Source organism: Rana temporaria, chromosome 1, assembly GCF_905171775.1.
Source record: "Rana temporaria chromosome 1, aRanTem1.1, whole genome shotgun sequence".
Lineage (NCBI taxonomy): Eukaryota > Metazoa > Chordata > Amphibia > Anura > Ranidae > Rana > Rana temporaria.
Window position 1 is genome coordinate 492514022 of NC_053489.1, and position 144179 is coordinate 492658200.

General features: G+C 43.5%; 1 protein-coding gene across 1 annotated transcript; it reads right to left on the reverse strand.

Moving 5' to 3' along the window:
* Positions 1-30191: 30191 nt before the first annotated feature.
* On the reverse strand, positions 30192-97128 carry ANXA5 (annexin A5). Its single transcript, XM_040330327.1, has 13 exons — positions 96995-97128; positions 94495-94535; positions 68378-68462; positions 67932-68026; positions 67456-67569; positions 66992-67082; positions 62226-62305; positions 58274-58330; positions 58019-58112; positions 43961-44056; positions 33602-33660; positions 31368-31490; positions 30192-30764 (listed from the first exon to the last, which is right to left on the reverse strand). Exons 2-13 carry the CDS (start codon positions 94501-94503, stop codon positions 30702-30704), a joined length of 966 nt encoding a protein of 321 aa, XP_040186261.1. The 5' UTR covers positions 94504-94535; positions 96995-97128; the 3' UTR covers positions 30192-30701.
* Between the last annotated feature and the right edge of the window lie 47051 nt (positions 97129-144179).

Consider the following 144179-nt stretch of genomic DNA (forward strand, 5'->3'; position numbering starts at 1 on the left):
CACTAGATTTATATGCACATGGTTTATTGTTTACACTTAGCACTTTGCTATTGTTTTATCAGCAAGCACTCCAACACCCCTCTTTTTAAATTTTTATCAGTGTGTGAACACTATTTAGTTGTGGCAGCTGCTGTTTATTTATTTATATTATTAGACCCTTTTTAGTGTGGTTTGCGCATTAGTTCCCCCTGTTTTAATTTTCAATGATTGGCACCATAGATTGCAGACTCTATAACTTTTACAAAGACCAAATAATATGCACTTATTTGGGTTATTTTTACCAAAGATATGTAGCAGTATAAATTTTGGCCAAAATTTCTGAAGAAAAATTACTAATTTGCAAAATGTTATAACAGAAACAAAGAAAAAGTATTTTTTCATTTATAGCACAAACAAATTAAAATCCAGGTGATCAAATACCACCAAAAGAAAGCTCTATTTGTGTGAAAAAAAGGACAAGAATGTCATATGGGTACAGTGTTGCATAACTGAGTAATTGTCATTAAAAATGTGAGAGCACTGAAAGCTGAAAATTGGTCTGGTTAGGAAGGGGGTTTAAGTGGTTAAATGTCATATAAATAATTACCGTATTTATCGGCGTATATCGCGCACTTTTTTCCCCTTAAAATAAGGGGAAAATCGTGGGTGTGCGATATACGCCGATAGCCGCTTCCCGCGCTCAGTTTGAAATCCTGCGCCGACATATACCGAGTGCAGTACACTCGGGTACATTCGGCTTCGCTCGTGCTCACGCATAAACGTCACAGAGCGTGAGCGCGAGCGAAGCCGAGCCTTGCCGAATGTACCCGAGTGTACTGCACTCGGTATATGTCGGCGGAGGCGTTCGAACTGAGCACGGGAAGCGGGGACTCGACTTGAGGCGCGCGCTGGAGAAGCCGGGAGGACACCACCGAGGCCGCAGACGGACGCCGGACCGGACGATGGACGCTGGGAAGACACCAAAACTGTAAGTAATAAAATCATATAACATTTTTTTTTACAGGAATTTCGAGGGCAACTTTAGGGGTGCGCGGTATACGCGGGAGCGCGCTATACCGCGATAAATACGGTAACTGTGAATAGTGACCACAATACTCTGATTGTGAATAAACATCAAATATAAATATACAAAAATGTGAAGCAATAAATATACTCAAACCAAAATATCATATATATGTGCAAACAAATGCATGTCACACAAAGCATGAAAAAGATGAAATAAAAAAATTGGGTAGATCCAGACTTTAGGAACCAGTGAGCTGGGAGTGCAGATCCAGTGAGCAGAAAGTGTTCCTCACAATAGTTCATCCACTACACACTCTGCCTCTGAAATTTCTGAAATCCAGAAGGCTGCAAAAAATGCTAATACAAAGACTTAAATAAAAAACAAAGCCTTATATTAGGAAGAGCAAACAAATTTAGTCACTAAACACAATTTTGACAATAACTCTGGTGTAATAGGACACCTTTTGTCATAAGGTAAGTATTGCTGTCTGTAACTTTTCAATGCTTGATGAATTGTGAAAAAAATAAAACTAGCTGGGCAAATTATGGTATTTGGAAAAATAATATTCCTGACTGTATTTTATGAATGTGGGACCGAGAATATTTACAATGCATTAACGAATATACAAACTGCAAAAACAAATCTTCTGAAGCCCTGGTTCACATTGGTATGATTTGAGATGCGAATTTGACATATCGTCAAATCGGCGGCATTTGCCAGCAATTGTCGGCAATGGCACCGTGCATCTGCGGCGCTGCACCGATTTCAAAAAGTAGCACATGAACATGAACGCGTTTCACGCTGCAATTCAGCGTTCAGCCATGACTAAGTGCTGAATTGCAGCGTGAAACGCGTCGGCCATTTCTGTACCTGTTGTTTGCGGTGTCTGCATGTGCATTTGAAAATAAAAAGACCAACTTTATTTTAAGTTATCTTGGAGTGCGGCTATCCAGAGTTTTTTCGTTCATGTGCTACAATCAGCATTGCCAGCACCCTGGTGGTTCAACAACCCTTGATGATCTACGAGGCTCATCTGGAGCGGTGAAAGAATTGCCGATTTCAAAAAGTAGTTCCTGTACTACTTTTTGCGATTTCAGGCCGCGATTTACATTGACATCTGTGCAGAAACCTGCACAGATGTCTCTGAAATTGTGGCCGAAATCGGGACTGCCAGCGGGAGTGAAATCGTGCAAGTTCAGCTGAACTCGCACGGCTTCACTCCCGCAGCACAGTGTGAACCTGGGCGAAAAAGATGTAATTTGAAAGCTTTGGGGATCCAAAAATTCTAACCACATTAGCCAAGCTGACCTATAATTTTTCCAAGTGGACGGAGCTAAGGATGATTTAATGCTGTCTGAAACTAGATCAGTTCCCATAACTTTTGAAAGCAGGCAAGTCCACAAACATCTACTTCTGGTATCAAGGCAAAAAAATTGCCCATCTGCAGACGACATAGAGCATTTACTAAATTATTATACTTACCCAGAATACAGTGCCTTGAAAAAGTATTCATACCCCTTGAAAATTTCTGCTAAGGAAGAGGTGCACATACTACTGGAATCTCTCTGTTCTCTACTGAAGGACTATGCTGTCTTCTTTCAGGGCTGCTTGAACCAACTCCTGCATTCTGCCTACTATTCGCATTGGCGGGGGTTTTCGGCGTCTTTGGTTGCCTAGCAACCTCCTGGCCAATAGGGATGTTCGGTCGCTGGAAGCTCCGCCCACCTCCACCGCCACTCCGGAGCTCTTCTGGAGCCCTCCTATAGGGGTGGCACACCTTGTTCCAGAGGTAGAGGCAGCTCCAGGTGGGGAAGGGCTGTACCAGCAGCGCTGCAATCTCCTTCTCTTCCCGGTCTGCTCTCTGCTCTCTGCCCTCACTGATGGGCATGCTCTGCTCCAGCATGGGGGATTCCTCCTCTTCCTGCCATGATTTGTTCCAACACCGGCAATCTGCTTCTCCACTGGGTGCCTCCGCTTTCTCAACCTTCGTGCTTCCCTTATTTTCTGGTACCTGTTGACCCAAAGATAGGTCCAGGCACCGCCAGATCCAGTCGCTGCCACCTTCCGCCTCGGCCCACTCGAGAAGCTGCTGGAGGAGAGTCTTTGTGTCTCTGGGGGGGTGGGGCAGTATTATAGCTTTTCTGCTTGGGAGTTTTCCCGGTAAACCCTCTCCGATAGTATACAATGGCAAAAATCCCCATGGACAGCTCCTTTATATAGGGCCCTAATGACCTTCCAAGGACCTTTGCTGACCTATACTGGATGATCTTTCCAAAGCTATCAGAAGGTTCCTAAGCAAATGACTAGACATGTGCATTCGTTTTTGTCCGAATGCATTTTCGTCCGAATTTCAGGTATTTTTGTTATCGGTTTAACAAACGATAACGAAAGCACAGAAAACGAAAACCGAAAGATCCGACATAAACAAATGCTTTATTTTCGTTTTCGTTGCAGTCGAATGTGCCTAACCTTAACTCTATTAGTCCAATATTATTCTACATAGAGAGAAAAGATTCGACATAGAGGGAAAAGATTCGACATAGAGAGACATGAAGATTCGACATTAAGAGACATTTTTTTTTAAAAGATTCTGTCAAATCTTTTTTTTTTTTTCTTAGAACATTCGACAGACACCATAAGCCTTCAATGACAGATTCGACATAGAGAGACATGAAGATTCGACATAGAGAGACATGAAGAGTCAAATTTTTATTTTATTTTTTAAGATTCTGTCGAATCTTCTTTTTTTTTTAGAACATTCGACAGACACCATAATCCTTCAATGACAGATTCAACCTTAATTTGGATTTTCGGACGAATGCATTTTTTTTACGAAAAACAAAATAAATAAAAACGAATTTTGGGAGTAACTAAATACATTTATTTTTCGGACGAAAACGAAATTACGAAACAAAATATTTCTTTGTTTACAAATGTTTTATTGAAGTACGTAAATTGGTACACAGATAACTTGCAAAGAGTATACAATCTTTTCAGCGGTATACAGTGGTTAAGTATCATGCATGGTAATAAAGGAGTATTTTACATCGATTGAAACCTATGGAGGCAAAAGTAAAGAAGGAAGATGACAATACGTCGAAAAAGGTCGAAGTGTTGTAAGAATGAATAGAGCAACCATAAGACTGCTACCAGTATGACCATTTGGTTTCAAACACATGAAGGCTATCATTGATTGTATGGTATATTCTCTCTGATAGTTTCAAAAGTTCCATTCTATCTAGCACCTGTGGCCATATTATTTCTCTAGATCTCCAATTTAGAGCTATCATCCACTGCACTGAGCTGCACAGCGAGTGAAGGAGTCTGGTACAGGGGAGTGGGATGTCAGGGACATCACCATATAGAAGGCATATCTGGGGGGTGAGGGAGATTTTTTGTTTAAAGGATTCTTCAATTCTATTAGTAACTTCCCTCCAGACTTGTGAGAGATGTGGACAACTCCAAAAAATGTGTAGTAAGGTGCCTTCCAGTTGGCAGCCCCTAAAGCATTCTGGAGATGCTGAGGGGTAAAATGTATTGATTTTGGACGGGGTGAGATACCATCTAGTGAATAATTTGGTTGGGGTTTCTCTGAAGGATACTGCTCTGTTGCTTTTGCGAAGATTATCTGTCATGGTGTGCCAGGTATCAGGAGAGAGATCAATGTTCAGATCAGATTCCCAGTGTAACATGGGTTGTGTTTTTTCTGGGGTAGAGAAGTCATTAAGGTAGTTGTAAATTCTAGAGATCATCCCTCTGTCTCTGGAAAGTGATTTGCATATTCTCTCGAATATAGTGACAGTGGGGTTCGTGGAGATTGAAAAGTGAGTTTGAAAAAAAGATTTGATCAGTAGATATCTCTCAAACTCTGTGGGGGGAAATTTAAAGTCTCTCTGAAGGGAGACGAAGGGTATGAATTTCCATCTGGATTGTAGTGAACCCAAAGTAGTGAGTCCCCGTTCAACCCAAATGGAAAATGATTGGTTATCCTTGTATGCAAGGGGGAATCTGGAATCACCCAAAAAGGAGGTGAGTGGGGAGACATCTGAGGCCAGTGAGAAAATGTCTCTATTGCTTTGCCATAGCTTGTATGCGTGAGCCACTATGGTGTTGCGCCTTATGAGGTCGCGGTAGAGAACATATTTGGACCAGAGTATACCCTGTAAATGTAGGGGGCGAATAGATAAAGTCTCAAAGTTTATCCAAGGGATATTCTTGTCAGGAGAGAACCACTGAGAAATCTGGAGAGTCTGGCAGCCAGGAAATATTTCCACAGATTGGGTAGGCCTAAACCACCCTTGGACTGATTTCTGAATTGTAAAGCGTAACTATATCTTGGTCTTTTATCGGCCCATATAAATTTGTTAATAAGTCTCTGCAGGGCCTCCAATTTGGATTTGGGGATATTAATCGGTAGCGTGCGAAAATAGTACAATAATTTAGGTAGGATATTCATCTTGACCGCACAGACTCTGCCCAGGAAGGAAATATGAAAGGAGGACCAAGTGTTCAATAGAGAGGTAATGCGGGCAAATAGGGGGGTGTAGTTGGCCTTGAAAAGACTATTATGTAGAGGGGTGACATTTACTCCTAGATATTTAATTGATGATGACATCCATGTGAAGGGGAAGTTAGCCTGGAGAAGGTTCAGAGCATTTGGGGGGATGTTGATAGGTAACGCGGAGCATTTGTTTAGGTTAATTTTAAGCCCAGAGATCTTATGAAAGAGATCAAGTTCTTTAAGAAGAACCGGAATGGAGGTGTGAGGGTTTGTAAGATATATCAGCGCATCATCAGCGTATAAACTGATTTTGTATTCTTTGTGGTCTTTAGTGTAGCCCTTTATATCTGTGTTGGCTCTAATAGCCTGTGCAAGAGGTTCAATAGCAAGAGCGAAGAGAAGTGGGGACAGGGGGCAACCCTGCCTAGTCCCCCTACCTAGGGGGAAAAAGTCAGAGTTGATACCAGGTATCCGGATGCGGGTTTGTGGGGAGCTATATAGCGCATTAAACCCCTGCAAAAATGCCCCAGAGATTCCAAATCTGGGTAATATATAGTTTAAATATGACCAGCTTACGCTGTCGAACGCCTTGTGGATATCAAGGCTAAGCAGACAAGCTTGGCGTGAGTGGAGATTCGCATCCTGAACAATGTTGGTAACAAGTCTGATGTTATCCGTAATCTGTCTGTTGGGGATAAAGCCTGATTGGTCAATATGTACTAATGGGGATATAACTTTGGCAAGTCTATCCGCTAAGATTCTGCCAAAGATCTTAAGATCGTTGTTTAAGACCGAAATAGGGCGGAAATTTTGGGGGAGTGAATGGTCCTTATTGGGTTTGGGAATAAGGGACAGGTTTGCCAGCAACATCTCCTCTGGGAAATCTTTACCCTCCAAAACGTGGTTGAATAGGTTTTTTAAGTGAGGGGCAAGAGTAGAGGCGTATTTTTTATAATATAGAGAGGTGTAGCCGTCTGGACCGGGTGCTGTAGAGGATTTGAGTGATTTGATAATTTGAGTAACTTCATCGGTTGTGCATGGGGCATTAAGGGACTCTAAGTGGTCTTGATCTAGGAAAGGGAGGTCAATGTTGTCGAGCCAGGACTTAGCAGTAACACCTGGGGGGGTGTTGGGATCAGACATAAGGTCTCGATAGAAGGAGGTGAATATATCCATCACCTTTTGTGGATGGGAAACTATATTACCATTATTGTCTCTAAGTTTGTATAATTGGCTTGGGTTACAGTCTTGTTTGAGTTTTCGTGCGAACATCGCTGAGTGGGAGTTACAGTGAAGCATATATTTGGCTTTGGAGAATCTGAGGGACCTTTCAACTTTGGTGGAGAGGAGTAGATCTAAGGACTTTCGTTTGTCTTGAATTTGTTGGGTAATAATGGGGTCTACTGCGTTGCGTAATTTAATGTAAAGATGGTGAAGCTCGTTGGTGAGGCGCTTGATATCTGCCTGTCTTTCCCTGTTCCTGGCTGCTGCCAGACTGATAATATGTCCCCTTAAGACTGCCTTATGGGCAATCCAGATCGAGGTGGGCGGGGTTTCACCGTCTATGTTGTCAGAAAAATAGTTTTCTATATGTGAGGAAATGGTAGTCTTGATAATGGGGTCAGATAGCAGGGAGTCATTAAAACGCCAGTTGTATGGGGAGGGAGCAAGGCCTATGTATGATGTGGAAAAGGTGCAAATGTTATGATCTGACCATGGGCAAGGATGGATCTGGGCTTGAGAAGAGTTGGCGAGGAGAATAGGGGTAGAAAAGATATAGTCAAGTCTGGCATAACAATCATGTGGGTGAGAGTAATAGGTGTAGGCCCTAATACCTGTGTTATGAGCTCTCCAGGTGTCAATTAGTTGCATTTTGTTAGTCAACCGGTTGATAGTCTTGGAGAATGATTTAGTATGTGGAGAAATTATAATTCTGTCAAGGATTGGATGGGCGGCAAGATTGAAGTCCCCGCCTATCAGCAAATGGGGAGAGTGATATTTATCAAGGGTTTCGAAAAATTTAACAAAAAATGAGGTGTGGGTATCATTCGGGGCATACACAGATGCTATAGTGATTTCTTTATTATTAATGCATCCCTTGAGGATGATGTATCTACTTTCAGGGTCTCTAAACACATGATGTACATCAAAGATCAGGGAATTGCGTATAAAGATGGCGACACCTTTGGTTTTGTTAGTAAAGGTGGTAAAAATAAGTTTGGTTGTAATGTTTATGAAAATATTTAGGGTGATTAGAGGTTGCAAAGTGGGTCTCTTGGAGAAGGATAATATCTGCCCCCAGTTTTTTATATTGTTGGAAAGCCTTTTTGCGCTTGTGGGGGGAGTTAAACCCGTTAGTATTGTGTGATAGAATCCTAAGACCCATAATGAGAGTTGTAGCAACCTATCAACTGAACAATACCATGATCCGATATCTGATAAGAGATAAGGGTAGAAAATTGCAAGAAGAGAACATTATCTGAATACAAAAAAAGGTACCTAAACATAAAGTGTAACGACCATGCGCAATAACTACCATGGTATATAACCTCCATAGTATGGGACAGCCTATCGAGGGTACATTGGTAGAGATCATACTGGTTGTGTATACCTGATAATGAAAAATAATGAGGATACTTATACTCTATGCATGTAAATAACATACTAATTTTTTTAAATGGAAAACAGCATAACATTGCAATCCTGGAAATACCCAGGGACCTTAAGGCAGGTAACCTACTGCCTATCTTGGGTAAGAGCATCTTCAAAAAATAGAAGAAAAAGAAGAAAAAAAAACTAAAGGACAAAAAAAGGTTGTCCTGTACCCGCATCAGGTTCGGGCAGACCATCACAGTGTGGTGATCCGAACGAAGACCGAGGCAGGAGTGGGGTCAATCCAACAACGGCGGACGCACCCGGTCATGAGTAACAGGTTGTATTTGAAAATAATATTCAGCATATTAGTGCATGGAAACTTTAAAATTTTAGTACAGCAGCACACATTCTTTCAAGTAGTATAAAGTGAGGTATGCTAAATTGCCCATTTAGGCACTGTGTCAGGGGAAGAGCACTCGTAGAATGCTTTCTATAGGGCTAAGGGAGAGAAATTCCTGAGGGGAGGGGGCATCTCCAATGGGAGAGTAAAATATAAAAAAATAAAAATAAAAAATAATAATAAAATAATAAAGTGGGTGTTCAAAATAGTGACAAGGGGTTGACGTGTGGAAGTCCAGGCAGTTTTTTATTCCCTTGCAGATATTCAGCAGAAGGGTTGCCTCATAACTCACTGAAAATTAAAGTACAGTGTAAAATCAAATTAAGGAGGGAGATATCGGCCAAGTTAGACATCATAATGCAAACACTGTAGTAATAACTTGATGCAATCACTTAGAGTTCAGGTGGGCTGGTTGTGGAGAGGGTTGAACAATCTTCTCTGATCTCTCTGGCTGCGTCTGTTGGAAGGGGTAGACCAGATCGGCGAGGGTCTTGGGGTTGCAGGGAGTCTGGGATGTGGTTCATTAGGCAAAAGACCTAATTTAATCAGGAGCTCTTTCCCTTCGATCACATTAAAGACTGTATATGTGGATCCATTATGGGGGATAGTGAGTTTAAAGGGGAATCCCCAGCGGTATCTTATCCTGGCGGATTGCAGGACCGAGGTAACTTCCTTCATCCTGCGTCTTCTGTCTAGTGTAGCAGGGGAGATGTCTGGATAGATTTGAATCCTCTTGCCCTCAAAGGAGATGTTGGGGGTGTTTCTAGAGGCACGCATGATGTCCTCTTTTACCAGGAAATCCTTCATACACATGATAATATCCCTAGGAGGGTTTTCTGGTGTAGGTTTAGGACGGAGAGCCCTGTGTATCCTATCACAGGCAAAAGCTGACAATTGCTTCTCTGGAATAAGATCATGAAAATTTTTTGACACTGCTGGCAATAAATCAGTAATGGATTCTGGAATACCGCGTATTCTAATATTTTGGCGGCGATTTCTGTTGTCCAAGTCCTCTACCTGAGCCTGCATAAATGCAAAATTATCTGCTAAATTTTCATAATCCTTTCTCAAGTCATTATGTGCCAGGGACAGTTCATCATGCTTGGTCTCCAATAAATCTGTGCGGCCTCCAATACTGGCAATCTCATGAGAAAGAGCAGCAGTGGATTTGTGAACCTCCTTCTCTATTTTTTCCACTAATTTATCAAAAATCAGTGAGAGACTCTCATCTAGATCAGCTTTAGAGAGAGGGGAGTTGTACTCACGATGGTCTAGTCCTTTAGAGGGCTGTGAAATGATTTCACCTTCTCCCCACATGCTGCTGCCAGCGCCATTTTGTGAGGTCTTCCCGGTTCTCTGCTCCATGGCCAGGAGAAAGTTGGTCAAAGTGTGCTGCTGACTCCGTTTGGGCTTTTTCTTCGTGCCAGGCATGCACCCCGTGTTCCCGCAGGGGTGCTGATGTATTTGGTGGAGAAACGAGCGAAATAGCCCTGGGGAAACGGCTTCTAGGAGACCGGGTGCTGCGGAGCTGAGACTAAGCACGTCTCATCAGCGTCGCGCCGCGCATGCGCCCCCGAAACAAAATATTTCAGTGTGCACATGTCTACAAATGGCCCTAGCTGACCTATAAGGTTCCCCCAGTAGAACTAAGCCCGAGGGGGAACTTGAAACTACCATTGCCACGATCCCATGAGGGAAGAGGGCCTTAAAACCGACTACCCCTTTTTTCCCTCTCTCATTCTCAAGGGAAATGGAGCCTGAGCATCAGTGTATTGTGGTCACAATTCACAGTTATTTATTTATATGACATTGTGTGTGTATATAGGTATTGCTTTACGAGTGAGTATTTCAACTGTCAGTGTGCAGCATTCATGAGTTCATTCAGTGCAAAAAATATTTCATAGTTAATTATTCTTCCTTTTTACCTTTTGCCTCCCCCCCCCAATACCCCACTATGCTGTTTGCTCTTTCCTTTGGTTTGATGTCTTTGTTGTTTTGTTTCTTTTCCATGTATATAAATAAAAAATTTGAAAAAGTGTAGCGCTAATTAATGTATACAAGTGTAAATATTACAAAAACATTTAAAATGATAATATATAAATAAATATATAAAATACATCCATTAAAACCAAATAACTCCATGTATTAAGTGAGTCATGTGAATGGATAAATATATAACACAAATGACAATAAATATCACCAGAAAGTGAGTAAATGTAAAAAAAAAGGGGTAGAGTCCAATATTGTGAACATAAGTGACAAGAAATGACAAAAGTCCAATTATGAGGATGTAATCTGACAGATGGAAACTCCAACCCAGGTGCAGACCTCTAGAGGAAAAATACAAACTTCAGGAGCACCACCACCAATAGCAGGAGGAGGCTTACCAGATGGCGATGACTTGGAAAGGCATATACCACCCATGTCGCAAAGGCTTATATGGTCGGTCACCTCAGTGGGTATAAGCTGGTCCTGAATCCAATCTGCAACTCGACGCCAGCAAACCAAACGTCAATATATAGTAGAAGGTATACACCGTATACTCTTAATAGGGGCAGAGGCTCGGTATCGACTTGCCATGCGTAATGTAAGGAAAATAAACTCACATAGCGTGATACTGTATGAGGAGTAGTATTTATTAAGTAAAAATGGAAAAACTCACATTTATGATGGTCATCATAAGCTTATCGTAAATGCAGGTACATGAGCGATGTATGTGGATGGGTCCAGCCGACGCGTTTCAACTAAAAAGTCGTCATTTGGGGTGTGGACCCCCCACATCTACATCGCTTTTTAAGTACAAAATGACCCCAATTGGAAGGACAGTGACCCTGAACCGATCGTGACAAAAGAGCCAAATTCTGTATATACAGTACAGACCAAAAGTTTGGACACACCTTCTCATTCAAAGAGTTTTCTTTATTTTCATGACTATGGAAATTGTAGATTCACACTGAAGGCATCAAAACTATGAATTAACACATGTGGAATTATACATAACAAAAAAGTGTGAAACAACTGAAAATAAATGTCATATTCTAGGTTCTTCCAAAGTAGCCACCTTTTGCAGCAGACACATCTCTAGACCTGTTAAGAGGAGACTGTGTGAATCAGGCCTTCATGGTAGAATATCTGCTAGGAAACCACTGCTAAAGAAAGGCAACAAGCAGAAGAGACTTGTTTTGGGCTAAAGAACACAAGGAATGGACATTAGACCAGTGAAAATCTGTGCTTTGGTCTGATGAGTCCAAACTTGAGATCTTTGGTTCCAACCCCCGTGTCTTTGTGCGACGCAGAAAAGGTGAACGGATGGACTCTACATGCCTGGTTCCCACCGTGAAGCATGGAGGAGGTGTGATGGTGTGGGGGTGCTTTGCTGGTGACACTGTTGGGGGTTTATTCAAAATTGAAGGCATACTGAACCAGCATGGCTACCACAGCATCTTGCAGCGGCATGCTATTCCACCCGGTTTGCGTTTAGTTGGACCACCATTTATTTTTCAACAGGACAATGACCCCAAACACACCTCCAGGCCGTGTAAGGGCTATTTGACCAAGAAGGAGAGTGATGGGGTGCTGCGCCAGGTGACTACCTCTTGAAGCTCATCAAGAGAATGCCAAGAGTGTGCAAAGCAGTAATCAAAGCAAAAGGTGGCTACTTTGAAGAACCTAGAATATTAAATATATTTTCAGTTGTTTCACACTTTTTTGTTATGTATAATTTCCACATGTGTTAATTCATAGTTTTTATGCCTTCAGTGTGAATCTACAATTTTCATAGTCATGAAAATAAAGAAAACTCTTTGAATGAGAAGGTGTGTCCAAACTTTTGGTCTGTAGTGTACTGTATATACCCAATTAAAAGATCTATTCCAATAAGGTGTATGCCCGTGTATTATTATTTCCATGTGTATGGCTCACAGGAGAAAAAGCAAGCCTCTCCAGCACATAACCATAACCAAGCCTCGCTTTGAAAAAAACGAGGCCGGGTGACGTCAGTTCCGCTCACGTGTCATGACGCTATTGATTATACTGGAAGGGCCGTTTCTTTTCCATGTATAACCCAGAACAAGATAGGAAGCAAGATACATAAACATCAATAACTGTATTTTGTATTATATGCAACACAACTGCCGGGGTACTGTTCTATTATGTGCCCTTTTCCTGTTAATATCTACAGATGATTCCATGTTTGCTTTGTGGTTGCCAACATATGTGTAATTACCAAATAGTGTTTTGTGCTCGATTACTTAAAAATGAAAATAAATAATTACAAAAAGAGAACATGACCATTTTAAAAATGTAACTTGACATTTTTAATTTGGTTGAAAATATGATAGGAATAATCCATAAATTGTGTTAATAATATATTAAGAATAAACCATTCATTTCGTTGAAAATATATTAAGAATCGTCCATTCCCTACCAATTATTTTCAATGGTATACTTTCTGACAGCTTTCAAGAAAAAAAGTTCCTATTTTCTTTGTAGCCTACTTTACACCACCTACTGCATATACAAACACTAATGAACCATTACTTTAGAGAAGAGTCACTTTAATGGACTCGTAAGAGTATAAATTATCATGCATCTAAGTATAGGAAGAGTACTGAGAAAGCAATGTTCCTAACCGCATCTTCATTTGTACTAGATCTTGTGAATGAAATAATGAGGGATCATATAGAGACCCTGTATAAAACAGGAAAAATATAGCAATTAGTAGAATGGGTAATGTGTTTGACACAGTAAGCAATAATATTTCATATTTTTCTTACCTGAATACAGTGAACAGAAATCTGAACAAATGCCATGAATAACTGTACCATTCTATTGTATACGTCTAATAGGGTTGTCACTGAGCTAGGAAATAGCTAGGGAATGGTGCACTAAATTCTACTGCAGTTAGATAGAAATAAAACATATTTTGTTATATATACTGTATTTGTTTAACACTTTAACAGAGTACAGTTTTCCACCTTCCCTTTGGAGGGCATATCATGTTGCTATATTAAAATAAAGACGTGACCAGCACTTATATAAATATACAAATGCGTAAAACCCCTCCAAGCTGCAAAGGCCGCATTGGGTTATACACATGCTATGGAAAAAAATGTTCTCCCCCTCTAATTCAGAGGGCAGTACTGCCACCAAATGTGACCCATTCAAGTGAACGGGGCCCTGCTGCAACCATGTGCAATGCACGTGGTTGCGGCACAGTGGTGTGCAAATTACAGGAATAAAGCAGTCAATGAGGAGGTGACAGATCGCCTTCTCACCACCTGTCAAACACGCAAGCCTGTGACACCCCTTTAGTTCTAATAACCCCCACCGCTCTAAAAGAGTACAGTAGGGGCATGGATGAAGAATAATTTCTCATAACATCAGAGGCATCAACACAAAGGATCCTATTGATTGTAAGTTATGTGTCTTGTGGTAATTTTGGGGTAGTTTATGTAGGCTGCAATTAGGTTTTAACAGAGGTTCTAGCATTATCCTACTTGGGTAAAGATACTCCATACATATTTGCAAAATCGGCAACTATCAAAGCTTTTTTTCAGTGAGTGAAGTACAGATCAACTCTAGAGGCTTTAAGAGAGTTGTAAGAAAAACAGCAGTGGCAGGGCAAACTGGTAGTCCGCAAAGGGGAAAAACATTCTGACAGTAACTGCATTCAGTGACTACATATACAGTACAATGAGTTGAGGGGCTTTAAAATGTTTACCAGTTTTTCATTCCCATACAAGCTCATGGGAATGAAAAATTAGCTTGAAGCAGGTCAAATGCTGGAAAGAGGTAGGTCAACTGTTGGTAAAATGTACCTCAAGGAATACTGAAGGATCTCGAGGTATCTCAAACTGATGTCAAACTAATGCTTTTGACACATTAGCCCAAAGCCCATCAACACAGTCCCTCAAGTGCTTTCCACTCCAAAAAGCTTCTGATACATAATATGATAGCACTGTTTTTAACCTGACCTACAAATCTGCTGTTCAGAATATGGCTTCCTCTGTCACAGTTTAGTTCAGCCCCACCTTAAAGCATGGTACACACTAATAGTTTTTACCACCCCGCTGGATGAACGAAAAAAAACTGACAGCCATTGGCTAAGACCGCTGATCGGGAGCCGGTCAGCTGCTGGTTTTTCAGCATGCTTGTCTAACAGAAGCCGGGCCACACGCCCCGGCTTCTATCAACCGGCTGGCATACTCACAGGCTAAATGTCGGACAGTATTTATTGAACTGGCCAATGTCTCCCAACATGTGTACAGTCTTAGCTCTGTTATATCAGAACAATAACTAATTATAAGAGGCTGTTTTTAAAAGCTTGGATTATTTTACCAAACCAGTATTATTGTACAACCAACTGAAGCAGTATATGGAAAATAGTGGCTCCACGTGAAATGAATGGTCTTTATCCAAATGTAAAAAGGCATCTCCTCTGCTTTGATGGTATGATATTTTATTTAAAGCATCTTCATGAATGGATTTTCTAAGAGTTCTATCATTCTAAAACATGAGATTTGATTTAATCTTTTAAACTATATATTGGTGGGAATTCAGAAGTATGGCGGGATCAGACAGAAAGATTTTACATATGAAAGCACTGAAAATGGATGAAAGAAAACAGGCAGATTAGAGAGAAGCACTTGAAGGTATACAAGGATATCAAATATGCCATAAAGAAGAGTTAAGTGAAATGTCTCTAGCTGACCTTAATATTTGAGCTTATATTATGTCTTTTACTACAGGCATGGATATGAATTTAGCCTTGCATTACCGTGATCTTGTGTTTTAATGATGCCAATAATAACGTTATTTGCTCCAGCAGTATCCTCTTTACTAAACACCCATAACTATGACCAGCTCTAACCTGTTAGGCCCCGTACACACGACCAGTTTCCTCGGCAGAATTCAGCTTCCGACCGAGTTTCTGGCTGAATTCTGCCGAGAAACCCGGCCGCGTGTACAATTTCGCCGAGGAAGCCGACGAGGAGCTCGACGAGGAAATAGAGAACATGTTCTCTATTTCCTCGTTGTTCAATGGGAGCTCTCGGCCCTCCGAGCTCCTCGGCGGCTTCAGGGCTGAACTGGCCGAGGAACTCGATGTGTTTGGCACGTCGAGTTCCTCGGCCGTGTGTACGGGGCCTTATGATCTGCTGATAAGTGAATGCATTCTCAATACTCATTGGGGAAATATTCATTATTCTGTATGTCACCTAAAGTGTATGTAAGCCCCGAACATAAAAATAATTATGTCTTACTTTTTCCTTATCCAATACAATTTGCCACTGTTCAGCTTATTTCCACTTGCATGCAAAAACTTCAATGTGCAAACTTGCCCAAGGCAATTCTATGGACAATGCACAGCATGCTGACTTGTCACATAACAGGAAATTATTTTCTATTTTTTAGGGCAAATTCAAGACAAATGGTATATTTTTCAAGGTCATGCTTAGACACAAAAACAATTCTAAATATTCCCTATAAGAACGCAAATATTCACTTTTTGAGCTTGGATCCATTTAATCATACAACTCATGAATGAACACTATGCTGTGAAACACTTTGAGGTATTCTATTACTGCAGCTGATGTTTGATGTTTATTCTTAATAAGGCAGATTTTGTAAAGACTGTTAGTAATAGAGTTTAATCAGCTGGAGTGTAAATTAATATACCCATTATTCTATGGTCAGAGATCAATTGGGTAACACTAATAAAAATAATCATATTCTACACAGTTAAAATGTCCCTATATGAATAGTGGCCTTTCATTTCCCATAAATAGGTACTTAGGGCCACATTCACCAAAGAGATATGACGACGTTTCTCCTGATACGCCGTCGTATCTCTGTTTCTATCTATGCGACTGATTCATAGAATCAGTTACGCATAGATATCCCTAAGATCCGACAGGTGTAATTGTTTTACACTGTCGGATCTTAGGATGCAATACCGCGGCCGCCGCTGGGGGGAGTTTGCGTCGTAAACCAGCGTCGGGTATGCAAATTAGGAGTTACGGCGATTCCCGACGGATTTTCGCGTTCGCTACGTCGCCGCTAGTCTAGTTTCCTGTCGCAAAGTTAGTCGTTTTTTTTGTGCACTAACTTTAGTCAGCAATCGTATTGCTGTCTAAAGTATGGCCGTCGTTCCCGCGTCGAAATTTAAAATTTAAAGTCGTTTGCGTAACACGTCCGGGAATACGGAAGTACGCTACCGTTCAAAAAAATGACAGCACGGCGGGAGCTAGGAAACGGAGCATGCGCAGTAGGTCCGGCGCGGGAACGCGCCTAATTTAAATGGCACACGCCCATTTGAATTGGCCCGCCTTGCGCTGGAGGCCGCCGGCGTAGTTTTCATCGCAAGTGCTTTGTGAATCAGGCACTTGCGATGAAAACTTGTGGCGGTGTAACGTATCTATGATACGTTACGCCGCCACAGTTCTATGTGAATCTGGCCCTTATTATCCGCATAGGCACTAGATTGTTATTACATTCAGAATCCCTATTCACTACTTTTAGTCCCTAAAAGAGCATTCCTATTACAAATAAGTTACTTGATTCAAAGGCATAAGCTGGCAATTACAACATTCAAATAGGAAAAATATTTACTTAGAATAAAAGTTGGGAATACAACGTTTTTCACAATTTTAAAACTGTGACACGTTTTGGTCTATCGTGGGTTCAAGGCAAACTGATACTGAAATTCACCATGGTAACCATAATGCATTGCCTGGCCTTTGAACTTGGCTGACTCCAAAGGTCCAATAAGGGAGCTTTTGGATAAGCAAGTCCCCTCACTATAAAAAGGTGGGTTTCCAGTTGCATATAGACAATGTGCTTTACAGGTCTGTCATTACCAAAGAGCTTTAGGCCCATTGTTGTGGGGCCCAAAGCAGCTGCCCCTTGAGTCCGTGCTGTCACTGATTATAAAAAAGCTGTCTCGATACGACCTTGTGCAAAGACCGATCACAGACTGTGCTGCAGGTACATGGTTCTGGTTGTGTTACATCAGTGTGCTGACTACAAGAGACAGAAGAATTGATCGCCGGGCACAGATCCCTCCCCCAGCAGCTGATGTTCAGGCACTCCCATTGGGGGGACACGTGGAGGGGGTGTGGCCAGCCTCGGTGCTGCTGACGCACATGTGAGGCTGCAGACTGTGAGAGGTTGTGAGGTAAGTTAATTCCGTGGCAGCTGAGTGCTGAATCATTAGGTGCAGTATAGATGATGTAGGTGCAGTATGGAGGAGGTGTGCGCAGTATGGAGGTGGGTGCAGTACAGAGGAGGTAGGTGCAGTATAAGTCAGGGATTTTGTAAATATTGTAATTTTGTCCCTCCCAACCTGGCCTATGCATCGGAAGAATGCTTTTGACATTTTCACACAACCTTAAGATATTAGCCCATATTTTTAACAGCCTGCCATTTCCCTATTTTCAACATCTGTGCTGGCCATATAGATGGGTCTTGCTAAGAAAGATGCATAAAACACAGGGCAACTAACGCTGTGAATGCCAATGTAACAGTGTACCAATGTCCCGATAATATGTAACTAGGAATTAAGCTGGGCTAATGAAATGGACTTTAGATGGTACAGGTATATATAGTAAAAAAATATGGGTATATTTATTCATAAAAGTAGAAAGTATACAAAAAAAGAAATAATATACAGAACTTTGTGAACACAGTAATACAGTATCGGCATATTTATCATAGTACATACATAGGAAATATTGCATAAAAGTTTATACTAGTGCATGTATGCTAATTGAACAAAAACATACAGCACCAGAAATTATATAAAAACTTTTAGATCCTTAGAACTGGATTGGATATGCGGAGTGATGGAGGTTGCTTTTACTCAAAGCGAGACTGAAGGGCTTCAAAAACAAAAAACATCTTCAAAAACCTTGTCTCCTTGAACGCCACAGAACTGCTCGTTTGGACTTTGCAAGAGAGCACCAAACATGGGACATTCAAGTGTGGAAGAAAGTTTTATTCTCTGATGAGAAAATGTTTTACCTTGATGGTCCTGATGGTTTCCAACGTTACTGGCATGACAAGCAGATCCCACCTGAGATGTTTTCTACGCGCCACAGTGCAGGGTACGCCATAATGGTCTGGGGTGCTTTTTCCTTCAGTGGAACAATGGAGCTTCAGGAAGTGCAGGGGCGTCAAACGGCCGCTGGCTATGTCCAGATGTTAGAGAGAGCATTGCTCATGACTGAGGGCCCTCGTCTGTGTGGTAACGATTGGGTTTTTCAACAGGACAACGCAACAGTACACAATGCCCGCAGGACAAGGGACTTCTTCCAGGAGAATAACATCACTCTTTTGACCCATCCTGCGTGTTTCCCTGATCTAAATCCAATTGAGAACCTTTGGGGATGGATGGCAAGGGAAGTTTACAAAAATGGACAACAGTTCCAGACAGTAGATGGCCTTCATGCGACTGTCTTCACCACTTGGAGAAATGTTCCCAATCACCTCATGGAAACGCTTGCATCAAGCATGCCGAAACTTATTTTTGAAGTGATCAACAATAACGGCAGAGCTACTCATTACTGAGTTCATGTTTGGAAGTTCGATTTCTGTTTTGGGGGGGGTTTAGATTTTTTTTGGAGGTGTGGTCCTAAACTTTTGATCAGCTGAAAAACAGCCTGTTTCAGTTTATTCGTTGTTTTCATTAAATTGAATGCTTAAAAAATGTTTTGTCTCACTCTCATTTCTTCTTGTTGCATGTTGAAGCTCTACTTGGAACCTTGTTAAGATCCAACAATGTAAAATATGATTTTTTGCCATTTTTCAAGTGGTCTTAAACTTTTGATCAGGACTGTATATGTTTTGAATGGTTCTCCTCACCATTAGATATATATATATATATTTGTTATTGTGGCCCCAGCTAAGTAGGGGACACAATACTATTGCATTTATCTGGTGTGCCAAGGGAGGGTTCGAGCCATTTAAAGGGGGTGAATCAATTAATGAGAGTAGATCCCAAATCTATCCAGCGGCTCCTGCGGGGGTAGCGCTACATATACATCAAATGTGTGTGTATTATTAATTGGGTATAGATCATATGTTTTGAATGGTTCTCCTCACCATTAGATATAATATATAGTCAGATCTAAGTTCTACAAAAGAACTGGATCTCTGAAAAGATACGGGTGCTGAATCCTGTGGCAGGGGATTCTGGACCAAACGTGTCTCCTTGTAAATGAAGGTCTGTGGCAGAGAATGTACTTTATTCCATGAGCCATTCCGGCCAGTGAGAGGGACCTATCCAGGTGAGCAATACCCACTCTGGCTAAAGTGGCGATGAGAACTGTTTGCTGGAAGCAGGAGTGTTTCCTATTTGTAATTATGCACCTGAACCTAGATACCTACCCTTCCACCCCTCCAACTTCTTTTCTACTAAGTTCTACAAATAAATCCTAGAAAAAGAAGTGTATCGTGTGGACATTGGAATTCTTCAAACTCTTTACCACCCTGGACAGCTAGAACATAGAGGTAACGTGCCACCCAAAATTACTCAGCAGCTCCTCCGGGGGTAGTGCTACATAAGTATAACATGTTTTTTTTTTGTCAATAAAAATAACAATGAGACTTTACAATCACTTTAAATATTGTGATATACAATATGCACAGAGCAGTTGCACATAAATTGTCCTAAGTGCCTTTAATGCCTGAGCTGTGACTGACATGACTGTATGACTTTGCCCTATCTAGGCTGTGCAAGGCACAACTAAGCAGCACAAAATAGAGAATTACACAGATCTGGCAAATGGGCAGGTCTGATTTTTACCTTACTGTTTATGCATCAGTAGGTTGTTTATAACCTGAATAGTTCAAATGCATATAGTGTTGGTTTCTGTAAATATTAGCAAAATAAAGGGTTGCATTAACTTATTTTGCTTATAATGGAATGCTTCAGTTAACGGCCACAAGTCTTATGGGCTAACACAATATCGCCATCTACTGTTCAAAAAGTGAAAAATACAGTTAGTAACAGAAACAATGAAAAACACTGACTATACTGAATATACTGTAGCTGTACGGTTGCTTGTGGATCCTGTGCTTTTTTTTTTTAGCATGGCATTCATTTTATTATCAGTTTATAAGCTGTAGGGCTGCATATGAATAATAGCAGTGATGTAACTCCCAATGGAGCATATTGGGGTCAGCTTTGCTGCTCCTGATGTAGTTTGCAGGCCAGGCAGCCAGAGAATTTCTGCTTCCTAGAGGATTCTCACAAAAGTTTTTACTTATTCTCATTAAGAATAAAAATAATAACTCTTTAAAGCATATGACTCGATATAATGATTGTTTTGTCGTTGTGGTGTACCTTCCTCTTTATATGATACTTGTTGACTTTATCTACTCGTATTGCTGTGGCTTAAATCCTAATAAAGTATATTATTAGAAATAATATCAACAGATTCCCTTAAAGTCATTGTACTTGTTTTGTGCTTAAAAAAAAAAAACACAAAACAGTAAAGTTAGCCCAATGATTTTGCATAATATGAAAGATGAAGTTACACCGAGTAAATAGATAGCCAACATGTCACCCTTCAAAATTGCACACGCTCGTGGAATGGCGCCAAACTTTGCTACTAAAAATCCCCATAGGTGATGTTTTAATTATTTTTATTAGTTACATGTTTTTAGTTACGGAGGAGGTCTAGGGCCAAGATGATTGCTCTCGCTCTAACATTTGCAGCGATATCTCAAATGTGTAGCTTGAACACCGGTTTCATATGTGGGCGGGACTACGTGTGCGTTCGCTTCTGTGTGCGGGCACACAGGGACAGGGGCGCTTTAAAAAAAAATATATATATATATATATATATATATTAGTGCTGTCAGTTAAACGCGTTATTAACGGCGTTAACACAAACCCATGTTAACGCCGTCAATTTTTTTATCGCGCGATTAACGTTCGGGGGTTATACCGGGATGATGCCTGCAGCCGCAGGCATCATCCCGGTACCGTTGTTTAGAGCGGGCGATCGGCTATCCAAACATAACAACCGATGCGGCTAAAAGCCGCTCAGTTGTTATGCCGGAGGAGCGGGAGGGGACACCCCCCCCTCCCGCCGCCTTTCGCCGCTCTGACCGTAAACGGCTTTGATTCAGTCTCCGCATTGAAATCACGGAAGCGGCGTCATGACGTCACTTCCGGGTTTCTCGGCTGCCAATGGCGCCGGATTTAAAAAAGTACACAGTATTCAGAATCGCCGTTTTCGGCGATCTGAATACTTTGAAGTGCAAAGGAGGGCTCGGAGGTCTTTTAGACCCCCGATCCCTCCATAAAGAGTACCTGTCACCACCTATTGCTGTCACAAGGGATGTTTACATTCCTTGTGACAGCAATAAAAGTGATAAAAATGTAAAAAAATAAAAAAACACAATTTAATATTATAAAAAAAAATAAAAAAAATAAGAAAACAAAAAAAAAATGTTTTAAAGGGTGAACCTCCTTAATCGCGTGATTAATCGTGAGTTAACAATGACATTAATGCGATTAATCGCGATTAGAAATTGTAATCACTTGACAGCACTAATATATATATATATATATATATATATATATATATTATATATATATATATATATATATATATATATATATTTTATTGTTCATTTTACTTTATTTATTTTAGTTTGACACTTTTTTCCCCAAAAATAATTTTTTTGATCACTTTCATTCCTATTATAAGGAATGTAAACATCCCTTGTAATAGGAATATAGCATGACAGGTCCTCTTTACAGTGAGATATGGGGTCAATAAGACCCCACATCTCACCTCTAGGCTGGGAAGCCTGAAATAAAAAAAAATATCCTGGCTTTGATCGTAGCTGTGAGTGGTGAGTATTGCGGAGTATTGGTAAGGTATTGGAGTATTGCAGGGTATTGCAGAGTATTGGAGTATTGCAGAGTATTGTGCAGGGTATTTCAGAGTATTGTGCAGGGTATTGCAGAGTATTGTGCAGGGTATTGCAGAGTATTGTGCAGGGAATTGCAGAGTATTGCCCAGGGTACTGCAGAGTATTACGCAGGGATGGATAGCTGGATCTGTGACTGCATTTGTCACAGATCCAGCCCACAGTGCTGCTGCTGCCACCTGCTCTCCCCCCTCTCCTCTCACACTGTACCGATCGGTACAGAGAGGAGAGGGAGGAACCGGCGTCATCACATGACGCCGGTTTGTTTACAAGTGATCGCTCTGTCATTTACGATATAGTTGTTAATCTAAAAATCCACCATGCTTCTCTCCTCAATAGCCTTCTCTCCCTAACACCTCCTCTGGGTGAGTGAGACAACCGTTCTATTCCTGTAAAACGGAAAGAGGAGAGATCGCCCTGATGACATTCCCTAAAGTGACGTGTTGCATTCGAGATATTTCTAGCATTTGGATTATTTGTGTCACAATAATGTTCCCCTATACAGGCTCTCAAAGGATGTGTGGTACAGCCTATATATTGGAGGCTGCATGAAATATAGGTGATTAACAAAACTCAGAGAGGGGTTGATAAAATCTGTGTCGTGTGCTCACAACTTGCAACCAAAAATTAAACAGAAGTTACACATAGTGTAGATACACACCAACAATGGAAATTTATTAAAATAGAGGAACACTCACATTTTGAGTAGATAAAAAGTGCTTGTAAAACAGACTAAGTTCACGCAATGACATCAGCAAGGCTCGCCCCAACGCGTTTCGTCTAAGGAGACATCAACTTGGGTGTAGACATGCTGCGATCATTGCGTTTAAATAGAGGTTGCACCTCAATAACAGGATACAAACCTGTGCCGAATTAGCATTGAAATGTAATCACTTCTTTGGTTCTCAAAAATGGCATCCGTTGCGTGCATCTCAAGTATTGCTATGAATAGCGGGTCGGTGCATGCGTGGACGAAGTCGCCTGACCATCATTCTATGGAGATCAAGTGTGCATGTCAAGCCTCACTTTCAGATGGCCAGTCTCCACCAGACATGACGTCGGCAGTGTTTAATGGCCAGCTAACACTCATTCACAATTGGCCGGCCGTCCGCTGCTACATCATCACGCCTGGAAACACATTTGACACACAAAGACATCAGTGGGTCAAACCACGCTTATGAAAAGACGAGAATGGCCCGTATCCGTCACATCATTGGCTGGGCACCGCCGGTGTTTGTATTAGCATAAAGAATTAAAAATATATATATATAAAAAAAATAAAAACAAGAGAATACAAATAAAAGTAAGACGAAGAAGTGTCATTGACACAAATGTCCCATCAAAAAGAACCATTCCACCTGCACAGGGTTGATGCTGAAACTGGGGTACCAACGTAAATAACGTATGAAATATGTGAATAATAGAAAAAATTACATAATGGATGTACAATAAAATGATTCATACAAATACACCCTTATATAAAGGATAAAATAATTATGATGAAAAATAATGAATTAAAAAAATCTTTTAAAATTAAACAATTATGATATTCCTAAAAAACAATAAATGAGTTGCATTAAGACTTATTTATAAAAGGCAATAATGTCCCAATCCACATTCATTCCGAATGGGGAGTGGGACTGCAACTCACAGATCCAGAAGGTTTTGAGGCGTGAAACGCCCCTGGTCATAGCACCTCCCCTCCAGGAGGGAATGTATTTGTCTATGACCATGGGCACATTTTATGTTAAGGGGCACGCTGTTGGACATATTTTATGTTATGGGGTACTCTGATGGGCAAATTTCTATTTCCAGATCTAAAAAGTGAATTTTCTCCCTGCTAAATTTATAGAACAAATATATACCTTGATTGTTATCATCCAGCAAGGAGAAAAACTGATCCAAAGATTCCGAACATCCATCCCATAGGAGGAGGATGTCGTCCATGTACCTGGCCCACAAGACTAATTAAGGTCTACCGCAGGCATAAACATTCTCCTCCCATTTGGCCATAAATTGGCAAGGCTGGTGGCAAATTTAGCCCCCATCGCCACGAGTAGCAAACTCAAGTAATTTTATAATATAGCTGCCATGAACCTTCTAATATACTTATATACATCTATAAATGGGTTAAATTTATCTATTTTTTGGGGGGGTTATAAGGCCTTTGTCCAAAATCTTTTGTTCCTCTAAATTTAACTCTTTATTACCAAGGTTGAACACACCTTGGCCGTTATGTTCTCCGGTTGGAGAGCACATGTTGGGATGGCGTCCCCGCTGAGGTGATGAACTATCCGTGAGATTGCGCCTTCCAGCCCCAAGCTTATGTACTGGTTTGGCATTAAAATTATCTACCTTCCCTGAATTGCCAGGTCCACTCATAGGACCTGATGAAACAGGTAGAGCTTCAGTAGTGTGATCAGACACCGGTGGTCATGTAAAAACTAACCCCGATTTGTAGTCACCTACATCACAGGAATATTTTTTATGCTTTTTATTTTGTTGGTCCCCATCTTCTTTTTCAAGGTAAAAGCAATAATTCCAATAGGTGGGGTGGAAGGGGTTGGAAGATGGTTTCCGAGGCTGCGATGCCTGGCTGTACCTCCCCTCTCCATCCCAATCTTGGGATGTGGGCGGGGGGTGTCCTCCCACACATTGGCGTCATGCGCACGGCCCGCTCGCAGCGATATTCAGCTCCGCGATGTAAGGGCATTAGATTTTCCATCTAGCGCCGAGGTTAGGGCAGCTGTGGACTCACGGTGGTCGCACAGGTTTTGCGATTTACCATTCTGCCTTCCTTGCTCCCCATTGGCGCTTGCATGACGTTGTGGCCCACCATCTTGGGTATTTATAGTGTTCAACATTTAGCATTTCAATTCTTATGTCTCCACTGCCGAGACACTTTGATTTTTGTTCACTCAGCCAATCACCCTACACCATATTATTTTTTCTTCCCTCTTTGCATTTTTTATTGGGCACTTGATCACCCCTGTTTTTTACATTGCCGATTTTACTAATATACAGGTGTCATCACCCCCTGTATCTCATATCTATGCAGTGGGGCATTTTTTCACTTGGGATTTATTCACTTGGAACAGGACACATTTTTAGATACAAGCACTTTGTCATTTACTTAATGGTTATCTAGTTCATTGTATCGCTGCACCCTCACTTTGGGTGGGGGGGTTCCTGCCTCAGCCCCAAACCTAGTATTGTATCCGGCGTCCTCCGTTTCCTCTATCAGTGGCTGGGCCGGCTAACTGAGCTGGCATGCAAATATGGGATTCCTTGCCCTTTTTTTAGAAAATTAAATTTATTCGTCAATATAAAGCCACCTTTTTTTTTTCTTTTTTGTCTAAACCTAGGTTACTTTTTACCAATACACAATTTTTCAATTAGATCTATATCTATTTGTGGCATTGTACTCCAGACGAGTGTACAAATCTACGAAATGTGCGTAGAGTTCACATCATGCCCTCAATCTTTCGATTTACCTATGTACCTATTATTGCAAACATCATTATGCTTTTATTTCTATGATTTCTTAATTTGTTATTTGTCATGTGTTAGCTTAGTATGGCCTTTTTGGGATCTGTCATTATACCAATTATATTTTGTACAGGGCTCAAGTCCTGCGGGAACGTGTGGGAACAGAGTTCCTGCACTTTTTTCACAGCAGGAACTCAGTTCCCTTTGCAGGACTAGAGCAGCCGAGAGCAGCCAAGCCGCCCGAGACAATCCTTCACTAAGCGGCGATGCCCAGCTCGAGTCACTGTCAGGGGCAGGCGAACCTTAGTAATCCTTTATGTTACTGGCCGCTTCCTGTATATGGATTCATCAGATAGTGTGCGGGTATTCCGTCACTTTCCTCGATGCCGCAATGTCTCCTGGGAGCTTTTGTCATTGTTCCCAGGAGACATTGCGGAGGTCTGCTGCAAGTTATCGCGGGATTTAGAAAGAACTTTCTTCTTTCTAAATCCCACGATAACTCACGGCAAACCTCCGCAATGTCTCCTGGGAACAATGACAAAAGCTCCCAGGAGACATTGCAGCATCAAGGAAAGTGACGGAATACCCGCACACTACCCGATGAATCCATATACAGGAAGTGGCCAGTAACATAAAGGATTACTAAGGTACAGTGGATCCAAATAAAAACATGCGGTTTAGTAATTATGCATATGAGCGTATCATTTATTTTTTTGGGTGGGGGGAGTGGATCTTGGGTGGGAGTTCCCACACTTTTTTCCCCAGGACTTGACCCCCGATTTTGTACCCCATGACCAATTTCTCTCTGCATTAGAAAAATACATTCCCTCTGGGGGGGGAGGTGCTATGACCAGGGGCGTTTCAAGCCTCAAAACCTTCTGTATCTATGAATTGCAGTCCCCCTCCACATTTGGAATGAATGTGGTTTGGGACATTATTGCCTTTATTGATAAGGCTTAATGCAACTCGTTTATTGTTTTTAGGAATCCTGGGTCTGGATATCAGAATTGTTTAATTTTAAAAGAAAAACATTTGTTTAATTCATTATTATTTTTCATCATAAGTCTTTTATCCTTTATCTAATGGTGTATTTTTATGAATCATGTTACTGTACATCCATTATTCACATATTTCATACATTTGTTATCTATATATTGAATTTAACCTTGGTAACCCAATTACAGCATCATATATGTTCACATATATAATATTTTTTCACTCTTAATTTTTTATCTCTTGCTAATATACAGTCTTATCACGTATGACCATTTCATTTAGCACTGCACATATACCCATTATTTTTACTTGCAATTGTCTTTTGCTGTGCTGGCTGCTGATTCCATCTTTCACTTCTATACCGTTATTGTTTTCTTGGTGACTTTGGTCCCAGCTGTAGCCCATTCCAGCCTTGTGTAGATCTACAATCTTGTCCCTGACATTCTTGGACAGCTCCTTAGTCTTGGCCATGGTGGAGAGATTAGAATCTTATTGATTGCTTCTGTGGACAGTTGTCTTTTAAACAGGTGTAATAGTTATTTTCAATGGGACATTTGTGCCAATGTCACAGTTTTTTTACTTGTATTTCTATTCTATTCTCTTCTTTTTATTTTATTTATATAGATTTATTTTTTCTGCTAATGATATGTGGTGTCACTATTTTAGCAAACACCAGCGGTGCCCAGCTAATGATGTGATGGATGTGGGCCAGTCTCGTCTTTTCATAGTGTGGTTTGACCCGCTGATGTCTGTCTCTGGGCGTGATGACATAGCAGCGGACGGCCGGACGCTCGTGAATGAGTGTTAGCGGGCCATTAAGCACTGCAGACCTCATGTCCATTGGAGACTGGCAGTCTGGAAGTGAGTCTTGACACGCACACTTGATCTCTATTAGGACGATGGTCAGACGACTTCCTACATGCATACGCCGACCCGCTATTCATAGCGAGGCTTGAGCCGCGGACGCCATTTTTGAGAACCAGGAAGCGATTACATTTCAATGCCAATTCAGCACAGGTTTGTATCCTGTTAAGGTGCAACATCCATTTAAACGAAATGACCATGTCATGTCTACACCCAAGAGAATGTCTCCTTAGATAAAAAAACACGTCAGTATGAGCCTTGCTGATGTCATTGTGTGAACTTACAGTCTGTTTTACAAGCGTTTATCAACTCAAAGTGTGAGCATTCCTCTACTTTAATAAATATCCATTGTTGTGTGGATTTACACTATGTGGACCTTCTGTTTATTTTTAAGTCACATCTTGTGAGCACACGGGAAAGATTTGGTCAACCTACCTCTGAGTTTTCCTTCTTTGTTGGGAGCCATTTGAACGACAGTGTGATCATCCGTTGGTGCCATTAGTTGCATATGTGTGGTTTCACCACAAGCCCTGATGACTCAGTAGGCATATGCCTGGTTGAGTCCAATAGCTCTGGCAAGCCTTCCACATGTTGGTGTTGGTTTTGCTCTCATCATCCACTCTTTACAATTATCTTCCCACTGATGTCCTAAGGTGGTCATCCACTTATCAGGATATACAGCATATTCCAGCTGCCATCCGTGGACATTATTTATTCACTTGTTATCATGTTGCATATGCACATTTGCTATGAAGAATGTATAATGTTTATGTCCACGTATATAATATGTTTTCACTCTTGCCAATATATGATTCTCCAGTGTTGTTCTGGGCCGATTCCTCGCCGTTCTCATGATCATTGAAACTCCACGATGTGAGAACTAATTGACAGTTATTTTGTGTTTTTCCCCATTTGCGAAAAATTGCACCAACTGTTGTCACCCTCTGACCAAGCTGCTTGGCGATGGTCTTGTAGCCCATTCCAGCCTTGCATAGGTCTACACTATTGTCCCTGACAGCCTTGGACAGCTCTTTGGTCTTGGCCATGGTGAAGAGATTAGAATCTGGATTGATTGATTCTGTGGACAGGGGTCTTTTATACAGGTAACAAGCTGAGATTAGGAGCACTCTCCCAATGGGAATGTGCCTAATCTCAGCTCATTACCTGTATAGAAGACACATGGGAGCCAGAAATATTGCTGATTGATAGGGGATCAAATACTTATTTCACTCATTAAAATGCAAATCAATTTATAACCTTTTTGAAATGCGTTTTCCTGGATATTTTTGTTGTTAGTCTCTCACTGTTAAAATAAACCCATCATTAAAATTACAGACTGATCATTTCTTTGTCAGCAGGGGATAAATACAGTGTGTTCTCTTTACTCCCAGCCTGTCAGGTCAGCAGTCATTTTGACAGTGGTCACATGACAAAACATTACAGCATAACATGTCTTTACTACAAAAATCTGATTTCCCCACTCATTATGGACAGACATGATGTTGAATGAAAGTGTTTGTAGTTCAATCAGAAACACAACCTACAGACAAGGCTAACTTCTCCAAAAGATACAGCACAATGAGTGATCGTTGTCACTCTAGGACAGGAAGTGCAATACTGGCAGGATTACCTGGTGAAAAAGGTACTGGAGCCTGAAAAAAGGGAAATGCATGCACCACATATAAGGACTACTAAGCTGCAGGATATTATATTTTGGGTTTAGACATACTTGAACAGTGCTTTCGGGATAAAAATGCTGTATGTGGTTATCTCTCTATACAGTATATTCTGCTTCTAATTATTACATATATACATCAACATAGGCATTACCCCACTGATTGCAGTTGACAGGATAGGGAGCAATATAGGGATACATCAGGTAATTAAAATCACCTGTAGACCGAGCGCTGCTTTTCCCACAGCCATCCACCTTATGATTAGTGAGTAGAGGTCTGTCACATAATTTGAATACTGGGACGGATTTAGAATGGAGAGAGGATTCTGCTATATACTCCATTAGACTCTACAGTATTCCTCAATAAAGTGGCCCATCTTTTGTGACCTATTCAAAAAATGCAGGATGTGGCATTGAACCTACAGTATTTCATAAGTGTTCTTTCTGCCCAATTCAGGAGATTGGCTCTCTTCTTTACATGGAGCTCTATCATCTGACTTTCACAGGTCACATAAACGTCTTTTAAATTTTCTCATTCAAGTTTTTGTGTTCTGTTAGCTTTGGACTCCTGAAGCCAATTGAGAACAACTATGTGCAAGGCCATACCACCGCTTTTAAAATGGACCCCTTAATGAGGCCAGATACATAGTAAATACCACTATACAAAATAATAATGAATTTCATATCTGTACTCATGGAAACAAGTAAATTGAGAGAAAGATCTGTTAGAAACTAAGTTTATTTCTTGTGATGGAAAGAGGTTATCCACATACATTTCAAGGACCAGTGTGGTTAGTTAGTGCAACATCCATACCTACCTAATCTAACACTGAATAGTTGGATGCAAGTACAGAAAACCAAAGAACAGGTTTTCTAAACAGAAGAGATTTTTGGATGTTTAAAAAAACATAGGCTATAGAAAAATACTGAGAAACACACACTACACTTGTTTTATATTAGGAAGGAAAGACTACTAAACTGGCTTTAATCTAGTTTAAAGATTAGAAAATTTGTTACACTTAAATATTTTGTTCTAAGAGCTGACAATATAAAAGCCTCTCAATGTGGGCCTAATTTACAAGACACTTCTTAGAATAGACCTTCTTCAGCATTATAGCAAATCACATAACAGAAGACAAACAAGTAACAAAGCTCTAACATAGAAACTGTAACTGCTCTAGAAAGATATGGAATGCACAAAACTAGTGGTCTTCTTGTGGCAAGGGAAGTATTATTCATCATCCCCACCACAAATAAGGAGGAGTGTATTCCTGTAGTCTCCGGATGTGTCACACTGTGGAGAGAGAAAACCATTAGACACAAACCACAACTCAAGTTCTTACCACATACTGCAAGACTATACAGGTTTTTCCCCATCTTTGTATGAAAATCAAATATTTTAGACATACACACACACAGTATAGCCATTAGTGCAGTAAAATATAGAAACCATTTTTTTTCTGTATGCCAAGCTAATTTTAGTTTTTCTTGTTCGTTTCAACATCTATCTAGAGGTGTCACCAAAAAAAACACACACACACACACACACACACACCACAACAACAACAATTGCCCAGTGAGATTAAAAAAAAAAAAAAATGAATAAAATAAAAAACGCTGTGATTCTAGACTGAGGAAAACCAAGGGTGTTCTCCTGCAAAATAAATATTCCTCCAAGACAAATAGATTTTCAACTGCTGTTCTTTTTTTGCTAAGGTTTTGCAATAAATGCATATACTATACCTGGGATGGACCCTATGTCAAGTTCCATTTAAAATGTTTGACAGTAGGCCAAAACTATATATTTCTATATATATTTTTTTTAATGTGCTGCTAGGATGTTCCCTTTACTTGCCATGGTGAAAAAAAAAAAAATACGTTTTCATTTGCTTTTTACCTTTATTGCTTGATACAGAGATTTTCCGTAATGTTTTCTGTACTCTTTCCGTATATCAAGCATATCAATTTCACTTCGAGAAACCATCACTCGGATCAATGTGTCATCATCAGTTCCAGCTCCCTGTGCAGATGGTAATCAATTAAATACTAACAAGGGTCATTCATAAACCTACATTATTGTCAAGAACAAAATCCTATATTTGCTTCATGGTCCCGAAAAGTATAACTCCCTCCCCTATTAGGATCAAATTAAGACATGTTGTCCTAGGTTCAACTGAACAACACATACATGGTGTACAAGGTTTGTCACCTTGATAGTCATTTTATAAAAAAATAAATACTTTGATGTGCTAGTCCTTCCCCTTAGGGCCCTTTCACACTAACAGGTCCCGTTAATATCCACTTGCTCAGCGGGGATTGCTCCGTTGATCCCGGCAGATGACAGGGCGGTCCCTGCACACTGTGCAGGGATCACCCTGTCAGATCTCCGCTCTCCCCTATGGGGGGGATTGGATGAACACAAACCGTCTGTCCATGTTCACCCGATCCGATGACAGATGAAAAAATAGGATTTTCCTTTGTCTGCAGAATCGGACCATATCGGGGACCGATGAGATCAGGTGTCAGCGGATGTTCATCTGCTGACACTCGCTATCCCATAGGGATACATGTATGTCCGTATTTCATCCGAAAACAGATGAATGAAATACAGACAGACATACTGTCCGCATGTGTGAAAGGGCCCTTACAGTTTCTTTTTAATTTTCTATAAAGATCAGAAGGTGGTCAGAAAATAGAAATAAAGATCAGGAAATTTTTTTTAATAAAAATCACACAGTTTATATATTCTGAGACTTGGTGCTTTCACCTCTAACTTTGCTGCCTTAGGCACTGGTCCACAGTAGTCAGTATGACAAAATAGACCCCTGCTTCCCATGGCTAGGCCAACTCTAGATATGAAAAGGAGGCTGCTGAGTTTATAACCTCAGAACCTTCCAAGGCTTCACCAATGAAAGTCAGATATTCTCTACATACAGTACAGCTTTGATTCTCACACGAGTCAGAGAAAGGTTCCGATGCACACAGACCAGACATAATGCTTCAGTATCCTACTGAATACTAGCCAGAAGGAGTACAGCTACATTTCTATCCATAGCCATTTTGTTTAAAAGTTAAAGCGGAGTTCCGGCCACAATTTCACTTTTTAAATATAAATACCCCTGTAATACACAAGCTTAATGTATTCTAGTAAAGTTAGTCTGTAAACTAAGGTCTGTTTTGTTAGGTTGTTACAGCATTTAGACACTTTATAAAATAGAAATTGACTGGGGCCATCTTAAGTGTGGGCATCATGAAGCCAGACTGTATGACTTCCTGGATTTCAGCCTTGCAGATCTCGCACATGCTCAGTGCTGCACAAGCAGTGTAATAGGTTTCAGATCAGGTTTCAGCACCTGTACTGTCCAAGTCACATGATTCTTCGAGACTGGGGAGTGCACAGACTCCTGGAAAGTTACACCCACTACATTCCCAGGAGTCTGTGCGGTGTAGGTTAGGAAGCTTAAGCAGAAGATTAACTATTCTGCCTAGCAACAACACTTTGAAGGCATCTAAAAAAAAAAAAAAAAAATTCTTAAAGGACTAATGAATTTTTTTTAAAACTACTGATGTAATGTTATATTTATGGGTGGAACTCCACTTTAATGTTTAGGTAACTAATGCTGCCTTCCTAGCATCATATATTCACCTTCCCTTTACCCCACACCCCTCTGTTTAGCAATCTGTTCAGGAGAGGAAAAACGGCACTGAGTTATTTGCCATGAACCAGCACTATCATGTGGGAGAAAGGACAGCCAACTAGTGATATATGCCCAACACCAGGAGGACCATATTGGGTATTTCTCTTCTGGCAATCCATTGTAATAATGGGGAGCGTACAGTATTATGCTAGTAAGGGAGGGATGCAAGTAAAGGTGTTGGGTTGTCCTGCATGAAGAAAGCACTGGTTCACTTTAGGTATAAACAATTTTAGATAGCCTTGTACTAACAGGAGATATCTGTTGTGAATGGATATTGAGGTATGTACAATGTTAATGTATAGCAAAAAGCTAACTGGATCAGTGCACAGTTTTGCAGAAAATAACACAATAGCAGACAATTGTTCCATGGTGTTTAGTGCAGCCCTGCTATGTAGACAGAAAAAATATATGCAAAAAAATTAAGTCTGCTTACTTTCATCGCCCTGAACAGAGTTTCAGCAAAATATCCAGGGACACATCGAACATTCTTCACTAAAAAACATATATAGAGAAGATTAAATAAAATATCAAGGGCTATAGGAACAAACACTTATGTAAATGTTACCATTTTCCTACCCTCAGGGAGAGCTTTGTAAGAAAAAAAAAATCCTGTAAGGATATACCTTTATAGAGGTCTTAGTCAATAGATTTAGATTGCCTTGACTGCTTTGCAGTAATCCAATGGAAAAGACAGCATGAATAGAGTGCAAAAATTGCCCGTACTATATGCTTAAGCCTCGTACACACGATCGGATTTTCCACAGACAAAGCCTTGGACTTTTGTCTGAAGGGCGTTGGCCAGGAACTTGTCTTGCATACAAACAGCACACAATTGTCGTAGTACAAAAACGTACGTAGTTACGTACTATGCAGTTTATCAGCTCTTTAGCACCACCCTTTGGGCACCTTCTGTTAATGTTGTGTTTGGTGAGCATTGCATTCCGCCAACAGACCATTGTCCGCGGAAAATTTTAAAGCCTGCCATCCAACATTTGTCCGCGGAAAATCCGACAATTGTCCGATGGAGCATACACACTATCGGATTTTCTGCCAACAGCCTGTCATTACACAATTCCCGTAAGAAAATCTGATCGTGTGTACGAGGCTTAAGCCCGATATGTATCGCCCAGCAGAATACCAGCATAATCACTTAACACTTTGGCCCAGATTCTCGTAGGAGATACAATGGCGTATCTCCAGATACGCCGTCGTATCTCTGAGTCTGAGCCGTCGTATCTTGGCGCGTGATTCAAAGAATCAGATTTGCCAGAATTTGTATAAGATGCGATCAGCGTAAGTCTCCTACGCCGTCGTATCTTAACTGCATATTTACGCTGGCCACTAGGGGCGTGTAAGCAGATTTACGCCTAGAAATATGTAACTCAACTAGATCCGCCAATTCACGAATGTACGCCCAGCCGACGCAGTACAGATACGCCGTTTACGTTAGGCTTTTCCCGGCGTAAAGTTACCCCTGCTATATGAGGCGTAGATGAGGCGTACCAATGTTAAGTATGGACGTCGGAACAGCGTCAAATTTTTCACGTTTTACGTCATTTGCGAATAGGGCTGGGCGTCATTTACGTTCACGTCGAAAAGCATTAGCTTTTTGCGGGTTAATTTGGAGCATGCGCACTGGGATACTTTCACGGACGGCGCATGCACCGTTCGTAAAAAGCGTAATTTACGTGGGGTCACATTAAATTTACATAACACACGCCCACATCAATCACATTTGAATTAGGCGGGCTTACGCCGGCCTATTTACGCTACGCCGCCGCAACTTTGGTTTGAGAACTTACTGCACTTGCCTGTCAAAGTTGCGAAGGCATTACGTAAATAGGATACGTTATGCCCGCACAAAGATGCACGCTTCTACGTGAATCCGGGCCTTTAGGTTTATGTGAATATTGTACATCATGCCTCCCAACCATCCCAGATTCTACAGAACCGTCCTGGAATTTAAAAAAAAAATCTGGTGTCTCGCAGAACCGGGCTCTGCCCCGAGCCCAGTGCTGGAACACTCGTTCCAATACTTGGCTTCACTAAATGTACTTTGCAGGCTGTGGAAGGTTGTCCTCTTCAGGCTGCCCCGCTTGCGCTTAGCCAGTTGTGCTGAGCTTCCTATGGCAACAGTGGGAGCAGCCATGACTGAAATGTAAACATTGCGGGAGAGAGTTAGACCAACATGAAAGTGCTGACTCTTTCAGAATGCAGGAGCTACGGCCACAGCCAAGCTGAGGCAACACTCTGCAATAGTAAAAGGCGACAGATTCAGCTTTACCAAGTGTGCATGGGGTGGAGGATGTGTGCAAGGGGTGGTGGGGGGGGAGGGGACTGTGCACGGGGAGGGATGTGGAGTGTGTGCAGGGAGGGGGCAGTGTGTGCCGTGATTTAAAGTGGAACTAAAACCTAAAAATGGGCCACAGTTACCGTAACAAAAATATTTCAAAATTCTCATTTTTATTTAATTCACACTTTTGTTTTCACGTGAGGTTTTAAAGGTGCATTAGGAGTGTGGTCCCTATTAAGGATGGGCTCAAAAACATCACGTGCCCACGCCCACCAGGAAGCTGACACTCCACAACGCTAATCACAGGCAGCGAGACATTTCCCGATCCGCAGCTGCACAGTTCGGGAAATGTGATTAGTGCTGTGTCAGCTTCCTGATGGGCACGGGGAGTTGCGAACACGCCTGAGCCCATCCTTAGTCCCTATCACACTCTCCATCTAATCTGCTAAAGTTAAACTAAAGTTGGGAAAAAGTTGGGAAAAAAAATTAAAAAAGTTGTGCACAGGCAGGCTCTTTATTGCAGAAGAAACATGCAATGCACATATAATAAAATGTATTTTGGTGTTTAGTTCTGCTTTAAATTTGGGCTAATTCCCAGGTCCTGTTTATTTGTGATTTATAAATCAGACTTAATCAGCCCATCCAATATTTAGCATAATTTAACAGAATATCAGCATATACAGAAAATTACACTGTGTCACTACTTACATTTCTTTGCATGCACTACAGAACTTTGAGAGCTCCTCATAACAGAATACAGTCTATTCTCATATATAGTCATTTCCATAAGCAATACAAAAACGAGTTGCATTTCCATCTATGTAATAGGCTACTGCTACTGTTATATACAAAAGAAAGGTTGTTGCCCCGGCAGGGAGACCAAGAGGTGGTGACCCCTGGGACAACCGAGAGGCTACTATGGCAGTGACGGACAATCTGTGTAGTAAAAATATTGAGTTTAATAGTTACAAGTTACATGGTATAATTAATACACCTGGGACAGTAATACAAGTATAACACTATAGGAGCTAGAGTAGCTGTAGTAACAACCTGTATTAGTTGACCGGCCAAAAAACATGCACGTATGAGGCTAATTCATGTAGCGTGCAACAAACAGCACATAAAGGACACAAACAATGACAAACATACAGGACAAAAAATGACTGTGGCAATCCGGACGCCAGATGGAAAACTTTTGCTGTCAATTCTAATCGGAAATCCGATATGGTGTGTATGGCGGTTAGCCTAGTATAAAAATGGAGAGAATTGGCAGCAAGAGTACCCCTGCAGGGGATAACTAAGATAAACGGATCTGAATTGGATAAAAGTCTTGATCTTGCATATATGAACCTGATGGCAAGATCAGTTAAGGTTCATATATTTTAAGGTTTGGGCTTGCACTTAGAATAAATTTACAAATTGAAAAAAAGTTTTGAAAAAAATAATGATAATAATAGTTTGTCTGGGCTGCCCTGCCTGCAAGATGGGTGTGTAGTGCTGTTCCTATTTAGGACTCCAAAGATTCCGATGTGTGAAGCGGTTAGATGCAAGATTTGATGAAGGGGTTTTATATACTACCACTGCAGGTCTATGTTGTAGGCTTCCATATTTAAGCATAGCATGTGGAAACAGGATAATGGAACGATCTTACCAGCAAAGTTCACTAGTTCACAGAGATCCGGAATCCGTTGGCTACTGGCTGCCTCCTTGCTGTTGTGTGATCCAATCGCTGTAGTTGGCGTCTGTAGACTGTCAGATGCGCCAATATACATCAGCATGCGGGGAGGATAATACAGCCGTGCCGTCCGGTCATGTGATGCTGTTCCCACTGATCTGCTAAGCTGGCAGATCCAGCTATATGCTTCTGGAAGTAGTCTGTATGTGGCTTCAGTACGCACCAAGTGTTTAGTGCTTTCCAAAGTTCATCTGGAGCGTCCGCTCACTTTCTTCTTACTTGCGTGTTCCCGCGAGTCACCGCTTCGGTTTCCCACTGCTATGGGGCATAGAGAGAGAGGCGTCCGGAGCCGTGATGACGTCAACGCGTTTCGTAGTGTTGATACGTAACTTCGTCTGGACGGTGGGAGACAAGCGTGCGTCGCTCCTTTATATGCTATCGGCGCACGCCTGTCTCCCATTGATTTGAAGGATAGAAAATTACGGAGTTCCGCTTAATAGACTTGGGTGTCACTTCAGTGCTGAATGCCTCAATCCAATCTCACAAAACACATAAAGCCTATCACATATAACAGGACATACATAAAATTGCTATATAAGTATATTAGATGAAAAATAGAAATTGGCCACTAAATCTCTCAGGATGCACGAAGAGCATCAAAGTTAAGCAAAAAGACTTACAGATAAGGGTCCCTAAATATGTATAGTTTAATCCAATAATGTAATTTAATTTAAAGGGGGAGTAATATATTGTAAGTGACCCTGCTTAGTGCATACTTATGATGAGATCGCAACTTTGCATATATAGTTTGTTTCTGGTGCTCCGTGCAGGGCCCATGTTCCAAAGAGGGCTATGAAGAACCTTATAAGGACTGACAACAGAGAAAACCAAGAAAGCAAAAAGATATAAAATGTAAAATGAAAGTGAAAAATCAGCCCGGGTAGGCAGACATAAACGGGTATATCAAGGCGAATCAGTCATCATACTCATACTATTAGTCAAAAACCCATATGTCATATGTGTGTACATATAGTATGCAAGGACAGGATTGGGTTCAGCATATATGAGTATATGGGTGCAAAAAGGGAAAGAAAGGAAAAGGACAAACAAAAGGAAAAACAAAAGGAAAGAGGGGGGATGACAGAAAAGCATACACTCATCCGCCCTCCAGCGGTATTAGGGGTAAAGACAGAGACAGGGCCCCCGCCCCATGGGGCGTACAGTATGTATGCCTTAGAGTATATACTTGCTTTAAAGGACTTATATAATATGTGCTAAGGACAAAGCCGGATTAGTATATCCAAAGCTGGATCACAATAGAGTAAAGATTTTACCGGGAGAAGGGGGCTGACAGTCTACTGGTCCAGGAAGGGTTGCATGCTTAATTCAGTGTTCATGCCAAGAGGCATGAGAGTTTTAAGGGTGAAGATCCACCACTTTTCCTTCTGGAGAAGTATCCTGTCAAAATCACCCCTTCTCGTGGGCAGATGCAACGCATATATGCCCTTAATTTTCATGCCGTCCGGTTTGCCCTGATGGAATTCCGCAAAATGCTGTGCTACTGGACTCTCCTGTTTAGGTTCCCTGTCCCTATCTTTCTCCTTCTTGATTTCTCGCAGGTGCTCGCCTATTCTAGTTCTAAGCTGCCTTTTGGTTTTCCCTATATACATCTTTTTACAGGGACATGTTATCATGTAGACAACTCGTTCGGTCGAACAGTTGATGAGATCCCTGATTTCGTACTCTTTGGAACCAGTAGCGTCCATAAAGGTATGTGTTCTGTCGACGAAGGGACAGACTTGACATCTCGTACAGGGGAACATGCCCAGACTTCGTGGGTACTCAGACAGCCATGTTTTATTAGGCTGTCTGACATATTCCGATTGGACCAGGATGTCGCCCAAGTTTTTCGCTCTACGAGCCACCATTTTTGGGCGCTCACCGACAATGTCTGCTAAATTTTTATTGCTGGTGAGAATGCCCCAATGTTTGGAAAGTATTTCTCTTACCTTGTCCCATTGGGAGCCATAGGTAGTGATTAGCCTCACTGGTCCACTCTCACCTTTTTTATTGGTGTTACTGTCATGTGGTTTTTTAAGAAGCAGACTTTTTCTACTGCGTGCGGCTACTTTTCGTTTCGCTGTCTTGATTTGTCGGTGAGAGTACCCTCTTTCCCGAAATCTAGCATACAGTTCTTTGCCTTCCATTTGAAAAGTGGAGTTTTCTGAGCAGTTACGTTTGATCCTGACGAATTCCCCCATTGGGATCCCATTTTTCTGCCATTGTGGATGGTGGCTTTCCGCCTGTAGCAAAGTGTTTGCTGCGGTATCCTTCCTGTAGGTACTGGTACAAATCCTGCCATGTTTTAGGCCTATTTTGAGGTCCAGAAAGGAAATTTGAACTCTATCAAAGGTGTAAGTGAGTCTGATATTTCGCTCATTTGCATTCAACTCTTTGATAAAGTCATGTAAGTTCTCAATGTCGCCTTTCCAGATCACAAAAACATCATCAATGTATCGTAGCCAAGTATGTACATGACTACGATACATTGTGGAATTATAAACATCCCTCTCTTCCCAAAGGCCCAGATGCAGGCATGCATAGGCCGGGGCCCAGGCTGCCCCCATGGAGGTTCCCTTGATCTGCTGGTAGAAGCATGAGGCAAATTGGAAATAGTTGTGATGTAGTGCAAAATCTAGAAGGTCTAGAAGGAATTCGTTTTGTTGTCCCAATAATGGGAAATGTTTTTCCAGAAAGAACCTTACAGCATCAACCCCCACTTGATGGGGGATTGAAGTATAGAGTGATTCTACGTCGATTCCAATTAACCACACCTCTCCCTCATCAACTTGTATTTCAGAGATTTTGGACAGCACATCACGGGTGTCCTGGACATATGATCTTAGTCCGTGGACCATCTCCTTTAATAGGCAGTCCAAATATCCACCTATTCTGTCCAAAGGACCTCTAATCGCTGAGACAATTGGGCGACCGGGGGGCTTTTGGAGAGATTTATGTAATTTGGGGATGCAGTAGAATGTCGGGATGTTGTAATCATCAACCATAAGATAGTTAGATTCCCTTTTTAGAATAAGACCTGTTTCCACTGCATCATCCAGTTTGCTATTCAGCTCTCCGACTACTCTTGGGAAAGGATCACATCCCAGTTTACGGTATGTTTTTTGGTCTCCCAAAAGGCGCTTGACTTCTATTTCGTAGTCTTCATTGTTCATTAGGACCACGTTCCCCCCTTTGTCACTTTTTTTGATAGTAATTTCCTTAGCATTTTTTAGTTCCATGAGGGCTTTACGTTCGATTTTGGAGAGGTTGTCCTGGTTATCAATTTGCCACGGCAATCCCTCCAAGTCCCTCTTTACTACCTCAAGGAAAATATTAAGCCAGCGATTTTTGTTAAATGGGGGCATTTTACTAGATTTGATGTTTAAGTTGGCTTTTCTTAATGATGGTGAGCTGATTTCAGGGGTACCTTCCGACTATGCAGTAAGGCATTGAGAATTTCCAATGCCTGCTGGTCTGTCGGGTCCACTTGTGAATTAGTAGTTACACCATCAGTGTTCCCGGATTGATATAGAGATCGAAAAAAGACCTTCCTTAGGAATAGGACCACATCCTTGTACACCGTGAATTCCTCCATATTGGAGGCTGGGGAGAAAGATAAACCTCGTTGGAGTAGTTGAACGTGTCTCTGCTCAAGATGAAAAGATGACAGGTTAACTACTTTTTTGTCCTCCATCATAATAGTACTGGAGGTCTGACAACTCACTGATTCTGGCTCCTTGTTCGATAGCCTCCCTTTCCCCACTTTTGGGGTTTTCCTCTCTGAGATGTCTCCAAGCGGGTTTTCTGTGGTTGTGGGTCTCCCTGTGAGGGGACGTGGGACGTGCCGCCCCCAGCCCCCTCTTTCTCTAAAAAAGTCACGGTACGTTGTGGGTTTTCGCCCTCCTGCTCTGATGGAGACTCCACTCTCCTATTGCGTGAGTGTGAGCCTGCCCGCCTTCTTGAAGATCCACTCCTAACTCTTCGAATGGTCAGGTCAAATACCTGGCCACTTTCGAAGTCAAGGAGGTCCCGTCTGTATTTGGACTGCTTGGTGGTCTTTAGATTTTTTTGTACTTTTTCTATTTCCTTTTTTAGGTTTTCATTTTGTTTGTTAAACTCTTCCTCTTCCTTTAAGGAGTCTAGGGTCTTAGCACTTTCTTCAATCAAAGCACGTAATTCAATTAATTGGGTTTTTTCCTCCTCCACAATTAAAGCCATGACCGCTAGGCCATGGCTAATGCAGAGGTCTTTCCACTTGGCGAGGAACCTTTCGTTATGCAAGTGTTCCGCTGGGATGGTTTTTTCCCTTAGGCCCCTAGGTCCTTTAAAGCAAGTATATACTCTAAGGCATACATACTGTACGCCCCATGGGGCGGGGGCCCTGTCTCTGTCTTTACCCCTAATACCGCTGGAGGGCGGATGAGTGTATGCTTTTCTGTCATCCCCCCTCTTTCCTTTTGTTTTTCCTTTTGTTTGTCCTTTTCCTTTCTTTCCCTTTTTGCACCCATATACTCATATATGCTGAACCCAATCCTGTCCTTGCATACTATATGTACACACATATGACATATGGGTTTTTGACTAATAGTATGAGTATGATGACTGATTCGCCTTGATATACCCGTTTATGTCTGCCTACCCGGGCTGATTTTTCACTTTCATTTTACATTTTATATCTTTTTGCTTTCTTGGTTTTCTCTGTTGTCAGTCCTTATAAGGTTCTTCATAGCCCTCTTTGGAACATGGGCCCTGCACGGAGCACCAGAAACAAACTATATATGCAAAGTTGCGATCTCATCATAAGTATGCACTAAGCAGGGTCACTTACACTATATTACTCCCCCTTTAAATTAAATTACATTATTGGATTAAACTATACATATTTAGGGACCCTTATCTGTAAGTCTTTTTGCTTAACTTTGATGCTCTTCGTGCATCCTGAGAGATTTAGTGGCCAATTTCTATTTTTCATCTAATATACTTATATAGCAATTTTATGTACGTCCTGTTATATGTGATAGGCTTTATGTGTTTTGTGAGATTGGATTGAGGCATTCAGCACTGAAGTGACACCCAAGTCTATTAAGCGGAACTCCGTAATTTTCTATCCTTCAAATCAATGGGAGACAGGCGTGCGCCGATAGCATATAAAGGAGCGACGCACGCTTGTCTCCCACCGTCCAGACGAAGTTACGTATCAACACTACGAAACGCGTTGACGTCATCACGGCTCCGGACGCCTCTCTCTCTATGCCCCATAGCAGTGGGAAACCGAAGCGGTGACTTGCGGGAACACGCAAGTAAGAAGAAAGTGAGCGGACGCTCCAGATGAACTTTGGAAAGCACTAAACACTTGGTGCGTACTGAAGCCACATACAGACTACTTCCAGAAGCATATAGCTGGATCTGCCAGCTTAGCAGATCAGTGGGAACAGCATCACATGACCGGACGGCACGGCTGTATTATCCTCCCCGCATGCTGATGTATATTGGCGCATCTGACAGTCTACAGACGCCAACTACAGCGATTGGATCACACAACAGCAAGGAGGCAGCCAGTAGCCAACGGATTCCGGATCTCTGTGAACTAGTGAACTTTGCTGGTAAGATCGTTCCATTATCCTGTTTCCACATGCTATGCTTAAATATGGAAGCCTACAACATAGACCTGCAGTGGTAGTATATAAAACCCCTTCATCAAATCTTGCATCTAACCGCTTCACACATCGGAATCTTTGGAGTCCTAAATAGGAACAGCACTACACACCCATCTTGCAGGCAGGGCAGCCCAGACAAACTATTATTATCATTATTTTTTTCAAAACTTTTTTTCAATTTGTAAATTCATTCTAAGTGCAAGCCCAAACCTTAAAATATATGAACCTTAACTGATCTTGCCATCAGGTTCATATATGCAAGATCAAGACTTTTATCCAATTCAGATCCGTTTATCTTAGTTATCCCCTGCAGGGGTACTCTTGCTGCCAATTCTCTCCATTTTTATACTAGGCTAACCGCCATACACACCATATCGGATTTCCGATTAGAATTGACAGCAAAAGTTTTCCATCTGGCGTCCGGATTGCCACAGTCATTTTTTGTCCTGTATGTTTGTCATTGTTTGTGTCCTTTATGTGCTGTTTGTTGCACGCTACATGAATTAGCCTCATACGTGCATGTTTTTTGGCCGGTCAACTAATACAGGTTGTTACTACAGCTACTCTAGCTCCTATAGTGTTATACTTGTATTACTGTCCCAGGTGTATTAATTATACCATGTAACTTGTAACTATTTATTAAACTCAATATTTTTACTACACAGATTGTCCGTCACTGCCATAGTAGCCTCTCGGTTGTCCCAGGGGTCACCACCTCTTGGTCTCCCTGCCGGGGCAACAACCTTTCTTTTGTATATGCCTGTTATTGGCTACGGCTGTGTTCCCCTAACTAGAGGAAGTGATAACGTGTAAATAACTGGGACACTTATAACCATAACACAGTGTGGTAGAGGAGGCTTCGCTCATCCTTCTCTTTTATATGCATACTGCTACTGTTAATTGTTTAAACACACAATAGCAAACCTTTCATTTTTAGTACTGTACTCCACTAGACAGAAATTTAATATGTTGCACACTGGTTTCCTATGTTAATTGTGGAACATGGCGTCGTAGTAAGGCTTTCACTACACCTGTAATTATTGGGTTACCCTTCCTTCACACTGCATTTTATGCTATAGGAGTAGAGTGAATGGATCCAAGTCTTACCTATAGCAAGCAACAACTTTTCAAGATTGCCTGATGTCTCACGATCGATGCTCTCTTCAATCTGGTAGCCAGAGATGGTCATGTATCTATCAAACACTAAAATATAAAAAAAAAAAAAAAAAAAAATGCCAAGAATCAGCACAAAATCCCAGACAGTAAAGTCAATGACACCATGGAGATCTTAAACTAGATATGGTCTTGTGTACATCTTTAAGCAGACCTTGGTTTTAGACAATCGGCTAGCTACACAATTGAAACAAATATGTTTTATAAGAGAACAGTTTTAGTGGTCACAGAATTTGGTTACTAAATCACCCAAGTTTGGAATTTGGGTGTGTCACATTAACCGCTTGCCGACCAGCGCACGACGATGTATGTCGGCACGGCAGTGCAAACGGCGTATACAGGTACGTCCCCTTTAAATTGCGCCGCTGTCCCGCAATCGTGTCATGGAGTGGCAGAACGGGGAGATGCCTATGTAAACAAGACATTTCCCTGTTCTGCCTAGTGACATAACAGGGATCTACTGCTCTGTCATCAGGAGCAGTGATCGCTGTCATGTCAGTGGTAGCCCATTCCCCACCCCCCCCCAGTTAGAATCACTCCCTAGGACACACTTAACCCCTTGATCTCCCCCTAGTGTTTAACCCCTTCACTGACATTTGCACAGTAATCCGTGCATTTTTATAGCACCGATCGCTGTATAAATGACAATGGTCCCAAAATAGTGTCAAGTGTCCGCCATAGTGTCACAGTCACGATAAAAAAATAAAAATAAATCGCAGATCGCCACCATTACTAATAAACATTTTTTTAAAAAAATCTATCCCCTATTTTGTAGACTCTATACCTTTTGCGCAAAGCAAATATACGCGTATTGTGATTTTTTTTTACCAAAAATATGTAGAAGCATACATATCGGCCAAAACTGTGAAATAATTTTTTTTAGGGATATTTATCATAGCAAATATTGAATTTTTTCAAAACTGTTGCTCTTTTTTTGTTTATAGCGGGGAAAAAAAAAACGCAGAGTTGATCAAAAACCAACAAAAGAAAGCGCGATTTGTGGGGAAAAAAAAGACGTCAATTTTGTTTGGGTGCAACGTCGCACGACCACGCAATTGTCAGTTGAAGCGACGCAGTGCCATATCACAAAAAGTGCTTTGGTCAGGAAGGGGGTAAATTCTTCTGGGGCTGAAGTGGTTAAAGCAGTTCTGGCACAGCTTGGTCATGGATACACCCCCAGCCTGATGCTTGTCTAATGAACCAGATGTACACTAATGAAGCTCTCTCTCTGCTATGTTCAAACTTCCCTATTGTCAGTATATTCATTTACCAATTACATATCTCTACTTTTCTAATACCTGCCAGGAGGTCAACTTTAATGTGGGGTACACACTATAAGAAGATCGGGCGAATGATCGGCCGATCCTCCTCGTTGTTTCACAGCAAATCGGAACCGATTAATGAAAATTTTGTACAGAACTTCTCGTACGACAAAGGCTTTTTTTTGTGGTTTATTGCTTCTGATCATGTGCAGTCTTTTTCAGATTTTTCATGTACGAAAACAGTACACATTAAAAAACTAAAATCACTTGCTCTGTTCCCATACGAGAAAATTTGGCATTTGTCCCATCTGGAGTTTTTGTCTGAAAAGTCGGAATCGACTGTCGAAAGTTGTGTACACCCTATACGAAAAGCGCACAAAAGTTCCTCGGACAAAAAATGTCCGCCCATTTTTCTTAGAGCGTGTACGAGCCTCAAGTCTCCAGTCTTGGTAAATTATGTCCAGGTACTTTTTTCTTGTTGATATAACTTTTCTTAAAAGCAGCTTGGATTTTTGTAGCTAAATCTGTGCAAAACTCAGACCTATAAATAATTTAACATTTAAATGTTTTTTCCCGTAGGAAAATTGTAAGTACAAAAAAAAAAAACATTATGCACAGAGGTTGCAAGACTCCTTTATAAACTGCTGAGAGCTAGTGAAATAAAGACAACTAAAATGGGAATAAGAAGTTAAAAAGAAAATTACAAAACAAGTAGACTTTGCCAAAAAGAGACAGGCATTTTCAGTAGGGGCTAGAAATATTGTAATGTAAAATACATAAAAATGAAGGTGTCCTTTTTTGTGGAACATATTATTTGCTGCATATAGTATTTTATACTATAAGCTTTTAGAACCAACCCTTACCTTAGAATAGATTATGTTTTCTCATTAAAAAAAAAAAGGAAATGAAAAAAAAAAGTGGAATACTCATGTCTGAGACATTTTAATCATTTCCATCTGTGAAAGTAGTAAGATTTTCCAACTACCATAAGATTTTTCTGATGTCCTGTGAGTACATGAATGCGGATTTTTTTTTTTTTATATATATATATATTGATTTCCAAGTTGAAAAAAAGAACAGAAGACTGAAACGCTGACCTTAGAGTGTGACTATAGGGACCAGGTTTGTGATTCAATAACAGTATGTTGCAGACATAAGTTGCAATTACTTGACGGCAGCAAGGTTAGAGTATTCCCCTTTTGAAATCAGGGGTGAATAACTCTGCAGAGTTCTTTCCATTTCTTACTGTTGGGTGGATACATGATTCACTGCCTAATGACCACAATGACTCAAGTATGTCAAATATATTTATATACAAAGTTCACAAATTATACTTTTGAATTCTTTCAGGAAATAAATGCGGGAAGGCTTGGCTAAGCCTACTAAAATGAAAGTTTACATATGTGGCAAATTCAGACCTCCATTTAAAAAGCACATTGAAAAAAGAAGAAAGAAGAAAGAAGAAAGAATGAAGAAAGAAAAGAAGAAAGAAAGAAAGAAAGAACGAAAGAACGAAAGAACGAAAGAACGAAAGAACGAAAGAACGAAAGAACGAAAGAACGAAGACACCACACTTAGGCCCCTTTCACACGGGGCGGATCAGTATTGATCCGCCTCCGTATGCTCCGCGGGGATCGCTCCGTTGATCCCCACTGAGCTGGCGGATGACAGGGCTGTCCCGGCACACTGTTAAAAGGACAACATATAGGAAATTAAAAAAAAACATTTTTTATATTTTCAGACATGTCTCCCTAAATTTTTATCTGGCAATTCTAAAAATTGTTTTTTGTCAAAGCTTAATTGAACAAGCTGAATTTAAAAGCGGATTGGCAGAAAACTTCCATCTACAGCAAATGTATAGTTTCCTTAAAAACGGCTACAGCAATCCAACCCAGACCTAGCAATACGCACCATGTTTGAAAATAGGTGCATGCAGGAGGTCCCTATGCAGGGGGGGGGGCGTCCCCATGCTAAACAAACTATTCTCCAACACTATGGCCAAGTTGGATTATCAGATGGCCTTAGAGAGGAACCTGGACATATCTCCTGGGGCGGAGGACTGGCACAAATGGAGCACACGGATTCACAAAGGCGTTTTAAACATGGCTTTGATTTAGGCTAGCTACAAAGTGTATGCTAGATTGTACTTGGTACCGGAACGCCTCTCGAAAATGTTTCCAGGCTCGTCAGCCTCCTGCTTCAGAGGATGTGGCCAGATAGGCACGCCTTTACATACATGGTGGATTTGTCCTAAAGTGTGCCGTTTTTGGATGAGTGCGCACTCTTTTATGCTTTGTTACGTCAGTCAATATTATTAGGGATGCGAGTATTGCCATACTTAATAAACCAGTCAAAAATGTCCAAAGGCACACACAGATCTTAAAATATTTCATATTCCTGGCAGCAAAATTGCCATTGCAACCGCCTGGAAAAGTCCAGGTATAGACATAGCCTTAATGAAGTGTAAACTAAATTGGATAATGCTAAATGAAAAAAATGGTTAGTGTCTTGCGAGATAAACGCCGTCTTTTCGTCAAAATATGGTCTCCTTGGCTTGCCTACTTTCAGGTCCCAGACAAAGGGCCAATTGCAGGAACAGTTGGCATTAGACTCCCGGACGGACTCACCGCCTTTTCTGCTTTAGCTTTCTCACTTTTTCGTCTCTTTTTACCATTCCCCCCCTTATTTTTTACAAACTATCGGTATTGGGAGTTATATTTCCCATAAAGACTTTTGCAATATTGTTGTTTAAAACTCTTAGGCCGGGTACTCACGAGCAAACATGTACGGTGAAACCGGTCCGTCGGACCGTTTTCACCGTACATGCCTGCCAGAGGGCTTCTGTACGATGGTTGTACTAACCATCGTACAGAAGTCCGCGCGTAAACACTACGCGGGGCGTGTCCGCGTCGATGACGCGGTGATGACGCAACGACGTGGGCGGGCCTGCCATTTAAAGGCTTCCACGCATGCGTCGAAGTCATTCGACGCATGCGAGGGACGGCGGGCACTCGGACATGTACGGTAGGTCTGTACTGACGACCGTACATGTCCGAGCGGGCAGGATTCCAGCGGACGGTTTTAAAACACGTCCAGGAATATTTGCCCGCTGGGAAAAGGCCCGGCGGGCAAATGTTTGCTGGAATTCGGCCCGCTCGCGCCTACACACGACCGAACATGTATGCTGAAACTGGCCCGCGGACCAGTTTCAGCATACATGTTTGGTCGTGTGTACGGGGCCTTAGGCTTATGGGTGTATGGTGGAAGGAAAAGCTGGTTACAGCCAAAATACCAGGATTAACAAAATTTATAAAATTTTAAAGGATAAACAGGAAGACTATCCAAAGTGCACACAGTGGAACCACTGGTTGGGGGAGCACTTTGCATTTATTGAGCAGAGCTAAAGGGGCTTCCTAAATGGTTCTCTACATTCACCCTAAAGCACTGATTGTTTAGAACATTCAGAAAGTATAAAATACTATCCGATTCACAGATATGGGTTAACTGCACACATCTTAAAATCTCTCCAAAGACACTTTTCCAGCAGGTTATTTAACCACTTAAGCCCTAGACCATTTGGCTGGTCAAAGACCAGAGCACTTTTTGCGATTCGGCACTGCGTCTCTTTAACTGACAATTGTGCGGCTGTGCAACGTTGCTCCCAAACAAAATTGAATTTTTTTTCCCCACAAATAGAGCCTTCTTTTGGTGGTATTTAATCACCTCTGCCGTTTTTATTTTTTGTGCTATGAACAAAAACAGTGACAATTTTTAAAAAAAAGCAATATTTTTTACTATAATAAATATCCCCCAAAAAAATAAAAGAAAATATATTTTTCCCTCAGTTTAGGCAGATAAGTATTCTTCTACATATTTTTGTTTAAAAAAAAAAAATTCTATATTATACTCCATCCTTTTGCTTTCAATCCATCCAGACCCCCCCCCCCCCCCGTTCACGCGGAAGTGGGAGAAAGAACTCCAAGAGAATATAGCTTTACCCGACTGGCAAAAAAGTTTTATTTTGACTCATAAAACCTCAATAGATACAAGATCACAAGAAAAGACATATAAGCTAGTGAGTAGATGGTATAGGTGCCCTTCTACAATGCATCAAATCAATCAAGATATACCTGATATGTGTTGGCGTTGCCTGGAGGCAAAAGGTAGCATGTTACATGTCTGGTGGGAGTGCCCCCCCGGTGAGAAGGTTATGGAAACAAATTTTTGATTTATATGGAAAATTGGAGGATACAGTAATTTGTGCATCACCCAGAGTAGCTCTCCTTAACATGATCCCAGGTCCCTTAAAAAGGCAAGAGAGGAGGTGCTGAGACACTTCATAGCAGCAGCTAGAGTAGTTATCCCTCGATATTGGAAGACAAGGTCAGTACCTTCCCTGGGGGAATGGGCAAAGGAACTGGATCGTTCTAGAGACTTGGAAGGCCTATTGGCACGGGAAATGGGAAGGGAAGAGCAGTTCTCCCATATTTGGTCTGTATGGACTGAGTTTTGAAAATCAGATGAATTCTCAATTTGGGTTAAACGGAACCGCACCGATGAGTAGCTATGGTGGGGAGATTAATATTGTTTGGTTATATTCCCCTTCTTCTTCCCCTTTTATTTTCTCCCTTTACATTTTTTTTTTTTTCTCTTCCTTATTTTTCTTTTTCTCTATGTTTGTGTGTTCGATGTTTCAGTTAAGACAGTATGTAACACGTATCTGTATGTAGTGTCGCTACGACTATAGCATAAATGTATGTATATCTGGGTACTGGTAAAAATTCAATAAAACTTAGATTGATAGGCTGGAGGGAGGAGTCTAGAGATGGCGCGGTCAGTGTGGAGGAGTAGCTAGACGGGATGCCTGCTCTCCGGTCCTGCTCCGAACTGATGTCGATATGAGCGTGAGCTGGATCCCCCGCTCCCTCCACTGAAGAGTCCCCCCCCTCCCTTCCTCCTCCCCCCCATCGGATTGTAGCTCCCGGCCGGTCGGCCGAAACGGACTTGCACGGGTCTCCCCGAACCGCTAACCTGGCGGGTGAGCTGTTGTGTGGGCTGGGCGGCTCCCCTGGTTTCCCTGGCTTGCAGGCTGGCTGGCGGTGCGGCGGTGCTGCATTGTGTCGGCCGGTGCTGCGTCTCCCTGGTCTGCCTGGTCTGCCTGGTTCTCTGGAGCGGGCGGGTGGATGAGCTGCGGAGGTGTGCCGTGCGGCTTCGGGAGGGGGCCTGGGGGGAGGGGACGTCACGCAGTCACGCAGTATCAGGTGGCCCAGTGGCCCCATAGCTTGCAGCCCAGCGAAGTGAGGCACTGGCCCCATCATCAAAGCCAAAGCCAAAGCCATAAAAGTAGGTACAGAAACAACCTGGAAACTCACTGCAGCAGCTTGTAAGCACTTCCTAGTCAGACAACTATTGGACTGGTGAGTACATTCTATGAGCACACTTCATCCAGCAAAGTGGTGAGTACAAATGTCCTTTTAAATATGAACTAAGAAAAAGAAATACACGAATTGGATACCTCTTTCTGAGGAGATTGACAAATGGATGGGACTGACATGAAAGCATGAAATAATGCTCATAAGGGACATGTGTGCAACACTGTCATTTGAAGTGTCTGTAAAGATGTCGGTAACTTTATAGTCTCCCCGGTGGTTCCCTCTTGATACTTTCCCTCTTCCCATGGGGGTTAATTAAAAAACACAGTGAAAAACTTTTTTTTTTTTTTTGCAAAACGAGACATACGGAACGTTGGTGTTTTTTTTTTTTTTTTTTTTTTCTTTGGGCGCACCATATTCAATAGACGGGCACCAAAATCGCAGAGAAGAGGGGGGCCAGTACACTTGCTTGTGGCTCCGAATACCCTTATCCAAGGCCAAAGACAAAGAGCGGAAAAATTATAGCAACCCTAAACTGTGATAAATGAAACATCAAAAGGCACTGTTTGGTGCTATACGCAACATATATTGTACTCTTTCCACGTTATACCTCAGTATTCACAATATATAGGCGAGTCGGCAGAAAACGTGTTTAAAAATCCCTTGCAGATATAACTGTAAAAGCGTAGTACACAGTGCAAGTAAACAGACCATAGAGCCCTGAAAACCCGTAGAAGGAGGTCCTTGAGGTATACGGGCGCTGGAGACCGACAAGAGGGGGGGTCAGTATACGAGTTGGGTGCTCCTAATAGCTCCAAGTCAAGCTAAAGATTAGAAATACTATAACAACTATAAATTAAGATATAAGAAACATCAAAGGGAATTGTCTTGTGCAGTAGACACCAACCACAAGTTCAAACGGTCTTCCCATAGAATCTCTCTAAAGTGACGCAGTTAGAACTCAGGTGTGAGGATGACCACAAGGGGAAAAACAGTGAAAGGTGGGGCAATCCCAAAGGTCCCCCGCTTAAGTCAAAGCCCAGGCCCGATGTGTAAATTTGTGATCCATGGGACAAATGGAGATAATCAGCACATAGAAAAACCACCAATTGGTAGAGGAGGCCAAGCAGAAAAAGAAAAGAAAAAAGATAAGAAAAAAGGGCCTGCGAATACCTTGGCAGACTCAGAAATACTCTCAGAGTCACTCTCAGAGATTAGAACAGACCAAGATAGAGAAACAGACAAAGAAACAGACCTCGAACAGGGTAATAAGGAAGAAACGCAGGATATGACACTTTTGCCAACAAAAAGGGAGATGGAAGGCATGTTCGCTGCGTTAGAAAGATCACTCAAAACGCAAATGGAAAAAATGGAGAAAAACATGGGGCATATATTGGAAAGAGTGGAGGAAGTGGAGAAAAAAGTTGACCATAATGTAATCTCATTTAAAAAACTAGAGGATGAAATAAAAGCATTAAAAATAAACCAACGAGAACAGGCGTATAAATTAGAAGATCAAGAGAACAGAGATAGAAGAAAGAATATAAGAATACGCGGTGTTCCAGAAACGACACAAGCCGAGGACCTCCCAGAAATAATAAGAAAAATCTGCAATCCAATTTTAGAGAGAGAAACAACTTCCCCACTCAGAATAGATCGAGCACACAGAATAAGACGTCCTAGGGAGAGAGCACAGGATTACCCAAGGGACATTATTGTGCGTTTTGAAAGTTGGGAAGAGAAAAACCAGCTATGGAGAAAACTGAGAGGGAAGTCGCCGTTAGGATACGATCAACATAATATTCAAATTTATCAAGATTTGTCACAAGAGACGTTAAAACGAAGAAGAAGTTTAAAACCATTGCTAGGTGTCCTGCAGGAGCATAATATTCAGTATAATTGGGGATTTCCAGCGTGCCTAATAGGCAGAAAAAATGGTGTTTCGGCAAGACTGAGGTTTTTGGAGGAAATACCAGAATTTTGTCATAGTTTAGGCATCCCAATACCAAGAAATTATTAGCGTTGATCGGCCGGGGAGGAGGGGAATTGTGGGAGGGGGGGCTGTGGGGGGGGGGGAAATGGGGAGGGTCAACATAGTAAGCTATCGGAGTCGGACCGGGGAGAGGGGAGACCCAGAGAGTGCTTCTTCACCAGTTCCCTAGTATAGGGGGACAGGAGACCGGGCTAAAATAGAACTCCACCTCAGCCTGAGGAGCAAAAGAGCGCCAGGAGCGCCAAATAGAAAAAGCTCTAAAAATGACCAGAAGGTCAGGGATCGAATGGGGGGGGGAGGGGAGGAGAAAGCCCCAAAAGAAGAACAAGGGGGCAAGGTACAATTGGAAGGGAGGGGGGGAGGGAGAAGGGAGGGGGGGGAGGAGATCGGGTGGGAAGGGAGAGGGGAAGATTAGAGAGGGGGGGAAAGGGATTCAGATCTGTGTGTCATGCAGTAGGAAAGAACATACATACCCAAGACAGAGGGAAAAAAAAAAAAAAAATATGACAAACATAAAGTTCTTAACATATAACGTAAGAGGTCTCAGTTGCCCCGAAAAAAGACATATGGTACTAAGAGAAGTTGAAAGGCATTCCGCTGAAATAGTTTTCCTGCAAGAGACACACATAACGCTGGACTCTAATGTCAGATTGTATTCTCGGGCAGTTCCTAGTTGGTACTACGGGGACTCCCCAAAGAAGAGAGCAAAAGGGGTCGCCATAGGAATAGGGAAGAATATCTCCTTTACAGTGGAAGATAGGAAAGTAGACCCGGAAGGTCGTTATTTGTTTCTAAAAGGAGTACTCCAAGGGAAAAAATACACGTTAGCAAATATTTACTGCCCAAACAGCCAACCGCATAAATATCTGAGGGGGATTTTGAATGCCTTAATGGACTTTAAAATAGGACATGTAATACTAGCAGGAGATTTCAATCTCTCAATGGACTATGAACTGGACAGTACATCCGGGGCTCAGAGGCGAAATATTAAACAGCTTAGAATATTAAGAAAAAAAATGCATAGCTACTGTTTAATAGATCCCTGGAGGATTACATATCCAAATAAAAGAGACTACACTTACTATTCCTCCGTACACGGAACATACTCAAGACTGGACTATATATTGGTAGACCATGAGTTATTGGAAGAGGTAGTAGATACTTCGATAGGGGTATCTACAATCTCAGATCACGCTCCTGTTATAGCGGAAATTAGATTCAAAGAAATAGAGCAAAGAAAAGGATCATGGAACCTGAATGAAGAACTTATAGAGGATATAGAGGTAAACAACATAGTGAGAACGGAATTGGATCAATATTTCACCCTTAACAACACACCTGAAGTAAGGGTAGCTACCGTTTGGGAGGCCCATAAGGCATACATCAGAGGGAAATTAATCTCAATAGGAGCAGGGAAAAAAAAGATAAGGAAATTAAACATGAAAAAATTAACAACTGAGCTATTTGAACTGGAGCAAATGCATAAAGAACGAGGAGAAAATGAAATATATCATGAAATTATTGTAAAGAGGACCCAGCTTAGAGATCTGATGAAGGTTGAAACAAGAGACATATTCAAAAATGTTAGAAAGGAGAGATATAAATGGGGGAACAAACCAGGGAAACATTTAGCCAAAATATCCAGGGAAAAAAAAAAAAAAAAACTACATCGAAAAAATAAAGAATCAAGACGGCCTTATGAAATATAAGACGTCTGAAATAGCGGAATCCTTTCGGACTTTTTATAGCTCACTATATTCAATAAGAACTAAGGAAACACAAGAGCAAGAAAAGATGAGAAAAAGGAAAATCAGGGAATACTTAGAAGAAGTGAAATTACCTCAAATTTCTCAAAATGACATTGAATCCCTAGAGGCCCCAATAACTCAAGAAGAGGTACATAGAGCCTTCAGGGAAACCCCGTGCGGGAAAAGTCCAGGCCCTGATGGCTTGCCGATCAAATATTATAAAACATTTAGCGAACTCCTGGTTCCAGAGATATGTAACTATTTTAACAAAATAGGAGAGGAAGAAGAAATAAGAAAAGAATCTCTTTTGGCAAATATCTCTATTATCCCTAAAACGGGAAAAGATGGAACGTTGTGTTCCTCCTATCGTCCAATAGCACTGTTAAACGCAGACCTGAAAGTATACGCGAAAATATTAGCAACCAGGATAAAAAGTTTAATGCCGCAATTAATAAACTCAGATCAGGCGGGCTTTGTAGCAGGCAGAGAAGGAAGAGACAATAGTATAAGGACCCTGTTACTGTTACAACAAGACCCAAAAAAGAAACCCCCAGTCGTACTCATGTCCTTAGATGCCGAAAAAGCATTTGACAGAGTCGACTGGGGGTTTATGATGGAAACTTTACAAAAAATAGGCATGGGCCCAAGGTTCATGAAATGGGTAAAGAACCTGTACAGCCACCCGACGGCAAGGGTGAAGGTCAATGGGAGTATGTCATCTGTGTTCAACATGGAAAACGGAACCAGACAGGGGTGCCCGCTCTCACCTCTCCTATATGTAATAGCTTTGGAACCGTTGTTAGCAAAAATCCGGGAAAACCCGGGGATAGGAGGGGTGAGAGTGGGAGATGAAGAACACAAGGTGGCGGCGTATGCGGATGACATACTCCTATATCTGACCAAACCTAGAGTATCTCTCCCTAATGTTATAAAGGAAATAAAAAGATATGGAGAACTTTCAAATTTTAAAATAAACCCGATAAAAACGGTAATCTTGAATCTGGGGATAGAAAAAAAAGAAGCAGAAGAACTACAGAAAGAGTATCCATTCACATGGGAGAAAGAAGCTATAACGTACTTGGGTATAAAAATTACATCTAAAGTTGAAAAACTCTATTCGGCCAACTTTGTCCCCTTAATCAATGACATTAACCATGACCTGAAAAACCTAGCAAAAAAACATATCTCCTGGATAGGCAAGATTAATGCGTTTAAAATGATGATTTTACCAAAGATAACATACAAACTTCAAATGCTCCCAATAAAAATACCGCAAAGCTTCTTTAAAGTAATTAAAACAGTAATTTTGAAATATTTATGGGCAGGTAAAAAGGCTAGATTAAGCTATTCATTGTTGAGCTTGAAAAAAAAAGGAGGGGGGTTGGGGCTCCCCGATATAAAAAGATATTATTTTGCTGTAAACTTAGCTAGGTTGGTAGAATGGACAAACGCACATACACAAAAAAAATGGGTACGTATGGAAGAAATATTAAGTGGGACACTATTAAATAGAAATGTATGGATACCACCGAAAATGAGGGAACTTAGCACGAACACACACAACATAACAAGGAACGTATTTAGGATATGGGACACAATATTGAGACGGGAAAAATGGGAGTATAACTCTCCATTAATCCCATTAGCAGGCACAAATTTTTTTCCACCAGGTAACGGAACACGTTTTGGAAAACACTTAGGGGAGAAAAAATTAAAAGATATTGTTACACGGGGAAAAATTAAACTTAGACAAGAGATAAAAATAGGGGAAGGGGAACAAAGCATGAGTGAATGGGAGTATATGCAGTTAAAACATTTTGTGAGCACACTACCACAACCAATTAGGGAAGACAAGACACTATATCCAATAGAAAAAATATGCAGCATGGACAAGCCCCTGATACACGGTATATCAAAGGTATACGGGATACTAACAGAACTCGAGACCCAGGAAGCATTGCCCTTTTTAGAAAAATGGGAAAGCGACATTGGTAAAAAAATTGATAAAACACAAATGATAGGTGCAGTATATAACCATGCCGCGGACATCACCACCATAGAAGCAAATTATAAATGTATGGTGCGATGGCACATGACCCCATCAAGAATGAATAAGATCCACCCTAGAAATTCAGAGTTATGTTGGAGAAACTGTAAACAAAAAGGAACAACACTACATATATGGTGGGACTGCCCGAGAATGCAGGAATATTGGAAAGAAATCTTGAAATATATCGCAGAAATAACAGGAGAGACGATTCTATGTAGCCCGCTGACCTGTTTGTTTCACGGAACTGAAAAAACAAAAAAACAATATGGAACAACTCTGGTCCCAGTGTTGTTAAACGCAGCTAAGGCTCTGATCCCCAAAAATTGGTTACACCCAAAGAGGCCATCAATTAAAGAGTGGATAGAAAGGGTGGAATATATAGAAGAGATGGAGTATCTTGCCTGCAGAGAGTTAGGAGAAGAGGACAGAAACAGGATGGTTTGGGAAAAGTGGAAAGTGTTCAAATCCACAGAAAAGTTCGTCCAGGGAACGACAGAAGCAGAAAGATGAAAAACCATAAAAGAAGATTGCATGGCACACAGATCCGGGGGGGGGGGGGGGGGAAAGGGGGGAGGAAAAGGGGGGGGGGAAAAAAAGGGGAAGAAAAAAAAAAAAGGGGGGAATAATAACGATATGCTAATGTAGTTAGATTCGTCAAGCGGGAAAACACCAACTTAACAGTTTAAAAATGTTAAATCAGTAATATCAAAAAAAAAAACACAAAAAAAAAAAAAATATAAACAAAAACCCACGAATGATGCGAAGCCGCAAGAGAGATGCTAAGGGCGGGCGAACCGTGAGCTAGCCTCTCGGCCATATGTGAGCAGAGTCTGACGTGAAAAAAAAAAAAAAACTTAGATTGATAAAAAAAAAAAAAAAAAAAAGAAGAAGATTGCAATAAGCGTTTGATTGGTTTGCACAAAAGTTATAGCGTCTACAAAATAGGGGATAGTTTTATTGCATTTTTACTCTTTTTTTTTTTTTACTAGTAATGGCGGTGATCAGCGATTTTTATCATGACTGCGACATTATGGCGGACACATCGGACACTTTTGATGCCATTTTAGGACTATTGTCATTGATACAGCAATCAGTGCTATGGCAGCGCGCCCACAATACCGCATGTTCAAAGGAAACATACAGGTACGTCCATCTGCCCACAGGAGCCATTGTGTCGACATATATAGTCATGCACTGGTCCTTAAGTGGTTAATAAATGTCTAAAATGCAGCAATCCACGGCAACCAACTAGAATTTATATTTTACGGATCTGGCTACAATAAACAAATTTATTCAGTTGTACGAGTCACATCACTTTGCAAATTATTGCACTTTGCATTTCCTTATTAAATAAGACCATTTCATCCCCAACACTTCATGCAAATTTGATATACAAAACTACTCAAGCCAGATTGCTTCTAGGAATTTCAGAAAATAACTAACCAGAAGATATGAAAAACCATTTGCATAGCTACAGAAAAACAGAAATGTGATCCATTTGCAAAGCTAATAAGTCTTTATAAATTAAGGAGTCAGTACAAAGGCCATTCATTCAACAATGATTTACCTTTTCTTAAATGGGCATTGCTGCGAGTTCCCAAAATAGTAATGAACTTCTCTTCATCTGTGCCCCACTTCGTTTCCCCAGCTTTAAATAAATCCTACCAGAATAAAAAGCAAAAAAAAAAAAAGAAGAACATCATACTTGTTTGAATTTCAAAATGCAGACACATACACAACCACCAAAACACAAAATTATTCCTTGAAACATTCATGTCAGTCTCTCATCAACCATGGAGAGCAACATGAAAAATGCACTGACCTGGGCATCCTGCTCAACCAGAGCATCATTGACTTTAGAGTCCGGGTCCCTATTACCCTGCAGAAACAGAAAAATGCTTCTTTAAAACTGTAAATCACTATTTATAATTGTGCTATCTAAATATCATATGCAGATGTGGCAAGATTACTTCACACACACACACACACACACACATATACATACACATCTACACACACAAAAAGTGCGTACACCCCTGACATTTTTGGAAATATTTTATTAGATCTGTTCATGCAACATCATTGAAGACATTACACTTTGCAAATGTCCAAATGGACTCAAAGTGTCAATATTTTATGTGGCCACCATCGTTTTCCACCACTGCCTTAACCCTCTTGGGCATGGAGTTCACCAGAGCTTCACAGGTTGCCACTGGAGTCCATTTCCAGTCTTCCCTGCCAGTGACATTTATACAAAAAATTGCCTTTTTTCACCCCACGCTGATGAAGTCCCGCTCATAGGGACGTAACGTCGTACGAGGGGAAGGGGCCACATGTGACGTCAACCGCGATCGCCGACCTAGACTGAAACCCATGCTCTTATGGATGTTTTATGCTGTTTCGCTGCACTCGTTTGAGAGTGCTTATACAGTGAGTGTATTCGTTTTTTATTCTTAAATAAATGTATTTTGGCTTCACAGAGCACTAGATTTCCTCTCCTTTGTTTTTTATGCCCTGATTGCCATGTCCTGATCCTGAGTCTGACTGATATCGTGGTTCTACTGCTGCATTGCTTGCTGTCCTCTGAGAACAGGTGGTTCTCCGATTATGCTTTGTGACCTATTGCAGGTCGAAGTTGTAAGGTGAGAGGCCATTCCTGCTATTTGGTGGAGGTTCCTTCTGGATATCACCCTTTGGATTTTTGCACTATTATATTCCGATTTGGATCATCTTTTTGCACTTGAGCACTTTATATGGACTTTATTATATAATTTTTAATTATATATCATATATCATATGTTTTAACTTTCTGTATGTATAGTTTTAAAATTGTTTGTTTTGCGCTGCACTATTATTATTTTATGTCAATGTGAGGTGTTTTATTTGAATTTACCTTAGTGCTGGCTTGCATTTTTTAGTTTATATTTACATTCCAGCGCTGAATAATTTTTCTTTATTAGTGACATTTATACAGCAGATCAGTGGCTAATTATAGCACTGATCAGTGTATAAATGTCAATGGTTTAAAAAAAAGTGTCAAGAGGGTGCCATCTGTCCGCCGCAATGTCGCAGTCACACACAAAAAAAAAAAAAGATAAAAATGCCATAAATCAACCTATTTTATTGGCGCTGTAACTTTTGCGCAAACTAATCAATATACGCTTATTGTGATTTTTAATCAAAAATATATAGAAGAATACACATCAGCCTAAACTGAGGAAAAAATGTGTTTGTTTTTCAAATTGGGATATTTTATTATAGCAAAAAAGTAAAAAAAATTGTGTTTTTTTTTCAAAATTGTCGGTCTTGTTTAGGGCGCAAAAACTCTGATTGTAAGCTGTAACGAGCAATATGATTCCTACTGTATTAAATTATATTGTAATTGTTCTGTCTGCCCTAATGTAAAGCTCTGCATAAACTGTTGGTGCCATTTGGCCACATCTCAAAAAAAAAAAAAAAAAAAAAAGGAGATTTGTTCTTTGAAAGAAATATGGACTTTGGAGGTGTATATACAGTCAGGTCCATATATATTTGGACACAGGCACAATTTTAGTTTGTTTCAGGCATTTACCAAAACATATTCAAGCTACAGTTATATAATGGATATGGACTGAAAGTACACACTCTCAGTTTTAATTTGAGAGTATGTACAGCACATCCAAATCAGAGAAGGGGTTTAGGAATTACAGCTCTTAAGAATAGCCATCCCCCTTTTTCAAGGCACCAAAAGTAATTGGACAATTGAATCAAAAGCTTTTTCATGGCCAGGTGTGGACTACTACATTATTTTTTCAACAATCAAGCAAGTAAAAGATCTGGAGTTAATGCTAAGTGTGGTATTTGCATTTGAAATCTATTGCTGTGAATTAAATCATGTGATCAAATGAGTTGTCCATGAAAATTAAACAAATCCATCAGAGAGATAGCAGCAACATCAGGAGTGGCCAAATCAACAGTTTGGTATATTCTGAGGAAAGAAGAACGCACTGGTGAGCTCAGTAGCAAAAAAAAAGGCATGGGAATCCACAGGAGACAACTGTGGTGGATGATCACAGGATCCTCTCTGTGGTAAAGAAAAACCCATTCACAACATCCAAACAAGGGAAGAACACCAGGGGGTGAGCGTATCATTGTTTTAAAATTCTACAATCAATAGAAGAAGTCACAAGAGCAAATACAGAGGGTTTACCACAAGGTGCAAACCATTCATAAGTCTGAAGAATACAAAAGCCAGATTAGACTTTGCCAAAAAAACTCTAAAATAGCCAGACCAGTTCTGGAAAAGCATTCTTTGAACGGATGAATCCAAGATTTATCTGTACCAGAATGACAAGAAGAAAAAATTGTGGAGAATACTTGAAACAGCTCATGATCCAAAGCACACAATTTTATCTGTAAAACATGGTGGAGGCAGTGTGATGGCATGGGCATGCATGGCTTCCAGTGGCACTGGGTCATTGGTGTTTATTGATGATGTGACAGAAGACAGAAGCAGCCAAATTAATTCTGCAGAATTTAAAGATATACGGTCAGCCCAGATTCAGACAAATGCAGCAAAGTAGATTGTCCATCGGTGCTGTAAAGCATCGTTCAATGATCCAAAACACACTGCAAAAGCAACCCAGGAGCTTTTGAAGCAAAAGAAGTGGAATATTCTGCAATGGCCGAGTCAAGCACCTGATGTCAACCCAATTAAGCATGCATTTCACTTGCTGAAGGCAAAACTAAAGGCAGAGAGACCCATAAACAAAGAACAACTGAAGACAGCTGCAGTTAGAGCCTGGAAAAGCATCAGAAAGGAGGAAATCCAGTCTTTGGTAATGTCCATGGGTTTCAGACTTCAGGCAGTCATTGCCAGTAAAGGGTTCTCAACAAAATTTTAAACATGAACATTTTATGATTACATTCGTATATTTGTCCAATTGCATTCGAGCCCCTGAAAATGGGGGGACTGTGTGTAAAAAAGGGTTGCAGTTTCTAAAATGTGTACTTGATATGCATGTTCAACCTCTTGAATTAAAGATAAAAGTATGCACTTCAAATTAAAATGCAACAATCCAAATTAATTTGATTCTGGTGGCATACAGGGCCAAAAGTATGAAAATTGTGCCTGTGTCCAAATATATAGTATATGGACCAAACAATGTTTTTTTTTTTTTTTTAGCAATCAATATGTGCAATCTGTGAAGTCATTCAGCTCATTAAAAGCACACACACACACACACACACACACACACACACACACACACACACACTCAGGCTGGGTTCACACTATTGCGAATTGAATGCAAATTTTTCTGTATCCAATTTGCATAGCAGGAGATTGTGACCAGCTCTCTATGGAGGCGGTTCACACATCTCCACAGCAGCTCCGGTGCAAAACGACAGGAGCCCTGTGCGTCTTTTGGTCTGTTTCAGGTCTGAATTCAGCAAAAAAATGTGGGCTGAAAAAGTGAATGAAGATGCACCAGACTCCTGCTGTAAGCCACTGCGTTCTCAAGTGTGAGCCCAGCCATAAAGTCCCTTTTTTCTTTTTTGTTTCGTTGTTTTATTATGGCAGGTATTACTACAGCAGCTCATTACAGTGCTCAACTACGCAGCTACAAAAGCTCAATGAGAGCATTTTTGTAGGCCCTAATAATAATGGCTACAAAACTGATCATCTGACAGTACCCCCCAGTCTCACAACAACATGCCATCTTGTACTATTGCACTTTTACTACTATAAAAGCAATGGACACACTCATTTACAACTGACAAAAATAAATACTTACTTGGGCAAGGACTACCAACATCCTCTGAAAATATCCAGATGTATCTCCAGTGATGCAGTCTTCCAACTCACATCCATGTTCTAAAATTGAAATTCAGAAAGCCGCATATTGCAGGATAGACTATTAGATTAACTACTGTATATTATAATTTAGAGTCTTTATATGTATAAAACAAGTCAATACAACAAATTTAAAATCATTTAATTTCTTTCTTAGATAAGAGCTTCTCTTGTAAGAATGATACTCCACCTGCTGAAATGCACCTTCGCTGCACTGCACCCAGCATTCTGTCTGAAATTAAGCAGTGCTTTTGGGTAGTACGTGACCTACTCTCAGGATGCCATGATAGGGTTTGAACAGCCAACCGTCAAGCCCTAGCATTGCCACCCGACGAGGAACAAGAAGAAATTACCTCAATGTAAAGCTCAAACACCATCTGGGATAGGGGGTTACACAGAGTTAGAACTTCCACCTCTGGTGGAGAGACAGAATGGTAGGGGGTGCCGGTAGATGAGTATCCGTGGGTTGGGGGTTATTTTCACATGAGAACCGGTAGCTTTGTCCTGAATAAATCTTTTAGTGTTTAAAAGCAATTTGTACTCAAGGAAAGAATACTCTTTCGAAGTCCCATGTAGCACCTCAAGGCAACATTCACAGTAGGTGCAGAACCTTGGAAGAAAAATCTACATTTTCCTAGCACAAAAAGCAGAATATCAAGTTCCTGGCTGTTTTTTGAAGCAGATCCGCAAATCCCTACACAAAGTTATGTTAATTTTAAAGGTTTTAGCAAACTTCATTGGCAACTTCTCACATTTTCTATTTTGGGACATTTTAAGGTAAAAAAAAAAAAAAAATCATATTTTTCAAGCGGAGCTCCAACCTAGAGTGGAACTCCCGCTGATCGGAACCCTCCCCCCCTCCGGTGTCACATTTGACACCTTTCAGGGGGGAGGGGGGTGCAGATACCTGTCTAAAGACACAGTCTCTGGTAAATTGCGGGCATGACGTCACTCCCCCCCCCCCCCGTTGTGTTCTGGGAACACTCGGCTCCCAGAACACAGCGGGAGCCAATCGGCAGCCCTAGCGCGACTCGCGAATGCGCCGTTGGGAACCGTGCAGTGAAGCCGGAACGCTTCACTTCCTGGTTCCCTCACCGAGGATGGCGGGGGGGGGCAGCAGAGTGACGAGCGATCGCTCGTCCTCTGCTGCGGACGGCGCTGGACTCCAGGACAGGTAAGTGTCCTAATATTAAAAGTCAGCAGCTGCAGTATTTGTAGCTGCTGGCTTTTAATATATTTTTTTCAGCGGACATCTGCTTTAAGTATATTTAAACATTTAAATTATATTTTGAGGTTTGTATTTTTCATAAAATATAATTTAAATGATAAGTTTCCATTGATAAGTTACCTAATAAACCCTTGTGGCTTTGTTTTGAAGTATATGCAAACACACACACACACACACACACACAAACAAAACATGCTCAGTTAGGGCCTATTCACACAATTTCAGTTGGGATATTCTGAGCGGCATCCCGATGCAGACCCAACGCAGACAAGGTAAGTTGCCTTGTTTCATGTGAAGCCAGTTTACACCACTGCATTGCAGAGGTGTGCACTGCATGCTTTTTCAAGTGCAGCAGGCTGTGGCAGAAACCACTGCATCTCAACACCATTGTGTGAATACAACTTAATGAAAAGTCACTTATGACATTTCAATAAAGTTCTAAAAAAAATAAAAAAAAATAATGCAAGAACAGTGCAATGTTCAGCGTGGCTGCTCGGGTGAATGATCTTTAAATATAATAACAAAATTATAAGGAGTAAACAACCAGACCAGAAAACAGTATTTGCCAATAAAAAAACTGATTACAAAAGCTTTTTTTTTTTTTTGAGGAATATAAACCGATCAGCCATAACATTATGACCACCACATAACCTGTCAAGGCCTTGACTCCACAAAACCTCTGAAGGCACGCTGTGGTAACTGACTGCAAACTGGCAGGAGCAGATCTTTTAAATCATGTAAGTTGCTAGGTAGGGCCTCAATGGATTGGGCTTGGTTTTTCCAGAACATCCCACAGATGCGTGATTTGATTGAGATCTGGAGAATTGGGGACCAAGCCAATGCCTCAAACTCATTTTTGAGTTCCTCAAACTATTCTTGACTTCATCATACCAGGCCACCTTCTTCCATTGCCCTGTGGTCCAGTTCTAAAGCTCAAATGCCCATTGTAGGCACTTTTTGCTGTGTACACAGGTCAGCATGGGTACCTGAAACCAGCCTGTGGCTATATAGACCCATACACAAACTGCAATGCCCTCTGTGCTCTGACACCTTTCTATTGAAAGCAGCATTAGATTTTTCAGCAATTTCAGCTACAGTAGCTCTTCTATTGGATTGCCCTACATGGGACAGCCTTTGCTCCCCACATGCATCAATGAGCCTTGGCTACCCATGACCCCGTTTCTGGTTTTCCTTCCTTGGACCACTTTTAATAGGTTCTGACTACTGCAACTGGGGAACATCACACAAGACCTGCAGTTTTGAAAATGCCCTGACGTAGTTGTCTAGCCATTGCAATTTGGTCCATATTAAAGTCAATCAAATCCTTATGCTTTCCTAATAGTGCAGTGCTGTGTATCATTATACCCTTATATAAAATTAACAGTTAATATACAGTCCTTAATTACAGTGATAATTATCACAGTGCAACAAGTTCTTGTGTAACTATTCATGGACAAGAACACTCTTAAATAAACTCAAATCGCTGTGAAAGAACTCCCATCTTTGGTAAAGAAACAGTTCTCAAATAACAGTGCTTCAAAAAAAATCACTGCTGTGCAGATCCGCCTCTCTAGGTTCAATAATCTGTGCACACCATCACCGGCTAAAGTGCCTTCTCACCTCAAGGATGAGTTAAAACTCATAAAATTATCACTCTTTCAATTCCTCCTTGGTTCTTTCTCTTTCACAGCTTATTGGTGGAAAATCCTATAGTTCCCAGACTGCACGTTCACGCTGGTAACCTCACTCGAACCACATCCAGGGAATACCCTCCTACTATGTTCACAGCATCTCCAAGCAGGGATGTAGTCCCAAGGGAGGGGGCGAGCATGCTGACTAAACCCCAGCCAGAACGGCTCGGATGATGGGGGCAAGCTTACTGAGGAGAAACAGGAAGTGAGGAATTCAGACAAAGAAAAAAAATATTTAGAAGGGAAATCGAAGGAAAAGGTAAGTGAACCAACAATGCAGTAGCTTAAAAGGAACCTATTTAGAAAATAAAAAACTAACCTTTACAGCCCCTTTAAGGCTCAGCTCCGCTTCACTCAATATGGTTTAGTAACATGTAACAAACAAACACAGATACCATAGTGTTCTCCGTTGGTATATTTATATGAGAACCATTTCTTTACCAAAGACAGGAGTTCTTTCACAGCGATTTGAGTTCATTCAAGAGTGTTTTTCATGAATTGTTACACAAGAACTTGTTGCAGTGTGATAATTATCACTGTAAATGAACTGTTTATTTTATATAAGAATACAATGACACACAGCGCTGCACTATTAGGAAGTTATTGTCTCTATTAAGTGTGGCGATTCACTGGGAGTGTTACAGCAGCTGTGGAGATATTTTTATATTCACATTTATAGTTAGATTAATAGTTTGGCGCTGATTGCTTTTTTCAGTTGAAATCCTTATGCTTGTCCATTTTTTCTGCTTTCAACACATTAAATTTACGGACATCATGTTCGCTTGCTGCCTTATATATTCAACCACTTTCAGGTGCCATTGTAATGACATAATTAATGTTATTTTACCTGTCAGTGGTCGCATTGTTATGGACAATTGGTATAAGTTCCAATGTGCTGACTTAATAGAACTGTGGTAAAAGAAAAATTGGTCTGGATACAAAAATTGAGTCTGACCACTCTTTTAGGCATCTCTTTAAATGACTCCAAAACAAAACACATCACATTGAACCTTCATTTTAACACATGACAACACACAAATGTGAAACCTATGTTGCCGTGCAATGACAGACCAATCAAAATTAATGGGCTGCCTTAATGCAATGCACTTGGTAACACCCTGTAAAAGAATGAATTCAGCCTTTAAGGCCCCGTACACACGACCGAACATGTCCGCTGAAACTTGTCCGACGGACCAGTTTCAGCAGACATGTTCGGTCGTGTGTACGGCCGACGGGACAATTGTCCGGCGGATCGGACAGTTTCCAGCGGACAAATGTTTCTTAGCATGCTAAGAAACATGTCCGCTGGAAGCCTGTCCGTCGGACATGTTCGGTCGTCTGTACAGACTCACCGGACATGTACGATCGTCCGAAAGCCCTCGCATGCGTCGAAGTGATTCAACGCATGCGTGGAAGCATTGACCTTCCAGGGCCGCGCACGACGCCACGTCATTGGCGCGGCCACGTCACCCGCGTATCGTGTCCGCGCGGATTTCTGTCTGATGGTGTGTACAACCATCAGACAGAAATCCGGCAGCGGACCGTTTTCAGCGGACGGATCCGCTGGTGTGTACAAGGCCTAAGAAGATACTAAACCTTGCCCTGCTACATCAAACATGAACATGGGTTTTGCTAAAATTCTTCCCTCAACCTTATATTTTAAATTTGGTTTGTTAAACTTTCAGGATACGGTTACTTAATTTACCAAGACTGTATTCTGAAAATGTATTCAACAACTTTTCTTCACAAGTAGAAAACATCAGCACAGTTTATTCCTTCTATGTATACCTTCTTTGTAGACCTTATTAATGTGATGGATTTCAGGTGTAGATCTAGAAGCAAGAATTTCGGCAAGGACATTTTCTGTAGTGCCAGCACCCTGGAAAACAAGCACATATTGCCATGTACATAGATCTCAAGGACATGCGACTCGTCACAAAAGCAGTGTTTAATCCTTTCAGCATACATTTTTTTGTAATACATTTTTTGTCTTATGCTGATCAGAAAAAAAAACATTCTTTGCCCTTTTACCCTAAGAACAATCACAAAGCAGCATGTATTGAGCAAAAATCAATTATGTCCTTAAAGTAAACAAAATGCAGCATAAATGAAGATTGATATGTTGCCACGTATTCTGTGATTGGATTAAATTGACAGTTTCATACTTGAAAACGTTCTGCAATTGCTACTGAGTGTTTTTCAACATACATGAATAATTAATTTTCCTGCATGCAAAAAAGAAAAACACATACCTTTGTTGCATATCTAAGTTGCTGAGCATCATACATATTTGCTGGGGTCATTAGTGCCACAACCACCTTCTCGAGTTTACCCGTAAGTTCAGACTTCAAATCATCAACAAGATCCTATAACACACACACACACACACACAAAAAAAAAAAAAAAAAAATATTTCAAATGCTTCATAGAATTGCTTTAGCATTGATAATGTGCGATGTGTGTAGAAATGACTAAAACTGAAACCACGTAAAAAAAAAAAAAAAAAAACTTTTTTTTTTATATCATAGAGCAAAAATAAATAAAAAAAAAGAATTTATTTTAAAATTAAATGGCTATAATATTTAATTATTAATTTAATTAGATGAAACAGAAATATGTGGCAGAGGAAAGTTTTTCTTCTTTTTCTAGCGATTCAGGGAATACAATGACTTGGCTCATTGCTGAACTAAATTTGGCCATCTTGTACAAAAACTACTTACAGACCTACCCTGCCAAATAAGGTCTTAAATGCCACATCAATTTGCTGTCGCTGAGCATTGCTTCTGGATGTAAGAATCTTCATAATAGGGTCTTCATCAGTACCTGAAATGTAATGTTCAAAGAGAAGCCACAGTGAACCAAATATTCTTTATTATGACATTCTACAACAGAGGGGCATAATTTGTGGTGTCGGGGGCCCAAACAGTGCCCTAATAATGCCATATGTAGTGGCAAAAAAAAAAAAAAAAACACTTTAAAGTTTATTTTTTGATCACCAAAATAATTTCACTAAATTGGGTTTAAAGCGTGGGGAACCAAAGCCAGGTATAGATTTCCCTCACTCTGCATCCATTCACACCTCAACCAAAATTTAAATTAACCATTTTGGGAAGTAGTGCTCATAAGAAGCAAATTTACTGCATTGGCTATATTCACACACATATAAAAACATACCTAAACCCTTCATTGCTTTGCGGAGAGCTTCTGCATCATCATTCGCTTTGAAGCCAGGGAAAGCCTTGATGGTTCCTCTGTTAGTCTAAAATAATACAAAAGTTTTGTTTGAAACCTTCCATATACTTTATATCCATTATATCGCAGTAAATAAGTGGAAGTATCCTTTAAACATTATTTGTGCAGCACCCGAGTTTAGCATTACAGTGAACAAATCTGGGAGATACTTGGAAAGGCAGCATGATACTTTTGGATATGCAAGTACTTGAATTACGTTGACACACACACTTAATTACAGAAAATCATTGCCAATTGTGCTGAATGATGGTCCTACTCACCAGGAGCTTACAACCTGTTATAAAAATGCACCAAAAGTGATGTATACTAAAACCTTTTTTTTTTTATGGAGAAGTACAACGTACAGCCTACAGACTGTTTACATGCTTTCCAACTTTCAATTATGATAATGATATTGGCAGGGAAGACAGCATATTATGCCTCAGGCTTACAGATTCTTAGCCATTTATTGCATCATTACATATTTAGTATCCTGTTTAACTGACGGAAGAAGCTCAAAACTTGACATAGGATTTTGCAATCTACTTTGCAAGATCATTTACGTGGGTGGGACAGAAAAATTACACTTAGAAGTATGAATAAATGCTCTTCTAATGTTTACACCCACTATTAGCTTTGTAGGAAACAAACATTACAGTGTTCTTTCAGGTTTAACCACAAAAAAATCTCTTTAGGAGCACACAAATCTAATGTAACCATTATCATAAAAAAAAATTCCAAAACAAGAATAATGAATTGTCTTCAGGGACTTGTAGGAAATTAACAGAGTACATGTTCAATAATTCATAGGGCGCCTTTCCTCTGAGACATAGCACTAAGCCTGAACACTGTAATGCTAAAGCTGAATGCTGCACAGTCAAATTATTTTTATTTTAGTTTTTTAAATAGAGTTTATGTCTGGACAACACGGTTTAGGATTTCAAGACAGCAGGAGGTACTGTCCTTATGATAGCAAGGCCACAATGTAAGCCTATTGATGGGCGGATATAAATGTAAAACTGTTTAAATCCACCTACATCTGTGTATGTTCAGGTCTGTTTTTTTTGGAAATGAAACACCCAACATCCAGAACGGAAGTAAAAGTGTGTCATCAAAATCTTTTTATTTCTTTGAAAAAATGTGATTAAATGGATGACGTCCATGTGAAAAGGGGCTTAAAGAGGAACTTAAATCCACATGGGGTGGGTGGTCTCTTCCCTCATGTCAACCTCATGTTCCTTCCCTCTGTCACTTAAGTGGCTGGTCAGAATTACAAATATGGCAAATAAGAAATGTTACTTATAGATGTCAGGTTTGTCTGAATGTCTGATTTTTTTTGTTCCTGGAATGTAGCTTTAATTTCAACTTAATTTATTTCTAAGAAAATGTCAGAGTGACTTAGTAAACACTTAAAGGCAACAATGGGATTTATCAAGACGGTTGGACTTTAAACAGTTTGATGTATTTCTTGTATGCTTTTCCTGGAATCATTCATATTTAAAAAAAAAAAAAAAAAAAAAATAGTTGTCGATTTTTTTTTTTAAGTTACATTTCAGGAAAATCTTTCATAGAGTGTGCCATCACAGATTGAGCCTTCTGAAAATAATGGGCGGCACCCCACCCGTTATGACTTACAGCTAGTGAAAACCCAAAATTCAATGCAGCGTGTCTTGGAGGCGATCATCCTGTGGCACTGCTGAGGTGCTATGGAAGCCCAGGTTAATTTGATAGCAGCCTTCAGATCGTCTGCATTGTTGGGTCTGGTATCTACTATCTTCTTGACAATACCCCACAGATTATCTATCGGGTTTAGGTCAGGCGAGTTTGCTGGACAATCAAGCACAAGTGATACCATGATCATTAAACCAGGTATTGGTACTTTTGGCAGTGTGGGTAGGTGCCAAGTCGTGCTGGAAAATGAAATCAGCATTTCCATAAAAGCTGGTCAGCAGAGGGAAGCATGAAGTGCTATAGAATTTCCTGGTAGAAGGCTGTGCTGACTTTGGACTAAATAAAACAAAGGGGACCAACAGATGACATTTCTCCCAAAATCATCACGGACTGTCAAACATTTTGCATTTTATTTTGAAATCAAGGTCAGAGTTTGGAGGAAGAGTGGAGGCGCACAGAATTCAAGTTGCATGAGGTCCAGTGTAAAGTGTCTACAGTCAGTAATGATTTGGGGAGCCAAGTCATCTGCTGGTGTTGGTCCATTGTGGCTTATCAAGTCAGTGCAGCCCTCTACCAGGAAATTATAGAGCACCTAATGCTTCCCTCTGCCGACTAGCTTTATGGCTATGCCGATTTTATTTTTTAGCGGGACTTAGCACCTGCCCCCACTGCCAAAAGTACCAATACCTGGTTTAATGTGCCCCTTTGCATATTTTAATTGTCCACTTCACTGCTGCTGCGCTGGCCGGCGCTCCCCGGCAAGCGTAGGTTTCTTTCTGGGGCATCCTTTGGGCTCAGTCAATTGCCTTATGCGGCCCGTCAATATTGGCGGTCCACGCATGTGCACCATAGTCTTGATGTCATCTGACCCTGACGTGCCGCCCACCTAGCTTGTCAGCGCCCGTTTGTGCTGGGGGGGGGTCTTCCGATTCACAAGCTCCAGTGCACACCTTTGATACAGGTGATAGCATCACTAAATGGTCTCCTGTTCACGTAATATCTCTATAGTCTTCAGATTGGTTATACCAATCATATGAATGCATCTCATACACCTTGCTACACACATATAAAAAGTAGTCAGTGTCAGACTGCAAACAGATAACCTGAAACTTGTGAAGGTCTCCCTTGATGACAGGACATACATTTTAATGCTGTGCTGCAAGTAAGTGTCACTGCATTTGGTTACTACCATTACCATCTTTTAACATCTTCGGCTAGCCGCCTTTTTTTCTCTGTTATACTTGGCCATATTGAATGCAACTGTTCAGTGATGCTGAGAACTCCAGAATTATGGCAGCTCCACTTTATTTGTGTATCTATTGCATGCATATAATCAGGGGTCAAGTCCTGGGGAAAAAAAGTGTGGGAACTCCCACCCAAGATCCACTCCCCCACCAAAAATAAAAAAATGATACGCTCATATGCATAATTACTAAACCGCATGTTTTTTTTTCCGATCCACTGTACCTTAGTAATCCTTTATGTACTGGCCACTTCCTGTATATGGATTCATTGGGTAGTGTGCGAGTATTCCGTCACTTCCTCGATGCCGCAAGCTCCCAGGAGACATTGTGGCATCGAGGAAGTGACGGAATACCCGCACACTACCTGATGAATCCATATACAGGAGGCGGCCAGTAACAAAGGATTACTAATGTTCGCCTGCCCCTGACAGTGACTCGAGCTAGTGAAGGATTGGATCGGGCGGCTCGGCTGCTCTAGTCCTGCAAAGGGAACGGAGTTCCTGCTGTGAAAAAAATGCAGGAACTCCGTTCCCACACGTTCCCGCAGGACTTGAGCCCTGCATATAATCCATGTTACCATTCTGTTTTGCTGCCGCTTGCTTGTAAGTAAATTATCCAAAGAGTTGTTTCAAGCCTCCGTTTGTCTTTTGCCAAACAATACACCATTTAAAATTATGTATGGTGTGCCAGGGTCGTCTCCAGACAAATGATCTTTATGAGTGGCTGTCTGTCTAATTGAAGAGCTCCTAAGCACACTTTAGAAACAGGTGATATGGTGATGCCATCACTGCAGATGGGCTCCCATGACATCCTCATGTTCCCAGATTGGTTATACCAATCACATAGGTGCATCCCATACACCTTGCTACACACATATAAAGAAGTCTGTTTCAGACTGCAGACAGACAACCTGGAACCTGTGAGTGTCTCCCTTGATGACAGGACATACATTTTTAACCACTTAGGCCCCTTTCACACGGGCAGATAGATCAAGTTATCTACCGCAGCTAAACTCAGACAATGCTTTCCTATGTCCCCATTCACACACTGCGTTTAGCAACGGTTTCGTTACATGGGGTTTAGAGCGGTTAGAAAAAATAAAATTTGACTGCGTCCAGGAACGATTTATTGCAGCCATCTGCACATAACTGCAGGTAAATCGCAGTGTACTATTTTACCTGCAGATAGCAAAAAAAAATGTCCCCTTTATGTATTTTACCTTTAAATTTTTTACACTGTTTTACAAAAAAAAAATAGGTTTAACTTCTATTATTACAAGGAATGTAAACAAAACAAAAAAAAAAAGCGCATGACAGGACTGCTGCCGATAAAAGTGATCTCGCGGCTGCCATAACAAAGATATCCTATATCGGCACGGGGCAGTCCTGAAGTGGTTAATGCTGTACTGCAAGTGTCATTGCATTTGGTTACCATCATTACCATTTATTAACATCTTTGGCTAGCAGCTCTGCCTTCTGGAATATCCTTTATTATACTTACCCTAGTTCACTGCTGCTGAGAATTTCAGCATTATGGCAGCTTTACCTTATTCATGTATTCATTGCATGCAAATAATCAATGTTATCATTAGGTTTTGTTGGTGCTCGTTTGCCAGTAAATTATCCAGGGAGTCGTTTGTCTTTTTGCCAAAACAAAACATTTTATGCCAGGGCTGTCCTCAAATGATCCTTGTGAGCGCCTGCACAGCTACAGTAGTGTTAACGGGACAATGTAGAGCGTTTGAACCTCATGATCCACGTGGTGTTTTTATATCTACCAATAGTAGCCACCATGTGAGTATTTTTCTGTCATTGTATTACCAGAAGTCGCAGCTTTTTCTGACCGTTGCCTGAAGAAGGAAATATATATATTCCAAAACATGTTGGGATTTTCCTTTGCATGTATGGCCTCTTACTTGGAGATTAACCATGCGTCATAGAATTCAGCTGTATATTATCCATATATGATGATTACCATGCGTGTATAGTAAATGTGATATTCTCGTCTATGGTCAGACGGTTTTTATCAATACAAATTTTACTTTTTATTATACTTCTCAAAGCATCTTTCTGGTTTTCAACCTATGCCTTTAAAGTCCCAGGGGGCATCTTCTTTGTTTTTATTTCTCTATTTAAGGATGTAGCATTAGGTTCTAGTCATCGACTATACAGTTGGCTTGCTTCCTTAAATAATACCTGGTTTAACCACTTCCTGATGGCCGTACGACTTTATACGGCCGCAGTGTGGATCTTAATTTCCGGGAGGCCGTCTATATACGGCCTCCGGCCACTGGGGGGCGCGCGAGCCTGCCGCATCACTGAGATGCCTAAGCGTGTGCCTGGCAGCCACGATGTCCACCAGGCACACGCGATCGGCAGTTACAGAGACAAGGGCGTGGATCTGTGTGTGTAAACACACACAGATCCACATCCTGTCCGGGAGAGAGGAGACCGATCTGTGTCCCTTGTACATAGGGACACAGATCGGTCACCTCCCCCAGTCAGTCCCCTTCCCCCAAAGTTAGAAACACTATGCAGGGCACACATTTAACCCCTTCCTCACCCCCTAGTGTTAACCCCTTCAATGCCAGTCACATTTATACAGTAATCAGTGCATATTTATAGCACTGATTGCAGTATAAATTTGAACGGTGCCAAAAATGTGTCAAAAGTGTCCGCCATAATGTCGCAGTGCCGATAAAAAAAAAAAAAACGCAGATCGCCGCCATTACTACTAAAAAAAATAAAAAATTAATAATTCTGTCCCCCATTTTGTAGGCGCTATAACTTTTGCGCAAACCATTTGCTTTTTGCGATTTTTTTTTTTTACCAAAAATATGTAGAAGAATACGTATCGGCCTAGACTGAGAAAAAAAAAAAACATTTAAAAAAATTGGACTATTTATTATAGCAACAAGTAAAAAATAGGTTTTTTTTCACAATTGATGCTTTTTTTTGTTTATAACGCAAAAAATAAAAACCGCAGAGGTGATCAAATACTACTAAAAGAAAGCTCTACTTGTGGGGAAAAAAGGACGTCAATTTTGTTTGGAAACCACATCGCACGACCGCGCAATTGTCAGTTAAAGCGACGCAGTGCCGGAAGCTCAAATTTTACCTGGGCAGGAGGGGGGTATATGTGCCCAGTAAGCAAGTGGTTAATGACCATGGTATCACTGTGCTTGATTGACTAGCAAACTCGCCTGAAATAAACCCGATAGAGAATCTGTGGGGTATTGTCAAGAGGAAGATGAGAGACACCAGACCCAACAATACAGACAAGCTGAATGCCACTATCAAAGCAACCTAGGCTTCCATAACACCTCAGCCAGTGCCACAGGCCGATTGCCTCAATGCCACGCCGCATTGATGCACCAATTCATGCAAAGCCCCAACCAAGTATTGAGTGCGTACTATACTGTACAAGGACATACTTTTCTGTAAGCCAACATTTCTATATTAAAAATCCTTTTATTAGTCTTATGTAATTTTCGGAGATACTCAAAACATATAATTTTGTGTCCAACGCATCTATATAAAATATAAGTTTCACTTTTTTAATTGAATTACTGATACAAGTTCACTTTTTGACGACATTCTAATTTTATAAAATACACCCGTATCTGTCAGATAGGTTTTAAAAGGAACTGGGCATGTCAGTTTGACTAAAATCTTATGAAAAGCTAAAAACTTTGTTAATTTATATAACATACAAACAAAAAATACAATTGAGAGTTGAGAAGTATGTATAAACAAATGATTTAGTAGAAATTATTAAACATGAAACTAATTGGGGGCGTGTCCAAGATGGCGCTGGGAGCAGACGTGTAACTGCTGAGCTCCCGCTCTGAGATCCGGTTGGCGCCCTGTTATGTTTGATTGTTATGTGTTCTATGACAGTACGACAACCTTTTTATACAGTGATTGCTGGGATGGTGGACCTGGACCCTTCCTCGGGCCAGACTCTGGCTGGGGTGAACGATCCGGGCCGCTCATGTTTGCTCGCTCCTTTTATGATCTTCTTGGGGGATTGTTATGGCTACTCTTGATGTCCTCTCCTGGAACGCACAGGGCCTTAACTCCCCGATCAAGCGGTCTCTCGTCTTTCAATTCATTAAAAAGCACAGCCCTCACGTGTGTGTGTTGCAGGAGACGCATCTGGTGGGTAGCAAGACCCTTAGTCTTAAAAAGCCTTGGGTGGGCCACCATTATCATTCAACGTATTCTACCTATGCCAGGGGGGTTAGTGTCCTGGTACTCAAGTCACTCCCTTTTAAACTCCTCGATCTGGTTCTAGACCCGGATGGCAGGTTTGTGCTGGTTCACGCTCTGATTTACAATCTCCCGTGGGTTCTAGTGGGTTTGTATTTGCCCCCTCCTGCCTCCCTGGGAGTCCTGGGAACACTTGCGGCCAAGTTGGCGCAGTTTCCCTGTGACAATGTGGTCCTGATGGGCGATTTCAACCTGGTCCCGGACTCTGGTATGGACAGGTTCACCCCATCGGGTACTACTCGCCAGGGTTTGGCAGAATGGGCGGACACGTATGGGCTTACAGACGTCTGGCGATGGAGGAACCCGGATTCTCGGGCCTTCACCTGCCACTCGGCCACCCATAAATCCTTCTCTCGAATCGACTTAGCATATGTTGGGGCGCCGGTATTGCCCAGGGTACGTGACATAACCATCCTCCCTCGCGGGATCTCGGACCACGCCCCCCTGCTTCTCTCACTGACTCTGACCACTGACCCCCTCTGGAGACTTTCCAGGTTCCGGGTCTCCGACCCGGAGGTGGAGCCCAGGTTCCACGACACTCTCCGGGCCTATTGGGTGGACAACCCAGGTACGGCCGCGGAGACCACGGTGTGGGATGCCTTTAAGGCCTCCTCCCGGGGCCATTACCAGTCAATCATTGCGGGGGTCCGGAGGGAACGCAGGGCTGAGCTCACTGATGTAGAGGGGGAGGCGGTTAGACAGGAGGCTCTATACGTTCGCACCCGGGAACCCCATCACTATTCCCACCTCCAGTCCCTGACGCGACAGGCTGTTCTTTTACGGACGGCCCTGACACAGAAAAAGCTGCTTCACCAATCCCAACGCATTTTTGAACAGGGGGAGCGGACGGGGAGGCTTTTGGCCTGGCTCTCTAGAGAGCAGTCGGGTGGGTCCGCCATAGCTCAGGTCAGGGACGGGGAGGGGACCCTCCACTCCACTCCACGGGAGATTAACAAATGTTTTGCTGACTACTACCAACGCCTGTATAGCTCCAGGGTGGCGTACGATTTGCCCGACCTGTTGAGCTACCTGGAGGAGGTGGATGTCCCTGTTCTCACTCCCTCTTCTGTGCGTAAACTAGATGCCCCGTTTAAGCTCGAGGAGATACAGGCGGCTCTAAAGATGATGCAAGGGGGCAAGACGCCGGGACCGGATGGGTTCCCGGTCGAATTTTATAAGGCTTATGAGGAAGATCTGGCCCCTAAACTAAAGTCGCTTTTTTCGTCGGCCTCAGAGGCGGGAGCACTCCCGGACTCGATGTGCGAGGCAGTAATCGTGGTAATACCTAAGGCCGGCAAGGACCCTACCCAGTGCTCCTCGTACCGCCCTATCTCTCTCCTCAATGTTGACACAAAGCTCTTCGCGAAGGTCCTTGCGAATAGACTCAACACCGTTATTACGGCCTTGGTCCACCCGGACCAGACGGGCTTCATGCCTGGCCGTGGCACTGATATCAATCTCCGTCGCTTACATACCCACCTGGCGCTGGCGGGCCCGGGCGATCCCGGGGTGGTGGCCTCACTCGACGCCGAGAAGGCTTTCGACTCGGTCGAGTGGGGCTACCTCTGGGCGGTTTTGTCGAGGTTCGGTTTTGGCCCCCGTTTCCTGTCCTGGATACAAATGTTGTATGCTCACCCCACGGCGCGTATTCGCACCAACGGGACCCTGTCCCCCTCCTTCTCCTTGGAGCGGGGAACCAGGCAGGGCTGCCCGCTGTCACCGGCATTATTTGCCCTGGCTTTGGAGCCCCTGGCCGCACACATCCGGCTAGACCCGGGGGTTCGAGGGGTCAGGGTGGGCCCCCTGGAGGAGAAACTGTCACTCTACGCCGATGACGCTCTGCTGTACTTGGCGGATGCTTCTACCTCCCTGCATAACGCACTGGCGCATTTTGAGACGTTCGGGCGTTTTTCGGGAGTGCGAATCAATTGGGACAAGTCGGTGTTGCTCCCGCTCCACCCCTCGTTGATTCGCACTGACTCACATACTTCCCTACGATGGGTGGATGAATTCACCTATCTGGGGGTAAGGGTGGGCCTCGAGTCGGGGTCGTACATGGAGAAAAATATCCTCCCGATGTTGGAACATGTGACCAAGCGTTGTGCGACGTGGCGTAATCTCCCCCTCTCACCGGTGGGAAGGGGGAACCTTGTGAAGATGGTGATACTTCCCAAATTGCTATATTTCTTCCGCCAGACCCCTGTCACTATCCCGAAAACCTTCTTCCGACGTCTTGACAGTATAGTGATGACGTTTGTGTGGGCGGGTAGTCCACCCCGGGTTGCGAAACGTACCCTCTACCTTCCCTTGTCCGGGGGTGGGTTGGCCCTCCCCAACTTTATTGCATACTACTGGGCGGCAGTCCTGGTGACGGTCCGTTGGTGGTTTTCCCAGCCACGCCAGAACCCAGCGGTCACCTTGGAAGCGGCTGTCCTGGGCTCCTATGCAGCACTATCTAACCTGGTGTTTCGGGGATGTAGGGCTCACCCCTCTGTGACGGGGCCCATGGCAACTGTTATTCGGGTATGGGCGACTTCTAGGGCTCGAATGTTGAAGCCCAACACCGTCTCCCCACATACCCCGCTTTGGGGTAACCCCCTCCTCCCCCACCTGAACACGGTCCCTGACCCGGTGGTCTGGGCTCGGCGGGGTGTCCTTACCCTCCGGCACATTATGCCGGGAGGTGTGGTGATGCCCTTTCAGGAGCTGAGCCGGATCTACAAGGTTCCATCCTCCCTCACTTTTAGGTATGCACAACTCAAGCATGCTCTTGCAGCCCAGTTCCCGGAACCGGTTGCGCTCGAGTCGGACTCGATTGAGCGCCTCCTGATTTCGGGTGTCATGGGGAAGCCCCTCTCATCCCTATACCTACGTTTCACGGTGGCATACGACACAACCACTGCAGAGGCCCTGGCCAAATGGAATGCGGACATCCCGGATCTGGACGAGGAGATTTGGGAGGACTGTGTCTCTTCCTTTCTTCCGTCTATGATCGCTTCCAGAGACCGATTTATACAATTAAAATTTTTGCACCGGGCCTACTACACTCCGCAGAGATTGGCCAAGATTTATCCCTCCAGGAGCCCCAGGTGCACCAGGTGTTTGGGGGATACGGGCTCGTTCCTTCACATGGTATGGTCCTGCCCGAAGCTAGCTTCATATTGGGGGGGGGTGGCGGAGGTCCTCTCGGACCGTTGTGGGGTGGAGCTCGTAAGGGATCCGAAAGTGTTCCTCCTTAGTTACCTGGGCGAAGTTGAGGGTGACAGGTACACCAAACTGGGTATCACCTTTGCTTTGTTCTACGCCAGGAGGGAGATCCTGCTGCGCTGGCGGGGCACTGAGCTCCCCACAGTGTCCTCCTGGTTGGCTACGATTAATAGGGTTCTCCCACTCTATAGGTTGACGTATGAGAGCAGGAACTGTCCAGCCAAATTTGAAAAAATCTGGTCGAAGTGGATTGACTCACCTAACTGTTCTGTTGATAGCCCCCCTGTGATGGCCCCTGACTGAGGTGTCCCGCGGGTCGCTGCTCCCCCCCCCCCCTCTCCTCCCCCCCCCCCTCCTTCTCCTCCCTCCCCGCCCTTGTCGTCTCCCCTGCTTTTCTACCTCCCTCCTGCGGTTGGTGCCCCGAGCCTGGCATTTGTTTTATTCATGAAGTCTGTCCTGTGAGTTGTGTGGCCGGCCTACTATCCCATCATAGATATGCTATGTATATGCTGATTTCCTATGATTTGTGTAATCATTCTGCTGCCCTTGTGGCTTGTACTGTCGTTGATTTGTGTGTGTCTTTGTTGTCTGTCTTCAAAAATAAAAAAACTTTTACTGTAAAAAACATGAAACTAAATTGAGATGTCCAGATATTGGAATTTCAAACAGCATGACATGAAGAGGATTCATGGTATGCATTACTCATTGAAGATCGGAGACAAAAATCTTGTGTTCTTGACTTTAGCTTTCCAACAGAATCAAATAGTTGGCTTGTCATATAGAACAAAATGTCAATTGTTAAAGGGACTTATGAAGATTTTAGCATGTGTTTAAAGAGCAAACACAGGATATTGCCAAATATAATATAGGAATGCAAGTCAATTCATATACTAAAAATACATAAGCATAGGCATACACAGGAGTGGTAAAATAAGCTATAACATTGTATCTATACTATGAGTAGGGGGAAAGAGAAAAAAAATAAAAAAATAATAAAACACACACACATTCTGCCAAGTGTTGCCCCACATTATGATACATTTGAGACTCAAATGAATGCACATCTGATATTAAAGCAATATTAATCGCAAAACTGAAAATATATTACAGCTTAGCAATTAGATGTGGTGGCTGCATCGGTTTAATTTTCTTTGGCTTTTTTCCCCCCGTTTTCACCTGTTGATCTGGCCAGTACCACACCTTCTGTATTAGAGCACCCCCCACTCTAGATGAAGGAACACAGGGGTACCTCTGGACAGCAACATTGTTAATCTGGAGAGAGGGGGAGCATTAGATGTACTAGCAGATTTAAATAAGGTAAGAAACTGGAGCTAAACTCCAGATAACACTTTATAAGCAGTTACAGCAAACGTTTTTTTTCTTCCTATTTTGGGATAAAGGCATTACATAAATAAATGATGATCATTTTAATCACCCCTGCCAGTGTTAAATGGTTCTCATCTCTGTAACATACATTCTGCTGGAGAGTTTTAGCCAGATTCAGAGAGACTTAGGCTGGCGTATCAGTAGATACGCCAGCCTAAGTCTGAATGTGCGCCCGCGCTAATTTAAGCGTATTCTGGTAACCAGATACGCTTAAATTAGGCTCAGATACGAGCGACGTAAGTGTCTTACACCCTCGTATCCTAAAGTGTAATTTTTAGGCTGACTGCTTCCATTGCGGTCGGCGTAGAATATGTAAATCACTACTTAGGCCTATTCACGAACGTACGCCTGGCCGCCGCAGTACAGATACGCCGTTTACGTAACGCATTATCAGGCCTATAGTTATTCCATCAAATAGCTAGAATAGTAATGTTAAGTATGGCCGCCGTTCCCGCGTCGAAATGCGAAAATTTTACGTCGTTTGCGCAAGTTGTCCGTGAATAGGGATTTACGTCATTTACGTCCACGTCGAAATCAATAGGCCCGAGCGGCGTACGTTGCCGCAATGCACACTGGGAAATGTAGGCGAACGGCGCATGCGCCGTTCCAAAAAAACATCAATCACGTCAGGTCAAACGAAATTAACATAAAACACGCCCCCCTCAGCCTATTTTGAATTAGGCGCGCTTGCGCCCACCGCATTTACGCTACGCCGCCGTAAGTTAGGAGGCAAGTACTTTGAGAATACAGTACTTGCCTCTCTGACTTAAGGCGGCGTAGCGTAAATACGATATGCTACGCCGCCTTAAAGTTGCGGCAACCTACGTGAATCTAGCTATTTGTTCTTTCAAAAATAAGAGACTTACAAAAATGTATTATATTACAGCTTACAATTTCTAACGTGATGGCTGTTTGTTTTTTGTTTTTTTGTTTTTTTTTCTAGGCTTTCCTTCTCTTATTTTCATCTGGTGATTCTTATTTTCATCTGGTGAATCACCAGATGAAAATAAGAGAAGGAAAGCCTAGAAAAAAAAACAAAAAAAAAAAAACAAACAGCCATCACGTTAGAAATTGTAAGCTGTAATATAATACATTTTTGTTTTTGGGTTAAATACCTCTTTAACCACTTAAGCCCCGGACCATATTGCTGGTCAAAGAGCAGGCCACTTTTTGCAATTCGGCACTGCGTTGCTTTAACTGACAATTGCGCGGTCGTGCGACGTATCTCCCAAACAAAATTGGCGTCCTTTTTTTCCGACAAATAGAGCTTTCTTTTGGTGGTATTTGATCACCTCTACGGTTTTTAGTTTTTGCGCTATAAACAAAAATAGAGCGACAATTTTGAAAAAAAAAAGAGTATTTTTTACTATAATAAACATCCCCCAAAAATCTATAAGAAAAACCCTTTTTCCTCAGTTTAGGCCGATACGTATTCTTCTACATATTTTTCGTAAAAAAAAAAATAAAAAAAAAATCGCAATAAGCGTATATTGATTGGTTTGTGCAAAAGTTATAGCGTTTACAAAATAGGGGATAGTTTTATGCCATTTTTATTAATGTTTTTTTTTACTAGTAATGGCGGCGATCAGTGATTTTTATTGGTACTGCGACATTATGGCGGACACTTCAGACACTTTTGACACATTTTTGGGACCATTGGCATTTTTATAGCGATCAGTGCTATAAAAATGCATTGATTACTATAAAAATGCCACTGGCAGGGAAGGGGTTACAACACTAGGGGGCGGGGAAGGGGTTAAGTATGTTCCCTGGGTGTGTGTGTGTTCTAACTGAAGGGGGGGGTGGACTGACTTGGGAAAATGACTGATCGCTGTTTATACATTGTATAAACAATTGGCTGAACGGCGAGATGACATAGATCTACGTGATCTCGCCCAGCAGAGCCGACCTGCCGCCGTATAACTGCGGCGGCTGGTCGGCAAGCAGTACAAGTAAACCAATGAAGTATATCTAAACCCAAGACAAAAAAAAAAACGTAATATTTTGCAGTCTGCATGCCCTTGGTTCCTCAAACTCCATCTTTCTAAAACAGAGCTTGCAATATTGCTTCCTTCTCCTCCCCCATGACTTTACCATTGAGACCAATGGCACAACAATTGGTCCCCTCACACATTCCAGGGTGCTGTCTAATCCTAGACGCTGACCTCTCCTTCAGCCCCCACATCCAGTCACTGGCTAAATCTTGCCACCTTATCCTCCCCAGAATTACCCCTTTGCTGACCAATGACACCACAAAAACAACTTATTTACTCCTTGGCTATTTCCCACCTTGACTACCACAACTCCCTCCTCACTGACCTACCTACCTTTACATTGGCTATTCCACTTACAGTCTATTAATTCTGCTGCTAGAATACTTCTTACTAACCAATCCGAGACTGCTGCTCCTCTCATCCTATCTCTTCACTGGCTTCCACTAGCCCAATGTATAAAATTTGAAATACCATCCACAAATCTGACCCCTGGCTACATCACCAACCTCATCTTCAGATATTGCCCAAATCATCCTCTTTGCACCTCCAAGACATCTCTCCTTGTTACCTCCTCCCACGGTCGGCTCCGGGATTTCTCCAGAGCCTCTCTCATCCTCTGGAACTCCCTGCCCCAGTATGTCCGTCAGCTCCTACCCTTGAGTTTTTAAGGATTACCTAACTTATTCAGGGAAGCCTACCCCTCCTCCACCTTATAACTGTACTTAACCACCGGACAACCGCCCTATAGACAAAGTACGTCTACAGGGCAGTTGCTTAACTCCGGGAGGCCGTTAATTAACGTCCTCCCAGAATCGCACGCACACAGGAGTGTCCGTGACAGCCGGGTCCAGAGGACCCGGCGCATCACGGATCACGATAAATAACCGCTGATAGCGGCAGTTTACCAAGTGATCGCTCCATCATTGGGCGGAGCGATCACTTGTAAACAAACCGGCGTCATGAGATGACGCTGGTTCCTCCCTCCCCTCTCTGTACCGAACGGTACAGTGTGAGAGGAGAGGGGCAAGAGCGGAGGCAGCAGCAGTGACAAATGTAGTCACAGACCCAGCCATCAATGCATCCCTGCTCAGCCATCCCTGCCCAATACCCTGCAATACTCTGCCCATACTGTGCAATCCCTGCAATACCCCGAAATACTCTGCAATACACCCCCCCCCCCTCCTGCTTCTACCGACTCAACACTACGATCGAAGCCAGGATTGTTTGTTTTTTTAGGCTTCCCAGCCTAGAGGTGAGATGTGGGGTCTTATTGACCCCATATCTCACTGTATAGAGGACCTGTCATGCCATATTCCTATTACAAGGGATGTTTACATTCCTTGTAATAGGAATAAAAAAAGTGATCAAAATTTTTTCTTTTTTGATGAAAAATGTGTCAAACTAAAATAAAGTAAAGTAAAGTGAATAATAAAATATATATTTTTTTTAAAGCGCCCCTGTCGCATGCAGAAGCGAACGCACACGCAAGTCTCGCCCACATATGAAAACGGTGTTCAAGCCACACATGTGAGGTATCGCTGCGAAACGTTAGAGCGAGAGCAATAATTTTGGCCCTAGACCTCCTCTAACTAAAAACATATAACCAGTAAAAATATTTAAAACGTCGCCTATGGGGATTTTTAAGTAGCGAAGTTTGGCGCCATTCCATGAGCGTGTGCAATTTTAAAGGGTGACATGTTGGGTATCTATTTACTCGGCGTAACTTCATCTTTCACATTATGCAAAAACATTGGGCTAACTTTACTGATTTGTTTTTTTTAAGCATAAAACAGTTTTTTTTTTAAAAACACGTTAGAAAAATTGCTGCACAAATACAGTGCGAGAAAAAAGTTACAACGACCGCCATTGTATTCTCTAAGGTCTTTGCTAAAAAAACATATATAATGTTTTGGGGTTCTATGTAATTTTCTAGCAAATAAATGATGATTTTTAAATGTAGGAGAGAAATGTCAGAATTGGTCTGGGTGCTCCAGAACGCCTGATGGTGCTCCCTGCATGTTGGGCCTCTGTATGTGGCCACACTGTGTAAAAGTCTCACACATGTGGTATCGCCATACTCGGGAGGAATAGCAGAATGTGTTTTGGGGTGTAATTTGTGGTATGCATATGCTGTGTGTGAGAAAAAAGCAAGTTAGGCTTACTGGTAACTTGTTTTCCAGAAGTCTTTCAGGACAGCACCTCGAGAGATAGTGGCTCCTCCCTCTCCAACAGGAAACACCTTCACTTCAAACTTTAAGGGAGGCTCCTCCCAGCACACCTCAGTTGTTACCGAGAAACCTCCGGCCCCGGCTGGAACATATAAACACATAGGTTAGTCACAGCATGGCATATTTAACAAGTATCTCAAGCAGGCGGGTTGCTGCTGTCCTGAAAGACTTCTGGAAAACAAGTTACCGGTAAGCCTAACTTGCTTTTTCCCAGAGCGTCTTTCAGGACAGCACCTCGAGAGGATACCAGAGACTTACCACCTTAGGGCGGGACAACAGCTTGTAGGACCTTTCTGCCGAATGCTTGGTCCTTGGCAGAAATAAGGTCCAACCTATAATGCCGTACAAACGTGTTAAAGCTTGACCACGTCGCCGCCTTGCAGATTTGTTCCGGGGTGGCACCAGCTCTCTCTGCCCATGAGGTCGCAAACGCTCATGTAGAATGAGCACAGATCCCATCTGGTGGGACAATCTTTGCATGCAAATAGGTCTCCCTGACGGCTAGCTTTAACCATCTGGCTATCGTACCCCTTGAGGCTGGATGGCCCTTTCTTTTGCCCCCAAACAAAACAAATAGTGAATCCGAGCGTCTAAAGGACTCTGTTATTTTAAGGTAGCATAACAAAGCCCTTCTCACATCTAACATGTGAAAAAACGATTCTTTTTCCCCCCCGAGGGGTTTGAACAAAACGTAGGTAGCACAATCTCTTGAGCGCGATTGGCTGCTGAGGCTACCTTCGGTAAGAATTTTGGGTCTGTTCCAAGCACAACCCTATCCGAAAATAAAGAAAAATACGGTTCCCTTATTGACAGGGCCTGTAATTCGCTCACCCTACGAGCTGAGGTGATAGCGACCAGGAAAAGAACCTTCAAGGTAGCATCTCTAAGAGAAGCATCACTCAAAGGTTCAAAAGGCTTTTCCGCTAAAGCTTTCAATACAATTGACAAGTCCCACTTCGGGAAACCCTTAACCTGTGGCGGCCTAGCCCTCGAGAGGGCTCTAAAGAACCTGGACACCAATGGTTCGGAGGCTACCGATCTTTCTAGAAAGACTGCCAAGGCGGATACTTGCACTTTTAGAGTGCTGACCGATAAAACCCCATATCTGCTCCGTTTTGCAAAAATTCTAGGATGGCCTTCAGGCTGCTAGGTTCCATGTTTGCAGTGTGACACCAGGACGTATACACTCTCCAAACCTTAGCGTAGTTGGCTCTTGTGACCTCCTTCCTGCTATTTAATAGGGTAGACACTAACCGATCTGAAAACCCCTTATCCTTTAGGATCTTTCTTTCAGAAACCAAGCTGAAAGGGAGAGCCTGGATACGTCACACCTGGATATGACACACTGGACCCTGACTCAGAAGATCTGACCTGCGAGGTAGGAGCCAACATGGTCTTGTAGCCATACCTAGGAGTGTTGAGAACCATGCTCTCTTGGGCCAATACGGAGCGATCAGGATTACTGGGACTCCTTCCTTCTGAATCTTTCTCAGGACTAATGGAATCAGTTGGAACGGGGGGAAAGCAAAGCAGAGGCGAAATCTCCAGGGATGCGCCAGGGCATCTACCCCTAGGGAGCCCTCCAGTCTGTTTAGAGAAAAAAACAGAGGTACCTGGGAGTTTTCCCCTCGAAGAAAATAGGTTCACCTCTGGTTGACCCCACCTGCTGGAGATTTCTGCAAAGACCTCGGGGTTTAGTGACCACTCTGACTCCCGAACCTGACGCCTGCTCAGAAAATCTGCCACCCCATTCAGGGATCCCCTCAGGTGTACCGCTGAGAGGGATCGCAGATTCTTTTCCGCCCACAACAGGGTGCTTTCGGCCAACATCAGCAGGGGCTTGCTTCTGGTGCCCCCCTGCCTGTTTAGATACGCTACGGCCGTAGCGTTGTGCGTCAGCACCTGAACGTGGTGGTCTAGCAGATCCGGAGCAAACCTCTCTAGAGCTAATGTGATTGCTCTCAACTCTCTCCAGTTCGAAGATCGAGCTGACTCTTCCTTTGACCATCGGCCCTGAACGAAGTTCTTTCCCAAGTGGGCTCCCCATCCCCAGGCACTGGCATCTGTCGTTATTCTTTTCCCCACTGGAAAAGACCACTCCAGACCCTTCGAGAGAACCCTCTGGTCCTTCCACCAATATAGGGATCTCTTTACCCGAGATGGAATCTTTACTAGATTGTCCAGGGAATTGAGATTGTGATCCCATGACCTTAACAGAAAACTCTGTAGGCACCGAAAATGCAGCCTTGCCCACTGGATTGCGGGCATGGTTGAGGTTAATAGTCCTAACGCTGCCATTATTTGCCTTATGGATATGGGCTGATTGGACTAACGTCGAGAGATGGTCTCCTGGACCTTGATCTTTTTTTCTTGGGGTAGAAATATACTTTGGCTCAGGGAGTTCACCTGAAATCCTAGAAACAGAATTTCCTGGGCAGGTACTAGTGATGATTTCTGAAGGTTCAGGATCCACCCCAGGGACTCCAGGTGAGTCTGAGCCCTGGCCAAGTCTATCAGTAATTTTTCCCTTGACGGGGCAAAAAATAACAGGTCTTCTAGATATGGGACCACTGCCACTCCCTGCAGACGAAGCGGGGCCAAGGCTTCCGCCATCACCTTGGTAAACACCCGGGGTGAGGATGAGAGCCCGAAAGGCAGAGCCCTGTACTGCAGGTGCTGAACTATTCCCCCTCTCCTTACCGCAAACCTAAGGTATCTTTGGGATTGCGGAGAGATCGGAATGTGCAGATAGGCATCCCTCAAATCTATTGACGCCATGAAGCAACCTGGCGTCAATAGATTCCGGACTGAAAAAATAGAGTCCATTTTGAACCTCCTGTACCTGATTTTCTTGTTTAAGGGTTTCAGGTTTAGGATCATCCTGAATTTTCCTGTAGGTTTTTTTACCAGGAAAATATGGGAGTAGAAACCCAGGCCTTGCTCTGCCTGAGGTACCTCTATTATTACCCCCTGCTGCCTCAACTCCCTTAAAGAGGATTTCATGGCCAGGGATTTTGCTGGATCCTTTGGGAAATTTGTCACCAGAAATCTTTGTGGTGGAGTGTCTGAAAACTATCTCGTAACCCCGGGACAGGGTGGTCAGGATGTACTGATTGGTGGTTATCTCTGACCACCGCGGAAGAAACTTTTGTAATCTTCCGCCAACCCGGGTCGCCAAGTCATTGCGATTTCTGGGACTGTGCAGGAGGATTGAAAAGGATTCCCTTTTTTTCTTTGGCTTTCTGTACCCAACCTCTCCTGTCCCCTTGGGGTTTGTTGCCCTTATCCTGTGCCCTTTGCTGACGAAAAAAACGTCTAGATCTCCTGAGAAAGGGATACCACAAAGTTTGTTCTTTGATGCCGCATCCCCTGGCCAGGTTTTCAGCCAAAGTGCTCTCCTGGCCGAATTTGCCAGGGCCGCTGACCTTGCTGACATCTTAATGGCCTCCACTGAGGCATCCGCAATGTAGGCTACTGCCGCGGTCAAAGTAGAAAAGGATTCCAGAATCTCCTCTTTCGACGAATCAGCCGAAATATGATTCTTCAACTGATTCGTCCAGAACTCTAGATTCCGGGCAACACAAGTTGTGGCCATGGCGGGCTTTAAACCATTCATGATTGACTGCCATGACCTTTTGAGGAGGAGATCCATGCGCTTGTCCATGGGGTCTTTAAGAACACCCATGTCCTCAAAGGCCAGGTCCGTGGACCTAGATACTTGCGAGAAAGCCGCATCAAGTTTTGGGACTTTGTTCCAAACTGCTGTTGGATCTTCCTCAAAGGGAAAGCGCCTCTTATGTGCTTTAGGGAAAAAGGGCTTTTTCTCTGGATCCTGCCATTCTCTAATTATGGTCTCAGAAATCACTGAATGGACCGGAATGACCCGCCCCTTTGACTCACCCAGACCCGCATACATGCGGTCATGCAAGGTTAGATCCCTTTTTTCCTCACTCAGGCCTAAAGTTAGATGGATAGCCCTGATTAAGCCATCCACTTCCTCCAAGGATAGTTTAAACTTTGAGGGGTGTCCCACTAACTCTCCCCTCTGACTCCTTTGAGTCCTCGCTGTCTGGTACCTGAGAGCCCCCTTCCCTGGGACCTGAGTCGCCTGTTCCCAAAACCAGTTCCGGTACTGACACTGAATCCTGAGAGGATTGAGAAGTGGAGGCTAGAGGGGTGGGAGGCGGAACTAATGACTCACGTAAAGACTGAAATGTGGACAGTAGTTCTTTCTTTGCTGAGGAAATCAGATCATCCCGCATAGCGGCTGACTCCTCCTGTATCAAAGAATCAATACATGTTTTACAAAGTGCCTTCTTCCAGCTGTCACTCATCTTTGTTTTACACAATGGGCATCTCCTTCTAGTAACAGACTTAGCCTGCAAGGAAAAACAGGGCAGAAAAGGCAGGGAGACCTTAGTGAAGAACCCTGTTTCCACTTATGGACCCCAACAAAAGGTGCACTAGGAAAAGTAAAGACCAACCAGTGCCCAGACAGGCCCCCAAGCCACTGGGGGGGGAGAAAAAAATAATAATTTTGAGACTGACCATCCACCTGACAGAAAAAAAGAGAGAGGTAGAACTCATAAGGAAGAAACACTCACTGCACTGCTTCCCGCCGAGGCCTTGCTGGTGCCTGTCCCCACCGCTGGACTCTCTGCTGCTTCCATCGCAGAATACCAGCGCTTCACCCGTGGCTTCACCGACCAGCTTCCGGAGACCTATAGCGCCGCTGCGCCGGACCGGAAGCGGAAATCGGTACCAGCTCCCGCTCCGCCCCTTCCTCTAGCCGGCGCGCCGGAAATGACGCATACGGCCGGCGCCCGCACTGAAAATTGTAAACAGAATGGCGCGAATCGCGTGCGCGGCTGCCGGACGCCATCCCCAGCTACTCGTGGCCCCACTGAGCACACCTCGCCTGCCTGTAGCACCCGGAATCCCGGATGTGTGGAAGGGGAAGCCCGGCTACTACCGTCGCCGAACGGGTAGCTCGGGGAGCGGAGTCTCCCAGGCGTTTTTAGCCTGCAAAAGGTAAGAAATAAAAGGGAGTAATCCAGGGCTTCCCTGGACCTACAAGAACTCCCCAGAAGATGTTCCCTCCGGGTCGGAGGAAACACAAAAACTGAGGTGTGCTGGGAGGAGCCTCCCTTTAAAGTTTGAAGTGAAGGTGTTTCCTGTTGGAGAGGGAGGAGCCACTATCTCTCGAGGTGCGGTCCTGAAAGACGCTCTGGGAAAAACCTGCTAATATGAAAATTTTGTGAAAGAAAAAAAAAAAAATCTTGATTTTGCAAAGAACTGTGGGAAAAAATGACAACTTCAAAAAACTCACAATGCCTCTTTCTAAATAACTTGGCATGGTGCTCCATCATGCTGCCATTCCTGAGCAAGCTCTGCACTGGTGGTGCCCCAATCCTGCAGCTGAATAAACTGTAGGAGACAGTTCTGGCGCTTGCTGGACTTTCTTGGGCGTCTTAAAGCCTTCTTTACAAATGCCGTGGAGATGTTATTTATGGGATTAAAGTGTTTTTTTATTTAAAACAAACAAAAACACGAGGGTTTACAAACATGTCATACTTACCTCCACTGTGCAGCTCGTTTTGCACAGAGTGGCCCTGAACATCCTCTTCTGGGGTCCCTCGGTGGCTCTCGCTTGCATCAGATAACCCCTAGGAGAACCACTCCCCGGGGGGTTGCCTTGTGTGCACGCTCCCAAGTCCAGCATTTGGCGTGCATAGACACAAATGCCGGACTCGGCCCAGCCCCAATGACTGCACCGCTATCAATCAATCAAGAGCCGGGAACCCGTGCAGAGAGGGACAGCACATCTCCGTTGAGGGAAATACGGGGCTCAGGTAAGTAAAACAGGGGGGCAGGTCACTGCCAGAAGTTTTCTCACCTTAATGCATAGGATGGATCACCTATTCAGGCATCACGCCAACGACTGGTTGCGGTTATTCATTCTGGTTACTCAAAACAACTTCCTTGCAAGTTAACCGAGTAGTAGTGATGTTTCACAGACCCTAATGTGCCATTTCAAACCTTGGTTGCTTAGAGAGATGCCATGACCTCAGATGCACCCCCTTGAGTAACTTCAGACCAGGCTTTGAGCATTGTAAACAACTTTACTGAACTTTTGGCAGAACATGTACAGCAACACCCTTTCCCTAACTAAACCCAACTGTGGCTATCCCAGGTTACCTGTACAGGTGTAGCATCTTTGGATAGAGTCCAAACTGGAGATAAGTCAAACAAAAGGAGTTAATGTTCTTACGATTATTACGATGGGCCTCATTCTAACAAGTTTAAGACTTAATTCCAAGTCTCCTGAGCCTATTTTTTGTTCCTGTCCCATCCCACTGCCAGGATCTGGGTCTCTTCCCTTTATATCACACAAGAGGGAGGCAGGACCGACCCGACCCGACCCCCCCCCCCCCAGGAAAACCCCACAAACACACAAGGAAAGGCGGCACGAGCATTAACCTCTTGCCTCCCAACCTGGGCAGCCATGTAGACTGACTAAACATGAGTAGGCAACCTGCTTACACACTTTCCAGATCAATGACTAAACTGTCATGTAATGTAACTGCATGCAGAGAGAGAGAGAGAGAGAGAGAGAGAGAGAGAGAGAGAGAGAGAGAGAGAGAGAAGAGCTGCCAACTCAGCGACAAACAGCTATCTAAACACTAGCCAATGATTTGGCCCGCTTAAGAAAGGGGTGGAGCCACATACATGTAGCAGCCCACCCAAACCCCATCCCATTGGCTGGTGTTTGATAGCCGTTCGGTCCCACCCATCCCCGACATCACGGCTGAATTTTGACAGCTTCTCTTTCCCTGCATGCAGTTACATTTCATGACAGTTTTGAACTCTGAGCGGATCTTACAAGCCTCATGATCTGCTCAATGCGATAGTGTCTCACTGCTTGGATGCAGCATTTTTTTACAGCAGCCCAGTTATGCCTACACTTATGAGAAAATGGTTTCCTTGCCTTTAATGTCAACAATTGCAATGGGGTTCATTTATTGTTGGCAAATTAGTGAATGTAGTGAAAATTCACTTTGCAAAGGATATTCAATCATGGAAGTAAGCAGAACCAAGGGAAGATTTACTTGGAATTTTCTCTGAGAAAATCAACACACACACACACACAATAGGACTTGGCACTGCCCGCCACTCTCTCGTCACTGGCTTTGATTGATAGCACCAAGCCATAGCTCCCGCTGCGTCAGCAAAGCGTCACAGACGTGCATAGCGCTGGATCGAATGAGAGATCAGGTAAGCGAGGAGCGAGGATACTGATGTCTAAACATTTTTTACCTTAATGCTTAATGTTTAGGCTTTATAACCATTTTAAAACCTTCTGACCTGAATCAAATGAATCAATTCATGGGCATTCTGTGTTTGTCTGATCGTTAAATACAAAAACGTAATATTTTACAGGTTTCCTTAGATCTGGTTGGTGCATTAGTTTTCTGTCTTTATTTTCACCTGTTGATCTAGCCAGTATGGCTGTTATTTTTCAACTTCCTTTAACAAACCAAAGGGTCGAGTAAAAGTGGCAGTTTTAGGATAGACTCCTATTAGATGAAGAATGTTTGGTGGAGTTAGTAAATCAAACCTACGGTGTTCTTGCACCAAGGCAAATCCACTGTGCACTATGAGTGGAAGTGCAGTCGCTGTAGATCTGAGGGGAAGCTCTGCTGATATTTATCATCCAATCATGTGCAAGCCAAATTGCAGTTTTTTATTTTTCCTTGCAGGTCTCCCTCAGATATACAGTAAATACACTTCCAATGCACTTGTAGTGCAGAGTGGATTATATGGATAACTCCATATATGCTTTCAGAACCTTCTGACTTGGATGAGGTCATTCAAATATTACACTATCGAAGCTCTTTTTTCTGTCCAAAAAGGGTCTATTTACTAAATGCAAATCCACTTTGCACTACAAGTGTACTTGGAAGTGCAGTCACTGTAGATCTGAAGGGGACATGCAAGAAAAAAAAAAAACAGCATTTTTTCTTGTACATGATTGGATAATAAAATCAGCAGAGCTTCTCCTCATTTCAGATCTTCCCCTCAGATATACAGGAAAATCCACTTTGTACTACAAGTGCAAAGTGCACTTGAAATTGCACTGTAAGTGCACTTGGAAGTGCAGTCGCTGTAGATGCGAGGGGAACATGCAAGGAATATAAAAAACAGCATTTTAGCTTGCACATGACTGGATGACAAAATCAGTAGAGCTTCCCCTCATTTCAGATCTACCCCTCAGATTTACAGCGACTGACTTCCAGTGCAATTTCAGGTGCACTTTGCTCTTGCAGTGCAAAGTGGATTTGCCTTTCCTAAATAACCCCCAATAAGTTCACATATTCATCATGTGGCTCTAATGCCTAGTGACCTCTTTTATGTAGTGCGTTTCTGGTGACAGTGGTGTCCTCCTTTACACTCATCATTGGAATTGACTTTTATCTGGTTGCAATAATTTACAGCTGGACATGATTGTTCTTTCTCTAGATGGTTGCTGAAACTCTACGGTTGCAACAGGGTGGTCTCACTTTTAGCGCTGCAGTTTGAGTTTTTATTTTGCTATGGTCTGCATATACAGGCTAGCTGCTTTTGTACTCATGAAGATTTTTGCTAAGAGAGCACTTTAAAATTATTTAAATCTTTCAAATTGTAGTTACTTCAGTGCTTGCTTGCAGTTTAGCTGAGAAATCGTTTGCATTTCCTGATAAAACCTCCTCCGCAACATTCCACTCACCTATTACTATGTACTAGAGTAAATGAGTTCATTATGTACACTACTGAGTATATTGCTCGAGGCAGGTAATGCCAGTGCGTAGCGAGTAAATACATCTCGGCATGGATGGGGTTACTCATTACATCTGTGCAGCTTTGAAAGCTGGAAGCAGACTCCCTTTCATATGACGATGACACAGCACTGACTGCCCAGCCTCCTTTTAGATTTTTTAGGACGGAAAATCATTCTAAGAGGAAAGAAAAGCTGTACACGTCAATGCTTCTCATCGCTCTCTACAGGGACAACTCGTATATAGAAAAAAACACAACTGCTTTGTCCTGATAACCAGCATACTTTACTAAATCAACACTTATTACTCAATCTAAAAATGTATTTTAATAAGACACTACTTGGCACATTTAATTGGCATTAAAAAAAAAAAAAAAGGGAAGAAGGCAGGGGAAACGGATGCCCTGGCCTCTCCTTTGTACACAACCATTAATACAGGCAACAGCAGTCAAGCTGTAGTATGTTACAATCATGCATTGGGTGAACTGTAACATAATAAAAACAAGTCAAAATGTAATAGCAAAATGTATTATCTATACATGGGACTAATGTGGAGTAGAGATGAGCTTGGGCACCCTCGAAACGCACCTCTAGCTAAACAACTAAAATGTGCGCTCTTTTTTTTTTTTTTTTTTTACCCCAATGAGTTGGACATTCATGCCCCACAACTCATGCAACAAAAGGAGGAGGGCTGCGGGGCAGAAATTACCCAACCAGTTGCTCTTTGAAGTAAAAAAATGAAAGCGCAAAATTTGGAGTTTGTCTACAGAGGAGGAAGCCTGAACTCATCTTTAGTGTATAGGAAAGCTTGATGTAGACCCAAGACATGGAGAGTCTATACAATTGATGGGCGGAGGGAGCACTGCAGGAACAAATATGGAAAAAATAAAAATGAGATTGATATAGATATATATATATATATATATATATATATATATATATATATATATATATATATATATATATATATATATATATATATATATATATAATCTCATTTTTATTTTTTCCATATTTGTTTCTGCAGTGCTCCCTCCGCCCATCAATTGTATATACATTTTTTTATTTTATTATTATTACTACACTAATACACACAAAACATTTTTTTTTTTTTTTACACATGTTCTACTTCACAATCAAGTAATTTTAGTTTTATTTTGCCTAAATACATGACAAAAGCAACACCTACAGTAAGCATCAATGATCGCTTATTTCTACAAAATAAAAAAATGGTATCCACTTACCGTTGCCATTTTTGCTGCTAGTGTAAAGTAGGTTTCAAAGGCTGCAAAGGAAAATAAAGGCTAAATTATGAAATGTGTAACGGCTAAGTAAGCAGATCACGCATTGTTTAAAATCAAGGCCATGGCTGGGCTGCCCATAAAACTTTTGGAACAAAAAAACAATAAGAGGCATTTTGCGTGGACGCTTAATAGATAAGAGAAAGTACTCACAATAGGTAACCCTATAGTACAGTAGGAGGGTTTGCCGTCCCTAGCTGAGCCTGTGATCACACACAGGTAAGCTGTATGCAAATCAATCATCCTCCCTGGTTTTGTGTTCAGGTGAAACCTGAGAGTGACATACACACTAGAGTAACAGGATTCTTTCAGTATTAGTGGACACCAGAGTTCTAGAGCTAGCAAGTGTAATAAGTAACAGCAACCAGCTAGGAATCGTCTTTTGGTAATGCGAATGCTATATAAAAAATAAAAACACACACACACACACACACACACACACAGATAAATATATATATATATATGTATCTTTATTTAACAAGTGCAATAATCCAATGCAACCAATGAGAAACCCTTGCTCAGATCACAGCTAGATTAAATCAGTTCTGCACCTTTTCCAAAAATCACAGTAGTAGTAGCGCTATGTGGTTCTCAGCACGGGAAAGCGGTTTACACTGTGTGGGGGCTGCCATTAAGAATTTGGTGTTGGAAGGCGTGCGATAAAACGCAGCTCTGCACCTGCATATAGTGTAAACCTAGCCAGGATTCTCGTCAGGAAAAAAACACAGACACACACACACACACCATTCAAAAGAACCGCCGTTCTTTTGAATGGCACGGACGCGGTGACGCCATCAACTACGACGAGCATGCGCTCGTCACATTCGATGCCGTCGCCGCCATCTTGCTTCACCGTACCTATCCCTTGGAAGCTACCGTGCATGCGTCAAAGTCATTTCGAGCATGCGCAGGTTTCCATGGAGGCAGGTAAGTATACACACGCTCGGGTTTCTGGGCAGAAAAACACTGCCGAGAATCATGACAAGAAAAAAAAAAAAAAAGAGAGCAGGTTCTCTATTTTTCTCGTCGAGATTCTGAGCAGTTTTCCAGACAAGAAACCTCAAAGCCTCGTACACACGCTTGGTTTACTCGGCAAGATAGCTCTGCCAGCAGTTTTCTTTCTGCTTCTGTCCGAGAAAACCATGCGTGTGTACGAGGATTAAGTGTATCCCTGGTTGTCACCAGAACTACTGTCTCCGAAAGGAAGATTTGCCTTTTATTCCTGTTCTGGTGACATCCAAATTTTGAGATGTTCTTTTACTTTCAGCGATAACCATAAAATAGGACAAATAGAGTAGGACAAATAGACAGGGTAAATCTCCCTTAGGCCCCTTTCACACTTGTGCGACTTTTCCTGCAACTTTGGACATCAGAGTCGCACGACAAGTCATGCCCCATGATTCCCAAGTATAACCACTCATATCTGTGCGACTTCAAAGTAGTCTCTATACTACTTTGGTCCGACTTTGATGCGAGTCGAGGTCCATAGACCTTAAAAGGGGTTTTCCACCCATTTTTTAAGTTTATTAAAAGTCAGCAGCTACAAAAAGCGTAGCTGCTGGCTTTAAATAAACTGACACTTACCTGCTCCAGCGTTCCAGCGACGCTCCGGCCGGGGGTCCGCTCCTCTCCCCCCCCCTCCCCGGCCGGCGTCTTCATTGTCACTGTGGGCACCCGGCCGTGACAGCTTTCGGCTTCACGGCTGGGCACCCACTGCGCATGCGCGAGCGTCACTACGCATGCGTGCACGGCCCGGCGCTGCGCTATTTGATTGGACAGGCGATCGCCTGAGACCTGTCACGTGTCCCAGGCGATCGCCTACAGGGAGGGGCTGCCAAAAGGCGATATGACGTATCGCCTTAGCAGCCCCTCAGCTGAAGGAGGAAGTGGGACAGGAAGTCCCCTTCTCCTGAAGCCCCCACTCCCCCACCAAAAAAATGACATGCCAAATGTGGCATGTAAGGGGGAGAGGAGTGGGATAAGAGGAAGTTCCAATTTTGGGTGGAACTCCTCTTTAAGTTTACACAGGCATTCCCTGGAATGGCGGCCAAGTCGCAGCAGTGTGAAAGGGGCCCAACAGGGATACAGACAGCAATAAAAGCCTTGCAGGTATTCTAATCCTTACTCGCTCTATCCAAAACTATTAATAAAATGAGCTTACCTTTCCACTTTTTGATAATTATAAATAAATATAATAACAACAACAACCTTTGGTTATACTATAAACATTTGCAAATTCCTATCTATATCATAACTTCTGCTTGCAGTATTTGCTTGCAAAGCAGCACAAGCAACTGGAGCAAGTCAAAATGTTGACAGACGGACAACTTTATCCTGCTGATGGTGGATTCTCCTCTATCCTCTCCTCCTAAAGTACCTGTGTACTGTATACTAGCCCTGACAGTATACTACACAGACTATACATGTCCTGGTGTGCACTTACATGGTCTGTTGTTTCCCCCTCAGGCTAGCAGTGAGATGCTGCTGATCAGGCGGAGTGCAGAAAAAGCAATGGAGACCCAGCCACAGCCCTGTGTGTGGAAGTGAACTCAGCTCTCCCAGACACACCCTACATCACTAGCACTGCCTCCAGCTGCCTCACTTCTCTAGTACAGGATGTTTCCTCCTCATACACACATGTCCAAACTATTGCAGCGTCGCAAATCAATCTCACACGTTTGCACAGTACCAAATGGATAAATGTGAGAGCATTCTTGTTTTCAGCAGCGTATTTACTTTAGGAAATCGTTTGAAAAAGGCTAAAAACTATATTTGATCACCTCTACGTTTTTGTTTTTTTTCGCTATAAACAAAAAAAAACAACCAATTAAAACATTTTTTTTTTTTTTTTTACTTTCTACTATAAAACATATCCAATAAAAAAATGTAAAAAAAATCAATTGTCTTCATCAATTTAGGCTAATATATGTTCTGCTACATGTTTCTGGTAAAACAAAATCCCAAAAAGCGTATATTGATTGGTTTGCGCAAATGTTATAGGGTCTACAAACGATGGGATATATTTATGGCATAATTGTTCAATTTTTACTAGTCAGGCCTCTTTCACATTACAGCGGGAGCCGCAGTGGCGGTATATCGTCGCTAAAATTGCGGCGCTATACCGCCGGAATTGCAGCGGGAATCGGCCGATAGCGGTGCGGTATTAACCCCCGCTAGCGGCCGATAAAGGGTTAATACCGCCCGCAATGCGCCTCTATAGAGGCGCATTGCGGGCGGTATTGCCGCAGTTTCCCATTGTTTTCAATGGGAAGGAGCGGTGAAGGAGAGGTATACATCCCGCTCCTCTCACCGCTCCAAAGATGCTGCTGACAGGAGATTTTTTTGTCTCCCGCCAGCGCATCGCCTCAGTGTGAAAGCCCTCAGGCTTTCACATTGAGTCTGCAGTGAAGGAGTTTTTCAGGCGGGATAGCAGCGCTATTTTTAGCGCTGTACCGCCTGAAAAACTCCTCAATGTGAAAGGGGCCTAAGGCAGCGACTAATGGTGGGACTGCGATATTGCAGCAGACAAATCGGACATTAAAGGCCCGTACACAGGATGCGAATATCAGATGGGAAAGAAGAGCTGTCTGAGGATTTTCGGATCGTTAGTACGGTGCTTTCGACAGCCGATTGCACTTTTTCGTCAGACAAAAGCTGGATGTGCAGACTATAAAAATGTTATCAGATGTGAACTCACCCTCTGATTTTCAAATGGTCAGTACAGAAATCCGTCACACGAAAGTCGAAAGTACAAACACGCATGATCGCAATCAAGGAATGACGGAGAAGAGTTCGGTCTTATAAACTACTGTTCGCAGGGCTAGATTAGAAACATCATGGGCCTGGTGCTGAGGATTTTGGTGGGGCCTTTTATAAATAATAAATAAATGCGTGGGAATGACATCAACGCAGCCCGGCCAAGGCAAGTGACCAAAGGCACAGAACCCAGAAGAAAGACCGGGTGAAGATGGAAGTGCCCGGGCCCTACGTCGCCGCTAGTCTAGTTTCCCGTCGCAAAGTTCGTAGTTTTTTTTGCTGCCCTAACTTTAGTCAGCAAGCGTATTGCTGTCTAAAGTATGGCCGCCGTTCCCGCGTCGAAATTCAAAATTTAACGTCGTTTGCGTAAGCCGTCCGGGAATACGGAAGTACGCTACGTGCGTCGGCGTTCAAAAAAATGACGTCACAGCGCGCAAAGCATGGCGGGAGTTAAGAAACAGAGCATGCGCAGTAGGTCCGGCGCGGGAGCGCGCCTAATTTAAATGGCACACGCCCATTTAAATTGGCCCGCTTTGCGCCGGAGGCCGCCGGCGTAGTTTTCATCGCAATTGCTTGGTGAATCAGGCACTTGCGATGAAAAATTGCGCCGGTGTAACGTATCTAGGATACGTTACGCTGCCGCTCATCTACGTGAATCTGGCCCATTGTAACTAACGCTTCCTTCTTAGATCAAAGGGATACACTTCTGTGTGTAAAGAACAAATCCCCCAAGTTTGTAAACAACATGAAACATTGTAACCAACTATCTTCTTAGATCAAACTTCTGTGTGTAAACAGGAAATGTAACCACTTAAAGTCCAACACTTGTTTCTTAAGTTAAAAAACAATATTTTTTGCTAGAAAATTACTTGGAACCGCCAAACATTATATATATTTTAGCAGAGACTCTAGGGAATACAATGGCAATTACTGCAATATTTTATGTCACACTGCATTTGCCCATTTCAATGAATAATAAAAACCATAAAAACAAAACAGTAAAGTTAGCCCATTTTTTTTTTGTTTTGTTTTAATGTGAAAGATGATGTTACGCCGCAAGAATCGTGAGAGAATGGTGATCTATCTTCTAAGCAAAAAAATTGCAATTCTCATTTTCGCCAGAATCGTGCAGCTCTATACCGCGCAACATAAAAAGTGCAAAGACCACCATAGAGTCATTTTCTAGCAAAAAACAAAATTATGATAGGAGAGAAGTGTCAGAATTGGCCTGGGTGGCAAGGGGTTAATTACCATGAGTAATATACAAATAATTATTATAAGCACTGTGATCCTATCAGTCTGCTGCAGTGTGTCAGCTTGTATTTATACTGGCCGCTCTGAATGTAGCTTCTGACAGGCTGTGCAAGCATCCCCATATCTCCGGAACCATAAATGATAGCTGTCCCATATTTTGACCAGCTGTGTGGTAGGTCTTCAACTGTCTACCCCCCAAATGTGGTGTTTCTGTGACCTCTGGTCGTCGAGCTACAACCCCCGAAGTCGATCTTTTGTTTTTCTTTCTGATTTTTTTTTTTTTTTTTTGGGGGGCAAATGGGCCTATCTTAAAGCGGGGGTTCTCCCTAATTTTTTTTTTTTTTCTAGCATGTTCTTCAGCATAGTAGCGTGAGCTACAGTATGCCTTTATATATTTTTTTGGCGCCGTACTCACTGTGTAATTGCGTACTAAAGTTTCCGGGGGAATGGGCGTTCCTATTCAGAGGGCTCGTGATTGACGGCCGGCTATGGCGTGTCACGCTTCACGGAAATAGCCGAAATAGGTGTTTGCTCTTCACGGCGCCTGCGCAGTCAGCTCCGATGTCTGTGCGCAGGCGCCGTATAGCGCCGGGAAGAGCCGAGACCTACTCTGGCTATCTTCGGGGAGCGTGACGTGCCATAGCCGGCCGTCAATCATCTTCCCTCTGGATAGGAACGCCCATTCCCCGCGGGGAGTCGGAATCTTCACTATATGATTACACAGTGAGTACGGGGCAAAATAAATAAATAAAGGCATACTGTAGCTTGCGCTACTATGCTGAATTTAATGCTATAATGTTGTTACTGAGGGTGAACCACCGCTTTAAGAAAGGGGCCTGGAGCTGCAGCTCCATCAGCCCCCTTGTTAATCCGGCCCTGACTGTTCGTAATCTAGAATTAACATTCGTGACTCTGCAAATTATGAAATGTCGAAATGCAGCACACATTCTCATCTTTATTAATGGGACAATAATGTAAGGAAAAGGGGTATGTCAGGTGACCACTGTATCTGGGCAGTTTAGGGGATTTTTCTGTGTGGATTTCAAATAGAAATAGGGGTTCAGAGCCCCAGAGGTTCAGTCACCTCAGTAGCAACAACTGTGGTGTTTCCTCCCACCCTCCCTAAGGCCCCTTTTACATTCGAGCGGGAGCCGCGGGAATCAGCCGCTAGTGGTGCTGTATTAACCCCCGCTAGCGGCCAATAATGGGTTAATACCGCCCACAATGCGCCTCTATAGATCCGCCCCATGTGAAAGAGCCCTAAAACAGCTTATTAAACTCCCACAGGATGTCTTTTTGAAAATGTATTTTGCTGAAAACTGAACTCCTGACACATATAACATGACACAGTTACAGCTCTCACCTAAAGAGGAACTGCAGTCTGCTCACATAATTTGTAATACAAACCTCTTTCCCATTCTGAAGCTTTCCTCCAACCACTTTGCATATTATTTTATATATACTGTGATTCTGTACTTGCCAACTATGCTGCAGAAATCTCCCTCCACTGAGTCTGGCTGCAACCATTTTAAAGCGGAGGTTCACCCAAAAATCCACTTTTTGACATTAGCTCCAGCATACTGCTAACATCTGCAGTATGCTGGGTTTTTTTTTGTTGTTGTACTTATCGTTATATGAGCCCTTGTTTTCCAGCTCCGAGCGGGGAATCCTGCGGGGAATAGGCGTTTCTAAGCGAAGAGGAGTTGATTGACGGCTGCTAAGGCATGTCACGCCTTCCGAAAATACACAAAGTCACACTCGGGCGTTTCGGAAGGCGTGACACGCTTTTGCAGCCCGTCAATCAACTCCTCTTTGCTTAGGAACGCCTATACCCGGAAGTCATCCCCCGCTCGGAGCCGTATAACAAGGGCTCGTATAACGATAAGTACAAAAAAAATAAAAAATAAAACAGCATACTGCAGATGTTAGCAGTATGCTGGAGGGATGTAGCTAATGTAAAAAAAGTTTATTTTTGGGTGAACACCCGCTTTAAAGATGGCATCTCAAAAGGCCAGATCCAAGCCTTCCCTCGCTTTAAATAGTCCCTCCCAGAAGGCTGTGCGTAAAGCAATGTATTCAGGTAGCACAGTAGCACTGTGAGTACTGTAGTCTATTAATCACCCAAGGCAATGGAGTCTTTATCTCCCTGTATTCAAGGTCCATAATGCACTGTTCTAATATAATTAAACCGAACAAGTTGCAGCAGTATAACAATTGAACACCGGAGGGAGCTGAGTTCCTTTCCAATCACAAACTGTAGTCTGTTAGCTACGTTGCAAAGTGACACCTTGCTACACATTCATGCTCAACCAGTTCTCAAATGTACCCAGCCTTGCTACACAGCACAGGCCTGCTTGGTGGGGCATAAGACTTCTCTGCTGCACAGGCTTTGTCCTCCCCCAGCCTATCACTGGAGAGCAAAAGATGAATCGGAACCCTGACAAGCTCATCTCTGTCATTCTGCTCTCTCCTCTTATCAGCACATCTCTCATTGTACTGCCTTGCCCTCTCCCAGTTCGAGCTCTGTTGTACAGGGACTGCAAGTGCCTTCTTATAGGTCAAATTTAGATACAATTATTGCGTTTAATTAATATATTTAACAATATATTAAAGTGATCCTTCAGTAATTTTTTCGTTTTTCCATCTAATAAACCTTCTGCCCTTGTTGTTTTAACTTTGGATAGTAAGCCCTGGTTCACACTGATGCTACTTTGAAATCGTGCTATTTCGCTTGAAGTAGCGCGATTTCAAAGTAGCAAGGTCAGCGCGATTTCAGCTGCTACTTGATAGACATCTGTGTGGCTTCATACATAGATGTCTATTGAAATCGCACCTGAAATCAGCAAAAGTAGTGCAGGAACTACTTTTGCAAATCGGTGCAGCACCACAAAATCGGTGTCGCACCGATTGGAACAGTGCCATTGCTTCCAATAGGCTGTGACTTATCATGCGATTTGATCTCTCAAATCGCATGACAAATCGCTCCAATGTGAACCTAGACTAAAACTGTTTTCTGACAGTAAATACCTTATACAGCCCACTTCCTGTTTCTTTTCTGGTAAAAAGCTTCTGACTTTTTTTTTGTTTCAATAGTTTTTATTAGTATATCAGAATTTTACATATGAGTACAACATAGGTGTAAGTTTTTTCAAACAGAAAAAGAAACATACAATGTTCTATGTATCTTAAGAAAAACAATGAAGAGACACTATGTAAGTAGTTTTTTTGTAATGATGATTCCTTATAAGAAAGGAGGTATCAAAATACAAAGTTAGTATATCAAATTATTGTTGTAACAAAATACAACAATAAACCAAAATAGTTAACAGTCAAACGGAAAGTAAGTACTGTAAGTAATTACCTACCACATCTTTGTTATTTCAATTGTTATAACCTGAGTAAGAACACTCCAATAAGAAAAGAAAGTGAAATATTCAAAATTTGAACAACAATGTGAACAGTTAATCTTTTTGATTAACCCAATTTATCCAAGGGGCCCACGAAATCTCATATTTGTGTAAAGAATTTTGGGATATAACCAGCAAACGTTCATACGACATATGGAGATTTGTGAGATCAATAGCTTCAATCACAGACGAAGGACAGGGATCTTTCCATCTCCTGGTGATTGAAAGTCTAGTGGCAAGAAGTAAGTGGACAACCGAATTGCGTTTAGTGACCTCAATATTTTCCACACCAAGGGATAATATAAGCTAACGCTGGATTAGGGTCTATTCTAGTTGTCGTCATATTACTCAAAATAATGAATATCTTCTTCCAGTAGTCCTTTAGTTTTGGGCAACTCCATAAAATATGGAGTAAGTCACCTCTAGCTCCACATAACCTCCAGCATCTATCGGGGTGTTGATTGCCAAACTTAGATAAGATGCTGGGAGTGTAATACCATCTTAATGTTATTTTAACAGATAGTTCCCATAAGGAAGTACCGTATTTATCGGTGTATAACGCGCACCGCAAGGAAGTTTCAGGAAAAAAAAAAATATTTAAATACTGAACTTTTAAGCAAAATAAGGGTAGCTCAGGAAGTGGGTAAATCCTTCTGGGGCTGAGGTGGTTAAGACCAAACAACACTGATGCCTGACAAGGCAGGGCAAAGATACACAAACTATTTGCAAGGAGGGGGGCTGTCAGCCAGTGTGTGATGTGTGTTTCTTTTAGCTCCCCCTCCCCCCCCCCGTCAGGCAGTGTCATTCATTGCTTCCCCCCTCGCTGGCATTATAATTTATCGCTCTCTTACGACCAACAGCCTTAGCCCTTTTTTTTTTTTTTTTTTAGCTTTTCATGTACGGTAAATGATTTGTACCTGTACAGATGAGTACTTGATAACATAGCGCCAGTCCATTCTGGAATGGTGTGGAGTGAGACAAACAGTTAATGACTTGGCTGCTGGATTTAGCTTCCCAGGCTGAAGGCTCTATTCGTTGCAGACATTTCTTCTAGTTTCACACATTCCTGAGCATAATTCTGCCTTTAATGATTTGTACCTGTATATGCTCTGTCGGGTCCGGCGGCGGGCGTTCTCCTGCTGTTCTCTGCACGTGGGCCAGTCTGGCTCTCGCGAGCAGTGCAGAGCGTTACCGTGGCTACGCTATGAGGGCTGCGGAGGTTGGACTGGCTTATGTGTGGGGGCGGCGGGGGGGTGTCTGCCGCCGGGTCTGGGTGTCTGCTGGATCTGATTGTACCGGGACCCCCCTGTCTCTGATGCCTGCCTGTCGCCTGAGATCGCAGCTCCCAAGGCACTATATGCGGTATGTACAATGCCGTTTTTAAACTATATCGGCGTATAACGCGCACCCACGATTTCCCCCTGATTTTAGGGGGAAAAAAGTGCGCGTTATACGCCGATAAATACGGTACATTTGAAAGCTGATTGATTTATTTTACACGCTATATTCCATTGTTCGCACGTATAGGAGTGATCCAATTCTCTCTCCCATTGCAAATGGGAAGAGAACTTAGAAAACTCTCTTATTCCTTGAGGTGTGTTGTAAAAGAGTGTGATACCTTTTTTCTTCACAATCTGAGACGTTAAAAAAAACCAAGCTTGTGCGTATATGCAAAGATTGGTTGAATCAAAAAAAATTTAAGCAACGGGTAATCTTTTTATAGTGGATATGGCATGCTTGAGGTAGATTATATTCACATTTAATACAGTCAAAAGATTTTATCTTATTTTCGCAGTAAAGGTCTTGAATAAGCATAAGACCATGAGACTTCCATATGTCCAGGGCAATTGGGGACATAACAAGCTGTAGGACTCTAAAGGGAATATCTAATTTAATCCTTGGAGTAGAGTTTTCTGTGGTTTTCAAAAATTTAAGCCATGTTGTGATAGATACTTTCATTGAAGGTGGAAGATGTGACGGGATCTTAAATCCTATCTGCGCACCAAATAGCCAGAGTTTAGTAGGTTTTTGTAAACAATAAGAGGATTCAATTGATCCCCAGGACGTCGATGAGGAGGATTGAAACCATTCTTTTAGTTGTGTTAAAATTGAGCTGTAGAAGTAGTCCTGAAAATCCACATAACCCACACCACCCCACATCCTGTGTTTTATCAACTTGTGGTGGGCGCATCTAGATTTTTTTCCCTTGCCATACAAATTTAGAAAGAGGTGACTGAAGAGATTTGAAAAAGCTAACTGGTATCAGGATGGGTAGACATCTAAATAAGTATAAGACTGGAGGTAGATGAATCGTCTTAAATGCTGACAATCTACCCCACCACGAGAGTTCGTGTTTACTCAAATGAATTAGATCAAATTGTAATTTCCTTTTTAAGTGGTATATGGTTACTTATAAATAGAGTTTTAGTTGACTTGGTCAAATGGATACCTAAGTATGGGATCTCAGAATCTGTCCAGGTGTAAGGAAAGTGATGCTGTAGGAGAGCATTGGTCACTGCGTCTATACCTATATCAAGGATTGATGATTTAGATGTGTTCACTTTATAATAGGATATCTCGCCGAACCAGAGTAGTAATTTTTGTACTTCTGCTAGGGAAGTAAATGGTTGTGTTAACATCAATATCACATCATCAGCAAACAGGCTGATCTTGTGGTCCCGTTCGCCTATGGTCACCCCCGAAATTTTAGAGTTAGATCTGATATGTTCAGCCAAAGGTTCCATCAGCAGGTTAAATATTAGGGGGGACAAAGGGCAGCCCTGTCTAGTTCCATTGGAAATAGGAAAGCTTTGAGACAAAAAGTTGGAGGCTAGAACACGTGCATTAGGTTTAGAGTAAAGAGCTAGTATGGATTTCAAAATAAAGCCTTCAAAGCCAAATTTCTGTAGAGTCAATGTTAAATAATTCCAATTAATCCTGTCGAACGCCTTCTCCGCATCCAAGGACAGAAGCAGAGAAGGCGTTCCTGTGTTATTTACACTATGTATAACATTTATCAGTCGTCTGGTCGCGTCAGATGCTTGACGCCCCTTGGTGAATCCAGTTTGATCCATATGTACTAAATTTGGTATTAAGTCAACTAGTCTATTCGATATCGTCTTGGCAAAAATCATTATATTGATGTTAAGTAGGGAAATAGGACAAAAATTTGGAGGAATTGTCGGGTCTTTTCCAGGTTTAGGGAGAGTCAATATCAGTGCAGATAGCATTTCAGTTGGAATGTATGAATTTGAGGCAGAATGGTTAAATACATTTTTCATATGTGGAATCAGTAATTTCTTATATAATTTAATATATTCACCTGTGAATCCGTCAGGTCCAGGTGCCTTGGCTCCAGGGAGAGAATCAATGGTTTGTGACAATGGCTTGCACGCAGCGGTGATGGCCGCTTAAGAGAGTTGCTCCGCCGGATCACCGGGTTAAACGGCAAAACGATCCCACTACAAGCGGCTACCGGAGGGTAAAAAGGTACGGCTGTGTGTACCAAGATGGACCCGATGTCGCAGCGCAAGAGAAAGGACCAGAAACATAGCAAGAAGTTGGTGAACTTCATTGAAGCGCCAGATGCTGCGGGAGACCTGTCACAGGATGGCGGAGGTAACGCGATTATGTTGAAAGCATCGCATTACACAGACTTGCCAGATTGTAACCCCGACCATCAGTTATCTGATTTACATCGGGACCAGACCCCAGACGCACATTTAAGAAGTCCTTCCTCTCAAAGCCCTGCTAAAACCAAAAGGAGAGTAGATGACGCAGCGCTAATTCCACAGTCAGGCTTGACAGATGTCAATCAGGCCATGACAGGCCCCTGTGCTGCGTCATCGATTAATAGCTACCCCACGTCAGGAATGCCAGTCATTGACACTACCATGAAAGAGATGCTTGTCTTCTTGCAAGCATCTCTTATGACAAATATTACAACTATGATGAATAACTTTTCTATGGAAGTGAGAGATTTGAACATCAGAGTGCACAATGTGGAAAATAAAATGGAGGTTCAATCAGAGACTGTAAATGAAATAGTTGAGAGTTGTAAAGGGCAAATGGAGGAAAACCTATGGATCAGATCGAAGCTGGCAGACTTGGAGGACCGTTCACGACGTGGTAACGTGAAATTGAGAGGAGTCCCGGAGTTTGTTAGCCCAATTGATCTCTACAAATACGCTGACAATCTGATAGCTGCGTTATTGCCTGATATACCACAAATAGAATGCATGATAGACCGAATCCACCGTATACCTAAGCCCAGACATTTAGATGCCTCTGTTCCCAGAGACGTATTAATGAAAGTTCATTTCTTTCCTACAAAAGAAAAGCTACTTACTAAAGCCAGGATCTTGAAAATGCTGCCAGAGCCTTATAAAGACATTAATCTATATGCTGACTTGTCGCAACACACTCTGAGCCTAGGTTCACACTGGTGCGAATTCAAAATCGCGGTAAAATGCGCGACTTTACCGCAATTTCGCGGCCGCGATTTTGCCGCGATTTCGCCGCGATTTCGGCCGCAATTTAATGTAAATCGCGGCCCAAAATCGCAAAAAGTAGTACAGGAACTACTTTTTGAAATCACAGATGCTGCGTCGCACTGATTAGGACAGTGCCATTGCCGACAATTGCCGCCGATTTGAGATGCAATTTGACATGTCAAATCGCATCTCAAATCGTCCCAAATCGTACCCAGTGTGAACCAGGGCTGAATCTGAGAAAACAGCTGAAACCTATAACAAAAGCTCTTTATGATCATAACATATCATATAAGTGGAAACATCCTGCAACATTGTTAATCACCAAAGATGAAACAACCTCTATTGTATCTAATCATCAAGATGGAAAAAGGCTTTTACATTCCTGGGGAATTGTTCCTATAATCTCTCCTTTGGACCAAGGACACAGAGAAGAAACAAGAAGAAATAACAACATACGAGAAGGATACCTTCTTCCTATAAGACAATGAAAAATGAAGAACGAATATTATATGTCTTTTTGCCTTCCCTTATTTTATTTTATCCTTATTGTGATTTTACATACACCCCCGGTGTCTGCTGAGTTTTTTTTTAATCAATTTTACTTGTTTCTGAACTTTTCCCCCTCTTTTGGTCGGATGAATTATACCCGACTTATATAGACTCTGTTGAGATTATATCTCAATAGAGGATATAATATATTGCTGGTTTATTTTGTTGAATATTTATTATTCATTTGTTTATTTCTTTCTTTATTTATTTATTTATGTATTTATTTATTATTTAATCTATTTTATTTGTTTTGCTGGTTTTGTTACTTGATTTTGTTTTGTTTCTGCTCTAAGCTTTTCTATTTTTTATTTTTTTTAGTTTATCAACGATTACTCGACTGACCCGATCGGTGTAAGTTACATCTGTTTTCGTGACATCCTGCTATTCCATCTGTTTATCATTTTTTTTTTTTTTAGTTTCTGACACCGAAGATCCTATTGAATTGTGAGTATTCTACTATTAGAGCCCTGCTTATTGTCAATATGTCCATCAATTTTCTGTCTATAAACGCCAATGGTTTGAATCATCCAGCTGAGGCTGGGTTCACACTACGATTTTCCCGTCCGTCAGCCGCATATGATTTCAGTATTGAAAACGTACGGGCCCGTACGGGAAAACGCATACATATACAATGCATTGCAAATCGTATGCACTCAGATGCATCCGGGTGCGTACGATTTGCTGGCAAAACGTTTTTTAACAGTACGCAAAACCGTGTTCAACCACGGCTTTGCGGCCGTTTTTGAAACCGTATGGCAAACGCATACGTTTTTTTTTAACATTAAAGTCAATGGAAAACGCACATATGTGCGGTTCCATACGTTTACGTCCGTTTCAGCCGCATACGTTTTTTCATATAAATCATATGCGGCTGACGGACGGGAAAATCGTAGTGTGAACCCAGCCTAAGAGATCTTCACTATGGAAAACAACTATTTCTAGCAGATGTGACATTCTATGTGTTCAAGAGACCCATTTTGTTTTGGATAATGCTCCACAATGTAAACATAAATGTTTTCCTAAGGCCCCATACTCACGAGCAAACATGTCTGCTGAAACTGGCCCGCAGGCCAGTTTCAGCAGACATGTTTGGTCGTGTGTGGGCGCGAGCGGGCCGAATTCCAGCAAACATTTGCCCGCCGGGCCTTTTCCCAGCAGACAAATATTCCTGGACTTGTTTTAAAACAGTCCGCTGGAATTCTGCCCGCTCGGACATGTACGGTCGTCAGTACAGACCTACCGTACATGTCCAGGCGCCCGCCGTCCCTCGCATGCGTCGAATGACTTCGACGCATGCGTGGAAGCATTTTAAAGGCGGGCCGCCCACGTCGCCGCGTCATTGTCGCGGCGACACCGCGTCATCGACGCGGCGACACCGCGGACACGCCCCGCGTATTGTTTACGCGCGGACTTCTGTACGATGGTGTCTACAACCATCGTACAGAAGCCCTCTGGCAGACATGTATGGTGAAAACGGTCCGACGGACCGCTTTCACCATACATGTTTGGTCGTGAGTACCCGGCCTAAGGGCTCTTTCACACGTCCGTTCAGTTTTTCAGATCAGTTTTTTTTTCATCAGTTGATCCGTTTTTCCATCAGTTTTTCGTCAGTTTTTCGTCAGTTTTTCATCAGTTTTGCATCAGTTTTTGCATCAGTTTTTCCATCCGTTTTTTCATCCGTTATTTCATCCGTTTCTTTTTTTTTTTTGGGGGCTTTTTACATAGAAAAACGGATGTTAGCAGAACGGATGATAAACGGATCATCCGTTAACGTCCGTTTTTCGTCCGTTCCGTTTTTTAGATGGAAGAAAAATAGGGTTTTCTTCCGTCCAAAAAAACGGAACTGAACGCAGACGGATGCTAACGGACGTTAGCGGATGCTCATCCGCTAACGGACATAAGCCCATAGGGAAGCATTGCGGTCCGTTAACGGACGTCCAAAAAACGGACGAACGGAACGGACGTGTGAAAGATCCCTTACATCTTCAAGGCAGATTACTCATGCAAACAGAGGGGAGTTTTAATTGCCATTCGAGACACATTGACTTTTACTTTGTTACATTCATACACGGATCCAGGTAGATTTATTATTTTAGTATGTACACTAGATGATGTTACGTACACTATTGCGAATGTATATGCACCAAATACTAGACAATTGCAATTCCATAAGAAAGTTTTAAAGAAAATACGTGATATACAGAAGGGACATGTTTTGATATGTGGTGATTTCAACATTGTCCCAGATGTGAGTATCGATTCCTCCTCTGGTACTAAAAGATTTGGTTCTCCGCTATCAAAATTCTTTTCAGATAACGATCTATATGACATATGGAGATGCTACCATGCAGCAGAAAGGGATTTTACGTTCCACTCTCCTAGACACAACACATATTCCCGAATAGATCTGTTTGTATCTGATAAATGGCTACTTCAGAACATAATTGAGTCACGTATACATGGTATTGCCTGGTCGGACCATGCCCCTATTAGTATCAAATTGAAAAATACAAAATCTTATCAGGGATCTTATATATGGCGCATGAATAATTACCTTCTGCAGCTACCTGAAAATATTGAATATATATATCAAAAAATTAATGAGTTCTTCTCGGATAATGTGGGGTCAGTATCCGACCCGGCAATATTATGGAACGCGCATAAATCTTTTGTAAGAGGTCTTTTCATACAACTAGGGTCACAAGCTAAAAAGAGACGGAACAAAAAATTTGACGACATAACTGAAAAATGTAATACTTTGGATACAATGAATAAAAATAACCCCTCGCCCTTCCTTCAAACTGAAATCTTCAAGTTAAGACACGATCTGCGTTCTATGCTAATGGAATCATACGATTTTAAACTAAGGAGACTGAAAGCAAACTCCTAGTAATAAAGCTGGAAAAATGATGGCCAATCGCATTAAAGGTTATAGGACTAAAACTAAAATTCCCCATCTTCTTGACCCTGTCACCCAAGCCAAAATAATACACCCTCAGAAGATAGCTGATGAATTTGGTTCATATTACAGCAATCTTTATAATCTCAATAAAGATAGTAATACACATCAACCTTCTATTAATGAAATTCAGCTTTTCCTTTCTCAGATTAATTTACCCACGTTATCAAAAGGTGATCTTGAATTGCTTAATGCTCCTTTTACTGAATTAGAATTGTCACAAACCATTGATTCTCTCCCTGGAGCTTCTGACTTTTTATTCAAGCCAAACCCAAACACTTTAGCGGCACACAGTAGTTTTTTTTTTTTGTTTTCGTATACACTATAGGATTGTAACAGACCTGGGACACCTTTGGGCACTCCAAAGAGAATAGTAAAGAGGTCTACATAGTGCCCCCTCACCCTCCTGTCAAGCCCTGTTCTGAGCCACATTCCTGTCTAAATAATGTGTCCGGGTTTCAGGTGGACTGAAACCCGGACACATGATTTAAAACCCGAACTGTCCGGGTGAATCCTGGACAGGTGGCAACCTTATGACATCATGCACAGCTCTCTCTCACTCTTGTGAGAATTAACCAAGAAGGGAGGGGAGTCATAAGAGGGCCAATGAGAGCTGCAAAGCTGGAGGTGTGTGTCTGTGTAAATATCGGAGGTAAACAGACAGCAGCTTCAGCTGCTCACAGTTAAAGCGGGGGTTCACCCAAAAATAAACTTTTTTTACATTAGCTACATCCCTCCAGCATACTGCTAACATCTGCAGTATGCTGTTTTAAAAAAAAAAAAAATTGTACTTATCGTTATACAAGCCCTTGTTATCCGGCTCCGAGCGGGGGATGACTTCAGGGTATAGGCGTTCCTAAGCAAAGAGGAGTTGATTGACGGGCTGCAAAAGCGTGTCACGCCTTCCGAAACGCCCGAGTGTGACTTTGTGTATTTTTGGAAGGCGTGACATGCCTTAGCAGCCGTCAATCAACTCCTCTTCACTTAGAAACGCCCATTCCCCGCAGGATTCCCCGCTCGGAGCCGGAAAACAAGGGCTCATATAACGATAAGTACAAAAAAAACAAAAAAAAACAGCATACTGCAGATGTTAGCAGTATGCTGGAGCTAATGTCAAAAAGTGGATTTTTGGGTGAACCTCCGCTTTAAGCAAGCAGGAGGCTTGCACTGAGGCCTGCTACTAGTGTGCCTAGTCCCGAGAAGCCTGGGCCCACCGCCGCCAGAGCGGATCGTCTAACCTGAGAGGTATCCTTTTCGTAGTGTTCGACCTCCGCTCCACAGCAAGCAGAGTTGCCCATCCACCGACACCTTGTGACGGCTGTGAGGAGGACCAGGGACTGCGAGTTGCGGAGAGGCCGAGAACCGAAAACACTATCGGCGGAACGTACCGGAGAGGCGAGGCCTCATTTGGTGAGAGGGCACTTGCCCAAACATATAATAACTGTATCGCAGGAAGGTGGATCTGATAGACTCACTATATTTACTTTGAATGTTCGTTTTTTTTCTTTTTCTTCCTGCCTATTGGATTACAAATTGTTAATGTGCACCAACTAAAGCTAGCGAAGACTACTGTTAACCGAAGGGACGATTACAGGATTCAGTCTGACTGTCTGAGCTAACGTAAAAGGACACATGTCTGGAAATGGCCCGCTAGGGGGAGCCAAAGGGTATATAGACTCACATACATGATATAATTGTTCTAAACTCATTTGTACAGTATTGTTGTTCCTGAGAGCTGGGTGAGGCCTGGTGGAGAGGTACTCCAGTGCTGATAGTATTACATTGGGGAAATCCCTCCACTGCGTTCTTAACCACTTCAATACAGGGCTTTTATACACACCTCATTACCGGGCCTATTCTGGCACTTCTCTCCTACATGTAAAAATCATTATTCTTTTGCTAGAAAATTACGCAGAACCCCCAAATATTATATATGTTTTTTTTAGCAGACACCCTAGGGAATAAAACGACGGTCATTGCAATGTTTTATCTTGCACGGTATTCGCGCAATAATTTTTCAAACGCCCTTTTTTTGGAAAAAATTTGTTTCATGAATTAAAAAAATAACAAAACAGTAAAGTTAGCCCAATTTTTTTGTATAATGTGAAAGATTATGTTACACCGAGTAAATAGATACCTAACATGTCACGCTTTAAAATTGCGCATACTCATGGAATGGCGCCAAACTTCGGTACTTAAAAATCTCCATAGGCAACGCTTTAATTTTTTTTTACAGGTTACCAGTTTAGATTTACAGAGGAGATCTAGTTCTAGATTTGTTGCTGGCACTCTAACGCACGCGGCGATACCTCACATATGTGGTTTAAACGGCGTTTACATATGTCGGCGGGACTTGTGTGTGCGTTCGCTACTGCGCGCGAGCTACCGGGGACAGGGGCGTTTTAATTTTATTTTTTATTCTTTTATTTATTTTTTTACTTATTTTTTTCTTTTTTTACACTTCTTTTCTAATTTTTTTTTTTTTTTACTTTTATTCCTATTACAAGGAATGTAAACATCCCTTGTAATAGGAATGTGTGTGACAGGTACTCTTTATGGAGAGATGCGGGGTCAATAAGACCCCACATCTCTCCTCCAGGCTGGAAACCATGAGATCGGTGAAAAAAAATTCACCGATCTCATGAATACTGTAGCTTACTAGCCGCAATCGCGGCTTTGTTTACTTACGGGGACCCGGGCGTGACGTCATCACATCGCGTCTGGGTCCTCTGACGGTCATAGAGATGACTGGTGACCATCTGGTCACCAGTCATCTCTATGCTTCCTGCGAGCGCCGGACGATTCTTTCTCCGGGCCCCCGATGGCACGGGAGAGCCCGGAGAAGCACCGGATGGCGGCGGGAGGGGGGGGATGTCCCCTCCCGCCGCCTGTAAGAACGATCAAGCGGCGGAACCGCCGCTATGATCGTTCTTATGCAGCGCAGAATCGCCGGCAGAACAAAAGGATATCTGGATGATGCCTCTAGCTGCAGGCATCATTCAGATATCCACCCGCAAAGCCCAGGACGTCATTTGACGTCCACCCAGGATGGGAGATCCCATCTGTGGACGTCAAATGACGATGGGCCGGTATTGAAGTGGTTAATCAGGTCTGACTTTAGCTTGTATTGGTTAAATTTGTCCTTTAATCTCTTACCATTGACTTAAAAAAAAAATTTCGGGTGAACTCCCGCTTTAACATTAGATTGAGGCTCATTTTGTCAAGGGGAATCGGGTGTTTTTTTTTAAATCGAAGCAGTACTTACCGTTTTAGAGAGCGATCTTCTCCGCCGCTTCCGGGTATGGTCTTCGGGACTGGGCGTTCCTATTTGATTGACAGGCTTCCGACGGTCGCATACATCGCGTCACGAGTAGCCGAAAGAAGCCGAACGTCGGTGCGGCTCTATACGGCGCCTGCGCACAGACGTTCGGCTACTTTCGGGAACTCGTGACGCGCTGTATGCGACCGTCGGAAGCCTGTCAATCAAATAGGAACGCCCAGTCCCGCAGCCCATACTCGAAAGCGGCGGAGAAGATCGCTCTCTAAAACGGTAAGTACTGCTTTGATTTAAAAAAAAAACACCCGATTCCCCTAGACAAAACGAGCCTCAATCTAATCTTAAAAATTAAGTTTTTGGGTGAACCTCCACTTTAACTGCCCACATTTTATATTTTCCTGATGATCTGATATCACTTTCATTTCATATTACAATCAGCTCCCACAGAGATCCTGAATAAGACCAGTAAAGTTCTTTGGATTGTGAAAGAGCCTTGATCAGATCTTGCTTTTGGCAGTAAACTACAATATCCCTCTTCTACATCTTCTATTAGATCAATATTATTATCATTGTTTAGTTCACAGATGCCGTGGAGCTGTAAGGTTCCATGATGTGGTTACCTTGTATGTAGGCGCAGTTCTTTCCATAACAATACAGGTCCCAAGTGTAATAGAATAAGTAACTAGGAATTAAATACATATGGAAAGACACACAGCATATAATAAAGCTTAGTAGTACTGCAAAATATGTGTGAAAAATGCTTCAGCAAAAATGATATTGACAGTAAGTGGAAATTGCTCATATAAAGGGAAATCAGATTTTTAAATCTTAAAGTGGTATTAAAGTAAAAATTAAAAATTATATATTATTTTCTGAGTTCTCCATTTAATCAACTTCTTTTAACAGATCAAGCCGTTCAGCAAAGTGAAAGTTAGAGGGTTTCGATAAACCATATAACACTGACAGGAGTGCTTACAGTGATCAGCTCTAGACCCCTTTCACACTAAGACATTTTTCAGGCGCTAAAGGGCTAAAATAGTACCTGTAAAGTGCTTGAAAAATGCCTCCTCTGCAGCCCCAGGATGAGAGCCCGAGTGCTTTCACACTGGGGTGCTGTGCTGGTAGGACATTAGAAAAAGTCCTGCAAGCAGCGTAAGCGATCGGTGTTCTCATATAACAATACCTGACACCGCAGGAGATCCCCTCTGTGTCCATACAAGCGATTTCTATTCATAATCCCTGCTCTGCACTTGTCGTCCCTGACAAGCTGCACTTATGGGACAAATATGCTGCACTTGTGGTCCCTGGCATTCAGCACTGGTGATGGTCCTTGACATTTGGCACTTGTGGTGGTCCTTGACATTTGGCACTTGTGGTGGTCCCTGACATTTGGCTCTAGTGGTCCCTGACATTAGGCTCTGGTGGTGGTCCCTGACATTTGACTCTGGTGGTGGTCCCTGACATTTGACTCTGGTGGTGGTCCCTGACATTTGGCTCTGGTGGTGGTCCCTGACATTTGGCACTGGTGGTGGTCCCTGACATTTGGCTCTAGTGGTCCCTGACATTAGGCTCTGGTGGTGGTCCCTGACATTTGACTCTGGTGGTGGTCCCTGACATTTGGCTCTGGTGGTGGTCCCTGACATTTGGCACTGGTGGTGGTCCCTGACATTTGGCTCTAGTGGTCCCTGACATTAGGCTCTGGTGGTGGTCCCTGACATTTGACTCTGGTGGTGGTCCCTGACATTTGGCTCTGGTGGTGGTCCCTGACATTTGGCTCTGGTGGTGGTCCCTGACATTTGGCTCTGGTGGTGGTCCCTGACATTTGGCTCTGGTGGTTCCTGACATTTGGCTCTGGTGGTGGTCCCTGACATTTGGCACTGGTGGTGGTCCCTGACATTTGGCTCTGGTGGTGGTCCCTGACATTTGGCTCTGGTGGTGGTCCCTGACATTTGGCACTGGTGGTGGTCCCTGACATTTGGCTCTGATGGTGGTCCCTGACATTTGGCACTGGTGGTGGTCCCTGACATTTGGCACTGGTGGTGGTCCGTGACATTTGGCTCTGGTGGTTCCTGACATTTGGCTCTGGTGGTGGTCCCTGACATTTGGCACTGGTGGTGGTCCCTGACATTTGGCACCGGTGGTGGCCCCTGACATTTGGCTCTGGTGGTGGCCCCTGACATTTGGCACTGGTGGTGGTCCCTGACATTTGGCTCTGGTGGTGGCCCCTGACATTTGGCTCTGGTGGTGGCCCCTGACATTTGGCTCTGGTGGTGGTCCCTGACATTTGGCTCTGGTGGTGGTCCCTGACATTAGGCTCTGGTGGTGGTCCCTGACATTTGGCTCTGGTGGTTCCTGACATTTGGCTCTGGTGGTGGTCCCTGACTTTTGGCACTGGTGGTGGTCCCTGACATTTGGCTCTGGTGGTGGTCCATGACATTTGGCTCTGGTGGTTCCTGACATTTGGCTCTGGTGGTGGTCCCTGACATTTGGCACTGGTGGTGGTCCCTGACATTTGGCACCGGTGGTGGCCCCTGACATTTGGCTCTGGTGGTGGCCCCTGACATTTGGCACTGGTGGTGGTCCCTGACATTTGGCTCTGGTGGTGGTCCCTGACATTTGACTCTGGTGGTGGTCCCTGACATTTGGCTCTGGTGGTGGTCCCTGACATTTGGCTCTGGTGGTGGTCCCTGACATTAGGCTCTGGTGGTGGTCCCTGACATTTGGCTCTGGTGGTTCCTGACATTTGGCTCTGGTGGTGGTCCCTGACATTTGGCACTGGTGGTGGTCCCTGACATTTGGCTCTGGTGGTGGTCCCTGACATTTGGCTCTGGTGGTGGTCCCTGACATTTGGCACTGGTGGTGGTCCCTGACATTTGGCTCTGATGGTGGTCCCTGACATTTGGCACTGGTGGTGGTCCCTGACATTTGGCACTGGTGGTGGTCCGTGACATTTGGCTCTGGTGGTTCCTGACATTTGGCTCTGGTGGTGGTCCCTGACATTTGGCACTGGTGGTGGTCCCTGACATTTGGCACCGGTGGTGGCCCCTGACATTTGGCTCTGGTGGTTCCTGACATTTGGCACTGGTGGTGGTCCCTGACATTTGGCACCGGTGGTGGCCCCTGACATTTGGCTCTGGTGGTGGCCCCTGACATTTGGCTCTGGTGGTGGCCCCTGACATTTGGCTCTGGTGGTGGTCCCTGACATTTGGCTCTGGTGGTGGTCCCTGACATTAGGCTCTGGTGGTGGTCCCTGACATTTGGCTCTGGTGGTTCCTGACATTTGGCTCTGGTGGTGGTCCCTGACTTTTGGCACTGGTGGTGGTCCCTGACATTTGGCTCTGGTGGTGGTCCGTGACATTTGGCTCTGGTGGTTCCTGACATTTGGCTCTGGTGGTGGTCCCTGACATTTGGCACTGGTGGTGGTCCCTGACATTTGGCACCGGTGGTGGCCCCTGACATTTGGCTCTGGTGGTGGCCCCTGACATTTGGCACTGGTGGTGGTCCCTGACATTCGGCTTTGGTGGTCCCTGACATTTGCCACTGGTGGTGGTCCCTGACATTCGGCTCTGGTGGTGGCCCCATTTGGCTCTGGTGGTCCCTGACATTCGGCTCTGGTGGTGGCCCCATTTGGCTCTGGTGGTCCCTGACATTCGGCTCTGGTGGTGGCCCCATTTGGCTCTGGTGGTCCCTGACATTCGGCTCTGGTGGTGGCCCCATTTGGCTCTGGTGGTCCCTGACATTCGGCTCTGGTGGTGGCCCCATTTGGCTCTGGTGGTCCCTGACATTTGGCTCTGGTGGTGGCCCCATTTGGCTCTGGTGGTCCCTGACATTCGGCTCTGGTGGTGGCCCCATTTGGCTCTGGTGGTCCCTGACATTCGGCTCTGGTGGTGGCCCCTGACATTTGGCACTGGTGGTGGTCCCTGACATTTGGCTCTGATGGTGGTCCCTGACATTTGGCACTGGTGGTGGTCCCTGACATTTGGCACTGGTGGTGGTCCGTGACATTTGGCTCTGGTGGTTCCTGACATTTGGCTCTGGTGGTGGTCCCTGACATTTGGCACTGGTGGTGGTCCCTGACATTTGGCACCGGTGGTGGCCCCTGACATTTGGCTCTGGTGGTGGCCCCTGACATTTGGCACTGGTGGTGGTCCCTGACATTTGGCTCTGGTGGTGGCCCCTGACATTTGGCTCTGGTGGTGGCCCCTGACATTTGGCTCTGGTGGTGGTCCCTGACATTTGGCTCTGGTGGTGGTCCCTGACATTAGGCTCTGGTGGTGGTCCCTGACATTTGGCTCTGGTGGTTCCTGACATTTGGCTCTGGTGGTGGTCCCTGACTTTTGGCACTGGTGGTGGTCCCTGACATTTGGCTCTGGTGGTGGTCCGTGACATTTGGCTCTGGTGGTTCCTGACATTTGGCTCTGGTGGTGGTCCCTGACATTTGGCACTGGTGGTGGTCCCTGACATTTGGCACCGGTGGTGGCCCCTGACATTTGGCTCTGGTGGTGGCCCCTGACATTTGGCACTGGTGGTGGTCCCTGACATTTGGCACCGGTGGTGGCCCCTGACATTTGGCTCTGGTGGTGGCCCCTGACATTTGGCACTGGTGGTGGTCCCTGACATTCGGCTTTGGTGGTCCCTGACATTTGCCACTGGTGGTGGTCCCTGACATTCGGCTCTGGTGGTGGCCCCATTTGGCTCTGGTGGTCCCTGACATTCGGCTCTGGTGGTGGCCCCATTTGGCTCTGGTGGTCCCTGACATTCGGCTCTGGTGGTGGCCCCATTTGGCTCTGGTGGTCCCTGACATTCGGCTCTGGTGGTGGCCCCATTTGGCTCTGGTGGTCCCTGACATTCGGCTCTGGCCCCATTTGGCTCTGGTGGTCCCTGACATTTGGCTCTGGTGGTGGCCCCATTTGGCTCTGGTGGTCCCTGACATTCGGCTCTGGTGGTGGCCCCATTTGGCTCTGGTGGTCCCTGACATTCGGCTCTGGTGGTGGCCCCTGACATTTGGCACTGGTGGTGGTCCCTGACATTTGGCTCTGATGGTGGTCCCTGACATTTGGCACTGGTGGTGGTCCCTGACATTTGGCACTGGTGGTGGTCCGTGACATTTGGCTCTGGTGGTTCCTGACATTTGGCTCTGGTGGTGGTCCCTGACATTTGGCACTGGTGGTGGTCCCTGACATTTGGCACCGGTGGTGGCCCCTGACATTTGGCTCTGGTGGTGGCCCCTGACATTTGGCACTGGTGGTGGTCCCTGACATTTGGCTCTGGTGGTGGCCCCTGACATTTGGCTCTGGTGGTGGCCCCTGACATTTGGCTCTGGTGGTGGTCCCTGACATTTGGCTCTGGTGGTGGTCCCTGACATTAGGCTCTGGTGGTGGTCCCTGACATTTGGCTCTGGTGGTTCCTGACATTTGGCTCTGGTGGTGGCCCCTGACATTTGGCACTGGTGGTGGTCCCTGACATTTGGCTCTGGTGGTGGCCCCTGACATTTGGCTCTGGTGGTGGCCCCTGACATTTGGCTCTGGTGGTGGTCCCTGACATTTGGCTCTGGTGGTGGTCCCTGACATTAGGCTCTGGTGGTGGTCCCTGACATTTGGCTCTGGTGGTTCCTGACATTTGGCTCTGGTGGTGGTCCCTGACTTTTGGCACTGGTGGTGGTCCCTGACATTTGGCTCTGGTGGTGGTCCGTGACATTTGGCTCTGGTGGTTCCTGACATTTGGCTCTGGTGGTGGTCCCTGACTTTTGGCACTGGTGGTGGTCCCTGACATTTGGCTCTGGTGGTGGTCCGTGACATTTGGCTCTGGTGGTGGTCCCTGACATTTGGCACTGGTGGTGGTCCCTGACATTTGGCACCGGTGGTGGCCCCTGACATTTGGCTCTGGTGGTGGCCCCTGACATTTGGCACTGGTGGTGGTCCCTGACATTCGGCTTTGGTGGTCCCTGACATTTGCCACTGGTGGTGGTCCCTGACATTCGGCTCTGGTGGTGGCCCCATTTGGCTCTGGTGGTCCCTGACATTCGGCTCTGGTGGTGGCCCCATTTGGCTCTGGTGGTCCCTGACATTCGGCTCTGGTGGTGGCCCCATTTGGCTCTGGTGGTCCCTGACATTCGGCTCTGGTGGTGGCCCCATTTGGCTCTGGTGGTCCCTGACATTCGGCTCTGGTGGTGGCCCCATTTGGCTCTGGTGGTCCCTGACATTCGGCTCTGGTGGTGGCCCCATTTGGCTCTGGTGGTCCCTGACATTCGGCTCTGGTGGTGGCCCCATTTGGCTCTGGTGGTCCCTGACATTTGGCTCTGGTGGTGGCCCCATTTGGCTCTGGTGGTCCCTGACATTCGGCTCTGGTGGTGGCCCCATTTGGCTCTGGTGGTCCCTGACATTCGGCTCTGGTGGTGGCCCCATTTGGCTCTGGTGGTCCCTGACATTCGGCTCTGGTGGTGGCCCCATTTGGCTCTGGTGGTCCCTGACATTTGGCTCTGGTGGTCCCTGACATTTGGCTCTGGTGGTCCCTGACATTCACATTTACATGTACAGGCCTAGTGTACCTCCCACATTCAATCCCATCCCAAAGATTCATGGGAAATGTAAGCTGATTACAGTTAGGGATCTTTCCATGTACGGGCTCCGCTTTGCTCAACGGGGATCGATCACTCGATCCCCGCTGAGCAGGCAGATGACAGGTCTGTCTCTGAACACATCTGTCGCTCCATAGAGGTGCACGGAGCGTCCGTTAAGGTCCGCCTAAAAAACTGACAGGCGTTCCGCCCATGTGAACGGGGCCTTAGAGAGAGAAGAGGATATGATGCAATCACTGTTCTAAGAGATCCTCCCTACCAGAAAATTCTAGAATCACAGAGTTGACTTAATGAAAATTCAACCACAAATCTCTCTTAAAGGGGTTGTAAAGGAATATTTTTTTTTCATAATAAGCATCCTTTACCTGCAGACATTCCTCTTTTCACTTCCTCATTGTTCGTTTTTGCTCAGAAGTTGCTCTATTTCTTCTCTGTTCTGTTCACTTCCTGCTTGTCTGATTTTACTCACCACCGTGAAGGGAGGCTTTACTGCGGTGGTCAGTAAGGTGCTCACCCCCTCCTGGGAACTACATCTGTGCGGCAGGAAGCTCTCTACGTGTTAGAGACTTCAAGGAGGTGGGAATTACTGGGCGTGCCGCAATGCATACTGGGAAATGTAGTTCTTACATGAACGAGCGCCGCAAACCAGGAAGTGAATGATAGAACAGAAACTAGAACGCCGGAGGTGATATAGATGAAGGAATTGAATAGGTATTTACTCGTTTTTTAACAGAATCATTACACTATTCTGTCTGTCTACCTTGCAGACATTCATTTTAGGCAATTTTTTTTTTCCTTTAGTGACCCTTTAAACAGTAAGAAATGTCACAAATGTAATAACTGTTTAGTGTTTTGTGTGTGTGTGTGGGGGGGCTTGTACTAATGGGGGATTTTTTGAAAATCCCGGAGTTCTGCTTTAAAGGCAATGCAAGCTGCTAAAAAGGGTTTGATGAAAAACGAGGAGACTGATGCCGCGTACACACGATCGTTTTTCGGCATGAAAAAAAATGACATTTTTAACCACTTGATTTCCGAGCCTGTTTTTCAGATTCAGTGTTTACGAGACTAAAACAGTTTATTTTGCTAGAAAATTACTTAAAACCCCCAAACATTATATATATATTTTTTTCTAACACCCTAGAGAATAAAATGGCGGTCATTGCAATACTTTTTGTCACACCGTATTTGCGCAACGGTCTTATTGCGCCCGCTCGTGGCATGGCGTCAAACTTTTACCCTTAAAAATCTCGATAGGCGACGTTTAAATAATTCTACAGGTTGCATTTTTTGAGTGACAGAGTAGGTCTAGGGCTAGAATTATTGCTCTCGCTCTAACGATTGCGGCGATACCTCACTTGTGTGGTTTGAACACCGTTTTCATATGCGGGCGCTACTCGCGTATGCGTTCGCTTCTGTGTGCGAGCTCGTCGGGACTGGGCGTTTTAAAAAAAAAAAAAATTTGTTTTCTTATTTATTTGTATTTAGTTTATAATTTTTTTACACTGAAATAAAAAAAAAATGATCACTTTTATTCCTATTACAAGGAATGTAAACATCCCTTGTAATAGAAAAAAGCATGACAGGTCCTCTTAAATATGAGATCTGGGGTCAAAAAGACCTCAGATCTTATATTTAGACAAAAATGCAAGAAAAAAGTTTTTTTTGAAACTGTCATTTTTTCGAACAGTCCCGATCGCCTCCACCGATACCGACGGCTACGGTAAGCGGCGGATGGCGCGGGAGAGCGGCGGGAGGGGGGCCTCTCCCGCCACCGATAACGGCGATCTCGCGGCGAATCCGCCGCGGAAACCGCCGTTATCGTTTACAGGACCGTTGGCACTAAACATGGAAACCTTTGGTTGTGGCAGCAGCTGCTGCCATTCCCGAGATATCCATCTTTAAAAACAGGACGTCTTTTGACTATGGGCCAGTAACCAAGTGGTTAAAAACTTCATTTAAAATGATCGTGTGTGGGCTTCACATCGTTTTTCGGTTCTGAAAAACAACAAAAAAAAAATTCGAACATGCTGCATTTTTTAATGTCGTTTTTTAAAATGTTGCTTTTCGGGTTGTAACAGACTTTTCTGTCTGTTACAACCCGAAAAACAACATTTTAAAAACCGTGAATCGTCTTTTACTAACACGGAATCAGCTAAAAGCAGCCCAAAGGCGAATGGAACTTCCCCTTCAGAGTGCCGTTGTACGTGTTGTACTTCACAGTGCTTTGTTCATCATTTTTTTAAAACGATGGTGTGTGGGCAACATCGTTTTTAATGATGAAGTTGGAAAAACTTTGACATGCTGAAAAACATCGTTTTTTTTGTTCATGCTGAAAAATGACCGTGTGTACGCGGCATTAGAGTACCAAGACTATCAAGTTCTGAGAAGCAGCAAAGTGCGGTGGACCGTGGGTGGGAGGCACTTAGAATGAACACAATTTGATGACCGTCTAAGGCCTCGTACACACGACCAAACATGTCTACTGAAACTGGTCCGCGGACCAGTTTCCGCGGACATGTTCGGTCGTCTGTACGGCCGACCGGACAATTTTCCGGCGGATCGGACAGGTTTCCAGCGGACAAATGTTTCTTAGCATGCTAAGAAACATGTCCGCTGGAAGCCTGTCCGTCGAACATGTTCGGTCGTCTGTACGACTTACCGGACATGTCCGCTCGGCCGAAAGCCCTCGCATGCGTCAAAGTGATTCAACGCATGCTTGGAAGCATTGACCTTCCAGGGTCGCGCACGTCGCCGCGTCATCGTCGCGGCGACGGCGCGGCCACGTCACCGCATTCGCTGTCCGCGGGAAATTTGGTCTGATGGTGTGTACAGCCATCAGACCAAAATCCGCCAGCGGACATGTCCTGTCGTGTGTACGAGGCCTCAAGGAAATAGTTGTGTCTCCTCAAGGAGGCCCTTGGAGAAAGAGAGATTTGGTGAACACAGCTAAGGGGGGCACTATTGGAGCGGTGATAAACCTGGATTTTAGTGAAGTACTCTTCCTGGTGAGAAAGCATTGGGTACACTGCCTGGTGTAAGGCCCTGGAAGAAGTGGAACGCTGTGCTGCTGTTGAGGGGTGCTAAAGAAGAACATTTGGGATGGCTGTGAAGAATCTTGCTCTATCCAATTTTTTTCCATTATAAAGTAAGACTTTTACTTTTACAATGTTTTTACTTTTACTATGAGCCTCTACCTCCATGCTGCAATGACATATACTACTATAGACTACTCTCCAGTCATATACATTTTTCTGCTTATGTTAAACTCGTTCTCCTACCAGGTAAGTCTATCTCATCAGCTAAGCTCAACCTTTCATACTTCAGAAGAAAACTTAAAAGGTCCATACATGACTCATAAATTGGTTTAATGAATCCACCAACGAAGTATGAATCACTGCACATCCATTGTTCTGGAACACCCCTCCTGTGTTTTTTTCCTTTTTCTATTGCAGAACTGAATATTTATTTATTTTTATTTATCACAGGTACTTGTATAACGCCGTCATGTTACGCAGTCCCTGCCCTCAGGGAGCTTACAATCTCAGGGGTTTCAAACTGGCGGCCCTTGCGAAACTACAAGTCCCATAAGGCATTGCAAGGCTGATAGTTACAAGCATGATGATTTCCACAGGCAGAGGCATGATGGGACTTGTAGTTTCACAACAACTAGAGGGCTGCCAGTTTGGGACCCCTGATCTTAGGTCTCCATTTCACAGTCATACACTTACATACTAGGGCCAATTTAGACAGGAGCCAATTTACTTACCAGCAGGTCTTTGGAGTGTGGGAGGAAACCAGAGTACCCAGAGGAAGCCTACGCAGGCACAGGAGGAACATGCAAACTCCAGGCAGGTAGTTCCACAGTTGGGATTTGAACCGATGACCCTAGTGCTGCATACAAATCAAAAATGTCACTACATTATGATCAGCTCCTGTATCACCTCACTTTCCAATCTGTTTCACTAACCATGAGCAGTTCATTTTTTTAGTCAGGCTGTTCATCTGAATAGGAAGTGAAGGAAAATTTTCTCAGCAGGGACACAGACAGCAGTAAAGACCTGACAGAGGTTTTAAACCTTCTTTGTGTAGCAAGGTCTCCAAGCTTACTCAGTCTAATGAGGACCTCCAAGGACAAAGGTAGATTACATCCTTCAATATATAGTGGGTTGTGAGGCATAGTGGGTGCAAAGATGGTGAAAATAATTGGGCACCAGACACTTCTTGGAAGTAAAAGATGATTTATTTATTTTGAAAGTCCTTTTTGTATTTTGGGAGAAAGAGGGTTAGTGCCAGGACACCCTTAAGTAGTTATAGATTCAATTAGCAGACTCCAATACTTCAATAGGAAGACAGCCGTGCAAGGAAAGGCCCCAGCAAGGTGCCACATCTGCATGTGCAGGAACGCTGTCTTCTATGGTAACAGTCCTTTACAGTTCCTAACTCAAATGTAACAGTTCTTTTAGCTCCACTACAACTGCCTCTTGTAGTTCTTCAATACTGAGCTCCCGGCCTCACACTAGACCCTCTAAATCCCTTTGAGCTCCTCCAAGGTTGTGGTGGTATCTCCCTCAAGCGTCACCCCTGCTTCTCTGCTGGGTCCCTAGCTTGGCACTCCAGATACTTCTCAACCTTGACCCCTGCTAACTGGCAAGGTCCCTGACTTGATTCACAAGGCTGCTCTCCTCCTCGGGTTGGGTCCCTGACTTGATCACCGCCTGAAGTTTCCAGATTCTACACCATGCCCGTTCGGTGAGAATATGGTTCCGGAACTTTCTTCAGTTACTGTGGTCCCTGGTCAAGGTGGTTGATCCCTTTGTGGCGACAGCTTCCCTTCTACCTCCAACCACTGACAGGTTCTCCGGCCGACAGAACCGTCACTTTTGGTTGGACTGCAAACCGCAGTCCCACCCTGTGCTGCCCTCTTACTTCTGGATAGGCTCCCACACAGCCAGATGCCCCCAGGATAGGCCCAATCTCCAGCCTAGCAGCCTGGGGCGTACAACACACGTCGACCCAGACAGCTGTCCAGGTGGCACAGAACATAGATCACCTGACCTCACCCCAATATATAGGTTCTCCCAGCAGGCTAGGGGATTCAAGAAACCCCCTGCCCATTGGCTGAGATACCCCATATACTCATAACCTGACGTTAGGTTGCCCTTCTCATATCTAGTACTGCCAAGAACCCGGCCACCTAGTGGTAGAAGAGAAAAGAGCCAAAGTTAGTGAGAAATCAATAGATCTATATCAATTGACCAAGATAACTACTCTTGGCAAGTACATTTGTAAGGAGCTCCCTGACTTAACCCCAGGGTCTACATCTGCTTAAATAGAAAACCATTTTAATTGCTGTCTGTTCCCATTGTATGGATATCACCTCAGTTCCCGTTCTGCCTGGTGCTTCAAATAGGAAATGTCTGAGTAAGGAAAAGTCTCCAGACAGGGACACAGACATCAATATAATCATGTCAGGGGTTCTAGCCTTTCCCACTACATCCCAAAAAAATTATAGCTGAATTCTTTGCAATAAAATGGCTTTTTGGATGAAAAAGGGACATACATTAATTCCTATGGGATAGCAGGTGTCAGCAAATGAACATCCGCTGACACCCGATCTCATCGGTCCCCGCTATGGTCCGATTTTGCAGACCGAGAAAAATCCTATTTTTCCATCCGTCTGCAGAGCGGATCGGGTGAACACGGACAGACGGTCTGTGTTCACCCGATCCCCCCATAGGGGAGAGCAGAGATCTGACAGAGAGGTCCCTGCACAGTGTGCGGGGACCACCCTGTCATCTGCCGGCTCAGCAGAGATCAACAGAGCGGTCCCCGCTGAGCAAGCGAATGAGACATGTACGGATCCTCACGAGATCCATACATGTGAAAGGGGCCTTAGGCCCCGTACACACGAGAGGATCTATCCGCTGGAATTGATCTGCGGATCAGTTCCAGCGGATAGATCCGCTGGTGTGTACATCCCAGCGGATCTTTTTCCGCGGATTTTTTCGGCCCGACCGATTTCCAGCAGATAAAAATTTCTTAGCATGCTAAGAAATGTATCCGCTGAAATCGGCTTCAGCGGATCGATCCGGTGGTCTGTACAGACTCACCGGATCGATCCGTCCGATTCCCTCCCTCGCATGCGTCGTAATGATTCGACGCATGCGTGGGTATCCTTATATGACAGCGTCGCGCACGTCGACGCGTCATCATCGCGGCGACGGCGCGACACGTCATCGCGAAGGGATTTCGGCGCGGATTTCGATCCGATGGTGAGTACACTCCATCGGATCCAAATCCGGGGAAATCCTCGAGAGGATTTATCCGCGGATACGGTCCGGCGGACCGTATCCGCGGATCAATCCTCTCGTCTGTACCCGGCATTTCTGTGCTGTACATAGACTGTGCAGAGCAGAGCTGTAGGAGGGACCCAGCAGGCTCCACCCACTACAGACTGCCTGCATAAAACTATAGAAGGGGCGGAGACATGGCCAATCACTCTGCAATAGAAGAGAGAGCAGCAGTGATTGGTTCTAATACAGGAAGCTCCAGGAAAGTTTCACACTGCATTACCATATCTCCTAACACTTTGAGATGGGAACGAGGGACACCGATTAGAAAAAGTATGTAGGCATAATAAGACACACACCCTGCCACACCCCTTAAAGGAGAATTCTAAAAACAAATTTATACAGAATTACAAAAAAGGGTTATTTAAGCCCACAAGTTTTTTTTTTTTTTTTTTTTTACAACTATTATTTATTTATACTGGCTTTTGACATTTACAAATGCAGCCATTTAGAAATTGGATGAAAGTTTTAGCACTGGCAAACACTATTTTATATACAACTATATAGCTGAGACCAAAATGAGGGGGAAAGAGGGACAGAGGGACATTGTTGGAAATCAGGGACAGTTGGGAGCTAAGCATTACAATTGCAAAGATCTGGAAGATATACCATATATACATAGTATAGCTGAGTTTTTCAGCAAATTTTTTTGCGCTGAAAATGCCCCCCTCGGCCTACACTCAAGTCACATTTTTGAGCCTGATCTCCCGGACTTTGGGGACACGGTACCGGTACTTGGCACACATGTAGCCCCACTCTTCCTCTACAAGTGTGCAAAGGTTGTTGTCCGTAGGACCTAAGGCCAGAGAGCACTAATTTTTCAAAGCTGGGCACCCCTTCCATAGACTCCCATGTTAAATGGTCATTTCTCCAGTGATTTTGGGGACCCGGTACTGGCCGGTCGTGGGTCCCCTGGACCCGGAACTTGGCACACATGTAGCCCCATTTCTTCTCTACAAGTGTGCAAAGTTTTTTGTCTGGGGGACCTACGGCTAAGGAGCACCAATTTTTCAAACCCAGGCACCCCTTCGATAGACTCCCATGTTAAACGTCAGTCTAGTCATGGACACAGTGAAGCATGGCCACAGTGAGGCATGGATACAGTGAGGCATGGGCACAGTGAGGCATGCACATGGGCACAGTGAGGCATGCAGATGGACACCCTAGGCTTACACTCAAATCAATCATTTTCCCATTTTTTGGTAGTGAAATTAGGTGCCTCGGCTTATATTCGGGTCAGCTTATACTCAAGTATATATGGTACACAAAGCACACCGAGATTAAAGTAAGAACACACATGCTTCTTGTACTTATACAATTTTTTCTTATCCCAGAGTTCAAATTTCAATCTTCCAAACGTACAGCTGCATAGTTGGTAACTCTTTAGACTGCTCTGTGGCTTTATAAAGAAGACGATCATTATTGTTATGGGTTGATGAAAAAACAAGCATACATTCTCACTTAGATGTCTGCAGCATCAATGTGGTGCTGCAACTGTTCCTTGCCAGCTCTACTACAAAAACCGAGTGATCAAAGAATGCTGTTTGCTCAGTTTTTGGTCTTCAATGGACTGAGACCAGTGACTGACAGTCACCGGCTCTCTGCTCTGTCTCTTCAGCACTCACTGGAGCACTGGACTGTGGAGGGGTGGGAGCGACTGTCTCAGGCTCTCCACAGCATGCTAAGAGGCTGAGCCAGCTGCCTGCCAGGTATCCGGGCAGATCCCGACATTATTATTGGGATTCCTGCAAAGCCTGGACTGGTTGTGGCATAAGCAGACAGCAGGATTTAGCCCGCTGTCGGCTGAATCTGGGACACAGGAGTGCAAAACTAAGTGCACTCCTGTGACTTACAGGAGAAGTAGAGCCAAAAAGCTTTGACCATACCTTTCCTTTAAGATTGAAATACAGTGGAACCTTGGTTTACAAGTAACACAGTTAACAAGCGTTTTGAAAGACGAGCTACGCCTGGTTACTTTAGGTACCGGTGCTATTTAAATTTAGAGGGAGATCAGAGTGTAGTTAAACTCTGATTAAAATTGTTATGTGCAAAAAAGGGTCTCTGTCTCAACTTGGCTGTGCTGTGGGCTTTTTCTGTTGTGCTGGGGTGCTCTTACCACCCCTGTGCAGTAGGTGGCAGCAGTGGAGTCAAGGTTTGGGTGCTCTTCCCCAGCAACCAATCAGGAGGGTTTGGCCTCGCTGTGCATGCTGGGGGAGGGTAATTATGGGGCAGACGCCATTGGTTCTGGGTTCTCCTTCGTCCAGTGTGGCACCTACCTTTAGGGTAGCCACATCACGGCGCCCCAGCGTTATGGCCTACCGGGGTGTGCGTGCCACGCAGTGTTCCTGGTTCCGGGACCATGTTGGCCTGGAACATTTGAGCAGCGACGGGGACCCAGTGAGCGACTGGGTTCCCACTTTTGAGGATCCCAAGCGGTAGTGCTGTTCGGTGGGTAGTCCGTCTGAGGAGCGCCATTGAGAGGCTGGCGGTCCAAAAGGGTTTTGAGCCATGAGGTAAATGTGCCACCCAAAACAACCAGCAGCTCCTCCGGGGGTAGTGCTACACGAGTCTCTCCGGCACCCCACCCCCACCCCCCCACCTCTGGCCATGAAGTCAATGCGGAATGAATTATCTATGTTTTTATTGACTTCTATGGGGAAACTTGCTTTGGTATGCGAGTGCTTTGGATTACAAGCATTCTCCTGGAACGGATTATGCTTGTGATCCAAGGTTACACTGTAATATTAATCAGTATAATCATCAAATATTTGTTACTTTCTGGTTTTAAAATGGTTGCTTGCCCATCCTTTTACATCAGGAGAGACTCCCTTTCATAATGAAAGGCTTTATTATGAACATTAGCTAGAACACCTCATAGATTTCTGAACTTCTACCTTTTGCTATAACATAAATATTACACCACACATAACACAGGTAAAAGAACAAAACTTGGAATGCAGATGTGATGGTAAAAGAATTCATGTACAAATGTGAGCCCTCTTTTTAAAAAAATGTAAAGAATTTCCAGTATTCTTTAAGAGGATGTTCTGAATACACCATTACCATCCTACGCATAGGGGAGCGGGGGGGGGGGGGGGGAGCTGCAAAGAGACTGTATGATCTGAGTTCTGAGTTACTTTAACTTCATATTCCCTAATTCACACATTTACATTTTTAAATGTATATAAAAAATTAGGTATTGGATAACATCAATAGATTGTAGGTGTGCTTTCCTGGATAAAAGTTAACAAATGTCTGCAAAAAGCAAAATGTTATTGTATTTTAATCCCAAAAATAGAATGTAATATATTGCAGCTTACCAATCCTTAGATGTGGTGGCTGCATTCATTTTAAATTTTTTTCTTTATTTTCGCCTGGTGATCCTACCAGTAAGTCTGTATTTTTTTTTTTACCTTTTATTAACAGACCAAGCTGTCCAGTAAAAGCAGCAGTAAGAGGGTTGAGAAAAACGATATAACACCAACAGGGGTGCTTACAACGGTGAGCTTTTGTTTATTTGTTTAAGCCCTGGTTCACACTGGTGCGTTTTGTCATGTCAAATCGGCATCTGCAGCACTGCACCGATTTCAAAAAGTAGTTTCTGTATTACTTTTTGCGATTTCGGAAACCTGCACAGATGTCTCTGTAAAAGGCGGAAGTGAAATCAGCTGAACTCACACAGCTTCATTCCCGGAGCCCAGTGTGAACCTGGGCTTAAACCTTTATCCCAAAAGGAAGGGAGCCGTTTCAGTAACTGTTTAAAAATTGTTGTAGCGCTCACCCCCGAAGGAGCCGCTGGTTATAGATTGGGATGGCGTGCTACCTCTGTGAGCGGTGTCTTTTCTTATGCTTTATTTTACCCAACACGGTAAACGACAAACTTGAGGTAGACAGCAGAGATGTATGAGGAGAAGAAATAGCAGATTCAGGCTCAACAACACAGAAGCAATCCTGCTTCCAACGACACTTCACTTTCGTCGCCACTCCAGCCGGAGTGGGTATAGTGTACCTGGACAGGCCTCTCACACCGACCTGGCAGCCAGAGTATCACTTGGAAACTTTGAGGGAAAAGATCTCTGCCACATACCCTCCCTAGAACTTAGATCATGGAGACAATCCTTGGTAGAATTTGAGCTTGAGTTTTCCTCAGGTAGTTTTCTCCTCAGGTTACCGACTGACAGGTTGCTGACATCCAACCTCTCAGTGTCCGGTTACCTCGATCCCCGATGGATTGTCGAGGCCCTATTGGATTGCCTGCCTCTCTTGGCTCTCCTCAGGCTGACTCCCCACCGAACAGCTATTTCGCTTGGGATCCTCTCCTCAGAACTTGGGGACCCAGTAGATCACTGGGGCCCCGCCGCAGCTTCAGATGTTCCGGGCCAACATGGTCCCGGAACCAAGAAAGAAAAACGATTACCCCCAGATGGGACTTTTAAGGCCAGACTCCAATGTATATATAAAATTTTAATTTATTAGATATTTGCACCAAGATGGGTAAACACTTAGTTACAGAGTAATTCTGGATGTTGGATTACAGAAATCTTCTGGAACAGTCAGAAATTATGTATAATAAGAATAAAAAACATATAAGAAGTAGTGATAAAGTGACACCTGGGGCACACGTCCCATGTGTGGACCCAGGAGAAAATAGGAAACAACAAGAAAATACTCAAATAAAACCTCGTGAAGATACAAAACAATTAGATTAAAAAACACTCTGTAGAGAGTAGTGGAGAAATGCCCGACGCGTTTCTGGTCTATTGATGGAGCAACAGACCTTCATCAGGGGCCACAGGAGTGTGTGATTACAAGCTGTTTTTTCTCTCTCGTTTGTGGTAAACCAGGGTTTGAAAATTGACCCTCAACTTGTCGGTTTAGGATATCCCCAGGGCCGACTTATGGGGTCTCATAAGTAAGAAAAGAGAAAGGGGAGGGATGGCTCCGATTGATCCCAAACACACGGTATCCCAAATGTAGGGCTTGTTAGGGCAAAAGTGCAGCAGGTCAGGGGGTTTACTGAGTCCAATGCGGACGATCCTCTTAGAGTTGCTAGGGGGAATCCCGAGCTCTATATGTAGGGAGGAACCTGGTGCCGAATGCCGTGATTGGGGTATTGTAATACCAGCGTTACTCCCTTCAGCTCGCAGGGTCCCGGAACCAGGAACACCGCGTGGCACGAGCACCCTGGCCTGGTAGGCCATCTCGTCGGGGAGCCGTGATGTGTGGTCACCCTGAAGGTGGGCGCCAAACACCTGGAACAAGACCCCGCCTAATAGCGTCTGCTCCAGAAGTATCCTCCCCCAGCATGCCCCGCGAGGGAAAAACCCTCCAGATTGTCTGCTGGCAAAAAGACACCCCAGCCTGGACTCCACTGGCGCCACCCGACGCTCCGGGGTGGTACAGCACCCCGGAAACAACAGAATGGACCCCCAGCACAGCCCAGCTTTAGCAGAGGCCCAATTTAGCCAAATCAAATGGACGAGAGCTAATAACTCTCTCATCTCCCTTTAAATTTAAAATAGCACCTGTACAGAAAGTACACAGGCGCTACATTGTTAACTGGAGTAAAGCCTAGTACACTTTCCCTGAGGCTGCATTTGCACGAGCATAGCAGCCCATTCATTTAAATGCTGCTGTACCTGCAAGAAACACAGCAAAAAGGTCCCTGCATTATTCCTAAAACCACCGTGGCTTCCAATGATGTCATTAAGAATTAATGGCACCCTCCACATGTCTGATAAGCAGCAGTGCGTTTTTGCTGCAGGTGTAAGAACGCATGCGATTTACACTCGGTACGGCAACCACTCAGATGTAAACCTAGCCTTAAGCTTTAGTTCGTAAAATATTTATGCACTTATGTGACGCCTACCTAAATGTACTAGTCCATTTAACACTACCCTCTCTACAAATTGAAAATGTTACTGTCCAATGCTGGCTATGTTGCTCTTCTATAGATGGAGTGGCGTAGTAAAGGTAGCCACTCTAAAACAGGAAGTGTGTTACTGGCTGGATTTCACCAGATGAAAATAAAGAGGTAAAAAGCTTGAAAAAGAAAACAAATGCATCTACCACATCTACAGTATGGACTGGCAAGTTGTAATGTATACTATATTGCCAAAAGTATTGGGACACCTGCCTTTACACGTACATGAACTTTAATGGCATCCCAGTCTTAGTCCATAGGGTTCAATATTGAGTTGGCCCATCCTTTGCAGCTATAACAGCTTCAACTCTTCTGGAAAGGGTTGGGGTTGGGTTGGGGTTGGAGCGAGTTTGGGGTGGAGGAACTTGACTGGCCTGCACAGAGTCCTGACCTCAACCCGATAGAACAACTTTGGGATGAATTAGAGTGGAGACTGCGAGCCAGAACTTCTCATTCTATGACTAAGACTGGGATGCCATTAAAGTTCATGTGTGTGTAAATACTTTAGGCAATATAGTGTATATTACATTTTTGTCTATGCGTTTAGATATGCTTTAACCCTTTTACTGCCACTGCTGTATATCTTGTGGCAGTGGGGGGTTTCACATACACTCTCGGTGCTGCAGCTACCAGGAGTGTAATTACACCCTACAAGCCAGTCATCGGCTTTCTAATATAAGCAATCCGGTGGCTGCGCCCAATCACTTTTTGCAACCTCTGGAGTGTGACCCCAGTATGAACCCCCCCCCCTTCACAGTGCTTCCCAGGCTCCACTATCCCATTTGCAGATGTTGCTAGGTGAAGGGGTGGGAAAACAGCAAACCTCCATTCGATCATCTTCCCTAGCTAGAATAGACCCGGAAGTGGCGCAAAAAACATCACTTCTGCTTTTTTAGTGCAACTTTCCCTCGCCCCTGTGGCCAGGAAAGAAGCTAATGGAACACGATCTGCACTCCATTTGCTTCAACAGGAAGGCAGGTTAGACATCAGGGGCCAAATTCTCAAAAGAGATACGCAGGCGGAACTGCTGTTCAGCCTGCTTATCTCTGTGCCTAACTTTGGAAACGATCCTCAAAAGGCTTTTTCCAAAGTTAGGCAGAAAATCTGACATGTGTAAGACACTTACACGGTCAGATCTTAGGATGCAGTACCGCATCTGCCGCTGGGGGCATTTCTCATTGAAATGCCGCTTTGAGTATGCAAATGAGGACTTAAGCAGATCCACAACGCTTTTCAGCATTGTGATTTCTGCGTAAGTTCCGATTTGCTTGCGCAAAACTAGGGCTGGTTTTACAATGTGGAAAGTTAGTCACACCATGTAAAAGCCCATTTGGTATGCATTCCCGAGGGAGAACTCCACGGCAATTTGTAAAATCAAAACCGGCATGGGTTCCCCCCCCAGGAGCATACCAGGCCCTTAGGTCTGGTATGGGTTGTAAGGAGACCCCCCCTACGCCGAAAAATCGGTGGTGGGTGCCTACCCACGTGCACCCACCACGTGGGTACCTACCGGAGCATGATGGGACGGTGATGCCTATATAAATGGGATGCAAGGCGCGCTTCCATCATTGCAGTGAGAAGAGGCGACGTGTCAACATCGGAAGAAGGGAGAAGAAGAACATGACGTCACAGAAGATCGCGATGGCTGCCTGCTAGTAATTGAGCTAACACACGAAGATAGCAGGCAGCCATCGCTGAAGAAGAAGGCACCGGACAGCTGCAGAAGAACCGGGGTGCGCCGAGTCAACAGCGGAGAGCGGCGAAGATAGAAGAAGACACCCGGAGAGCGGAGAAGACCCCCGGAGAGCGGAAGAAGAAACCCCCCCCGGAGAGCGGAGAAGACCCCCGGAGAGTGGAAGAAGAAGCCCCCCCTGGTATTAGAGCTAATAAAGAAGACAGGGGGGGCCTCCGGAGCAGACTAATAAATTATTTTAAAAACCCTTGTGTTGTGTGTTTAATAAATTTAACTTTTTGCCTCCAGGTGAATGGGTAGGGGTACGATGTACCCCATATCCATTCACTTAGGGTGGGGGCCGGTATCTGGGGGCCCCCTTATTTGAGGGGACTCCCAGATTCCGATAAGCCCCTGCCCGCAGACCCCGACAACCAACGGCAAGGGTTGTCGGGAAGAGGTCCTGTCCTCATCAACATGGGGACAGGGTGCTCTGGGGTGGGGGGGCCCGCAGTGCGCCCCCCTGCCCCAGAGCACCCAACCCCCCCATGTTGAGGGCATGCGGCCTGGTACGGCTCAGGAGGGGGGGGGGGCGCTCGCTCGTCCCCACTCCCTTTCCTGACCGGCCGGGTAGCGTGCTTTGGATACGGGTCTGGTATGGATTGTAGGGGGACCCCCTACGTCGAATTTTCGGTGTAGGGGGGTCTCCTTACAACCCATACCAGACCTAAGGGCCTGGTATGCTCCTGGGGGGGGAACCCATGCCGGTTTTTTCTTTGAAAATTGGCATGGAGTTCTCCCTCTCAGGAATGCATGCCGAGCGACGCTGACAATTTTTCTTTTTTGTTTTTGTTTTCCCGGCGCTTTTTTTTTTTTTCACCCGTCGCAACTTTAGTGTCCCGTCGCAATCCACAAAGCCCGGCGTAAATTACGTTCGCGCGCTGCACGTCGGGAAAATTACGTCACACGCATGCGCAGTACGGCCGGCGCGGGAGCGCGCCTCATTTAAATAGTAATCGCCCCCCGGAGAGGAGGACCGCCTTGCAACGGAGGCACTTAAGTTACACGGCGTGTAATTTCTAGGTAAGTGCTTTGTGGATCGGGCACTTAGGTAGAAATTTTAAGTCAGTGTAACTTAACTGCTGAAATTTAAGTTAGGCTACGTTTTTGGGAATTTGGCCCCAGGGGTCTAAAAGTCCCCTGATTTCCCATTAAAGAGAACTTGTCTTTAAAATATTATATCCCCCATTTGTCCCCTATGTCATATAAATATAATTTTAGTGAACGTTAGAGCAGAATTAAACCCATGGGTTTAACTGTTTCAAAAAACAGTTATTCTTCTAGCATGTATAAGTAAAGTTAGCCTCATTGTTGGTATCAATGACAACAACGATAACCCCCAGCCAGGGGCGGACTGACCATTGGGACTCTCGGGCACTGCCTGAGGGCCCCATGCCACTAGGGGGCCCCATCAGGGTTGCCAGGCTCAATAAAACCAGGGACAGTATGTAAAAATCTGTGTTTTTTTTTTTTTTACATCTGTCCCTGATATGTCCAAAACCGACATGCTTTTGATGTGAAAATCCTGAGATTTTAGCTGCCCTGCCTATGCAATGCCTCCTGGCTTGGTGGCCATCTGTAAGCCCGGGGGGCCCCATAATCTTCTATCACCCAGGGGCCCCATGAGTTGTCAGTCCACCCCTGCCCCCAGCATATGTTTCAGGGCCAACAATAACATTAAGTATGTGCCAGGACCAGCAATAACCCTCAACATATGTCCGGGCCAGCAATAACCCCCAACATGTTTTAGAGCAAAAAATGATGACCACTAACAATAACCCCCAACAAGTGTCAAGACCAGCAATACTAATCTCCATCAAGTGTCAGGGTGAGTAATGATAATGCCCAAATTCCCTTCTGCCCAACCCCCAACTCAGTCCTCCCATAATGAAAATATACCATGTAATGGAAAAAATATCTGTCTCTGCTTCACTTTAGATCTATAAATGTGGTCTTTCACCGATTTGCATCTCGGGAAAAAAAGGTGCTTCAATTGGGCAAATTCTTTATATTGCAACAATGAACAATGTGGCAGATCTGAGAAATTCAGTAGATTTAAAGCATTAGCATATTGTAAATAATTATCAGCACAAGATGAGATGGTAACACGGCCAAGTTCATTCCATCACTGAAAGAGTAAATTGTTATATAATCAGACTTCTGTGGCCAAAACATACATTTTAATTTTGTAACATCAGCATTGTAATAGCAATATGAACAATAAATATAACAATTCAATTTAAGCCCACTTGAATTGTTATATTCTTCTTTCTTTCATGTTTGAGTGCTACCTGTCTGTTTGTCATCTTTTTCAACAACTTCCTGGATTCCCTTCGCACTTTGCAGTATATCCTCTGTCGTTTAATTTTAATTTCTAAGGACTACATATCCCATGGTACCTTGCTACCTGTAAGCAGTGATTTTGTATGGACTCTGCCTCCTGAAACTCCTCCTCTCTGCACCTCTGTAGTTCAGAAGACAAGCTCTGTGAAATATGTGACACAGCTCTGTGACGTTGGTGTCAGTACTAGGATCCTTTTAGGACCCAGCACAACTCACCTGACACAGCCTTTGCTTGGGAAAAAACAGTGATTGGCCAGCTCACCTTTAAATCACCTGTATCATCATCCAATCAGTGCTCGTGATAGAGTTACCTTTGTGTGCCACTGTTTGAATCAGCTGATATCTGCTCTGTGTCTTTCGTGCATGACCCGGCTCATTTGACCCTGCTTTTTTCACTTCTGATTCGGTACCATTTGGACTCTGATCTAACTGTGTATGACCCAGCTTGCCTAGACTACGCTTTGCCTGATTCTACTATAGTACCTTCATCTGCAGCGGTGAACTACAAGCACCAGCCAACATTCATCTGCAGTGGTGAACTACAAGCACCAGCCAACATCCATCTGCAGCAGTGAACTACAAGCACCAGCCAACATCCATCTGCAGCGGTGAACTACAAGTCCCAGCTGACCTGCTCTGCTTAGACCTGCTCATGGTATGTGCTCTTGTTCTTGAACTGTTTGCATAATCAGCACACCTGAACTGTTATCTGCGCCTAGCCTGACAGTTGGTTCTGGCACTGTGTATGGCTCTGTGAAGAAAAAACAGAAAAGCGCCTCTGTGCAGTATTTATTGTACAATAACAAGTAGTCAAACAAACACTCACATAAAAGTAAGGAAAGGTAGGCTCATCTGGGAAAAGGACCCCCCCGGGGAACAGTCCTCAACGCCTTCGGTCTAAGGATACACCTGCCACGATGGCCGCGGTGAATCAGGAAGAAGCTGGCAAGTCCTGAGTTGTTCCGGGTAAGCATGATGGAACTAGCTTGAAGCGCAGCGCCAAAAGGCATGTAACGTCATTGAGGTAGTGTGAAGCTATTACGGAACATGTGCGCTCCATTCTCAAGTGAAGGGGAGAGGGGCAGGTTTAAATGCTCGGCACAGCGAGAGCCAAATACCAATTAGCAGAAAAGAGCCACTAAAAAGCTGTTCTCTTGGATACAATTAACAGCATATTTATAATTTAAACAAGCAATAAAACATGTTATGCAAAAAAATTTTAGTGGCTGTATTATGCTAATTGGTAATTTACTGTGCAGAGCATTTAAACCTGTATCTCTCCCATCTTTGTATCACTTGAGAAAGGAGTGGGCATTCTCTGAAACGCGTTGTGGTTCTCCCCTCACCTCAGTAATGTCACACACCCATTGGCGCTGCGCTTCAAGCTGGTTCTATCAGGCTTACCCGGAACAACTCAGGACTTGCCGGCTTCTTCCTGATTCACTGCGGCCATCGCGGCTGGAGAAAGGAGGCTTTGAAGACTGTTCCTCGGGGGTTCATTTTCCTAGATGAGCCTACCTTTCCTTACTTTTATGTGAGTGTTTACTTGACTACTTGCTATTGTACAATAAATATTGCACCTAGAGGCGCTTTTCTGTTTTTTCTTCATATTGCATATTGCGTTTTCTTCACTCCAGAGAAAAGTGCGTGCCTTCCATTCAAGATCCATCATTAAGACTTGTCATCCATTCCTCTATGGACTTTTTAATTCTCTCCTCCTCTGCCCTGGACTTTTTATACTGATTTCCTTTTATTACATGCAATTTAAAAAATCACCCTGAGCGCTAGCATTTCCATTGTTCTGTGTATGGCTCTAGCCGTCCATCTAGTACATCCTGATGATGTAATCCCTGACATCCGAGCTTGCTATCGCTCCGTCCATTGGCCCAGGCCCCAGTGACGTCAATTCTGGCTTTGAGTCTGCTGGCCGTGTCCCCACTCTGGAGTATATGCCAGCATCCTGGCCTCAGTTCAAACACTTTGGCAGTCAGTGACAGCCCTGGCGACTCTTCTCTGTACCATCCCCATTATGAGGGCAGGAGTCAACAACAGGCTAAAAGGCTTACAAGACATCTGTTTGGGTAGGATCTACTATATGCATATTGGTGTTACCACCCAGCTTATGTACAGATGAATCATCAGATGTTTTTAATTTTTTTACTTTCTTTATGCACTGAGATTATTCCAATTAAATTAATATTAGTTCTATGGCCCAGATTCACAAAGACTTACGCCGACGTATCTTTATATATGCCGCGTAAGTCCATGGATGCGGCGTCGTATCTATGCGCCTTATTCTTGTAATAAGATACGCCTGAATTCTGGCTCCATCCGACCGACGTAAGTCTCTGACGCCGTCGTATATTGGGCGCATATTTACGCTGGCCGCTAGGGGCGCTTCCATTGTTTTACGCATCGAATATGTAAATGACCTAGATACGCCGATTCACAAACGTATTTGCGCCTGTCGCAGTAAGCTACGCCGTTTACGTAAGGCGTACGTCCGGCGTAAAGATAAACCACCAAATAGCTGGTCTAAGTCATGTTAGGGTATGGACTTCGGAACTGCCGTCGGATTTTACGTTGTTTACGTAAGTCGTACGTGAATGGGGCTGGGCGTAGGTTACGTTCACGTCGTAGGCATTGAGCTGGCGTATCTTAGGGAGTAAATTTGTGATTCTGAGCATGCGCACGCATGCGCCGTTCGTTCGGCGCTTCATTTACATGGGGTCACGATTCATTTTAATACAACACGCCCACTACCTGCCTACTTTGAATAAGGCGGGCTTACGCCGGCCCATTTACGCTACGCCGCCGTAACTTACGGAGCAAGTGCTTTGTGAATACTGGCCTTGCCTCTCTGTTACGTTCGCGTAGCGCATATGAGATGCGCTACGCCGGCCAAAAGATGCGCCCTCTACGTGAATCTGGGCCTATGTGTCTAACTGAATTTTATTCATAAGACATTGCATGTATAATCACAGGAGGAAGATAAAAAAATTGCACTTTATTCAGTTCTAAGCGTTTTTTGGAAATTATTAGATGCACAGGAAATTACACACAATTCAAGGAAGTAAATGTGCAGGATTCGTCACAAAGTTATAGCAAACTATAGATAGCAAACTTCAAGAGCATTAATAGGACATGGCTAAAAAAATTAAATGCAATGTGGAAACTAATATATGATTTGACATTTTGACCATAGATACACTTAGAGGAAACATTTAAGTTAACTATAGACAATGGAGAAAAAAATCCTGGCATGCAGCCATAGCTATCAAAAATATTGATTAGAAAAAGATTGTAATGTGCAACATACAAAAGGTATACTTATTCTGTATACAGTATATAAACAACTGATATGCAGTACCTGTACAGCAGTTTATTCTTGCATACTCTACCAGACTTTACACTGTAAACTGCTATGGGCTGCTATGGGCTGACATTCACTATAAGAAAGGATGCCATGAATCTCTAGGGAGTGAGTTGGGAGGGAAATTCCAAGCAGTAGCCCGGAAGATGAGGGATGTGGATTTGAGTCATTTATATACATTAGTCACCCGTCTCTCAGTTCAGCCATCCCTCTTCCTCCGTTGTCAAGGAACTGCCCTTTTTTTAACTTTGTATATCCAGAATGATTTCAGCTTCATGTGCAAACTGTTTTATTCTGAAGTATGAGAAAAATATATAGGACTGCAAAACTTTCATGGTTTCACATTCTTTACTTGCACATATCCAGGAATGTATTTTTTGTCAGTTTTTATTTGGATAGTGAAAAAGCATATCCACCCATATACAGTACTGTATATGCCATTCCCCACCCATTCCCAATATTGTTTTTTAAGATTCAGATACAAAATACAATCATCATTTTTGGTTTTCCATTTTTATCATATGCTCTTTAAGATAATAAAAATGCAGAACTAGTTAATTTTTTTAAGTTTTCAAAGGAATCTATCACATGAATGTAGCAAATCCAGGTATAAATTGTGTACCTGGTAAAAACTTACCATTATCCATAGACTGCTATTATAAGTGAGTCTTAGGTGGAATGAGCAGAACCGGGTTGGTTGCCTTTTCTCTAAAACTCATTGAATGTCTTGACTGTAAAACAGTTTTGCTAGTTATGGAGTCCTTCAATTGGCGAATCAAGACAAAGATCAGGAGAATCAGCAAAAACAGCAAAAAAAAGAATAAGGCTACGTAGACTAAGAAAGTTGGATCCCAGACCATGGCAATGCCGGAAAGCACTTTCCTGTCCACCGTTCCATGGAGTAAATTGATTTATATGGAATGGTTGTCATTTGATTAAATTATTTAAAGTAAGTAACAAATCCAGTTCCATCTACACTAGACAACATACGTCCAGTTGGCTTCTTGAAAGTCTTCTCTATTGCTGTGAGTTCAGCATCTTCGTAAAAGGGGTGTGTGTCACTGATCCCTGCATGGAATAGTTTTAATTAAATATTTTTTATTAAGGAATTCATTGGCAAACACATAAAATGCCCACAGGCAGGCTTTAGCAAGGACACGTTGTCGTTTTTTACTACCGTAGCAGTGGAGAGACATCTGTCAGCATTCGAGTGGCTGCCCTTTCAGATCTGAGGATCTCATATGCCGTAGAAAATGTATTCTGAGATTTGCAGCTATTAGTGCTCACACAGTGGACAGTGCTGCAAATGTGAGACAACGTATTGTGCTATGCAGAGTTGTAGCACCTTACCTTGTTTCAAATAATGCTTCATACTACATTCAGCTTGCTATGTAATGCTCTCTGGAGCGTTACATTTTATAATGGAATGTTACAGAGGTAATAAGTCTGGGTACCGTTCATGTAAAGTTTAGCGTATTGATATAGCTTAAAGCTGTCATTGAAAAAAATGGTAACATTACTGAAAATTAAAAAAGTATTGAAAAGTAAAAATGTAACCTATTACTCGTATGTTTAGTCTAACAATATTAGGATTATATCTCTCAACAGTCCTCACCCTCACCCTTCAGTCTCCACATGCATTACTAATTTACTTTTTACTTTTATTAGTATGGCTGTCATACTACTTCTCAAACTCAATGCTGGCGAATTGAGAAAATTGTGAAGCGGGGGGGGGGGGACGACTATCCGTGGCCCCTGGGAATCTCTTGGCCCTTTGATAAAAAAATATATATATAAAAAAGAAAAAAAGAAAAAGAAAGAAAATAATTTGTATAAAAAAAAAAATGTTTTTATAAAACAAAGGGGGGTTGCCATCCGGGGCCCTGGGGACCTCTGGGCCCTTTAATAAAAAAAAAATACATATGTATATATATAAAAAAATAAAAAAAGGGGGGTTGCCATTCGGGCCCCTGGGGACCTCTGGGCCCCTTACAGATGTACTGCCTGTACCCCCCTGATGGCGGCCTTGATCACGATCAATAACACAACTATCATTTCCTACCCTCTAGGTTCTAGGTGTGATCTTCGACTCCTGGTGTTCATTTCAGCCCCAAATCTTGTCACTGTCCGAATCTTTCCTCCTTCACCTCAACAACATTTTCAAAATACAGACATGACTGACAACACCTCAAGCTACTAATTCACTTTCTCTGTATCTCTGGCCTTGACTATTGCAGCTGCCTCCTTAAAGGCCTACCGGCAATGCCCGTTATCATTAACACCGCTGCCAGACTTATCAGGCTAATCAACCATTCAGTGCCCTCTGCCACTCCCTCCAATGGCTTTGGCACGCTTATTGAATACAATTTAAAATAATAACAGCAACATACAATATCATCCACACCTCTGTCCTGAATTACATCACCAATCTCTTTTTAAAATATCATCTAAAATGTCCTCTTCGCTCCTGTCTGCACCTCCTGATCTCTAGCTTCTTCATTACCTCCTCCTATACTTGCTTCCAGGGTTTCACAGAGTCTCTCCCTTCCTCTAGAATCATCTACCCCAAAGGGGAGTTCCAGGCATTTTTAATGTTTATTAAAAGTCTGCAGCTACAAAAAGTGTAGCTGCTGGCTTTTAATAAACATGCACTCAACTGCTCCACGGTCCAGCGACGCGCCGGCCGGAGCTACGCTCCAATCCGTCCCTCTCCGGCCGGCATCCTCGTTGTTAGTGTGGGCACCCGGCCGTGACAGCTTTCGGCTTCACGGCCGGGCACTCACTGCGCATGCGCGAGCGTCGCTGCGCCCTGTGATTGGTCATGCGATCGCCTGGGACCTGTCACGTGTCCCAGGCGATCGCCTACAGGGAGGGGCCGCCAAAAGGCGATATGACGTATCGCCTTAGCGGTCCCTGGGCGGAAGGAGGAAGTGGGAGAGGATGTTTCACTCCTCCTGAAGCCCCCACTCCCCTCCTCCAAGTGAAGCACACAACCCAGTACGTGTGCACTCATATGTTGTCCTACTACCAAATCTCGAAAAACACCTTCTGCTATTACAGTTACCCGTGTTGCGTCAGAGGGGGGCGGGGTTGCCCATACATGTCACTGGGTAACCCCGCAGCGTTTCCCCGTTGCATCAGATGGGGCGGGGTCACCCACGCACGTGACAGATGGCCCGCCCTCAGCTATTTAAGAGCTGTCACAGCGGGAGAGCGTCATTCGGCAGGTGGCTTCCATGGAGGCAGGATCGTGTCAGCGTTTTTTATCTCTCTGTATCCTCCGCTCGAGAATGGATTACATCACTGGAATTATTTTTTTATTTTGAATAATGCTTCTAGAGAGCATCTTCAGTGACATATGCAGGAGCTGCCATGTTGGGAGAGGCTGGAATGCCTGACAGGGGCAATGGCTCATTCCGGTCGGCTGCCTCAGGTCTCAGGGAAGGCTGGTATCATGTAGGCATGTGTAGAACCCCCAGATTCAGATGGTGACACTTAAGTGCCCCTTTTTCCTGCCCCTGAACCCCTTTTATGGGGATACATAGTCCTAAGCCCAAAAGCAGAGGTACAGGTGCATCAACTGCTGAGCCTAGTCTGGCAATAAACAAATGCCTGCTAATCTCAGCCTGATGCTG

What these genes read in the sequence shown, in the direction of transcription:
- ANXA5 (XM_040330327.1), bottom strand. An exon ending in AAAGTTGTTGCTTGCTATAG is followed by an intron (nt 33,661 to 43,960) that starts GTAAGACTTGGA and finishes TATGTTTTTTAG; the next exon opens with TGAAGAATGTTCGATGTGTC. An exon ending in CTCTGTATCAAGCAATAAAG is followed by an intron (nt 30,765 to 31,367) that starts GTAAAAAGCAAA and finishes CTCTCTCCACAG; the next exon opens with TGTGACACATCCGGAGACTA.